This window comes from Gobio gobio (assembly GCF_949357685.1).
Source record: "Gobio gobio genome assembly, chromosome: 6".
Taxonomy (NCBI): domain Eukaryota; kingdom Metazoa; phylum Chordata; class Actinopteri; order Cypriniformes; family Gobionidae; genus Gobio; species Gobio gobio.
In genome coordinates this window covers 30,897,041-31,034,524 of record NC_137102.1, presented here as the reverse complement: position 1 = coordinate 31,034,524, position 137,484 = coordinate 30,897,041, and the positions used below count along the sequence as shown (strand labels likewise).

Here is a 137,484-nt window from a genome sequence, read left to right as displayed (position 1 = left end):
TTTCTTGAGATACACCAATGTCCTCATAGACGTACATGGTACCTTGCACCAAGACACTGCATACCAATTTTCAAGTCAATCTGACTAGCGGTCAGGTGGTTATAGCAATTTTCATGTTTTTTTCGTGTTATAGCGCCACCAAGTGATCAATCGTCTGTCCGATCTCCATGAAACTCTGCATGCTTCCTCACCATGTTCTGACACATATGCTCATCAATTTTTGTGAAGTTCTGAGTTTTTCTTTGGGATTTATAGGCTTTTGAGTGTATTTTGCCACGCCCCTTTTCTAAATGACCCTGTTACAGCCACTCAAATGCCAAAGTTCAACTTTTTTTTGATAATTATTGATCTAAAGAGTCCAGAGAATTGTCCTAGACTGAGTTGGTTCCGATCGGGCAAAAAACCAGGGACTAGTTTGCAAAAGTAGGTTTTGGACAAAATTCGACATAGCAGAAACTTTCCCTGCCTACATCAAAATCGGAGATAGCCATTTTGTCCGGCTTGAGCCATGGATTCCAACGATATAAGACACTTGATCCTGGGACAATCGGTCTAAGAGTTATGAGCAATTTTGAACTTTTGGTTGCTGTAGCGCCACCTATGGGCCATTCGGGGTCATACTCTGATAGGTTGTCCCCAAGTTGAGGCCTACCATCTGGCCAGGTTTCAAGTCTCTAGGCCTTACGGTTTGGCCTGCACGAAGCGTTTTACGAATCCTTACAATTACAATAGGGTTTCAGCATTTCATGCTTGAACCCCTAATAAGAATGAAGGCTTTTTGCCAGTTATAGCGCCACCTATGGTCCGATCTCCATGAAACTCTGCATGCTTCCTCACCATGTTCTGACACATATGCTCATCAATTTTTGTGAAGTTCTGAGTTTTCCTTTGGGATTTATAGGCTTTTGAGTGTATTTTGCCACGCCCCATTTGATAAAAGACCATGTTACAGCCACTCAAATGCCAAAGTTAAACTTTTTTTTTTGATAATTATTGATCTAAAGAGTCCAGAGAATTGTCCTAGACTGATTTGGTTCCGATCGGGCGAAAAACCAGGGACTAGTTTGCAAAAGTAGGTTTTGGACAAAATTCGACATAGCAGAAAACTTTCCCTGCCTACATCAAAATCGGAGATAGCCATTTTGTCCGACTTGAGCCACGGATTCCAACGGTATAAGACACTTGATCCTGGGACAATCGGTCTAAGAGTTATGAGCAATTTTGAACTTTTGGTTGCTGTAGCGCCACCTATGGGCCATTCGGGGTCATACTCTGATAGGTTGTCCCCAAGTTGAGGCCTACCATCTGGCCAGGTTTCAAGTCTCTAGGCCTTACGGTTTGGCCTGCACGATGCGTTTTACGAATCCTTACATTTACAATAGGGTTTCAGCATTTCATGCTTGAACCCCTAATAAGAATGAAGGCTTTTTGCCAGTTATAGCGCCACCTATGGTCCGATCTCCATGAAACTCTGCATGCTTCCTCACCATGTTCTGACACATATGCTCATCAATTTTTGTGAAGTTCTGAGTTTTCCTTTGGGATTTATAGGCTTTTGAGTGTATTTTGCCACGCCCCTTTTCTAAATGACCCTGTTACAGCCACTCAAATGCCAAAGTTCAACTTTTTTTGATAATTATTGATCTAAAGAGTCCAGAGAATTGTCCTAGACTGGTTTGGTTCCGATCGGGCGAAAAACCAGGGACTAGTTCGCAAAAGTAGGTTTTGGACAAAATTCAACATAGCAGAAAACTTTCCCTGCCTACATCAAAATCGGAGAGAGCCATTTTGTCCGACTTAAGCCACGGATTCCAACGATATAAGACACTTGATCCTGGGACAATCGGTCTAAGAGTTATGAGCAATTTTGAACTTTTGGTTGCTGTAGCGCCACCTATGGGCCATTCGGGGTCATACTCTGATAGGTTGTCCCCGAGTTGAGGCCTACCATCTGGCCAGGTTTCAAGTCTCTAGGCCTTACGGTTTGGCCTGCACGATGCGTTTTACGAATCCTTACAATTACAATAGGGTTTCAGCATTTCATGCTTGAACCCTTAATAAGAATGAAGGCTTTTTGCCAGTTATAGCGCCACCTATGGTCCGATCTCCATGAAACTCTGCATGCTTCCTCACCATGTTCTGACACATATGGTCATCAATTTTGGTGAAGTTCTGAGTTTTCATTTGGGATTAATAGGCTTTTTAGTGTATTTTGCCATGCCCCTTTTGTAAATGACCCTGTTACAGCCACCCAAATGCCAAAGTTCAACTTTTTTTTGATAATTATTGATCTAGAGAGTCCAGAGAATTGTCCTAGACTGGTTCAGTTCCGATCGGGCAAAAAACCAGGGACTAGTTCGCAAAAGTAGGTTTTGGACAAAATACGACATAGCAGAAACTTTTCCCTGCCTACATCAAAATCGGAGATAGCCATTTTGTCTGCCTTGAGCCAAGGATTCCAACGATATAAGACACTTGATCCTGAGACGAACAGTCTAAGAGTTATGAGCAATTTTGAACTTTTGGTTGCTGTAGCGCCACCTATGGGCCATTCGGGGGCATACTCTGATAGGTTGTCCCCAAACTGAGGCCTACCATCTGGCCAGGTTTCATGTCTCTAGGCCTTACGGTTTGGCCTGCACGATGCGTTTTACGAATCCTTACAATTACAATAGGGTTTCAGCATTTCATGCTTGAACCCCTAATAAGAATGAAGGCTTTTTGCCAGTTATAGCGCCACCTATGGTCCGATCTCCATGAAACTCTGCATGCTTCCTCACCATGTTCTGGCACATATGCTCATCAATTTTGGTGAAGTTCTGAGTTTTCATTTGGGATTAATAGGCTTTTTAGTGTATTTTGCCACGCCCCTTTTGTAAATGACCCTGTTACAGCCACCCAAATGCCAAAGTTCAACTTTTTTTTGATAAATATTGATCTAGAGAGTCCAGAGAATTGTCCTAGACTGGTTCGGTTCCGATCGGGCGAAAAACCAGGGACTAGTTCGCAAAAGTAGGTTTTGGACAAAATTCGACATAGCAGAAACTTTTCCCTGCCTACATCAAAATTGGAGATAGCCATTTTGTCTGCCTTGAGCCAAAGATTCCAACGATATAAGACACTTGATCCTGAGACAAACAGTCTAAGAGTTATGAGCAATTTTGAACTTTTGGTTGCTGTAGCGCCACCTATGGGCCATTCGGGGTCATACTCTGATAGGTTGTCCCCAAACTGAGGCCTACCATCTGGCCAGGTTTCATGTCTCTAGGCCTTACGGTTTGGCCTGCACGATGCGTTTTACGAATACTTACAATTACAATAGGGTTTCAGCATTTCATGCTTGAACCCCTAATAAGAATGAAGGCTTTTTGCCAGTTATAGCACCACCTATGGTCCGATCTCCATTAAACTCTGCATGCTTCCTCACCATGTTCTGGCACATATGCTCATCAATTTTGGTTAAGTTCTGAGTTTTCATTTGGGATGTATAGGCTTTTTAGTGTATTTTGCCACGCCCCTTTTCTAAATGACCCTGTTACAGCCACCCAAATGCCAAAGTTCAACTTTTTTTTGATAATTATTGATCTAGAGAGTCCAGAGAATTGTCCTAGACTGGTTCAGTTCCGATCGGGCAAAAAACCAGGGACTAGTTCGCAAAAGTAGGTTTTGGACAAAATTCGACATAGCAGAAACTTTTCCCTGCCTACATCAAAATCGGAGATAGCCATTTTGTCTGCCTTGAGCCAAGGATTCCAACGATATAAGACACTTGATCCTGGGACAAACAGTCTAAGAGTTATGAGCAATTTTGAACTTTTGTTTGCTGTAGCGCCACCTATGGGCCATTCGGGGTCATACTCTGATAGGTTGTCCCCAAGTTGAGGCCTAACATCTGGCCAGGTTTCAAGTCTCTAGGCCTTACGGTTTGGCCTGCACGATGCGTTTTACGAATCCCTACAATTACAATAGGGTTTCAGCATTTCATGCTTGAACCCCTAATAAGAATGAAGGCTTTTTGCCAGTTATAGCGCCACCTATGGTCCGATCTCCATGAAACTCTGCATGCTTCCTCACCATGTTCTGAAACATATGCTCATCAATTTTGGTGAAGTTCTGAGTTTTCATTTGGGATGTATAGGCTTTTTAGTGTATTTTGCCACGCCCCTTTCCTAAATGACCCTGTTACAACCACCCAAATGCCAAAGTTCAACTTTTTTTTGATAATTATTGATCGAGAGCGTCCAGAGAATTGTCCTAGACTGGTTCGTTTCCCATCGGGCAAAAAACCAGGGACTAGTTCGCAAAAGTAGGTTTTGGACAAAATTCAACATAGCAGAACATTTTCCCTGCCTACATCCAAATCGGAGATAGCCATTTTGTCTGCCTTGAGCCAAGGATTCCAACGATATAATACACTTGATCCTGGGACAAACAGTCTAAGAGTTATGAGCAATTTTGAACTTTTGGTTGTTGTAGCGCCACCTATGGGCCATTCGGGGTCATACTCTGATAGGTTGTCCCCAAGTTGAGGCCTACCATCTGGCCAGGTTTCAAGTCTCTAGGCCTTACGGTTTGGCCTGCACGATGCGTTTTACGAATCCCTACAATTACAATAGGGTTTCAGCATTTCATGCTTGAACCCCTAATAAGAATGAAGGCTTTTTGCCAGTTATAGCGCCACCTATGGTCCAATCTCCATGAAACTCTGCATGCTTCCTCACCATGTTCTGACACATATGCTCTTCGATTTTGGTGAAGTTCTGAGTTTTCATTTGGGATGTATAGGCTTTTTAGTGTATTTTGCCACGCACCTTTTCTAAATGACCCTGTTACAGCCACCCAAATGCCAAAGTTCAACTTTTTTTCGATGATTATTGATCTAGAGCGTCCAGAGAATTGTCCTAGACTGGTTTGGTTCCGATCGGGCGAAAAACCAGGGACTAGTTCGCAAAAGTAGGTTTTGGACGAAAATCAACATAGCAGAAAATGTTCCCTGCCTACATCAAAATCGGAGATAGCCATTTTGTCCGCCTTGAGCCAAGGATTCCAACTATATAATACACTTGATCCTGGGACAAACAGTCTAAGAGTTATGAGCAATTTTGAACTTTTGTTTGCTGTAGCGCCACCTATGGGCCATTCGGGGTCATACTCTGATAGGTTGTCCCCAAACTGAGGCCTACCATCTGGCCAGGGTTCATGTCTCTAGGCCTTACGGTTTGGCCTGCACGATGCGTTTTACGAATCCCTACAATTACAATAGGGTTTCAGCATTTCATGCTTGAACCCCTAATAAGAATGAAGGCTTTTTGCCAGTTATAGCGCCACCTATGGTCCAATCTCCATGAAACTCTGCATGCTTCCTCACCATGTTCTGACACATATGCTCTTCGATTTTGGTGAAGTTCTGAGTTTTCATTTGGGATGTATAGGCTTTTTAGTGTATTTTGCCACGCACCTTTTCTAAATGACCCTGTTACAGCCACCCAAATGCCAAAGTTCAACTTTTTTTCGATGATTATTGATCTAGAGCGTCCAGAGAATTGTCCTAGACTGGTTTGGTTCCGATCGGGCGAAAAACCAGGGACTAGTTCGCAAAAGTAGGTTTTGGACGAAAATCAACATAGCAGAAAATGTTCCCTGCCTACATCAAAATCGGAGATAGCCATTTTGTCCACCTTGAGCCAAGGATTCCAACTATATAATACACTTGATCCTGGGACAAACAGTCTAAGAGTTATGAGCAATTTTGAACTTTTGTTTGCTGTAGCGCCACCTATGGGCCATTCGGGGTCAAACTCTGATAGGTTGTCCCCAAGTTGAGGCCTACCATCTGGCCAGGTTTCAAGTCTCTAGGCCTTACGGTTTGGCCTGCACGATGCGTTTTACGAATCCCTACAATTACAATAGGGTTTCAGCATTTCATGCTTGAACCCCTAATAAGAATGAAGGCTTTTTGCCAGTTATAGCGCCACCTATGGTCCGATCTCCATGAAACTCTGCATGCTTCCTCACCATGTTCTGAAACATATGCTCATCAATTTTGGTGAAGTTCTGAGTTTTCATTTGGGATGTATAGGCTTTTTAGTGTATTTTGCCACGCCCCTTTTCTAAATGACCCTGTTACAGCCACCCAAATGCCAAAGTTCAACTTTTTTTTGATAATTATTGATCGAGAGCGTCCAGAGAATTGTCCTAGACTGGTTCGTTTCCCATCGGGCGAAAAACCAGGGACTAGTTTGCAAAAGTAGGTTTTGGACAAAATTCAACATAGCAGAACATTTTCCCTGCCTACATCCAAATCGGAGATAGCCATTTTGTCTGCCTTGAGCCAAGGATTCCAACGATATAAGACACTTGATCCTGGGACAAACAGTCTAAGAGTTATGAGCAATTTTGAACTTTTGTTTGCTGTAGCGCCACCTATGGGCCATTCGGGGTCAAACTCTGATAGGTTGTCCCCAAACTGAGGCCTACCATCTGGCCAGGTTTCAAGTCTCTAGGCCTTACGGTTTGGCCTGCACGATGCGTTTTACGAATCCCTACAATTACAATAGGGTTTCAGCATTTCATGCTTGAACCCCTAATAAGAATGAAGGCTTTTTGCCAGTTATAGCGCCACCTATGGTCCGATCTCCATGAAACTCTGCATGCTTCCTCACCATGTTCTGAAACATATGCTCATCAATTTTGGTGAAGTTCTGAGTTTTCATTTGGGATGTATAGGCTTTTTAGTGTATTTTGCATCGCCCCTTTTCTAAATGACCCTGTTACAGCCACCCAAATGCCAAAGTTCAACTTTTTTTTGATAATTATTGATCGAGAGCGTCCAGAGAATTGTCCTAGACTGGTTCGTTTCCCATCGGGCGAAAAACCAGGGACTAGTTCGCAAAAGTAGGTTTTGGACAAAATTCAACATAGCAGAACATTTTCCCTGCCTACATCCAAATCGGAGATAGCCATTTTGTCTGCCTTGAGCCAAGGATTCCAACGATATAAGACACTTGATCCTGGGACAAACAGTCTAAGAGTTATGAGCAATTTTGAACTTTTGTTTGCTGTAGCGCCACCTATGGGCCATTCGGGGTCATACTCTGATAGGTTGTCCCCAAACTGAGGCCTACCATCTGGCCAGGTTTCATGTCTCTAGGCCTTACGGTTTGGCCTGCACGATGCGTTTTACGAATCCCTACAATTACAATAGGGTTTCAGCATTTCATGCTTGAACCCCTAATAAGAATGAAGGCTTTTTGCCAGTTATAGCGCCACCTATGGTCCAATCTCCATGAAACTCTGCATGCTTCCTCACCATGTTCTGACACATATGCTCTTCGATTTTGGTGAAGTTCTGAGTTTTCATTTGGGATGTATAGGCTTTTTAGTGTATTTTGCCACGCCCCTTTTCTAAATGACCCTGTTACAGCCACCCAAATGCCAAAGTTCAACTTTTTTTCAATGATTATTGATCTAGAGCATCCAGAGAATTGTCCTAGACTGGTTTGGTTCCGATCGGGCGAAAAACCAGGGACTAGTTCGCAAAAGTAGGTTTTGGACGAAAATCAACATAGCAGAAAATGTTCCCTGCCTACATCAAAATCGGAGATAGCCATTTTGTCTGCCTTGAGCCAAGGATTCCAACGATATAAGACACTTGATCCTGAGACAAACAGTCTAAGAGTTATGAGCAATTTTGAACTTTTGTTTGCTGTAGCGCCACCTATGGGCCATTCGGGGTCAAACTCTGATAGGTTGTCCCCAAGTTGAGGCCTACCATCTGGCCAGGTTTCAAGTCTCTAGGCCTTACGGTTTGGCCTGCACGATGCGTTTTACGAATCCCTACAATTACAATAGGGTTTCAGCATTTCATGCTTGAACCCCTAATAAGAATGAAGGCTTTTTGCCAGTTATAGCGCCACCTATGGTCCGATCTCCATGAAACTCTGCATGCTTCCTCACCATGTTCTGAAACATATGCTCATCAATTTTGGTGAAGTTCTGAGTTTTCATTTGGGATGTATAGGCTTTTTAGTGTATTTTGCCACGCCCCTTTTCTAAATGACCCTGTTACAGCCACCCAAATGCCAAAGTTCAACTTTTTTTTGATAATTATTGATCGAGAGCGTCCAGAGAATTGTCCTAGACTGGTTCATTTCCCATCGGGCGAAAAACCAGGGACTAGTTTGCAAAAGTAGGTTTTGGACAAAATTCAACATAGCAGAACATTTTCCCTGCCTACATCCAAATCGGAGATAGCCATTTTGTCTGCCTTGAGCCAAGGATTCCAACGATATAAGACACTTGATCCTGAGACAAACAGTCTAAGAGTTATGAGCAATTTTGAACTTTTGGTTGCTGTAGAGCCACCAATGGGCCATTCGGGCTCATACTCTGATAGGTTGTCCCCAAACTGAGGCCTACCATCTGGCCAGGTTTCATGTCTCTAGGCCTTACGGTTTGGCCTGCACGATGCGTTTTAAGAATCCTTACAATTACAATAGGGTTTCAGCATTTCATGCTTGAACCCCTAAAAAGAAGGAAGGCTTTTTGCCAGTTATAGCGCCACCTATGGTTCGATCTCCATGAAACTCTGCATGATTCCTCACCATGTTCTGACACATATGGTCATCAATTTTGGTGAAGTTCTGAGTTTTCATTTGGGATTAATAGGCTTTTTAGTGTATTTTGCCACGGCCCTTTTGTAAATGACCCTGTTAAGGCCCATTTATACTTCTGCGTCGAGTGTACGCCGTAGTGTACGCCGTAGGCTACGCGCGTAGCCGACGCCGTCGTGAGCATTTATACTTCTGCGCTGTTGTCTGCGTCAATGTGCAATTCCACATGCAGACGCTAGGAGGCAGTGTCCTCGGGCATGTTGGTGTAAACAAGACAACAGCCGAAGAAGAAGCAGCTTGATGTGTAGAATCTGTTCATTCATGTCGGAATATCAGCAGCAGTGAGAGAGCGGCTTTTCTTGCAGCTTGAGTTGTTGTATCTAATACAAATTAAGCATCTCTAGTTGATTAGTAAAGTCTGGCGCTGGAATGCATTTGTGAAACCATGCGGAGCTCGTGGCCGCTGTTTTCAGCAGCGGTGGCTCAGCAAGCGATTGTTGTTGCGGAGACTTCATTCACGAAATATACCCTAATGTGTCCCTGTTCTTGATATACAATTACTGATTAACATATTTGGTTTTAATGAGAAAATAAATAAACTATATTCAGCGGATCTATGTATTTATTTACTACCATAAAGAATCGCTGGACTGCAAAATAGTGTGTTATAGCAGACGTAAGGAACTATCATCCAATTTCTGGACACACACACACACACTCCTATCGCAGATTTTTTATTTATTTATTGACCTGAGGGAAGGGTTCTGGCAGACCAATCACAGCGCTTGCGGTCCGCGTAGAATTGACGCGTTGTTACATTTTTGGAGAGGTGCGCGTCAGGGTACGGCGTAGGGTACGGCGTATCCAACGCGTCTATGCGTAGGGTACGCCGTACCCTCTGCGTGCACTCGACGCAGAAGTATAAATTGGCCTTTACAGCCACCCAAATGCCAAAGTTCAACTTTTTTTCAATGATTATTGATCTAGAGCGTCCAGAGAATTGTCCTAGACTGGTTTGGTTCCGATCGGGCGAAAAACCAGGGACTAGTTCGCAAAAGTAGGTTTTGGACGAAAATCAACATAGCAGAAAATGTTCCCTGCCTACATCAAAATCGGAGATAGGCATTTTGTCCGCCGTGAGCCAAGGATTCCAACGATATAAGACACTTGATCCTGGGACAAACAGTCTAAGAGTTATGAGCAATTTTGAACTTTTGTTTGCTGTAGCGCCACCTATGGGCCATTCGGGGTCAAACTCTGATAGGTTGTCCCCAAGTTGAGGCCTACCATCTGGCCAGGTTTCAAGTCTCTAGGCCTTACGGTTTGGCCTGCACGATGCGTTTTACGAATCCCTACAATTACAATAGGGTTTCAGCATTTCATGCTTGAACCCCTAATAAGAATGAAGGCTTTTTGCCAGTTATAGCGCCACCTATGGTCCGATCTCCATGAAACTCTGCATGCTTCCTCACCATGTTCTGAAACATATGCTCATCAATTTTGGTGAAGTTCTGAGTTTTCATTTGGGATGTATAGGCTTTTTAGTGTATTTTGCCACGCCCCTTTTCTAAATGACCCTGTTACAGCCACCCAAATGCCAAAGTTCAACTTTTTTTTGATAATTATTGATCGAGAGCGTCCAGAGAATTGTCCTAGACTGGTTCGTTTCCCATCGGGCGAAAAACCAGGGACTAGTTCGCAAAAGTAGGTTTTGGACAAAATTCAACATAGCAGAACATTTTCCCTGCCTACATCCAAATCGGAGATAGCCATTTTGTCTGCCTTGAGCCAAGGATTCCAACGACATAAAACACTTGATCCTGGGACAAACAGTCTAAGAGTTATGAGCAATTTTGTACTTTTGTTTGCTGTAGCGCCACCTATGGGCCATTCGGGGTCATACTCTGATAGGTTGTCCCCAAATTGAGGCCTACCATCTGGCCAGGTTTCATGTCTCTAGGCTTTACGGTTTGGCCTGCACGATGCGTTTTACGAATCCCTACAATTACAATAGGGTTTCAGCATTTCATGCTTGAACCCCTAATAAGAATGAAGGCTTTTTGCCAGTTATAGCGCCACCTATGGTCCGATCTCCATGAAACTCTGCATGCTTCCTCACCATGTTCTGAAACATATGCTCATCAATTTTGGTGAAGTTCTGAGTTTTCATTTGGGATGTATAGGCTTTTTAGTGTATTTTGCCACGCCCCTTTTCTAAATGACCCTGTTACAGCCACCCAAATGCCAAAGTTCAACTTTTTTTTGATAATTATTGATCGAGAGCGTCCAGAGAATTGTCCTAGACTGGTTCATTTCCCATCGGGCGAAAAACCAGGGACTAGTTCGCAAAAGTAGGTTTTGGACAAAATTCAACATAGCAGAACATTTTCCCTGCCTACATCCAAATCGGAGATAGCCATTTTGTCTGACTTGAGCCAAGGATTCCAACGACATAAGACACTTGATCCTGGGACAAACAGTCTAAGAGTTATGAGCAATTTTGTACTTTTGTTTGCTGTAGCGCCACCTATGGGCCATTCGGGGTCATACTCTGATAGGTTGTCCCCAAATTGAGGCCTACCATCTGGCCAGGTTTCATGTCTCTAGGCTTTACGGTTTGGCCTGCACGATGCGTTTTACGAATCCCTACAATTACAATAGGGTTTCAGCATTTCATGCTTGAACCCCTAATAAGAATGAAGGCTTTTTGCCAGTTATAGCGCCACCTATGGTCCAATCTCCATGAAACTCTGCATGCTTCCTCACCATGTTCTGAAACATATGCTCATCAATTTTGGTGAAGTTCTGAGTTTTCATTTGGGATGTATAGGCTTTTTAGTGTATTTTGCCACGCCCCTTTTCTAAATGACCCTGTTACAGCCACCCAAATGCCAAAGTTCAACTTTTTTTTGATAATTATTGATCGAGAGCGTCCAGAGAATTGTCCTAGACTGGTTCGTTTCCCATCGGGCGAAAAACCAGGGACTAGTTCGCAAAAGTAGGTTTTGGACAAAATTCAACATAGCAGAACATTTTCCCTGCCTACATCCAAATCGGAGATAGCCATTTTGTCTGCCTTGAGCCAAGGATTCCAACGATATAAGACACTTGATCCTGGGACAAACAGTCTAAGAGTTATGAGCAATTTTGAACTTTTGGTTGCTGTAGCGCCACCTATGGGCCATTCGGGGTCATACTCTGATAGGTTGTCCCCGAGATGAGGCCTACCATCTGGCCAGGTTTCAAGTCTCTAGGCCTTACGGTTTGGCCTGCACGATGCGTTTTACGAATCCTTACAATTACAATAGGGTTTCAGCATTTCATGCTTGAACCCCTAATAAGAATGAAGGCTTTTGGCCAGTTATAGCGCCACCTATGGTCCGATCTCCATGAAACTCTGCATGCTTCCTCACCATGTTCTGACACATATGCTCATCAATTTTTGTGAAGTTCTGAGTTTTCCTTTGGGATTTATAGGCTTTTTAGTGTATTTTGCCACGCCCCTTTTCTAAATGACCCTGTTACAGCCATTCAAATGCCAAAGTTCAACTTTTTTTTGATAATTATTGATCTAAAGAGTCCAGAGAATTGTCCTAGACTGGTTTGGTTCCAATCGGGCGAAAAACCAGGGACTAGTTTGCAAAAGTAGGTTTTGGACAAAATTCGACATAGCAGAAAACTTTCCCTGCCTACATCAAAATCGGAGATAGCCATTTTGTCTGGCTTTAGCCACGGATTCCAACGATATAAGACACTTGATCCTGGGACAATTGGTCTAAGAGTTATGAGCAATTTTGAACTTTTGGTTGCTGTAGCGCCACCTATGGGCCATTCGGGGTCATACTCTGATAGGTTGTCCCCAAGTTGAGGCCTACCATCTGGCCAGGTTTCAAGTCTCTAGGCCTTACGGTTTGGCCTGCACGATGCGTTTTACGAATCCTTACAATTACAATAGGGTTTCAGCATTTCATGCTTGAACCCCTAATAATAATAAAAATCAGTACAATTACATTCGTGCTTGAACCCCTAATCAATACAATTACAATAGGGTTTCAGCACTTCGTGCTTGATCCCCTAATCAGCACAAATACAATAGGGTTTCAGCACTTCGTGCTTGAACCCCTAATAAAAATCAGCACAAATACAATAGGGTTTCAGCACTTTGTGCTTGAACCCCTAATAATAATAATAAAAACAATACAATTACAATAGGGTTTCAGCACTTCGTGCTTGAACCCCTAAAAACCGGTACAAATACAATAGGGTTTCAGCACTTCGTGCTTGAACCCCTAAAAATCAGTACAATTACAATAGGGTTTCAGCACTTCGTGCTTGAACCCCTAATAAAAATCAGCACAAATACAATAGGGTTTCAGCACTTCGTGCTTGAACCCCTAATTACTATAAAAGGTTATGATAAGGTGTGCAATGCAATACCCACAGGCAGTAGCGGTTTTGGGCACGGGCGAACCAGACAGTCGCCCGGAGCGGCATTTTTTCATGACACATGGGGGGCGACACGAGCAGTTAAAAAAAAAAAAATCCTCTGCGCCGCAAAGCGGTTTTATATCGTTTCACTGAGTGGTTGTGTGTGAGAAGGGGGGAGTGGGTGCGGGGAACGGTTCACTGGGTCTTTCCCAGAAGCAGAGGTGTGTGTGTGTTCATCTGAGCCTCATTGGTCTGTCACCACACGTCAATGTCAAAATATTTGAGAAAGTCAAGGGTTTATGTTCACACAGAAGCTGACGAGGCGCGAATTTTAGCAGCGCGTCTCGACACATTTGATCTCCTTATTCAAGTCAGAAATGTTGAATAAATTACAAAAATATTCTGCCAAATGAATAAACTTTTGTCTAATTTCGCCATATTTAATTGAAAATAGGCCTATGTAATGTGAGTCATAATGTAATTAACAAACAGAAATATTAACAAACTATAATACTAACAAAGCTAGATCAGGCAAGATTAATGTGTGTGTACATTGTAAATTAATATAATTCCATTTGTAGCATTCAGTTAATAAAAAGCTCCGTTTTTTTCAGCCTGTATTGGGCTTAAGATTAGTAATGAATGTGTGCATATTGTGAATTAATTTATTAAACTTAGTTTCCTAGCTCTCCTGGTAGCCTTCAATAAATTAACATGTCTACGAAAATGATTAATAAAACATAAATATCAGTTAACCATGTTTACTACTTTCTTCACTGATGAAAATGTCTGCCCACTGACATGGTTTTCAAGCTATTGTTATCTAATTTTTTGGCCTTCAGAACATCTTAAAATGCACATGTAGATCATAAAAATAAAAAAATTCGCTCAAAGGAGGTCTTGCCCAGGGTGCAATTCAATGTAGAACCGCCACTGCCCACAGGATTGTTAAGAATAATCCAAAGCAGTTTTTCAAATATTTTATCCAAACCTGTAGTTTCTCTTCCCTCTTTAAAAATATGTGATGTAGATCTCTTCGACAATAAATGTATCAACAAACTTATCTACAAAGAACTCAAACGTATTATCACTGGAGATTTTCAGTGTTATTTTCTGGGAGATGTCAAAATGTCAGTAAGGGATAAGGCTTTTACCTGTTATATGGCATACCCAAATGTCAAGGAGACCCATTACAAAATTATGTTTAAGATCTACCCTAGTGATGTTACGTATGACACTGAAGCGTCGATGCGCGTATCGCGCATGCGACACATTTTGTAGTGAAGCTCCGTATCGGGGTGTGTATTGGTTTCCTAGAGTCACGTGACCGATGACAAATGAAGCCTCACTTTCTGTCCAATCACGTGCGCGTTTCACTTTGCGTGTCAGAAGCTTCGTTCGAACCCCCAGATCTTACTTAACAAGTCCTTGTTGCCTCAGTCTGGTTGATGGTTTTGTGAGGAGAGTGCTGTACTTTGAAAGTTAAATAATATATTACATTTAGATAAATGTCTTTAGATACATTTAGATAGTGTCTTTGTATTTTGGTAAAATATTTGCCTTACTGTCATTCCTACTGTTACACAAGCACTATCACTGCCAAGTGTCATAAGCACATTTAATTACAGATGATCCTATCACACAATGTCCTTATTTTGTGTGTGTGTGTGTGTGTGTGTGTGTGTGTGTGTGTGTGTGTGTGTGTGTAGAGAGAGTAGGCCTACGTTACATCTTATTGAATCATATAAGCTCATATTATATTTTATTGACACACTTTAATGGGTAAATTAATTTATTTACTGGACACATTAAACACAAACATAAGCTTTTATTTGTACACATAGCATTGAAACGATGGAGTGTGTTGTGGTTGCTTCATCTGACAGAGGTTCTTCCACAGACTTCTGCCTGCTTTATTTTAAATAAGCACCAGATGGCACTGTTCTTGACACTCTCGAAGCTTTGAATCTTTTCCCGAAACAGTCAGGGTAAAGCCTCACTGCTTCATGAGGCTTCATTTCCACATCACTAATCTACCGAGTTGTCACGGAATTCTACTGACGAGGCGAGTTGTTGGACCCAAGTGCAGCTTTTAATCAAAATATCAAAACAAAGACATGGCAATAGTAGAAACAAAAGACGTGGCTAAGCATAACTCTCACCTACACAGTAGATAACAACATCAATAACAGACAAGGACACACGGCAAACATGAGGGCTTAAATACACTGAGACTAATGACAAGACAAGTGACACCTGTGAACCGTGATTAAACAATGAACCAATGACAGAACACAACACGATCACATGAGGTCATGGGAATCACGTGACTAAACCAGGAAGCAAGACAGTGAACATGGCTGCGTCCCAATTCGCCTACTTATACTACGTCCTAAAAGTATGGACTCTTTTTGTGAAGAAAAAGTACATACTTTTGAGTGTGTAGCAGAAGAGTATGCAAGCTTTGGGACATACTACTTCGTCATCTTTAACGGACTCTGTTACGTGCGTCCCGTCACCCTTTAAACTGTCAATCATCGTCACAGTTAAAATCCCCCACTTTAAATTTAATTTCCTACCGTATCGGAGAGAAATGTAGTCGCTCGTTGATCTGCCTTTCGTGGGTCTTTAATGCAGAGACTCCTCTCATGTGTTTGCAAAGTTAATGGCCAAACGTATCATTACAAAAGTTCTCAATGCTGCTGCAGGTGAAATATAATGTGGATAATATTGAATAAATATCTTTTCGTCAGGTTAAATACTGATAATTGCTCACTCAAACCACTTTATCTAACCCTCTCCACTTAACCGTCAGACTCGCGTAACCGTCATGTTTGTAGTTTTTTAACACTTTTTATCTGCGTTTGTAGTTCTAATCGAATCCTCGTCCATCTCGCAATGGGTTGTGGGCAATATCAGCCGTTAGAGTGCGCCTCGATCTGCACTTCAGATTCTGACCGGAAAAAGTAGACCATCCGGGAATCTTTGGAATACTCTTTTCAACATACTACGATTTGGGACATACTAATTCTTTTTTCGAATACTATTTAGTACGGATAGTATGCGAATTGGGACGCAGCACATGACACTCAAACATAACATGAACACTGGCTGCGTTCGAAACCGCATACTTCCCTACTATATAGTATGTAAAAAGCAGTAGGCGAGCGAAGAGTATGCTCGAATCCTTTGTATTCATAAAAGAGTAGGCGAGAACTACCAGGGTTTTGGAGTATTTCTCGCGAGACTCGGACGTGCGTATACTGATGTTGCGTTCGAATATGCCTACTTACCTACTATATAGTAGGCGAAAACAGTACGTGAAAGGAGAAGTATGTTCGAAACCTCAGTAATCATAAAAGAGTAGGCGAGAAGTTCCCGGATGGCTTACTGATTCCGCCCAGATTGTGAAGTACCCATCGTCGGATACTTTTCTATCCCTGCCTTCCCATGAGGCCACAGGAAAGGATACGTCAGGCGGAGAAAAGCCAATCAAATGTGAGTATTACAAACCAAAATCACCGTTCCTTGTGTTAAAATCGCATTTGTTGGACTACTGTAGAGTAACGTTAAACTGTTGAATTGTTAAAAGTGTAAAGACGACAGACAATATAGTGTAGTTGTGATTGGGCTGTAAAAACACGTTTTATTATGTATGAGCTCCAGTAACACACACACACATCTCCAAAGTGGATTTACATAAACGATATACTTAAAGATAAAGATGCTTACTAAATGTTTATTTAACATCTGACAGGAACATTTTCGATAAGTATTGCAGATGACATCACAGCATGAAATAGACATCTGATCAGAGTGATGTGTGTGCTATAATGTAGAGTTCACTGTGGTCAACACTGCTTACTTTACATGAACATCAGTAATGTTAATAGATCTACATAAAGTAACTAAACATAAGTTATCTTTTTTTTTGTCCATTAGTACTGTTGATGAATTGAGGAACATTAACACATCAGCAACTACCTCAACATTTAAGGCTATTGAGCACATAAACTTTTATGCTTTTATCAAGGTGTTGTTTAAGATAGAGGTAACGTGAATGTTGTCTGATGTTACAGGGGCAGAAGAGCACGTGTGTGTTTATCTGGTGGAGACAGGAGAGAGGGTGATGAAGGAAGCCTGTCATCAAAGGCTTTGAGTATACTACAGAAATGAATAAAACATACATTTAAATCTTAAGTTGTATTTTATTTTAATTTCAAACAGAGTTATTTCAGCACTTTTCTGATTCTTGATGTCTGTGCATTTGCTGCAGAGCTCCTGTGGTTGAGCCTTGCTCAAGGACACACTGGTGGTGACGGCTGCGGAGATCCAAGCAGAAACCTTCTGCTTATCAGTTCAGTGTTTAGCCCACTACACCACAAAAGTCATAAAGCTACAATACAAGTAGCATGTAATTGTAAAAAAATATTAAATCAAATATGGCAAGAAATGGGATGCTGACAACATGAATTGTAAAACGTTTTAAGTAGTCATGCTGATGGAGAGCAGGCACACGGATGTTTGGAGTAGACATCAGCAGTCAGATTGTCCCGCACATGTTCTCACTCTTGCTTCAAGGTTGTGGGGTTCAGAAGGGACATGATGGACGGCTAGGACAGACGAAGGTGTTCACGGTGCTCAACTGCTTCATCAAGCTGTGTTGAGATGGCAGCAGATGTGGGGTTCACCGTCTGTAAATGTGTGATGGTTTGTTAGAACAATACGTTTGAATAAAGCTTTGTTTCATGGTGACTTATTCATTTGTGATGTTTACTTTTATTCATTCTTTTACTCATTAATTCATGTTTCCTATTGTTGTCAGTAAATAAAATATTTTATTAACTCATGCATTTATTCATTGCTTGACTGAAAATTGGTATTCACATCGGCTGCATTTGTTCTAGTTTATTTTCATGCATCGCTATGTCATATGACAACAAGTTGCATTTTGCTTGTTTTACTAAAACAATATAATTTTCAGTAAAAAAAAAAGTAATATAATTAAGTATTGGTCAGCATTTGTTATTATTATTATTGTAAGTGTTTTAGTGGGCTAGCAATGCAATTCATTCTGAGGTAATCTTAATTTTGAATAGTGATAACTTACATTTTAAGAGTATAAAATCAATAGTGTTCTCCCAAGGTGAGATCTTCGAGCAGCTGAAAGACGTCCTCGTTGCAGACTCTGAGGGAAACCGCACAGGTCGGGCTGTGGAGTTATTTATGCTTTGAGCTGTTACTGCACCTGTCACTCATAGGCCTATCTTTTATTTTATAATTACATGGTTGTATCTTTAACAATCCTAATAATAAAACAAATATCATGGGTTTGCATACATTATATACAAAGAAAAAACAATAACAAGGTTTGATATCTTTGAATAAGGGATTGAGGGATAAAACAGGAGTTAAATTTAAAAAGGAAAATATAAAGGAGATTTAGGCCAATTTTGCTTGTGAATGACATGTTTTGCATATAAAATAAAGAAATTAACAACATATTTAAGAGATCACGATTGTGGGTTTTGGTAAGGATAAAACTGGGTCAGATTAGTAGGGTTAATATCACAAAATAAATGGGCAGCTGTTTCTTCAACAAGCCCACACAATTAGCAAGTTTAATCAATATTAAGATATTTATAGATCGATTAATTAAACCTGTCACTCGTCTTTCAAGTCGTTGCGCTTGAGATAACGTCATAGGTCACATGATAACGTCAACATGGCGCATAAAGTGCGGATCGCATTCATACTTAACGAGATCAGGCAATATAGTACCTACTCTTTTAGAGCTCGTTAAGTAAGTACTTATTGAAAATGAGTACCTACTCAATGAGTATGCGGTTTCGAACGCAGCCACAATCAACTTAAAACATGAACAAGGAACAATGAACATGAACCAACACCAAAACACCCTGTGACACCAGTTAATGATTTTTTTACAGAAACGATTTCATTTCGATGTGGATCCTTGTGTCTTTTGCTCTTCTTTTTCTGAAACACTTGATCATTTATTTTTTTATTGTGATATTACTTCAAAATTTTGGTTTGATATATATAGCTGGATGTCAGTAAGAATGGAGACAATACCTCCTATAACCCTAAAAAATGTCCTCTTCTTTAAATTTGATTTAAATTCATCCTTCTCTGATACTGTAAATTTTGTGTTATTAATGGGTAAATATCATATCCATACTTGTAAATGGAAAAAATGTAAGCCCTCATTTAATATATTTCTATGTGAGTTTGTTAAAGGTCCCATGGCATGAAATTGTCATTTTATGAGGTTTTTCAACATTAATATGAGTTCCCCTAGCTTGAATATTGTCCCCAAGTGGCTAGAAATTTTGATCGTTGTAAACCGAGTTCTGGCTGTCTTTCTCTGCCTTTGAGAAAATGACAGGCCAGACTAGCCAATCTTGAAGCCTCCTGTTATGAAGTCAAAACAGGAACGGTTACCTCCCTTTCCTCCGCCCAGAGATTTTGGTAAGTCCATGCAAGCGCCATATTTGTGACCAGTCACGGAAAGTAGGGACACAAGTCGGCAGCACAAGTTTCGAGCAAAATGAGAATGAAGCGGTTTTTTTTTTTCAAAATTGGTGATTTTTGCTTTTTTGCCGAATCTGTTAGTTGAGATCATGAAGAAGCAGCTCCGTGTTTGAGATAGCAGTATTGGTATATTTAAAAGCATACACTTTGAGGTTGAATTTTATCAATTTTAGTGAAGATGATCGAGCAGAACCTGTTCAACCTGTTCAGTCCTCAAGAGTAAAGACTGCGGATCTATAGTGATCACTACTGAATGGCACTGTTACTTTTGTATTTTTAGAACGATTATTGACAAATATCTGTCGCAAGAACTATTAACCCAGAACAAACACTAAACATTGGCTTTACTATAGTAGCCAAATCAAACACAGAACCATGTTTAGCATGCCTGTAGATAAACAAGCATGTAGATAAACAATACATAAAAGCTCTAATCAAAGAATAATTTACACTAATTCCAAGTTCGCTGTTGAGATTTTAAAACGTTTGTAACGTTAGGTGTTTGTCGGATTATGTTAAGTATGAATGTGCATTTAACAAACTGGTTTGCAGAGCCAAACAGCGTTGTCATTTTTTTACTTCCTTGCTACAACGTACAATTAACAATACAAACTATTACAGGAAAACACATTGACGAAAAATAAATCATACTTACAGGTTGTGGCCCGTAAACAGCTTCTGTTTTTAAATCCATCTTTCTGGACAAGCCTTTGTGCGATCCTGCATTGAACTCGCGAAGATTGTGGAAGCTTTCCTCTGAAATGTGCAGAGGGAGCCGTGCACGCCCATTGTGCATTCACACTGGCAGCGTTTGTCTCGCGTAGCTGAACCGCGGCTCATGTATTGCAAATACAGACGAATATTGTCCATTATGTCACATTTTCCGGTCTTCTCCTCCGACCCTTGTCTGTCTCGTGATTTGATTTATGATGGGCAGCATATATCTGCTGCAAATGCGACCGTGTTCCCCTCTGTCTCATACACACATGCATATAACATGTTGTATGTTAAACGCACTGCAGCGCACCCCCGTCCCTTGGAAGGCTGAACAAAGTGGACCAGCAATCCGGATGAAAATAACAGCGTTTCGTCGGCATTGCGGCAACAACACTCCAGCCTACTAACTGTCAACAACTCTTCCCCACAGCAATACAAAATGCCCCCCCCCCCCCTTATTTAATAGGCCTATAGGGGTTTATGTAAATATTGGGACTGGTGATGTCAGCAACCCTGGAGGAATGTCTGTAGTCCCTACTAGGGATGGGCATTTTTGTCAATTTCTCATTTCGATCATCAATAGGTCTCAAAAATGAGTACTCGGGGGCGGGGCATGTAAAGGGGGGGGGGGGGGGGGGGGGGGGCATGTCCGTCATTGAGATAATGAAAATACTGTTATGAAAATGGTTGTTGACAAATACAAACGTGACATGAAAAGACTGCAGAGCCAAACGGTGCTGGACCGATTTCTCGGGACCGAAACAAACATTCCCAAGAGAATAGAGAGATATTATTGGTCACAAGACGTTGGTGAGTATATTGAGCACTGAAATTATTCTCCAGAGTTTTGCTTCTGCTTCATGACCCGGTATGAAGTTTAAAAGACATTTTGTATAATCATGAGTTAATGCATTCATTGGTTTCATGAGTGTGTTCTCGTTTACCACATAATTGTCTAATGGTAGCCAATAGTTTTATTTTCCTCATGTCTTATATGTCTAAAATGATAGGTAGCATAATATGTATATAAAGTCATTTGTGTGATATATGCGGCATGCGACCGTTGAACACGGTGCCGGAGATTGCGTTTGGCGTCGGCCTCTTTCAGGGCTTAAGTTATTGCCTTTTAATATCAAACACGTTAAGCTCGATTTTCTTATCCGTCCATTAATTTGTCTCATCCTCATTATTTAATGAATAACTTCTGTTCTGTCTCTTGCCAGATGTGATGCAGGGAAACTTTGCCATTAAAGTTAGTTTTTTATTTTTATTTGCAGGTTTTTAGCCTATGCAGTGTCACGTTTTATGCAGAAGACTTCTTGAATATTCAGAGTTTTTCCTTATTGAAAATAAGGTATTTTCACCAAATATCCTGTGTTGGAAATGACTTGTTAATAAAGTAATGTGATAAAATGTCAACCCTGTTGTCTGTTCTGTATTTTGCTTAATATATTTATGTTTTTAGTCATTTTTGTCTTTTGGGACAGTGAGAAATAAACAATTGTTACTACAATTTAAAATATTTAATTGGACCAACCTCACAGTTTCACTGTAAAACATTTCTCCAATTCAAAATTTTCTAGTGACAGATCACATATACATTTTTTAGTTGGCCAAATTGAATTTCTGTTAATTAAATTGTATCAATTCACAGAAATTCAATTTGGCCAACTGAAAAATTTAGATGTGATCGGTCACTAGAAAATTTAGAGGCCTGACACTTTTTACAGTGTTGGTAAATAAAATTTTTCCATTGGCTCAACATATTATTTCTAATTGAGCCCATGTTAACAGACTGTTGCCACAATGGATACAATTTAATTCACAGAAATTAAATTTGGCCAATTGAAAAATTGTGATCGGTCACTAGAAAATTTTGAATTGGAGAGGCCTTACATTTTTTACAGTGTAGCTGGTTAATAAACTCAATCAAACGCACCCAATGCGCACGTGAACTTCAGGGTGCTAGATTTTACAGGCTATGGTTTGAAACGGAACATTTTGAATGCGCTCTTCCCTTAACAACACTGATACACGGACATTGAAAGCACACAGAAACAACATTTTATTAAAATCGTGTTCTCATTATAATGCTATGACAGATTGACTCTGCACATCATGCACTTAATTTTATTATTCATGATCGAAGTGTTTACAGACTGCGCGTTTTCAAACTCATAACGAAAAACAACTTTAAATAAATTAGGTCTACTGTTAAAAAATCTGAGAACAGTATAGCACTGCTGCATTACTAATATCAATGATTCTGAGAAAGAAATAGCCTATCTAAAAAGAATATGACCGTCTCTAAACCATAATGTCGAGCATTGCATTTGAGCTGAAACTGAAGAGAATGAACAACAGCCGTATAACGGCAGCGCTTTGCTAGCTTATTAAGCTCAACCAAATGCGTTTTATATTAGATGAATCAGATATAGACAACATAAAAGTAATCTTACAACGTGCATCTGCAGAAAAGGACGCGAATGCGCACATGAACTTCACGCGCTAGTCTGAGTGTTCTCGCTTGTTTCTCTGTGGATTTCCTTTAACAGCTGATACACCGGGAACTAAGCACAGAGAATTTACAGCATTCTATTTCCATCGTGTTCTCATTATAATGCTATGATTGGCGCTACACATCTTGCACTAAACATTTAATGATCACAGTGATTCCAGACATCACTGCAGTGCACGCCTCAGTTTCACTTTATTTCGCCGCGGTCTGGAGGCGTGCTGTATAACACTAACCAATCAGACCTCAGGTACCACGCAAAACGGCGCAATAACCAATAAAAAAGAGACAAATATATTTTTTCAAAGTCAGGGCGATCATCGTTCTCATGATCGATGATCGCTGTCAGGTTTGAGTACTCGATTACTCGACCACTGTTGCCCATCCCTAGTCCCTACCGGCCGTTTCCTGTAGTCCTTAGAAATTGACTTCTTTTAAAGCAAATATCTCCTTTTGCTTTAAACTTTGAACGTTGTAACTTTGCAGATGTTGTTTATGCTCAAACAGCAACATTACACGCTAACTAGAGTTAGAAAAGTGAAATCGTGTTTTACCACCCCTTTAATTGAGGAACTCTGAATCTGTTTTTGTGCAAGTGAGATGAGTAAATGCTCATATTTAGTCTAAAACTAATCTAATCTAAACAAATTTTTGGAAAGAAAAAAAAAGTAATCTGATTACATTAATTGCGTTACTAATGTGTTACCCCAACACTGCCTTTAACCCATATTATATACTGTCACGTGTGGTGATGCCATCCAAAGCGAGAACACAGGAATTCAGTCCAATAATACTTTAATTCACAAAATAGTTAGGAGAACATAAACGCATACCACATTAAATTCTGACAATCAGCGACAAAAAACTGAACTAAACAGGGAGTACTACAGAGGAACAAGGAAACTAATGATCGACAGCTGAACGTATTCAGTAACCAAGGAGACAAACTAGGAAACACTCAAAGCTAAACTGAACTGAAGCACAAGAAACAAACCCAATATCCTCCTGCTGTTGGGGGAGGATCACTGTACTTTTGCTGAGTTTGTGGCTTACACCTGATGTATATGTGGATTACACCTGATGTATATGTTCTCAACGACACCCTTGGTGAGGGAGGAGCCCTCCCTCACCAAGGGTGTCGTTGAGAACAACGCCACCATTACCTCCGACTCCCAGGCACATTTTCCATTACAAGCAGAAAGGAGAAATCGTCCCAGCCCGGAGTGTCTCTGTAAAGCAGAGAGATCTCCCGCAACAGATCCAGAGATTATGGGCGTCAAATGACGGTGGTGGCGCAGGACAAGGAGGAGATTCAAGGAGATGATGGCCCAGGGTGACATTGCAGGCCTTGAGGGCTGAAGTGATGTTGTCAGCTCAGGTGACCAACGCGGAACCAGAGGAAAGAAGGATCCCAGTGAAGCTGGAGGGGTGGAGGGCTGAGGCGCAGCTACAGGAACCAGTGTGACGAGAGACCTAGGTGGAGCTAGAGGGCGAGGGATCCTGGTGGTGCCTTAGTGATGGAGGACAACGGTGGAGCTAAGGGAGCGCAGAGCCAAGGTGGAGCCAAAGAGCTGACAGGTTGAGGTGGAGAATGGGCCTGAAGTGTAGCCAGGGGATCTGCTTCACCGAGCCATGCTGGTGGTGAAGAATCCTGAGGTGGAGCCGAAGTGCTAGAGGTAATCAGCAGCGGGGGCAAAGCAGAGGAGCTAAAAGACACCAATGGGGCAGGTAAGTTGGGGAATTAGATGGAGTCAGCAGAGAGGATGGTGACAATGGGGTGGGCAGGATATTGGTATGGATAGGGTCGTCACAGGGCTGGAGAGGGACAAGCTCCATGGTGAAATTGATGAAATTGAGCTCCTCTACTGGCTCAACAGAGGACTGTCTGACCAGACTTGTCTCCTCGCTGGATCTGGTGATCAGCTCCAGCCTCGGGACTGGTGCTTCTTGGGGTAGAGACTCTGTGGCTGGCTCTAACTCCGGGCATGAAGGGAGCTCAAACTTGTGGTCCATGGTGGGTGCTGATTTGGGCTCAGGCTCTGATTCTGTGGCAGGCATGGGCGCCATCTCCGGATCTGTTGTGGGAGATATCTCTGCTTTACAGAGGCACTCCGGGCTGGGTCGATTTCTCCTTTCTGGAGCAGGCAGAGAGATGACTGCTGGTGATGGAAAATGTGCCTGGGAGATGGTGCCGTTGTTCTCGACCCACAGTGGGGGAGGATCCACATATCCATGAGGTGTAATCCACAAACTCAGCAAAAAGATTGGTATCCTCCCCCAACAGCAGCATCTGGCAGAGGATATTGTCCACCCCTCTCCAAAAGAGCTATTTCAGGTTCTCATCGTCCCAGCGAACCTCCAAACCGAAATTTGTAGATAGCCCTCCACATATTCCTCCAGTGTTCATCCGTCTTGCATGAGTCCATATTTTTACTCTATTAAAGGTGGGTGATTCTGTCACGTGTTGATACCATCAAAAACGAGAACACAGGAATTCAGTCCAATAGTACATTAATCCACAAAACAAAGTTACACAAACACAAGTTATGCAGGAGAATCTCACAAGAACACAAACGCTTACTACATTAAATACTGACAATCACTGTCAAAGAACTGAACAAAACATGGAGTACTTAAACACAGAGGTAACAAGGAAACTAATGATCGACAGTTGAATATTCAGTAACCAAGGAAACAAACTTGGAAACAATCAAGGCTAAACTGAACTGAAGCACAAGAAACAAACACAGGAACAAAAAGGCAACTTAACAAAACATAATCCTGACAGTACTCCCCCTTGTCCTCGTGCTGTATGCACAAATCCATGAGTGGAGGGAGGGAGGGGGTTTTGGAGCAGGGCGAGGAGAGTCTGGAGAAGGACAGGAGACAGGAGGAGCCAGCATAGGGGAATACCACGGCAGAACTTGCGGAGGGAGGAGCCAAGGCAGAGCCCAGATGGTCTTCCTGGGCGTCGACCGACAGCAGTGAAGCAGGACCAGATGGAGACCCAAGTGAAACTGCGAGGATGATAGCCCAAGGCAACATTAGCAGGCCTGGAGGGCTGAGGTGATGTTTTCATCTCAAGTGACCAATGCGGATCTGATGGGGAAGGAGGATCCCGGTGAAGCTGGAGGGGTGGAGGGCTGAGGCACAGACAGAGGAAAAGAGCTGACGTTATCAGCAGCGAGGGCTGAACCGAGGAGATAAGAGACACCAGTGGGGCAGGTAAGTTGTGGAATTAGATGGAGTCAGCTGAGAGGATGGTGACAATGGGGTGGGCAGGATATTGGGTGGAATTGGGTCGTCTCAGGGCTGGAGAGGGACAAGCTCCATGGCGAAATTGATGAGCCAGCACTCCTCTACTGGCTCAACAGAGGATTGTCTCACTGGACTTGACTCCTAGCTGGATCTGGGGATTGGTTCCACCCTTGGGATGTATGCAGCGACCTGATCTAGCTCTGGGGTGGACTCTGTAGCTGGCTCTAACTTCGGGCATGAAGGGGGCTCAAGATTGTGGTCCACGGCAGGCACTGACTCAGGCTATTTTCTCAGATTCTGTGGTGGGCATGGCCGTCATCTCTGGATCTGTTGCGGGAGCACTACGGGCTGGGGCAATTTCTTCTCTCTGGAGCGGGCAGAAAGACTGCTGGCAATGGAAAATGTGCCTGGGAGTCGGAGGTAATGGTGGCATCGTTCTCGACGACACCTGCGTTGAGGGAGGATCTGCATATCCATAAGGTGTAATCCACAATCTCAGCAAAAGGACAGCGATCCTCCCCTAACAGCAGCATCTGGGCAAGGATATCGTCTTTCAGGGTCTCAACGGCCCAGCGCACCTTGTTGTAAAGTTGTAGATAGCCCTCCACATATTCCTCCAGTGTTCGTCCGTCTTGCATGAGACAGTCCATATTTTTACTCTTTTTAAAGGTTGGTGATTCTGAACTGAGGCACAAGAAACAAACACAGGAACAAAAAGACAACTAAGCAAAACATAATCCTTACAATTATTATAGTATATTATATGATAATTAATTTTAAGTATAAAAATATTTAAATATACATCTTAGTTTTTTTTTTGCGGTATACAAAAATCAAGACATAACCTTGGATGGCCTTACACACAGTATTAGATTTGATATGGCTTATCTAAGATTTCTTCCTTTCACAATGACTTAGACACCTTACACCATCAAGGCTCTGAAAATAAAACTGTGGTTGAAAAGGAGAATGGCTTAAATTAGCTTATGGATTTCTTTATGATTTTAGGCAACAGTGAGGATGTGAGGTGGATGTCTTGGCAAGGTCATGTTCCATGATCTTTCATATCATCCTCAGATATATAGTGACTTGAAAAATACTTCCTTTGCAACTGGAATCACTTTATTGCTGTCAGTACCTTTGGATGGATGTATGCAAGACAACTCTCCCTAAACTCCCTAAATTTCACTTTTGACTGTCAGAATTGTTGTTTTTCTTGTATAAGCAGTTTCGAATGAGTAGTTTTCATTGAAACTGAAATCACATGTGAAACATAAATGCAGTTTATCCAGTGGAGCAAGATGTGTGAAATCAAGCTAGAGGGCATGTTTTGATCAGCAAATTCAACACACATTTGTCTGTGAACATGAACATGATTAAGAGTAAGCGATTCAATTAAGCATTTGAATTGAAAATGTTGACAATGGACTACATAGAAAAGCTATCCATTTTAATAAATTATTGACAGCCCTTCATTACATATCCTAAATTTAGGAATCATTCCAGCTTTTTGTGCATGTGCCCTGATAATGTAAACAAATGGTAAATAATTAAATGCACAGGATAGTCCTTGTTTATTTTGTTTAACAATTACTCTGTTGTGACACTGACCAAATCAACAGACAGTGACAACTGCTGTCTCTTTAAGACCTCATCTCCCCACTTTCACTATTCAGCCTCCCCCATCCAGCCCCACCTTGTCACCACTAGCAGCTCTCAGTGTAGATCTTCTGGCCATTAACTAAAGTCCCCACTGCCTATCCCGGTGGCAGTGCTCCAATCAGCACAGGCACACAACCACATTCACACACTATAGAGGGAGCTGTGCGCTTCCACTGACCAACCTCTAACTGGTGGACTTCAACATACTAGGTAAGACTAAATGTCACTTAATACTGGTTTTGTAACTTAATTATATTTCATTTGCTTTAGACGGTTTATAGATCAGCAAGTGTAAGGTGATGAAGCAGTGAGTGTGTGGTTTGCATTCCTTAACCCATGGATTGCCACAGATGGTTTCATTCTTGCCACTATTGCCTAATTCTTATTTGTATATTGCCCCAAAATATAACATGATAATTCACTTTAAAATTAAATTCCAAATAACTCTCATTAGCCAAATTATTATTAAAAAAAAAAAAAAAATCTCAAATTGATAGTCTCTCTGAGAAGTGGCAAACTGGCAACCACCCAGTGTATCCTGTGGCTTTAAATAGGTGGGAATCTTATGCTGTGACGAGGCTTACTTTATAAAATGAAACTTTAATTTCATAGATATTAATTTCCATAATTATGGAAAGTAGCAAATTATAAAAACATTTGTGTGTTTATAAGCCTTTTAAAATGGCTGAGCACACTATTTTCTTAAGTCTAATGCATGCGTATTGTTATAAATCTGTGACTGCATCCAAATGTATCAAACTAGCGTACTTCAGTCATTTTGATAATTGAGGAAGCTGATAGCCAGAACCATTTCAAGCGCGGGTGACTTGATTAGGTAGGTGTAGACAAATGTCAAACTCTTTTGATACAAATACTTTAACTTCATATTAATATACCATATACAGTTATGAGAGACACATTTTACTCATTTTTACATATTTACAATAAATATCTTCTGTTAATAAAACTCTAAAGTGTTTCGTTTCCCCCCTGCATCCAATTGTTGCCATGCTCTCAATATCAGTATGGGTGTGGTAATCGCTCTGTGAATTGCCTTGAATCTAGTAAATTTGGCGCCCGATGTCTTGTTTCGGATGTTAACGAAATGACCGCGTTAACATTTTGAAAAAGAAAAAATTCTGCTAACCCTTACACGCGGAAACAGGATTTGTAGTGTTCTTACAGGAGGTAATGTGTCAGTGTTTGTGTGGTGGTCTGGAGTAACAGATATGATACAGTCACCGCTTGCTAGCCACTGTGCTAACCAAACTAACCAAATCATGATATAACTCTGTGTGATTAGCTTGACGGGTGACAGATCTGCAGAGAAAGGTTATTTTATACCATTTGTCGCGTTAATAGTTGATTGTATAGAGGATTCTGCCGAGTGCAACATGTGGTATTGAATCTGTTGTCAAAACAGTTGGCTAGCCTCGAGAATAATGTGAAATGTAAGTTACGTGAACACGAGTAACGTTAGTACACATTACGTTTTATCGCATTAGACCTGATGACCAACACAAATGTAACGATTACATTTTCGTCCCTGTGTGGATATTTTATTTACAACTGCGTTTTTCGAGTTTATCACGACAAGTTTAACAGGCTCACGGGTTAAGGTTAACACATCTGGATTAAAGATTATAAAAGCCAGGATGTACGTTACATATTCCATTTTGGATTAAAACGGATTTCATATGCCCGAACTAGCTGGATCAACTTTTTTTTCCACTTGAGAAGATGCTCCATTATTTTAATCAACCTGAGCTTGTGTGTGTTATTCATAATGTTGTCAGTTAATGTGTACTGTATGTTATAAATGGAAAACATGTTTAAAATGCACACTGATCATTGCTTACTTTTCCTGTAATTTGGTTGATAGGGTTGGGACAAGCAGTCTTCCTGTTTTTAGCAACATTGCTTGTAATCATGCTTCTATGCTTCCCTAAAAAAATAATGCTGAAATGTACAGATTTCAGAGGTCAGGGTAGTCCTGAATGATCTCTAGGGGTATTCCTCATATTCAGTTACTCAAGTTGCAATAAGACAGAAAGCTATAGATAAGGTTCACTGAGTTAATTATGATTCCCAAGCCTTAAATGCAAAGTCTGAAAAAGTGTAGAAAATAGAAGCTATGCTCAGCTAGAAATTGTTTTTTGTTTGTTAAATCTTTATTATTGTTATAGAAGTGGGACGATGATACATTTACATATGGCCTTTGAATGAGTGATTTTGTTTCCCTTATCATACTGCATATAACCTCCTCTTAATTTTTATAACAATTTAATTAGCTGGCTTTTTTTGAGTTGATATTAGCTATATTTTTAGAGAAATACATTAGTAGGCAGTGCCAAGCAGTGCTGCCCCTCATTAAACAAAGGAGCATGGCGTGCCCAGCTCTTCAGTTTGCAGTGCTATAGCTGGAGTGTTCGGTTCCTCCGCTGACTAACATGATACAGTTGCTAGTTCTCTTCAGTGCTAGTCTGGGTCTGTGAGACCTCGGACATGACATTCTAATGAATATTGTTTGTGTGAGTGGCTTGAATTATTGATCCAGCGTAAGTGGTCCATTTTACTTCCTTTATTGACTACTTAATGTGACTTTTTATGTTTGTGTGTGTTCAGTATTATCAAAGCTGGGAAAGGAGTGAAACACCTGGAGGACCATGAGTGAGCTGGAGCAGTTGCGGCAGGAGGCCGATCAGCTGCGCAATCAGATCAGAGTAAGATCCGATAACTTTTCTGCTCAGCCAATCAGATCAAAGGATGGCTTCTGGGGTCTTATCGACACTTCTTCACAAAACAAATTCACACAACAACATACAAATTGACTTCTATACACTGTCCTTTGAAAGTTTTGGGTCAGCTTCTTTTTTTTTTATTCAACAAGGATGCATTAACCCCCTCAAACCCAAAGTGTACCGCTGGCGAATAGAATAACACAAAATGGGTATCATTTTAGAAACAGCTTTTTAATGCATCCAACCATTTTTGATCAACTCTTAACTATGAGTGCTGAGTAGTCCCTCTAAAACGAGTGTACCGCCAGCGTGTGCCACCTATCTACAGAAAAAACAAACATATTTTTCAAAACTACTGCCTTGATCAACACAAATGACAATGGGTATCATTTGAAAGCCTGAACTTTACAATGCACATAGTCAATTTGATTAACTCCTAAGTATTGCAGAGTTATTTGCTGATAAATAAAAAAAGTTTTCATAATTTATGAAATGCTTTTTTGTACTATGTATGTATTGTAATGTGTCAAAAACATCATACAGCTCAGATAGTCATATGTCATTCGAAAGGTCTTGCGGAGTAGAATAGAACAAGCATAATTGTTTGGGCTTTGACTAAACTTGAGCGAGTTTTTGTAGGTGAAGCCCCGTAATGTAAATAATATACGGATGTGGCATTTTTGTCACGTTTTCGCTCGTAACTTCATGAAACATGCTTCAAAAATCACTCATTATTTACAGCAGATTCTCACGGTTAAATTGAGTCTAACATTTACATAATCCATTGCGTCGATCACGAGATATTCCTCACGGAGTTATGACACACAAAACTCCACAGCCGCACATGTAGCTAAGTAAAATCAAATGTAGCTTTCACGTGGCGTTTTCGTTTTTAACTTCATGAAATGTGCTAGGGCTAAACAAAAAAGGCTACCTTGATTTAAAATGTTGTAACTGTTGATTACTTTATACTATCACCAGAATTTTTTATCCAAGTGCAGCACACATGTAGGGGAACTTTGCCAAAACAGAATTGCCCTCTTACCATATTTCCTTCCTGAGTTGTTGTTATTAATAGTTAGCAATTTTACATATTTTTGTATAATAACAAGCAGTAATTAAGAGTTTATTGAGGTGAAAGTCGTAGTTAATGGTGAGATTTGGACTCTAATCTAAAGTGTGACCGAAATGTTTCTTGAGCATCTAATCAGCATATCAGAATGATTTCTGAATGATCATGTGACAGGAGTAATGATGCTGAATTCAGCTTCAGCATCACATGAATAAATTATATTTTCAAATATATTAAAATGGTAAACATTTTAAATAAATACATTTTACCAAATAAATGCAGTCTTGGTGAGCAGAAGAGATTTTTTTAACAACACAAAAAATGTTACCAACCCCAAACTTTAGAGCGGTAGTGTATAAGTAAGGCAGGAGTGCTGATTAATTAATTTATCTGCAATGCCCCGATAACGGTGCCCATTAGGCTGATGTACACAAGTGGAAGTCTCCTTTGTGCCAGTTCCAAAATGTATTATCTTTTGAGATACCGTCAAAGTCAAGGGTTATCAACCTCTTTTGGACTGTGAACCATTTTTTTATGTTCTAAAACTCATAATTGCATAACTGCTAAATTACTTTCCTAAGAATAACAACACATTTTAATATCGTAATGTTTAGTAAGTTAAGCATGAGACACATTGTATTTAAAGGTAGGTGTTGCCTAAAAAATATGCTATAGAAGAGAATATATCCTGTTACCTCATTTTATTGGCTGTCACACTCTTATATAGGTTGCCCTGCTTATACTCTACTGCTGTACAGTATATATTAGCTTTGGTTATTGATTTTTTTTTTTCAACTTAAACATTTTTTCAAATGTTTTTTTTAAAAATACAAGCTTCATATGGACCTGAGTGCTAGCAAATAGATGTTCTTCTACATGCGTTTTCCTCAGCCCTGTTTAGTAGAATGACTGCTCTCTCTGACTTGCTGCTCTTCCCATTGCAGGATGCCAGGAAAGCATGCAGCGACTCCAGCCTGTCCCAGGTAAGCAGCTCAGCCAGCGTCCCTACTGTGTCCCCCTCCATCATAAGAGCAGCACTGGTCTAACCCCGCTCATCATGGGGCGTGTCTATGGAGGTTCCCGCACTCCTGTTTTCTGAGCTCAGCACAGACATGCAAATTGGCCACTGACGTAAATGCTGAACACGCTCTTAAGTGCACTGAAATATTAAACGCAGTCTTCAATGCTAAGTCCTCCATCAAAATTTAAACGTTCAACCCATGAACGGGTATTTTTTGTGACTTGTGATTTCATAATTTCTGTTTGTCTTCAGTCAGCGCTATGGGCATTTTAGACAAGTCAAATCCACTAACACAAGAATGATCAACAGTGCAACCCGGGTTGGTGAAATTTCTGCTTTGTAGTGTCGCTGTAAATTAAGATTTCTTTGTGTGTTTAGATTACAGCTGGTCTGGATTCAGTCGGAAGGATCCAGATGAGAACAAGGCGGACCCTCAGAGGCCATTTAGCCAAAATCTACGCCATGCACTGGGCCACTGATTCCAGGTCAGTTGGCAGAGAGATTGAGGGGGCTGGAGGATGGGCACTGAGGAACCCTGCAGCTCTGTCAGTGTACACTCAATGAATAATACAGCAGGCCTTTCACAACTCAGGGGTGTTCTGGGATTATGTAGGCTGCCTTCTGCTCCAGTCCCTCTTTTACCCCGGCTTCCCCTCCCTCTATCATTCACCTTTTCTCCATTCGTGCATCCGTTTTAGTTCTTTAGAGAGGAGACACAATTGTTAGGTGGATGGAGTTTGTGTTCATAGTTGCCTGCCGTGTTTTTGTTTGTCTTTTAAAGAAAATGATCACAACCATTTAAATACCATGTGTATTAATAATATAAGCTGCAATTGTTCCACATTCACCTTGTTGCATTTTTAATCTGTGACGTTTTGTATTATCAACAATGGTTTACTCTTTAACCCTTTTTCTCTGTGTTTGTTTGACATTTAAGGTTACTAGTTAGTGCCTCACAAGATGGTAAACTCATCATTTGGGACAGCTACACCACAAACAAGGTTAGTCCAGCCCAACAAGTTAAAATTTTTATATATAAATAATATATAGGGGTGGCACGGTACATAGAAAAAAACCGAACCGTTCGGTTCACTTGTCTTGGTTCGGAGTGTGTGCGTCGCACGGTTCGACGCATGCGCAATGTATCCTCGTGCCCGTATATGTTACTCAGACAGTGGGTGTCCTTTTCACGCAAAATAAGGTGTGTGTGTGTGTGTGGACATACAGTAAAGTAAAAGTGGAGTGCTGCAGGTCACGTCACGTGTAGAAATGCAAGTGGGAGAGATAAGGAAGGCTGCCCGGAGTTGTTTTGAGGATGCGCCAGCGTCGTATAGCAGGCAGGGCAGATGCAGTGCAGAGAGCGTGAGTGTTTGTCTCGCGCAGCTGAACCGCGGCTCGTGTATTGCAAATACAGACAAATATAGTCCATTCTGTCACATTTTCCGGTGTTCTCCTCCGACCCCTGTCTGTCTCATGCTTTGGTTTATGATGCGTAGCATATATCTGCTGCAAATGCGACCGTTTTCCCCTCTGTCTCATACACGCATGCATATACAACATGTTGCCTATATAAGTAGTTCACATGATAAATGTAACATTTAAAAGTTAAGATATGCTTCTAGTTTTAATAATTTAAACATGCCTTTGAAGTTTGGGCAAAAACGTCTGGCAGTGTTGTGTTTTCGTGTATTTTATTTAATTTTTTTCTTCACAGCGCTGGATGTCATATGGTGATTGTGAAACAAACGGAACACTTCATGGTGAAATTTGTTAATCAGGTCAGCTGAATTAAAGCCACAGTGCATTGTTCTGATCAAAATTGATATGATTAACATGAAAAATGTTACGCCAATGTGTCGGACTCGGTAGACAGCCAGTTAGGAAACAACTAGATATAACAATTTTTTAAAACTGTATCCTAAATTGTGGATGATTAAGCCATATATATCATATGCTGAAGTAAATTTCTGGAGTGTTAACGATTAAAAAAAACAACAACAACAACTGTAATGAACCGAAACCGTGAACCTAAAACCGTGATACGAGCCAAACCATGGGTTTTGTGAACCGTGCCACCCCTAAAAAAAAAAAAAAAAAAAAAAAAAAAAAAAAATTATATATATATATATATATATATACACACACACACACACACACACACACACACACACACACACACACACACACATATACAGTGAGGAAAATAAGTATTTGAACACCCTGCTATTTTCCAAGTTCTCCCACTTAGACATCATGGAGGGGTCTGAAATTGTCATCATAGGTGCATGTCCACTGTGAGAGACATAATCTAAAAAAAAAAAAAAATTCCAGAAATCACAATGTATGATTTTGTAGCTATTTCTTTGTATGATACAGCTGCAAATAAGTATTTGAACACCTGTCTATCAGCTAGAATTCTGACCCTCAAAGACCTGTTAGTCTGCCTTTAAAATGTCCACCTCCACTCCATTTATTATCCTAAATTAGATGCACCTGTTTGAGGTCGTTAGCTGCATAAAGACACCTGTCCACCCCATACAATCAGTAAGAATCCAACTACTAACATGGCCAAGACCAAAGAGCTGTCCAAAAACACTAGAGACAAAATTGTACACCTCCACAAGGCTGGAAAGGGCTACGGGGAAATTGCCAAGCAGCTTGGTGAAAAAAGGTCCACTGTTGGATAGGGCTTGGACGGTATGGATTTTTTCTTACCGCGGTTGAAAAGCAAGAAATTCCCGCGGTTCAGCGGTAAACCGCTTTAAACGGCTCCCGCTCGACTTTCGCGCACAGCCGCACACGCACACACCAGCGCAGGCAATTGAACAAAATAAGGAACATGTTTATTTTACATTTATTTTTTCACGTTTAGAACAGGAACAATTAGAACAGAAATGGAATGATATCTGAAAAAAAAGTGCTGGCAAAACGAAATATAGACTAGGCTATGGTTTACATCCCAGCCTTCATATTTTTTGCAGATCAGATCACGACAGCGATCTGAAGATGGAAAAGCATAAACAAAGACAAACAAACACATTTTTATTTATCGGTATTGATCAGTAATGTATATTTATTTGTTCATGTTTATTTATTTCCCATATTTTTACTTTCAGATTACAGTCGTCGTCATCAAACAATCACTTAAACTTTAACGACTTTCGCGCACACCCGCCCATATAATATAATATAATATATTATTTATATTTATAATATTTATATTTTTATATTACACATTTTTACATATTCAGGCTATTAATTTACATTTACAAGTTACATCTCGTGTGCGCTTTTGTCTCAGTGGTTAATGAAGACTATTTAACGAAGGCTCACCTATACGGTAAAAAAATATATTTTCACATATATTTCAAGTATATTTTAAAATATATTTGCATATATTTTTGCATATATTTTTAAAATATATATTTGCAAAAAATATATTTTTGCAAATATATTTTTTGGCCATTTTTTGAATATTTTGAAATGTATGCGAAAATATATTTACATAAATATATTTTCTACCAATATATTTTTTGGCCATTTTTAAAATATATTTTCAAAATATAAATATATTTTTCAAAAGCATTTAAAAATATGTTTTGCCCTCCATATATTTAAATCAAAGAAAAATACATTCACATGTCACATTTAAAGAGAAACTTTATTTGTCTGCTACACGGACATATGAATACATTTTCCAAGAAACATACTTTACAATGTTCAAAAAAATTACAATAATACAGTATATTCAAAAAATTTAAGGTTTTTTCCCCCTTTCAAGCAGTGAGTTCCCCGTTGTAAGGCTATTTAATTTAACAAAGTGTCGTCACTCGCTGCTCACACTACCGTGATTGTATATTATGCTACTTTTATTATTTGTATTTATTTTTTATATTTTATAACATTTACATATGTATATTATTTTACATATCTCGCGTGGTGTGCGCTTTTGTCTCAGTGGTTCAAGGCTATTTAACAAAGACTTTTTAAGGCTAAGGCTTTATATATATATATGAGAGAGAGCCATATCATTATTTATATTTGTTATTTATATTTCATAAATAATTTTTACATATTATATTATTATACTATATTAGGCCTATTTTTACATATTTATATTAATTGAAAATAGGCTATATGCCTCTCGTGTGCGCTTTTGTCTCAGTGGTGCTATTTAACGAAGGCTATTTAATTTAACAAAGTGTCGCTACTCACACTACCGTGATTGTATATTACTTATTATTTATATTTATAGTTCAATATTTTAACATATTCATATTAATTTATATATCTCGTGTGCGCTTTTGTCTCAGTGGTGCTATTTAACGAAGGCTATTTAATTTAACAAAGTGTCGCTACTCACATTACCGTGATTGTATATTACTTATTATTTATATTTATATTACATATTTTTACATATTCATATTAATTTATATATCTCGTGTGTGCTTTTGTCTCAGTTGTATAAATATTTAACGAAGGCTATTTAATTTAAAGTGTCGCACACTGTAGCTACCTGGCTTAATAATTGGATTGAGTCTTGGACTGGTGATTCCCACACTTTATTGCGATCATCGTTGGACACCATAAACATCGCCATCATGCATCGAGGGAATCAACCCGTAAGAGCTTTGTACAAAAAACAAAACAGCAAATGAATAAACCATGAAACAAACATACATGAAAACAAACAAATAAACGAAATGATTCAAAACATACCGAAGCCTACTGCAACACTACAAACAAACAATCTTTACACAAAGAAACAGAATCAAAACACACGGATAACAGAAGTCAAAGACCGTACCTTGTTCTCCATTTAAACCAGAAGCTAAAAACTCCTTGTACCGTGAACCGTCGATGCTAAGACCTTGTGCATCTAGGCCTCGTTCCATACTGAACTGTTTGAACAACACTCAATATATCCACATCCTCTGCTCAACCGGATGTCAAAATAAAAGACCTTCGTTATCATAACATAAATGAAACCAAAGAAAAGCTGGAAAACAAATACCACGCAGAAATACAAATAAGTAATCATATTAAGGAAAATGAATAATAATAATAATAATAAATGACAAATAAAGCAAACAATGCAAAGCAAATTATTAACACTCCCACCAAATTATGAGTGCAAACATCACACCAAGTGTACAAGCACGAATAATTTCCATTTGTCCTTTTTTTTTCTCTTTTCTTTTACTTTAGTTTTTTTTTTTTTTTTTTTTTTTTTTTTTTTTGGCCTTTATAACCCAAAAAAAAAAACATTAAAATTCCGAAACATGAGTTTAGAAATATTAAAATAATCATTGATCTTACAATGTCTCAATGATAAACCCTTGAAAGATCCTAATGTCCCTCCATTAATAAAACAAGTTTTTGCACTGGTCTTTCGATTATGGACGGTTTACTAATACGCTTGCCCTTTGCGTTAAGCTTTGAGTCACCTAGAAGAATCTTGGCCCTTCTCACAAGCCCGTCACTGCTAACAACAACGTCCTTTATCCTGCCAAGCCTCCATTCGTTTCTAGGCACTTCCTCTTCCTTGATAATGACAACGTCATTGACTTGAAGGTTTCTCCTGGTCACATTCCACTTCTGTCGGGCGGTTATCCTCGCAAGATACTCTTTCCTCCAACGACTCCAAAATTGTTCCGCCAAGTACTGCACATGTCTCCATCTTTTCCGTGCAAACACATCCTCCCGGATAAAGTTTCCTGGTGGAGGCAAAGCAGCAGTCGTTTTTAACGTGAGTAGATGATTCGGAGTAATTGGTGCTAGACTCTGAGGATCAGTCAAGCAATCCACGGTAAGCGGTCTACTATTCACAATGGCCATTGCTTCATACAAGAAAGCTCGTAAAGAGGAGTCATTTAGCCTTCCTGGATGAAGTGCAAGAGTCGCATTCAGCACAGATCTTATAGTTCTAACTTGACGTTCCCACACACCACCAACATGACTTGCACGTGGTGCATTCATAAGAAAGTCACACTGCTTCTCCAGTAGGAAGGTTGTCACTCTTTCCACGTCCATCTCCTTAAGTGCATCCTTCAACTCATTTTTTGCGCCAACGAAGTTGCTGCCTTGATCAGACCTTATCTGTTGCACAGTACCTCTTATGGCAATAAAACAACGCAGAGCATTGATAAATGAATCTGTGGTCATGTCAGTAAGCATTTCGATGTGTATAGCACGAGAACTAAAACAAGTAAGGAGAAGATCGTATCGCTTATGAACACTTCTGCCCTGCTTGATAAGAAATGGGCCAAAGCAGTCCATGCCAGTATATGTAAACGGAGATGATGGAACCACTCTCTCTGAGGGGAAATCAGCCATTCTCTGTTCTTCAACAGGTCGCCTGTGTTTCCTGCAAACAATGCAACTCCTGATGCAAGATGCTACAATTCTGTTAATCCCTGGGATCCAAAAGCCATTAGATCGAATCTCATTTATAGTGAATCCTTTCCCCTGATGTGCAACTTTGTTATGAAAGTGAGCAACAATCATTTCTGTGACATGATGATTCTTAGGAATTATTATTGGATGTTTCACAGAGTCTGGAAAGGTTGAACGGCAAAGCCTACCTCCCACCCTTAACACACCATCTTCATCCATGAAAGGGTCAAGAGGGTACAAGGTGCTGCGAGATGAGACGCTTCTCCCACCCGTTATCTCTTTCAGCTCATCCTTGTAGGAACTAGATTGCAGACATTTGATTATGCAAAGTTTCGCCTTTTGTTGCTCTGATACAGTACTGATGTGATTAGACTTGACTTTGTTGGCTCTGTCAACCTTCTTTGGATGGAAGACACCATGATGAGGTAAGTACCAGGTTTCTCCTTCCTTGCCACTACTGTGCACTTCCTCAGCATCTCCTCTCTGAAAGATCTCATTCATGAACTCACTGTAACGTTCCTTATACAACTCATCCTTTAGCATCTTTCTTTTGAGATGATTGAGTCTAACCATAGCGCATTGTTTGTTGCTTGGCAAATTGGGTCTCACCTTAAATGGAAGTGGCATTTGATAATGGCCATGGACATTCTTCCATATCCCTTCCTTCAATTTTTCGAGAAAAAGAATGTCATCCTGAGACACCCTTGCACTCTCTTCTTCAGTGTCTTTAAACTCACTCTCGAGGACACGAATCACATCACCTGGAGTGATAGAAGGGAGCTCCTTAACCGTAGTGCGATGACACAGTCCACTGATTCCAGGCAGATCGGAATGTGGTGAAGAACAACCTACTATGCTCCATCCCAAGTCTGTCCGAATGGCATAGGGATCATCATCTCCTCCTGTTATTACTTCTCGGGGAGTCATCGACCTTGAGCAATTGTAGCCTATTAAAAGAGCAACATCACAGTCTTGCAATGATGGCATCTTGTCCGCAATGACTGTAAGATGATTCCACTTTTTAGCATCATCACAAGTAGGAATGTGGTTACGATTAACTGGTATGCAGTCCTTGGTGTATGTAGGTGGCAAGTCAATATAATTACCGGACTTATATGCTCTGACTCGAAGTCCTGACACTCTGTCACTTTGCAGAACGGTATCCTTTCCAAGCATGGTGGTGAGCTTCAATTGCACTGGAAACGTTGTTGCCTGTAAAGCATCACACACTTCTTTATCAATAAATGTGGTATCACTCTGTGAATCCAAAAGCGCATACACCAGTTTCTCACAGCTTGGTTTCTGCCTTGTGGACACCCAGACAGGTACAATCATTGAAGTATACGTACTTCGCTCTTCTCCAGTTACACTTAAGGCCACTGCATTCATCACATTAGATTCACTTTGAGACTGAACAGCAGGAAGTGATGTCTTAATTGCCATTGCAAAGTTCTCATCATGCAAACTAGTTGGATGTCTCCTCTTACACACATTACAAGTGAGACGGCAGCGACATTCCTTAGCACTGTGGCCAGACTTGAGACATCCATAGCAAAGCCTCTTTTCCTGGACACATTTCCGTCGCTCCTCCAATGGTCTGCTGAGAAAACTGAAACAGTTGTCAAGGTGATGGTTATCTTTCTGACAAAGCACACACAGAATCTTATTCCCTGGTTTGGTAACTTTTTGACTCTCTACGTTCGTTTGAGTACTGAAAACTCTTACTCTGTTTCTGTTGGTCTCTTTCAGACTTGCCTTCTCATTTACAGGTTCTGCAGCACGGAGAGTGTGAAAGGAGGTAACTGGATTACAAGCAACCTCTGCTTCAGTTGACACAAATGCAGCAAATTTTATAAAAGTGGGATACTCATGGTTTTCAGAAAGAGATTGTGTGACTTGACGATTCCATCTGCTAATTGCCCAATCAGGTAATTTCAACACAAGTTTCTGATTTTCTTGGTAGTCATTTAAAATTTGAAGGCCTTTGACATGTGGCATGGCACCCTGGCATGCATTTAGAAAGTCAGAGAAAGTCTGAAGACCAATGGCATCCTTTGGCTGAATTCTAGGCCAGCTTGCAAGCCTTTCTCTGAACGCCTTTTGAACCACAAATGGCTGGCCATAACGACTGTTCAATCTGCACCATGCATCTTGATAGGCTTCGTCATCTGTTCTGAAGAAAGTTCCTTCTAAAGCGTTTCTAGCAGGACCACTCACATATTTCCTGAGATAAAACATCTTATCAGCAGAAGAAATGGTTCTCTTGTCAATAAGGGCCGTAAAGGATTGTTTAAACTCAATGAAATGAATGGGGTCACCCGTGAAGACAGGAGGTTCTGGTACTGGCAATTTGCTCATAACCATGCCGTCTTGAAATGCTTGAACAAGAAGCGATGCGTCAGTCACTGATGCTTGAACTGTCGCCCTTCTGGTTTCACGACCCACCCTTTGAGACGTTTCTTGCTTTGCCATACCTTCTTGAGGGAAATCAGACTCTGATCTGTTCATGCCACTACAATCTTTGGGTGAATTAATCTTTTCCTTCTCAAATTCTTGACTATAGATTTCTAACTTAGCTTGAGCTGCTTTTAGATCCTTTGTGCTTGAATTCGCTCTAGCTCCTTCCACTCACCATCAATGACTCTTTTGTGCTGTTCTTCTAACTGGTTTATCTTTTCCTTTTGCTTTGTTTCTTCTAGCAGAACATTATACGCAGCTTGCTTGGCCGCTACTTCTGCTGCAGCATCTACTCGCTTGACTTCTAAGCTTGACATGACAGAGGGATGACTAGAATAATTACTAGTTTTCTGACTGACTCGTGAAACTGTTGAACCAAAAATTGAGTGGGCATATTGATGGTTTAATAAGGTGCGAAGACGGCTTCTCTCCCTTACATCATTAAAATCTCCATCTACACCTGATATTCTCTCATAAACAATTTTAACAATATCAGCTGTTACCGCTTCACATGCGTCCATTTTTCTCCTCATTTCAATAGCAGGTGAGACATGCTCTCTAAAGTCATCATAGGCATTTAAAACTTTGTTCTTGGCCTCCTCTAAAGTGTCGACCAAAATAGCTAACTGAGTCTGTAGGGCATCTGATTTAAGATGCTCACGTGCACTGCGAGCTTCTATTTTCCAGTGATTATATAGAGATTCAACCCTTTTCTCTTTCTTTTGTAGCTCTTCTTGCTGATAAGCTAACATTTTTTCAGTAGGAACATGCGTGCGCTTTGAACGGCGTGCACTCTCACTTTGAGTTTCTACCTGACCATCAAGTTGCCTATCGGCCTCCTTTGCACCTGCATCTGACTTTGACATTTTCTCTTGCATTTAAATTTCACTAAAATTACATTAAAACGACATTTTTCTCATTTAACATTCAAGTTGATTGATAACATATGTTCAGCAGATTCACCTTTACCACATGTGCTAAAACATTAACCCTTAAATGTGAAACTGAACGTTTCAATACACGTTAGTCCATACATAGGCAAATTAATTGCAGCAATGTTCAAAGCCCTTTAAATCAGGGAAAAACGAGAAAAGAGTCTCTTCAGAATCAATTTCTTTGTCTTTGGTACTCACTGCGATCCACCAAACAACTTGTGACAGTTCCTTTGCCAGTTCATTAAATCGGTCCAATCGCTCCCCGTAGATTCATTGAGCCATCCGCTGAAACGTTGCTTGAAACTTGATCCATTAAGAACGCAATCACACTGTCCCCGACGAGCGCTCCGACATCAAAGCTCCTCCTTCAGCCATGGCGTTCCTTGAAGCAACACAGTGGATCGACGATGGCAAGCTCTTACTGTAGCTACCTGGCTTAATAATTGGATTGAGTCTTGGACTGGTGATTCCCACACTTTATTGCGATCATCGTTGGACACCATAAACATCGCCATCATGCATCGAGGGAATCAACCCGTAAGAGCTTTGTACAAAAAACAAAACAGCAAATGAATAAACCATGAAACAAACATACATGAAAACAAACAAATAAACGAAATGATTCAAAACATACCGAAGCCTACTGCAACACTACAAACAAACAATCTTTACACAAAGAAACAGAATCAAAACACACGGATAACAGAAGTCAAAGACCGTACCTTGTTCTCCATTTAAACCAGAAGCTAAAAACTCCTTGTACCGTGAACCGTCGATGCTAAGACCTTGTGCATCTAGGCCTCGTTCCATACTGAACTGTTTGAACAACACTCAATATATCCACATCCTCTGCTCAACCGGATGTCAAAATAAAAGACCTTCGTTATCATAACATAAATGAAACCAAAGAAAAGCTGGAAAACAAATACCACGCAGAAATACAAATAAGTAATCATATTAAGGAAAATGAATAATAATAATAATAATAAATGACAAATAAAGCAAACAATGCAAAGCAAATTATTAACACACACTACTGTGCTTATAAGCCTGCCAGACGGATATCTTTTTCGATAGCCTTTTAATGAAATTTGAATTTCAGAATCACATAGCCTACTTAAATTTAATTGCATACAATAGATTATTTATTGATTATATTGAATGAAATTTCGCTGGCCCAGCTTATTTGTAGTCAATCTTTCCCAAACAGAGTTGGAAGAGAGTTAAAGGTCCTGTTCTTCGTGATCCCATTTTTCAAACTTTAGTTAGTGTGTAATGTTGCTGTTAGAGCATAAATAATACCTGTAAAATTATAAAGCTCAAAGTTCAATGCCAAGCGAGATATTTTATTTGACAGAAGTTCCCTTTCAAAGCCTACAGCGAACGGCCGGTTTGGACTACATCCTGGTACATCCTGCTTTAATTACGTCAGTAGAGCAGTTTGTCGACTAACCTCCGCCCACAAGAATACGCAAAAAAGGGGGCGTGGTCTTGTTGCTCCCTCGTGGAGAGAGGAAGTGTTGCGTTCGGTTCGGTTGCGTTTGTCGCCATGTCGTTCAGACGCTGTTATTTTCATCCCGGAGTCAAATCACCTTTGTTTGGCCTTCAGGGGCTGTAGTTTGAGCGCGTTCATCTCCCCGTTATGGTAAGAGGCGTGACCTTCCCGGGCAACGTGAGCTAAGCTGCTGTCGAATAACAACACGGGAACCGCTGGCACAATCAGAACTCGTTACGTATTTCTGAAGGAGGGACTTCATAGAACGAGGAAATTCTCAGGCCGTTTTGAGGACAGTGAAAACAGCGGTATACAGATATACTGTGTTTTTTTTACACATGAAACATGAACACATGTTATATTGCACACTGTAAACACAATCAAAGCTTCAAAAAAACACGAAAAACGGGACCTTTAAAACTTACCAGTACTAAGGAGTGCTGAGGCAGGTCCAGCTCAGTTTGTTCTTTCTGAAGCCGTTGTTTTTTTTTGCCAGCTATGGGAGAAAACGGTCACCAGCGTTCCACACAAACCCATGGCCCGGGCGGTGCGTTCTTTTTCGACTTTCATGACTTCTATCTACCTACCCGCTATTGTCGGCTGCGCAACCATGTGAGAGAATTGTGCTAAGCACGAGGTCCTGCTTATGCACCTGTATTTTATGCTTTAGTAAAACTAAATTCAAATTATAGGCTACAAGACATTACACAGGTACAAATGGAATGTTATAATGGAACATTGCGCTCCCCAACTCGCGAAAGGTCGGATTTGCTCCATCTTTTGATTGTTTTGTTTAGGAAACCTTGAATCCATATAAGACACGCATGTCATTAGACACAATCCATGTCATTAGAATCAATGAATCCATGAAATTAGACACAACGTGCACACGTGTGCAGGCCAATGTTTGTTTTTTTTTGCGGTGATGGAGGTGACGATCTCAGACCCGCGGTAGGCGTCACGTGACCGCGGTAATGCGGTAACCGTCCCAGCCCTACTGTTGGAGCAATCATTAGAAAATGGAAGAAGCTAAACATGACTGTCAATCTCCCTCGGACTGGGGCTCCATGCAAGATCTCACCTAGTGGGGTCTCAGTGATCCTAAGAAAGGTGAGGAATCAGCTAGTGTTAATTTCGTCAGACGAGACGAGACTAAATATGTTCGTTAACGACCTTTTTTTCCATGACGAAGACGAGACGATGACGAGACTGCACCAATGTCCAAAAACACTGACTAAGACTAAATTAACATGCATTATTGTTGATGAAAAAGGACGAGACTAAAATGTTTTGCATAAAATAAAAACTAAGATAAAATATCTCTTCATTTTCGTCTACAATTGTCTCTACTTTTACATCATGAGATGAAAATTCAGCTGTTCAAAATATTCAGAAAGAGTTCCCGCTGTTGCTGGAGTACAGGTCTCTCTCAGACTCCGCCTGTCATCTCGCAGCCGCGCGCGTGTGGTCACGTGGTTCCCGGAGCGCTCAATACCTCTAGCGCTGTGTCAGTATATTTGAATGGCTTAAGCCGCGTAAGTTACACAACAGCTTCACTTTACAGGTGTTTGCAGCAATTTTTGGTAAACAGTACAGCATAGTGTGCGTCAGCCACATTTACAGTATCATTTTATTATGGAGAGTGGTAGAGATCAACATTGTTAACATTAATATTAATGTTTTTCTTGTATTTAGCCCTCAGGTATTCCTTACTAATTAAGTCACACTTGTACTCATTGATGGTCAAATGTGACCATACACCTTAACTATTTCAAAAATAAATAGCCTATATTTTAATTCAATAATATTTATTGAATATTTTGAGGAGATCTTTTGGTACTAAATACTATTTGTGCAATACTTATGGTCCATTAATGATCACTTAAAATAATTTTCTTTTAATATTTTTAATATTTATATTACAATCAGTGTATTAATTAAGGTTAAAATAGAGAATTCCACTGCAAAGAGGCAAATTAGAGTCATTTTGTGGCTGGAAAAAAAAAAAATTTCACTTGTAATGCCATTACCCACTGGGTGCCTGTATGGCTCTTTAATACATACACAGATCATAACTGCTTACTTATTTGTGAAATTTTGAAATGTTAATAATAGTGAATAGTAAAGAATGCAAGCAAATATAATATAACCCCAAAAAAGTGTAAAAAACATATTTTCCCTTATACTATGTACAGTAGGCTATATACATATGAATTCATACTGAATCAAGATCGAACTCGATATTTGTGCCCATCGTCTCATAAGCTAATGCTGATCTACGCTGTAAATCAACCAGTTAGCTATGGTGTTGTGGCACAAACATTATGCAGGTTATATGTACTTTATGTAACTTATTTTGCCACAAAATATATTGAGTTTTCCTTTGACTAAAGCTAGACTAAAAGACTAGACTTTTGATCGACTAAAACTTGACTAAGATACCTTGAGTTGTCTTTTGACTAAAACTAGACTAAAATGACGAGACTTTTAGTCGACTAAAACTTGACTAACAAAAAATGATATGTGAATGACTAAATATGACTAAAACTAACAAGGACATTTGGCACAAGACTAAGACTAAGACTAAATTAAAAATAGGTGACAAAATTAACACTAGAATCAGCCCAGAACTACACGGGAGGAGCTGGTCAATGACTGGAAAAGAGCAGGGACCAACTTTTCCAAGGTTATTGTTGGTAATACACCAAGACGTCATGGTTTGCAATCATGCATGGCACGGAATGTTCCCCTGCTTAAACCAGCACATGTCCAGGCCCGTCTCAAGTTTGCCAATGACCATTTGGATGATCCAGAGGAGTCATGGGAGAAAGTCATGTGGCCAAAATCCCTCCTGCAGTGTGTGCAAACCTGGTGAAAAACTACAGGAAACGTTTGACCTCTGTAATTGCAAACAAAGGCTACTGTACCAAATATTACTTTTTTGCCGATATCTTGGAAACCGCTAGTCCGATCGAGACGAAACCAGCGTCAGAAGTTCGGAAACATAGGTCGTTAGGCACGATCGCAAGCCCAAATGTCAAAATATTGATAGTAACGGGTTGTAAAATCCAATCAAAGTCAGGTGTCAGGCTGAAACCCTATTGTAACTGTTCATTTTCCCATGATGCATCATTCTCCAGCTAAAACTGATCGGGCAGACCAAACCGTAAGTCGTAGAGACTTGAAACTTGCAGGGCTGGTAGTACTCACAACGACTACTGACGTCACCGAAGCCCGCCCCGATCGGCCTGACGGGGGCGCTACAGCGATCAAAAGTACGAAACGGCGATCAAAAGTACGAAACGGCTCATAACTCCTCAACCGTAAGGCGTAGCCTCGAGTGCCTTATATCGCTTGAATCCTTGGCTCAAGACGGACAAAATGCTTTGGATTTGCTCGCCCTTCAGGCGCAAATTTCGAGATATTTTAGTTTTTTTGTAAAACCTACTTTTGCAAATTACTCCCAGGTTCTTTGCCTGATCAGAACCAAACCACTGCAGAAATGTTCTCTGGAGAGTGATTATCAATAATTATAAAAAAATTATATTTTGATTCTTGGTTGGTAAGAGGAGCCAAAATGTACGATGTGACCGGGACCTCTTTTACTAAAATGGCTATAACTTGTGAACAAAATGAGATATTTTCACCAAGTTCAGGTCACATATGTATGAGCTCAATCTGAGATCACATGAAAAAAATCGCAATGATTGACCACTTGGTGGCGCTATATTAGGGGAAAAACACATGAAAATGCAATATACACACCCAAACATTAGTCAGATGAAAATGGGCATTCATTGTCTTCGTCCAGGGTGCCATGATAGTCTATGAGGACACTGGTGTATCTAAAAAAAACTCTCTATATGTCATTGCCACAATGCCCTGAAGGAGCCTGAGAAATTTCAAGCCAACGTTTTTCACAGCATTCACCTCCTTAGTCTTCTGAATCCAATGATACCAAACGTGCCAGGTTTCACCTTACGATTTGTGAAAAGGTGTACTTTAGCACCTAAAAAACCTTTGCGAATGTCTTCGAAACAGTTAGTCTGATCAAAACAAAACCACATCAGCAAATTCAGAAACATAGGTCAACAGCTAAACAATAATGACAAGCCAACATTTTGGAAGGAAGTGGCAAAAAAATCCAATCAATGCAGCCCATGCTTTCATAAATATAAGTGGCTATAACTTCAAAACAAAATGAGATATTTACAACAAATTTGACATATATATTTATGGGCACACATTGAGGACACCTAAAAAAAAAAGCAAAGACGTGTTATAAATGTCAAAAAACAACATATTTTTCCTTAGTTAAATTGCCTGTATTTCCGTGAATGCTCTTTCCCATCTATGATCTAAGTTTATTTATTTCTTTGGATCCTCATTAGGCACTATAACTGACTAAATATTGGCATGTAGACCGCCATCGGTGCTCGGGCCCTAATTAAATCAACAACAATAAAATGAAACATACAAATCCCATTAAATGTTCCTTCCTTTAAAAACTCATTTTACTTCTTAAAATGTGTAATATCTGATAGTAAATCATTCAATATTTTCATTCCTCCAGATATTATAGTCCATTGTTGTCCAGTGGTTTTCAAAACAAAATACATGACATTCTGTGCACAGTTTAAAACAGGAGGAAGATCATTTGTAAAATAATGATGGTAATAATAGTCCTAAACAACTTCCTTGAGGAACACCACATTGCTCTTTTAAATCTGAATAACTTCCATAATAACATAAACATTGTCACATATTAAACAGATAACTTTTAAACCAATGCACACAGTTAAGGCCTGTTCACACCGGGACGATTTTCGCACGCGTTTATCGCCGACGTTTAACGCCTCGGGACTAAACAATGGGCGCCAATGTGAGTGTTCACACCGACGCGCAAAACGCCAGGCGTAAAAGCGTCATTTTTAAAAAAACGCCTCGGGTTCGTTTTTTTATTTTGACGCGGCGCGTAAAAAACTGGCCGACCAATGAGATCGGCGCTTTTGTTCACGTGCCTGGAGCTGCTGAAGTGACAGTAAAACACGACTTGGTGGCGCTCAAGCACAAAACGGTCTTGCCGGGCACGCATTGATACGACGAAGAAGTAGTAAGTAGACAAAGAAGATGAACTGCTAATGCTGCTTGCCAGTTAGCAAAAAGTGTGTGAATGGTTTTGTCCATATACATAATATGTCTATGGTTTTGGCAAGCACGTAAATACTGTCTCTCTTCTCCTTCTGTGTGACAAGCGAGTGTCAGAGGCTTAAAGTGCCGCAGCACCATCTTGTGTACCGGGAGCGCATCGACTGAATGTGCACGTTCACTCGGCGCAGCGCCAGTGAAAATCGCTTGGGTGTGAACACTCAAGACGCGCCGAAAAACGGCACGAAAAACGCTGGCGATAAGCGCGCGATATTCGTCCCGGTGTGTACAGGCCTTAAGAAGTACATTTCTGACATTTCAATTTATCCAGCAATAATTTATGATCCATTACATAAAATGCTGAGCTAAAATCTAACGATACAGCTTCTACTAAGTTATTGTCATCAATTTGTGCTTATACTACTCCATAATATTGATCTGTAATTCATATTTAGACATTATAAAATCACTATAACATTTACAATCACATTTTGTAAAATGCATCACTTCCTTTCTATTGAAGTATTGGTATTGACAATTGTGCCACATGATGAGTAATGTGAAACCTGAAAAAGACTTGCAGTAAACATTTAGTTTCCACCATATATTTCACATATCTGTATCTACAACAAAATGTGTGTTTGTGTGTGAGCATGTTTAGTCTGTATAAAATATTATTGTTTAAGCCTATTGTTTAAGTATCCATTTTCCGCCATATTTTGTGGTCTCAGTAATACATTTTAGGTTGACATAGGCTTGACAAAACTAGGTATGGGTCATCACCACGATGCCCTGAGGTAGCCTGAGTAGTTTTGAAACAGCGCCACCTAGTGGAGATTCCCCCCCACCAAAATGATTATAACTTTAGGTGAGATTGACTTATTTTCATGCGAGTTACTTTTTTTGTCTCCTGAATCCTCGCCGAGTCCAATGATACCAGACTTGCTAGGTTTCGGCGTATGGTTTGTGCAGCGTTGTAATTTAGCGCTTTAAAAACATTAGCTGATATCTTCGAAACCGCTAGTCCGATCGAGACGAAACCAGCGTCACAAGTTCGGAAACATAGGTCGATAGCTACCATTCAATGCCCAAATGTCAAAATATTGATAGTAAGGGGGTGTAAAATCCAATCAAAGTCAGGTGTCAGTCATTTTTCATGTGTTTTTCATATAAATGTCTATAACTCCAAAACTAAACAAGATATTTTCACCAAAATTGACACAGACATGTATGGGCTCACTGCGAGGACACATAAAAAAATGGTAGGATTGTGCCACTTGGTAGCGCTATAATAGAACAAAACATGAAATTCACATTGACTACAATGCAGTATTATGATATAAAATGCTATGCTTTACAAATGAATTGGTGTATCATTACGAAACTTGGTATGTGCCATCAGCACCATTCCTTTAAGGTACTTAAAAGGTTTCAAAACAGCACCGCCATGTGGTCCATACTTATAATGAAATGGCCTCTTGTGGCTATATCTCTGCAATGACATATTGACACTATATTGACACCCTGCTTTGATATATTGACACCAATCTTTGCATGTGTCATTGTAGGGCTGCTCGATTATGGAAAAAATCATAATCACGATTATTTTGGTCAATATTGAAATCACGATTATGTAACACGATTATTTCACATGACTTTGGGAATGTGTTGTATTTATTAAAAATACACCTTTCAACAATTCAATTGAAATTGTAACATTTGTTGTACTTTTTGAACTATTAAAATAAATAATATAACATATATTCAAATCAAAGTATAAAAGTATTCACGTAAAAATGATAATCACAAATAAATAAGATCAACAATATGGTTCGGCTAGATATGCTTTTCAGGTACGTCTAACATTAGTTTTCAGGTACAGAAATGTCTCAAATGTAAAATAACATTGCATATTTGAGTGCATAAATTAAAGATGAATCCTATTAAACTTACAAAAGCTATTCAATCCGGATCGGATATGCGTCGTCTTTATCGACTGTATAAAGTTCACTTAAGGCATATACAGACTATGTCTGCTAAGATACTCATCAAGATGGACATATTGACATACGTTTTGTGTGAGTTTGTCCGTTCAAGAGCAAGACTTGAAAGATAACTCAATATTTGCGCGCTGAGAGACGTGTGCGCGCTCTCGGATGAGCGCACAGAGATACATTTCCTCACAGCGCGCGCGGCTTCTCATTCGCGTCTTCTGGCACTAAACCCGGGTGATGACGGCGAAAACGACTGGTCATATTCAAACATACGGCAGCACTAGCATGCATTGAACAAAGTTTACAAAGAGAGAATTATTTGAAAAATATGAGGGGAAAAAAGGACGTTTACACGGCACCCCTGCTCTCGTCAGTTTTTGTTTCTTTATTAGATTGTCATAGGTCACTCTGTTTAATTTTCAAGTGGTTAAACAAATTCGTGGTGTTCCCTTGCGTTGCAGCCACTACCATGTAGAAAATCTTGCACGTAGCATGTTTCTGCTCGTCGTCTGATTCCTCAAAGCCAAACTGTTCCCAGACAACGGAGTTGGTTTTGCCTTTTTTGCTCCCCAAACGCTGCTGTAACTGCCCTCCTTCTGCCATCTTTACTCGCGCAGAGTTTTTAAATTCCAGCGGATGATATGCACACGAGACTCCCGATCTGAGAAAGTTTGTGGCTTCGGGAGGGGCGGATGAGCGCGTGCGCGTTTCATTCAGAACGCAAGGCAAAATAATCGTTTTTTCTCGATTGTACTATTTTGGTGATCGTTGGGAGGCAAAATCGAAATCGAAATCGAAATTCGATGAATTGCACAGCCCTATGTCATTGTTCCCTTATTCTGGCCACACCACATCAATTTTGTAACCGTGCCACCTATTGGTTGAAAGTGATAAATCATTAAATCATTATTATTGACTGTATTTATAATTTTACAGCTATTTGGCCTAAAATCACCTTATTAGGTCTTTAATTGCTCATTGCTGCAGTTGATCTGACATTGCCAGCCATTTTGGCATGTCTTGTCTTTGCGCTTGGCCCCGATAATGGCTGCTTGCAGCTATATTTAGGGGCCAAGCACCGAAGGTGCGAAGCCCCTCTTGAAACCGTTAGATTTCTTATTAGGGGTTCAAGCACGAAGTGCTGAAACCCTATTGTATTTGTGCTGATTTTTAGGGGTTCAAGCACGAAGTGCTGAAGATGGTTATTACTATAAACAGAATTTACAGGTGAATATGTACAGTGAATAATATACAGATGGTTATTACTATAAATAGAATTTACAGGTGGATATGTAATATAATATACAGATGGCTATTACTATAAACAGAATTTTACAGATAGAGGTATACAATGATTTGTTAGGCTAAAATGAGGAATATGGCAGTGGATTAAGGTAGTGCAATAAATTATGGACAGAAGCTATCTGAAAAAAAAAGTGTAAAAGTGCAGTGGAAAGTGATTGCATATTACAGTTCGAAGTACGGTGCCAAAAGCAAATTTAAACAGTAGGTACTATAAATAACAGTCGGCAGTGCAAATGAGCATAATACAGTTAAGGTATGGTAGTGCGAAATGAATAAGTAAACAGTTGTGACTGTAATAAACAGTCGGTAGTGCAAATAACAAAGTGAAGGCAGATGTGAGGTAGGAGAGTTATCAGTATATGAGGGGAGTGGATCAACGGGGGTTTGAGTTCAGTAAAGAGACAGCTCTGGGGAAAAAAACTGTTCTTTAGTCTGCTGGTCCTGGTCCGGTGGATCCTGAAACGCCTGCCGGAGGGCAGGAGAGAAAACAGTCTGTGGGCTGGATGAGAGGAGTCCTTAAGGATGCTGCGAGCTCGATGCAGACAGCGTTTCCTCTGGATGTGCTCGATGGCAGGTAGTGGAGTCCCTGTGATGCGCTGGGCAGTTTTCACCACCCGCTGCAGTGCCTTGCGCTCCGCAACAGAGCAGCTCCCATACCACACTGCCACACAGTTGGTCAGGATGCTTTCTATTGCGCAGCGATAGAAGTTCACCAGGATAGCTGAGGAGAGCTGATTCTTCCTCAGTGTCCTCAGGAAGAAGAGGCGCTGGTGAGTAGGGCTGGGCAATTTTATCGATTCTGCGATATAAATCGATATTTTTTCTCCCAAGAAAGTATCGATTTTTAAGCCACGAGTATCAATACATAAGTCCCATTCAAATCCCCGTGTTTACCCCCATTTGCGTTGCAGGAAGAGCGATTTGGTCAGCCAGCCGCTAGTACCGCTGTAGAGCAAGTTACCCGTACTACTAACTTTACACAGACGCCGACGTCTACCTCTTCTTGTTTACGGAGTCAGAGCGAGGAGATTCAAAAAAATGGCGGCGAATATAAATCCAGCGCCTTCATGCTTAAAAGCAGATGTGTGGGAGCACTTTGGGTTTAAAAAGAAGGAAAGCGACGACTTAGACTCAGGGGTCAACAACATGAGTCGCCCGCAAGGACCACACGAGTTGCCCGCGGGTCTGTTCTAAAAATAGCTCACCATAGCAGCTGCGTTCAGTCGCTTCCGTGTTAATTTAAGCGCAGGGCTCCAGACTGAAGCCGAATATATATACTAGTGTCTGTAAATAATAAACTGCAAAATACTATTTAAATATTACTCCTGCATGTTCTGCGTCTGTGTGGATGACGAGCGCCGCACGCGCACTCGCTCTTGTAGTCTCTGCCGACATGAAGGCATAAACCGTCACTTCATGAGAATTTACCGTTTCATTTGAGAAAACTGGCTGCGTCTCATTCTGCTCCTGGTTCAGTAGTCAGGGCACTGATCAGGACACAAGTCAATGGGCTGAGCCCTGACTGAACTAGGGAGCTGAATGAGAATGAGACGCGCACCCACTGTCATATCATCATGAACACAGACACTGGTAATCACGGCAACCCGTCAAAATAAAAGTTCGGTTTAACGTGAAGAGATTGACTACAGATTGTAGCCTACAGTAAATTTAGCTACGTCTCTATGTAATAATAATACGTCTCTACTAATAATAATAATTATGAAATAAATAATACTAATTATATAATTATTAATGGTTGCTTATTTTTCACTTGATCTTTCATTTATAAACAAAGTTTACTTTTAAACAGCATACAGCCTTTACATGTTTATGTATTTACTTATGATTATCATCATATATAATAAAACATTTATGTAAAAAAAAAAAGTGGTATTGTACCGACTACTGGAACTACTACTATACTCTTTCAATTGTAAAACAGTTTGGATAGTTGTTAATATGAGAATTATGATGCATTATTTAAGAGTTTTAAGTATTATATAACATGAGTAGCTCTCTTTGACTTTCTTTTTTAAAAAGTAGCTCTCAAATGAAAAAAGGTTGGAGACCCTTGACTTAGACAAAGCATCGCGGTTGGTTTGCAAGCTGTGTGACACAAACGTGAAATACTCTGGAAATACTACCAAATGTCAGTGTCAAGCTAAAAAAGCTGTCAAAGAAACTGTTCAGAACAGGCCACTTGCTGCAATTTTTAAAACTCCATTGTTAATTGCAATACTGCACTTAATTTACTTTTCAAAGGCTTGTAAGCTACAGTTTGCACTGTTTCAATAAATGGAACTAATTTTCTCAACACATCTTTGATTCATTTTGTCCAGCATTTGCAAGCTGTAGACTCTCTGTCCCGTCAGAGACATATATTGTGTAATTGATGATTTTAGTTTTCAGTTCAGTTAATTCAATCCAAGTAAATGAAACGCTCACAAGATGTCACCAAATTCACTCTGTCCCCTTTAAATCTTTCAGAAAATGATGTAAGTGTATCGAATCGTATCGTTGGCTGAATATAGTGATATATATCGTATCGTGAGCTGAATATCGAGTATCGTATCGTGAGATTAGTGTATCGCTACAGCCCTACTGGTGAGCCTTCTTGACCAGGCTGGAGGTGTTGGTCGTCCACGACATGTCCGCCGAGATGTGGATCCCCAGGAACTTGAAACTGGAGACACGTTCAACAGCCATTCCATTGATGTGGATGGTGTCGTGTGTGCCTCTTGACTCCTTCCTGAAGTCCACGATGAGCTCCTTCGTTTTGGTGGTGTTGAGGAGCAGGTTATTTTCAGTGCACCATGTGGCCAGGTGCTGGATCTCCTCCCTATAGGCAGTCTCATCGTTGTTGCTGATGAGACCAATCACCGTAGTGTCGTCCGCAAACTTGACGATAGAATTAGATCCATACACAGGCTTGCAGTCGGCGGTGAAGAGGGAGTAGAGAAACGAGCTTAGCACACAGCCCTGTGGTACACCAGTGTTAAGAGTGATGGATGTGGAGCAGGTGAATCCTGAACGAACATTCTGGGGTCTGTCAGTTAGGAAGTCCAAAATCCAGTTACACATTGAGGTATTGATGCCCAGGTCTCCAAGTTTGGCTATTAACTTGGTTGGGATGACAGTGTTGAATGCTGAGCTGAAGTCAACAAACAGCATGCGTGCGTAAGTGTTTTTATTGTCCAGGTGAGTGAGCACAGAGTGCAGTGCCATGGAAACGGCATCCTCTGTGCTCCTATTGCTGCGGTAGGCAAACTGGTGTGAGTCCAATGTGGATGGTAGAGAGTCTTTTAGGTGTTCCAGGACCAGCCGCTCAAAGCACTTCATGACGATGGGTGTGAGTGCTACAGGGCGGTAGTCATTAGGGCACCTCGGGCTAGAGTGTTTTGGCACTGGCACAATGGAAGTGCGTTTAAAGCATGATGGTACAGCTGCTTGGGCAAGAGACAGGTTGAAAATGTCTGTAAAAACCCCAGCGAGCTGCTCCGCACATGACCTGAGAACACGACCAGGGATGTTATCTGGTCCAATAGCCTTGTGTGCGCTGATCCGGCTCAGTGCCTTGCAGACATCTGTGGAGGAGAGTGTGATAGGTGGGTCAGCTGAGGGTTTGAGCTTGGTGGCAGTTTCTCTGTTGTCTCTTTCAAAGCGAGCATAAAAGTAATTTAGCTCGTTCAGGAAGTTGACATCAGTGGCTGTGGGGGTGGAGTGGGTGGGTTTGTAGTCACTGATGGCCTGAATGCCCTGCCACATGCGTCGAGGGTCAGAGTTGGAAAAGTGACCCTCTATCTTTAGCTTGTAGCAGTGCTTGGCCTGTTTGATGCCCCTCTTCAGGTTTGCCCTGGACGTACTGTAGGCTTGTGCATCTCCTGATCTGAAGGCAGTATTGCGTGACTTCAGCAGGAGTCGCACGTCCCTGTTCATCCATGGCTTCTGATTTGGGTATGTGGTGATCTGTTTCTGGGTTGTAACACTGTCAATGGTGGTATTGACATGATCCAATACAGAGGAGGTGTAGGAGTCAATGTCCGTGTGAGCGCCACTGGTGGCTTGAGAAGCAAACACACTCCAGTCTGTGTGTAGAAACCTTTCCTGGAGTGAGGAATCAACCCCCGCAGGCCACACCTTGATGGTCTTCACTGATGGCTTCACACGGTTGATGAGGGGTGCATATTTGGGGATGAGGAACAAAGAAAGGTGATCTGACTGTCCCAGGTGGGGGAGGGGTGTCGCAACGTAAGCGCCAGCCATGTTTGTGTAAACATGGTCTAAGGTTTTGTTTCCTCTGGTGTGGCAGGAAACATGCTGGTGAAACTTGGGTAGCACTGACTTTAAGTTTGAATGATTAAAGTCACTTGCAACAATAAAAGCAGCTTCCGGGTGATCAGTCTGTTGTTTACTGATTAGGGCTGTAGCGATACACTAATCTCACGATACGATACGATACTCGATATTCAGCTCACGATACGATATATATCACGATATTCAGCCAACGATACGATTCGATACGATTCGATATAATTCGATACTCTTACATCATTTTCTGAAAGATTTAAAGGGGACAGAGTGATTTTGGTGACATCTTGTGAGTGTTTCATTTACTTGGATTGAATTAACTGAACTGAAAACTAAAATCATCAATTACACAATATATGTCTGACTGGACAGAGAGTCTACAGCTTGCAAATGCTGGACAAAATGAATCAAAGATGTGTTCAGAAAATTAGTTCCATTTATTGAAACAGTGCAAACTGTAGCTTACAAGCCTTTGAAAAGTAAATAAAGTGCAGTATTGCAATTAACAATGGAGTTTTAAAAATTGCAGCAAGTGGCCTGTTCTGAACCGTTTCTTTGACAGCTTTTTTAGCTTGACACTGACATTTGGTAGTATTTCACGTTTGTCACACAGCTTGCAAATCAACCGCAATGCTTTGTCTAAGTCAAGGGTCTCCAACCTTTTTTCATTTGAGAGCTACTTTTTTAAAAAGAAAGTCACAGAGAGCTACTTAGTATATAATACTTAAAACTCTTAAATAATGCATCATAATTCTCATATTAACAACTATACAAACTGTTTTACACCTGAAAGAGTATAGTAGTAGTTCCAGTAGTCGGTACAATACCACTATTTTTTTTTTAAATAAATGTTTTATTATATATGATGATAATCATAAGTAAATAATACATAAACATGTAAAGGCTGTATGCTGTTTAAAAGTAAACATTTTTTATAAATGAAAGATCAAGTGAAAAATAAGCAACCATTAATAATTAGTATTATTTATTTCATAATTATTATTATTAGTAGAGACGTATTATTATTACATAGAGACGTAGCTAAATGTACTGTAGGCTACAATCTGTAGTCAATCTCTTCACGTTAAACCGAACTTTTATTTTGACGGGTTGACGTGATTACCAGTGTCTGTGTTCATGATATGACAGTGGGTGCGCGTCTTATTCAGCTCCCTAGTTCAGTTAGGGCACTGATCAGGGATCAGCCCATTGACTTATGTCCTGATCAGTGCCCTGACTTCTGAACCAGGAGCAGAATGAGACGCAGCCAGTTTTCTCAAATGAAACGGTAAATTCTCATGAAGTGAGGTTTGTGTTCGTGTCGGCAGAGACTACAAAAGCGAGTGCGCGCGCGGCGCTCGTCATCCACACAGACGCAGAACATGATGCAGGAGTAATATTTAAATAGTATTTTGCAGTTTATTATTTACAGACACTAGTATATATTCGGCTTCAGTCTGGAGCCCTGTGCTTAAATGAACACGGAAGCGACTGAACGCAGCTGCTATGGTGAGCTATTTTTAGAACAGACCCGCGGGCAACTCCTGTGGTCCTTGCGGGCGACTCATGTTGTTGACCCCTGAGTCTAAGTCGTCGCTTTGCTTCTTCTTTTTAAACCCAAAGTGCTCCCACCCATCTGCTTTTAAGCATGAAGGCGCTGGATTTATATTCGCCGCCATTTATTTGAATCTCCTCGCTCTGACTCCGTAAACAAGAAGAGGTAGACGTCGGCGTAAAGTTAGTAGTACGGGTAACTTGCTCTACAGCGATACTAGCGGCTGGCTGACCAAATCGCTCTTCCTGCAACGCAAATGGGGATAAACACGGGGATTTGAATGGGACTTATGTATCGATACTCGCGGCTTAAAAAATCGATACTTTCTTGGGAGAAAAATATCGATTTATATCGCAGAATCGATAAAATTGCCCAGCCCTATTACTGATGGCTGCATGAAGTTCTTTCATAGCAAGCTTGGCATCAGCATCCGGGGGAATATAGGCTGCAGTTATAATGGTGGAAGTGAACTCCCGCGGTAGATAAAACGGTCTAAATTTAACCATGAGAAACTCAAGGTTAGCTGAACAATGACTCCCAACAATAGCAGAGTTTGTGCACCAGGCTTTGTTAATGTAAATGCACAATCCACCACCTCTGGTCTTACCGGAGCCATCTAATGTTCTATCCGCCCGGAGTGTGTGGCATACCGCTAGCTCAATAGCGGTGTCCGGTATTCCGCCGTTTAGCCAGGTTTCCGTGAAGATTAGGACGTTACAGTTCAAAAGTTTCTTGCTGTGTGTGATGCTGAGTCGAATCTCCTCCATTTTGTTCACTAGCCGTACATTGGCAAGGAAAATACTGGGTAAAGAGAGCCGATGTGGGGTTAGCCTTAGCTTAGCTCTCAGTCCTCCGCGTATCCCCCGCCTTTGTTTACGATCTCGGCACCGCCTGCGAGCACTTCCTCCCGGCCGGGTAGAGTGTATAGCCTCGGGTGTCCTAGCGATCTCTGGAAGGAATCGAAGATTGTCCATAAAACTTTCGGAAATTCGCAAACCAATATCCAAAATCTCACCACGGGTGTACGATATTAAGGCACAACTATTCTGAACGAACAGACCCGAGATGAGCAAGAAAAATACAGCAAAATTGCAGAATCTGGAGAGACCCAGAGCCTCGCGAACTACTCGCGCCGCCATCTTGGGTGCGTAATGATATGTATCTTTACGCGAGCATACTGTACGCAGGTAAGATAGGACTAACCCTCACTCTTGTGCTCAATTTGGAATCATCTACTTGCATACTACCATATCGTTACATGGCAGAAATCGCTAGAGTAGTGTGCTAGTATGTTTTTCCAGATTCAGCATTGGTCTCATTCTATATAACAAAAGGTCATAGCAACTGCAAGAATTCTTTTGTGAATCTTTCCAGATGCATGCCATTCCATTAAGGTCATCATGGGTGATGACTTGCTCCTACGCTCCCTCAGGGAATTATGTAGCCTGCGGAGGCCTGGACAATATCTGCTCAATCTACAGCCTTAAAACCCGTGAGGGCAATGTCAGAGTCACCAGAGAACTGCCTGGACACACAGGTGAATTGTGTCAACAGCAAGATTAGCATCATTAATCTGTGTATCTGTCATGCAGTGGGATGAAGCTCATGTCTTTTTTTTGCTCTTTTTCATCCTCTCCAGGTTATTTGTCATGTTGTCGCTTTTTGGACGATAGTCAGATTGTCACCAGTTCTGGAGATACTACATGGTAAGTCCATAAGAGCTTTGAATGACCATTTTTTAAAATAGATTATTTACCTTCAACAACATTTTTAATTATATCTTGAATGCATTACATTTATCACATGATGTATCGCTGAGCTAGAGGCAATGAGAAATAATTGAAGAATTTCAAAGATGGGCATTTCATGACATTGTTTGATTAATTGATTGAGTAATGCTGATTTACAAGTCAACTTTTTTTTATATATAAGATGTAAATGCATGTACGTGATCAAGGAATGTAATAAAAGATCTGATGAGTAACCATACCATTTCAAAATCCGAATCCAAAAGCAAAATCCCAGCTTTTGCGACAACACCATAAACTGCAGTACCCTGAAACAAAGCGCTTTTAACAAGCTTCATTTACCCAAAACAAAACATTTAGCCCACTTCGTAGGAGTACCGATATATATTGCGTATATCATCATTGAGTCTAAAAATAAATTAAAGATTGGTCCAAATCGCCCAGCCCTACCCTTTGCCATCCTGATTGTTGAGCTCTGATAAAAGAGTTGGTACTGCTAAGATGAAGCGATTAAAAACCCTTTTGTCAAGGTTTGTTTGATCTTGTACTGAATGTGAACCAGCTGTCCTTCTCCTTTGCAGTGCTCTTTGGGACATTGAGACTGGTCAGCAGACCACCACGTTCACAGGGCACAGTGGAGATGTGATGAGCCTGTCCCTCAGCCCAGACTCTAAGACCTTTGTATCAGGTGCCTGTGATGCTTCCTCCAAATTGTGGGACATCCGAGACGGAATGTGCAGACAGTCTTTCACTGGGCACGTTTCTGATATAAATGCTGTCTGTGTGAGTGTCAATGAGAAGTCCTCACTAGTGTCTGAGACATCCACCATGCTGGTTTACTTATTGAGCCTGTGCAATGCTTGTTCAAAATTGTGTTAGTTTGCTAATGTTCATATCATCCAGTTTCAGTTGTGCTTGTTTTTTCAGTTCTTTCCAAATGGTAATGCGTTCACCACGGGCTCAGACGACGCAACTTGTCGTTTGTTTGACCTCCGTGCGGACCAGGAACTGATGATGTACTCGCATGACAACATTATCTGCGGCATCACCTCTGTGGCCTTCTCTAAAAGTGGCCGTCTGCTGCTCGCTGGCTACGATGACTTCAACTGCAATGTGTGGGACACGCTTAAAGGAGAGCGTGCAGGTCAGTACTTCAACCCTTTGATCACATGGAAAAAAAACTATTTAAATTCTACTGAATCTTTTCTGCTTTAAAGCACAATAGATAGTCAAACATCTCACATGGTCTCATTTCAGACAGTCCTGACTTTCTAAACCATGTCGACAAATCAACACAAAGAAGGCACCGTTATGGCCATTTATCATGGTTTTACTTTAGTGACAAACCTTAGTGTTTTCTAGGGCTGTCAACTGAAGTCCTGAAATTTTTTTAATAAAAATGAAGTTTAGGAAAAAAAACCTGTTAAATTAATTAGCTGCGCACTGTGCGCAGTACTTGGTGGCCTTGTTGTCTGACTAAATTAATTATAAATAAACTTAAAAAATAGTAGGCTATTTGCAGTATATTAAATCATTTTGTAAATTTTTATTTTGGACTGAAATGAGTCTGACACACGAGAGTCTGTCGGCTCTGATAGCGTTGCATCACGTGCACCTGCGCAATATCATAGCCTATGATTTCCAAAAATATAGTACTATGTTGTCAACTAGTGATATCATCACAAGAACTTTTGAGGAATATGCAACATAATTTAGACAATTGTTTTTGTCATATGTATTATAATAACTGACAGACACTATCATTTCAGCCACTCGAACATAGGAGCTCAGTTCAGCTTCGCGGCTGAGACACGAATAGACTATTAACTTAAAGCTTTTACTCTTAACCCCTTAAACCCGAAGTGTACCGGCCCCGGGCACACACCCCCGTGAAAAAAAATAAGTTACTAAGCAACCACTGAATGTAATAACATAAAATATGTATCATTTTAAAGCTTAGAATCTCAGCTTTTCAATGCATCTATCCATGTTGGGATACTCTAAACAAGTGGTGAGTTATTAATCTAAAACGGAGTGTACCGCCTGAGGGCGCCACCTAGCTGTGAAAAATTAATTGTCAAATTTTTCAAAACTACTGCATTGATCAACACAAAATAGGTGTCATTTGAAAGCTTAGAGTCTAAACTTTACAATGCATGTAGCCATTATGATTATCTCCAAAGTAGTGATGAGTTATTTGCTGAAAAAAATCATAATTTATGGGGGGGGGGGGGGGGGGGGGATTATTATGTTCTGCCATGTGTCAATCACATCATACAGCTCAGATAGTCATGTGTCATATGTCATTTGAAAGGTCTCGTGGAGCAGAATACAACAAGCCTAATTGTTTTGGGCTTTGACTAAACTTTTAGCGAGTTTTTGTAAGTTAAGTCGGATTGTGGTTTTTTTAACGCAAAAGTTAAAGTGTGCAAATTTAACCTATCGTTTCTTAGGCAGGGTTATTACATTTGATCTAATGCACCAGTTCAGCTCGGAATCAAGAGGCATTACTTGCGTTTGTCTCGTGTGTCGTCTTACAAGGGGGATTCCCCTTTCCTGGCTGGACAGGGGTTTTCCCGGATCATTGATTCACTGAAGGTCTGGTCGACGTCCGGGGAAGCCAATCACGTGGCGTGTTGGCGGCTGGATGAAAGTCTTGTGGGCGTTGTTTGAAGTTGAAGCGCGCGGTTGGAGACTCGTTGAGAAGCTTTTGCGGCGAAACTTAACAGAACCCGAGACTTAACGGAAATAAAATAAACTTTAAGTAAAAGAAAGGAAAGTGAGGAGAAAGACAGATGGCCTGAATGAAATCGTTGTTTAACCCATTTTCTCTGATGTTGGTCTGTCACGATCGTCAGATCGTCTCCTGGGAGCTCTCCGTTCAGAACTCAACTCTGGCCAAACTGCTAGGACTTAGCTATCTCTGAACCGCGAACAGTCCGCGAACCAGCTCGAACCGAACTGGAACCGAACCAAACTGGCAAATTTGGAGTCTCTAACTCAATCCCTCTAGCGCCACCATCAGTCCAAAATTTGACTCATGTTTATGCTAATAACTTTTGAACCATAAGGGCTAGAAACAAAATTTTCCTTTTTTCCTCTGATTCCTTGGCTCAAGACGATTCGATTACACCCTATGACGTAGTTTTCCTTCATAAAAATTTTCCCGCCATTTTGAATTTTCCGAAAAACCTACTTTTGCAAACTCGTCCTAGACGGTTCATCCGATTTGCACGAAAATTGAACCAGATCATCTTCAGACCATGCTGACAAAAATCTTGCAAATCAAGTTGATTCGGTAAAGAGCACCTATCATGGCATTTAAAATGTTCCAAATATTGTTTTAGAAGTCCCCAACAACAGTTTTGCATGCATGCAATGACAAAAAAGACTTTAGTTTTCTTATAATATGCATTTATTAGGGCCCGAGCACCGATGGTGTGAGGACCCTATTGGATTTCGAAAGTTTATTATTATTATTAGGGCCCAAGCCCTGAAAGGGCGCAGAGCCCTATTGTTCTTCCTCAGATTATTCTTTGTTTTTTTTTTAAAATTTTTTTTTTTCGACTTCTCGGGTACTTTTGGGGCACTTAACATGCTCGAAAACTCTTGAAACTTCGCACGGGCGTCGGAATGCGCGGCCATCAGAGCCGGGCTGAAGCTGGTACCCGGGCGTGGCAGGGGGGCTCGACAGCGCCCCCTAAAGTGGGGTCTGAAAACTTGGTCCATATATCAAACACACTTGCACGTACATGTATGAAACTCGGTACACATATAGATCTCATCAGGCCGAACAACTTTCGTGCTCTAAGTTATGCGTCAGCCCTACAGGAAGTGAGCTATTATGGGTTGTTCGGAAAACGCATGCTCTGGAATTTAATATACTCCTCCGAGGCCATTTTTTCGATCATTGCCAAACTCGGTCAGCATGAAGAGAACATATCCAGGATGCTAAATTGCGAGCGGATTTTTGATATCTCAAATGGTTTGGCCGTGGCGAAGCAACGAATTTATGGCGAGAAAAGGGAAACAGGAAGTGTTATAACTTGTGCAAACATTGACTGGTTTGGATGAAACTTCAGCTGTGTGTTTGTTGTAAGAAGCCGATCACATGGATATGACTTTTGTGAGTCAAAGTTATAGCGCCACCAACTGGCAGCAGGAAGTGTGTCACTTTCAAAAATGCTTTGAATCACCATCTTATTTTGACCCGATTTATTTCAAACTTCATCAGTATAATGTGAAAACATGACAGATAGAGACGTATGAAATGGATTCCTGAAATTTCAAATACTGTTGCCATGGCAACGTGTCAAAGTTGAATAATCTTTTGGCTGTTTTGAGGCTCTTAGCATGCTTGAAATTGCTTGAAACTGCTTGAAACTCAACACACACATCAGAGATGTCAGTCAGTACACATGGACAAAGCCTCAGAAACGGGCGGGGATGAGGGGCTCTCTAGCGCCACCTTTTGACAAAAGTGGGGGGGTTAGTTTTATCTTCAGTCACCAAACTCGGTACATATATTGTTCTCTTCGAGCCGGACAACTTTCTAATTTACAGTCATTAGCTCCGACCAACAGGAAGTCAGATATTTTGGTTTGAAGGTGAATATTTATGTAATTCAGGGTCTGAGTTTTTACGTTCTCCTCGTAGGCGATTTATTCAATCTCCACCAAACTCGGTCAACATGAAACAAAGATACGGAAGATGCTAAAATGCGAACGAATATTGGATATCTCAAACGGTGTTGCCATGGCGAGGGATTAAATAAGGACAAAAAAAGGGGAACAGAAATTGTCTCATATCTTGTAAAATAATATTTTGATTTAAATTAAATTAAGATTGTATGTTTGGTAATTGAACTTAGATTAATTTAAAATGACTGTACTATTTTTCAGATGAATATATATATATTTTATAAATATTTATTTGTATAATGTATTGTGCCCGTGTGTGCTGCCCTTCCCTCAATGAACACAAGATGGCAGCAAGATGTGTGTGTGTGTGTGTGTGTGTGTGTGTGCTTCTGTGATTTCTGAGGACATACATTTGTAGACATTTCATGTGTCCCCGTACATATATTGTTCTCTTCGAGCCGGACAACTTTCTAATTTAACTAATTTAAAACTTTCTAATTTTAAATAAAAATGTCATGTGCTGTGTTTGCTAAGATCACGTATGATGCATATGCAGGGTATATGCAGGAATCCTGAAGTATATTTTAATACCTTTTTAAGACTTTTTTAAGACCTTCTCAAAATATTTAAAGACCTCATCGGCGATGAGAACAACTGTTGAGCAATAAAATAAAAATATATAATCATAAGCTATAACAAAAATATATATTAAATTAGGTGAGTGGATAGTTAAAAAAATTGCAATTACAAAAAGTAATTCTTGAAAAAACATCTCTGGACTAATTATCTTATCACCTGACAGCCGTGATTCCATGTACTCATTCAGACAGAACTCTTTTTTTAAAACAGAGGAGTGTGAGTGTGTTTTCTATACATGTGCTTTAAGGTCATGTGCTGTGTTTGCAAAGATCACTTTTGACACATTTGTCTTTAAATTCATTATTTACTGGCATAGTTCAAATTTATTTTAAAACAAAATTCACATTGTTTTCTACAAGTGTCTGTTTATAAGTGTCTTTTTTTCACAGAAAGTTTTTGTTTGAACGTGAATATTTGTATAATTCAGGGTCTGAGTTTTTACGTTCTCCTCGTAGGCGATTTATTCAATCTCCACCAAACTCGGTCAACGTGAAACGGAAGCTTAACGCATTAAAAATATTTAATGATGTTTTATTAAACAAAGTTCGGGAGGAGCACGTTCAGATAATTGACACAGGTGGAGGAGCATGTTCAGATAATTGACACAGGTGGAGAGTACTCAGCTAATCAACAAAGAGGTGTATATATACGCAGCCGTCTCACCTCCATTTTGTTGACAGTTCATCAGCATCCCTCCACCACCCCTTCTCCACGTTTCTGCTTTTAGTTCTAACCACTTACATACGGGGTACTCTGGGTTCGGGCCAAAGACCGAGCTCGAAGCCCTCCCCCCGGACAGCACGCCAAATACGCATTAAATTTACTCTATGAATTATATGTAAGTGTGAACTCGTGAAACGCAAATAACGCAGCGTCCGTTTTTATATCCATTTTTGCTTAGCGTTACATGATCACGCTCCTATTCATGTAAATGCTTCCAAGCGCGACAAGACACAAGAGAGCGCGCTGTATGCCAATGTCCTGTCTGTGTGTGTGTGTGTGTGTGTGTGTGTGTGTGTGTGTGTGTGTGTCAGTGTCCTGTCTGTGTGTGTGTGTGTGTGTGTGTGTGTGTGCCAGTGTCCTGTCTGTGTGTGTGTGTGTGTGTGTGTGTGTGTGTGTGTGTGTGTGTGTGTGTGTGTGTGTGTGTGTGTGTGTGTGTGTGTGTGTGTGTGTGTGTGTGTGTGTGTCAGTGTCCTGTCTGTGTGGATGCGTCTCATGTCAGCTAATCAAGGGACACTGACACACACACACACACACACACACACACTCGACGCATAGATAGACACGCGTTAGTTTCCTGCTCACATCGAGTTCTCTTTTGCTCTTGAACAACCAATAACACAGAGGATTTTGAGTATTCTCATATTAGAGTCTTAAATTAGTTAAATAACGTCTTAAATGAACTGAACCGCGGCTGTTCTTAAAGTGACAGTAGCACTGATGATGCCTGTCATTAATGTTCATCAAAGAACAACGGGAACAGAGAAAATTGTAGCTTTAATGATGATTCATCTATATTTGATTTATTATTTATGCAGTTAAGGAAGGTTTGATAACTATTACATTTCTGTATAACAGGTAAGGCCATGGGTAAATATAACATTTATTATTTTGGGTTTATGTAAAGATTGTTTTAAGTTCACTTAAATTAAAAGTTGTTTTTTAAAGCCTAATAAATGTTGAAATTGGGAGCTTTCAGTTATACTGTAATGTAACGTCATTAATGTTTCATAGAGACTTTAGTATCAGTGATACTGGCCTTCATTCATAAAAAATGACAACACAACACATATTTACAATATGCTGTCTTTAAATTGTTTCTAAATTAATTTGGAGAGTAACTGAAATTATTACAATATCAAAATATTAAAAACTTAAAATATTAAAAACTTGCGATTAATCGCGATTAATTACAGAAAAAAATGTGATTAATTAGTTAATTTTTTTGTTAACGATGCCCAGCACTAATATATATATTATAAATATTTCTTTGAATAATCTATTGTGCCTGTGTGTGCTGCCCTTCTCTCAATGAACAAAAGATGGCAGCATTGTGTTAGTTTTGAAACAGGATATAAAAAACATTCCATGTCTTTCTTTCTGCCACTCTCTCTTAGGCTTTCACAAATAACTATCACTTGAAATAAAAACGTCATGTGCTGTGTTTGCCAAGATCACATATGATGCAGATGTCTTTTAATGAATAATTTACTGATATAATTTAAATGTATTAAAAGTAAATTTCACATGGTTTTCTAAAAGTGGCTGTTTATAATAAACTTCCATAAAATGTAGACACGTATCTTACTCTTACCTGACACTGATATTAAAATCATCTTTGCATTTTACTGTGATTTGGCTCAATTTATAAAAAATTTTATAAAAAAAAATTTATTGGACCACCCATATTGAAATGAAAGCACGCTTTATGGTGCATAAGATTGGTGCACAAACGGTAGGTCAAAAACACATGAAGAGAAATGTTAGGATAATACAACATCAGCATTTGAATGGTATTGTGAACTCATTCCAATTTGACCTTTGACATCATCTGACATGAAATTAATTTAAATTTAATTGATCTCATAGATGTGGCTGTTGTGGTTCGTTGTCATAGCAGCACCAACTGCTGCAGTTAATGTGGTGAATTCAGATGACTTTGACATAGTCCTTTTAGTTTTTCCAATTTTAAATGCCTATTGCCTGCTGTGCACAGTTAAGCTGATGCCACCGGCGTGGCGGTGCCACCGGCTTGGGCCCGTCATCGCTGCTCGCAGCTTTAATTCTTCTTCTTCTTCTTCTCCCGAATGAATCGCTTTTTTGGGGGCCTAAACACGCTCGAAAACTCACAAAACTTTCAAAACTCGTCCAAATTGGCGAAAATTTACGTCTGTTATGGTATTCAGAATTAGGCGTGGCAAAATGGCTCGACAGCGCCACCTAACGTAGTGCCCCTCCCGCTACGTTTCACGTACAGCTATGAAATTCGGTATACACATGTAACAGCCCAATACCTACAAAAAAGTCTCTACGTGCAAAATCTGAAAACCAACAGGAAGTCAGATATTTTTAATTTTTTGTTGCAAAATGTGCCATTTCCAGACGTTGTACTTTAACGAACGCCTCCTAGAGATTTAATCAGATCAACATCATACTTGGTCAGTCTAATCTAAAGGCCTTTGCGACGTTAAATTGCGAAGATCTTGAGTTTTCCCTGAAGGGCGTGTCCGTGGCGGCCTCGCAAAATCTGATGTTTCGCCATGAAAAAGGAAGTTGTTGTAACTCGGACATACAATGTCCGATCTGCCCCAAACTTCACATGTTTTATTAGAGTCCTTGCCTGAAAACATCAACATGCCAATATTCAGTGACAGTCATAGCGCCACCTGTGGGCAACAGGAAATGGCATGTTTTACGCTGTGATTAACTCCTCCTAGAGATTTAATCAGATCAACATCATATTTGGTCAGTCTAATCTAAAGGCCTTGGTGATTGTTTTATTGTGAAGATCTTGAGTTTTCCCTGAAGGGCGTGTCCGTGGAGGCCTGTCAAAGTCTGATGTTTCGCCATGACAGAGGAAGCTGTTGTAAGTCAGACATACAATGTCCGATCTGCCCCAAACTTCATATGTTTGATAAGAGTCCTGGCCTGAAGACATCTACATATAAGTTTCAGAATTAGGCGTGGCAAAATGGCTCCATAGCGCCCCCTACAACATTTCAACTAAGTGCCCCTCCCGCTACGTTTCACGTACAGGTATGAAATTCGGTAGACACATGTAACAGCCCACTACCTACAAAAAAGTCTCTTGGTACGAAATCTGAAAACCAACAGGAAGTGAGATATTTTGATTTTTCTTTACTAAATTGATGCAAATTTTCCCATTTCCAGATGTTGTACTTTAATCAACTCCGCATAGAGATTTAATCAGATCAACATCATATTTGGTCAGTCTAATCTAAAGGCCTTTGCAACGTTAAATTGCGAAGATCTTGAGTTTTCACTGAAGGGTGTGTCCGTGGCGGCCTCGCAAAATCTGATGTTTTGCCATGAAACAGGAAGTTGTTGTAACTGGGACATACAAATGTCTGATCTGCCCCAAACTTCACATGTTTTATTAGAGTCCTTGCCTAAAGACATCAACATGCCAATATTCAGTGACAGTCATAGCGCCACCTGTGGGCAACAGGAAATGGCATGTTTAACACTGTGATGAACTCCTCATTGAGATGTAACCAAATCAACATCCTATTTGGTCAGTCTAATCTAAAGGCCTTGGTGATGTTATATTGTGAAGATCTTGAGTTTTCCCTGAAGGGCGTGTCCGTGGTGTCCTGACAAAGTCTGGTGTTTCGCCATGACACAGGAAACTGTTGTAAATCAGGCATACAATGTCTGATCTGCCCCAAACTTCACATGTTTGATAAGAGTCCTGACCTAATCCCATCTACATGCCAATATTCAGTTAGTCATAGCGCCACCCGCTGGCAACAGGAAATGGCATGCTTTATACTATAATTCTCTCCCAGAAATACTTTTAAATATGCCATGAAATCCCAAACATGCTAGAAACACAATGAATCTTGCAACACATGGAAACGTGCTACTGTATGTGATTTACGGCATTAAACAGGAAGTTGTTGTAACTCAGCTATACAATGTCTGATCTGCCTCAAACTTCACATGTTTGATAATAGTCCTGACCTGAAGACTACATGGCAATATTCAGTTATAGTCGAAGCGCCACCTGCTGGCAGAAGGAAGTGTGGCACATTGAAGTGAGTTTGCCATATTTCTCCTATATTGACCCGCTTAACTGCATGTCGCCCACTATTCACTGTTTTCCTGAGGCCACCGGGTGGCGGTGCATGTGCGAGGGCCCTTTCATCGCTGCTAGCAGCTTTAATTTTTACCTGTTTTTGACAGCGATTCTCAAATGATTCCTTTAGTGATTCACTTTTCAAAACCCCGCCTTTACGTGACGCTAATCTGCGGTGATTGGTCCGATGACCCAGTCAGTTGTGATTGGTATAGTCTGTGCAGATATTTTCGGAAACGGAACGCCCATCAAAGTCTTATTGTGACAGTAATTTGTTAATATGTGTCAGGAGTTATGAATATGAAAACCGTGTCTGTACCGTTTGATTGTAATATGAGCCTCAGCTGATCTCATTCATAAAAAAAACTCCTCTATTCTCCTCACGAAGACTCGCGACAAATCAACATCCCTCAGGGCTTTTAGTTCAAAAGTGTGCAGATGAGGAGACATATTGATAGATTCTCATATGTCTGTGTCAAATTTCTAAACAGAGGAGTATTTTTTTATTCAATACTTCCTCAAAATGCGCAGATATAGCCTAATCATGAGCGATTGAGTCTCTTATGTGTTGTTTTCAATTCATCCTGGCAGCCGGAGGGCGCTCTGTGCACATGTAGTCCATGTACAGACAGACGAAGAAGATACCATGTGCCATAATAAAAGTCCATAATAAAAGCTTCCTGAGATCGCAAAACATACATTTGACGACTAATAAACACTCAATCGCGACGATGTATGGTTTGTCTTCAAGCCACTTAGTCTTCAAATGCTCATCCTTGGGCAGATGCAAAAAGTTTGCTTTTGAGTCGCACTTCAGAACACAGGGTCTCGTCGCCATGATGTTTTCTAGTTTTCACTGGCGTCTTGGAGCGCAATAAGTGGGCGTGTCGTATTCAAATAACTTGACAAGTTGACGTCATCTAGTCAGAGAAAAAGCTTCGGTCTTCTAACGATTCTTAAAAATGACTCCGAGTCGACTCTTACTTTTGAAAGAAAATAACTATATATACGGTGCACTGTCATATTTCAAACTATGCAGGATGTTTTTGTTCACTTAGATCTATGTTACACACTACATGAAAGGTAAATTTCAAAATTCCATGATAGGTGCTCTTTAAATCGTTTTTGATTAACATGCAAACAAATTTTACGTAACGCTTGAAAAAACACACTTAAGGCAATATCTCCCCAACACTTTATTGTATTCAAACCAAACTTGGTACAAGTCATCACAAGCATGACTTGAGGCAACATGAAGTGTTTCGGCGCAGCGCCACCTACTGGTCCAGAGATACGAAAAATTGCTATTTTTGCTTATAACTTCTGAACTGTTTGTCCAAAAATCATAAAATTGGTCTCGTTAGATTCAGGACATCATGCCGAGTCGTCTGATATCCAAATTTACCATATCGGCCATTTTGACTGTCTGCCATTTTGAATTATGTGCTAAAATGCTGTATTTTATGAACGCTTGTTGTTGAAGTTGAGGCATGACGCCAAAATGACTCTTGAGGTTGTATCTCTGCAATGCTTTGACATATTGGCATCAAACTTTGCATGTGTCATTGTTCCCTTATTCTGACCACACCACATCAATTTCGTAACTGTGCCCCCTATTGGTCAAAAGTGATAAACCATTTTGGCCATTCCAAACACATTCGGCCATTTTGAATTGTGCTAAAATGCTGTATTTTATGAACGCATGAACGGATTGTTACGAAACTCTGTATGGGTCATCAGCACGATGCCCTGAAGGAGCCTGAGAAGTTTCGAAACAGCGCCACCTAGTGGATAATTTTTTTTTTCAAATGCTTATAACTTTGGGTAAGATTGACTTATTTTCATGGGAGTCACTTTTTTGGTCTCCTGAATCCTTGCCGAGTCCAACGATACCAGATTTGTCAGGTTTCAGCATATGGTCTGTGCAGCGTTGCATTTTAGCGCTTAAAAAACATTAGCTGATATCTTCGAAACTGCTACTCCCATTGAGAGGAAACCAGCGTCAGAAGTTCGGAAACATAGGTCGGTAGGTTTACGCTAATGCCCAAATGTCAAAATATTGATAGTAAGGGGGTGTAAAATCCAATCAAAGTCAGGTGTCAGTCATTTTTCATGTGTTTTATTCATATAAATGTCTAACTCTAAAACTAAAAGAGATATTTTCAACAAAATTGAAAAAGACATGTATGGGCTCACCTCCAAGGACACACAAAAAAAATGGCAGGATTGTGCCACTTGGTGGCGCTATAATGGAACAAAACATGAAATTCCCATTGACTACAATGCAGTATTATGATATAAAATGCTATGCTTCACAAATGAATTGTTGTATCATTACCAAACTTGGTATGTGCCATCAGCACCATGCCTTTAAGGTACTTAAAAGGTTTCAAAACAGCACCGCATGTGGTCCATACTTATAATGAAAAGGCCTCTTGAGGCTATATCTCTGCAATGACATATTGACACTATATTGACTCCCTGCTTTGATATATTGACACCAATCTTTGCATGTGTCATTGTTCCCTTATTCTGGCCACACCACATCAATGTAGTAACTGTGCCACCCATTGGTTGAAAGTGATGAATCATTAAATAATTATTATTTACTGTATTTATCATTTTACAGCTATTTTGCCTAAAATCACCTTAATAGGTCTTTAATTGCTCATTGCTGCAGTTGATCTGACATTGCCAGCCATTTTGGCATGTCTAGTCTTCTTCTTTGCGCTTGGCCCCGAGAATGGCTGCTTGCAGCTATATTTAGGGGTTCAAGCACGAAGTGCTGAAACCCTATTGTAATTGTATTGATTTTTATTAGGGGTTCAAGCACGAAGTGCTGAAACCCTATTGTATTTGTGCTGATTAGGGGTTCAAGAACGAAGTGCTGAACACCTATTGTATTTGTGCTGATTTTTATTAGGGGTTCAAGTACGAAGTGCTGAAACCCTATTGTATTTGTACCGGTTTTTATTATTATTATTCTGCCGTAAAACGCATCGTGCAGACCAAACCGTAAGGGCTGGAGCGTTGAAACTTTGTCAGATGGTAGCCCAAAAATCGAGGAGAGGTTATCAAAGTATGACCCCGATTGGCCAATAGGTGGCGCTATAGCAATCAATTGCGCGTAACTGCTCATAACTCCTAAACCGTAAGTTGTACACTCAAGTGTCTTATATCATTAGAAAGCTGAATACCTGACTTAAAAAAAGTGTCTTATATCATTAGAAAGCTGAATACCTGACTTAAAAAATGTATATCTCCGATTTCATTTCCGGTATGCAAATTCTTCCGCCATTTTGAATTTTGTTGAAAAACTACTTTTGCAAACTAGTCCCTGGATTTTAGCCCGATCGGAACCAAACCAGTGCAGAAATATTCTCTGGAGTCTGAATATCAATAATTATCGAAAAAAAGTTGAAATTTCTATTCACGGTTGCTAAGGGGCGGAAAACGATTGTTGTGGGAGGAGCCTATTTTACTAAAATGGCTATAACTCAAGATCAAAATGAGATATCTTTACCAAACTTTGTAAACATGTGTATGGGCTGAGTTTTGGGTCACGATAAAATAATCGCGACGATTGAACACTTGGTGGCGCTATAACACGAAAAAAACATGAAAATGGCTATAACCACCCGACCGCTAGTCCGATTGACTTGAAAAATGGTATGCAGTGTCTTGGTCCAAGGTACCATGTATGTCTATAAGGACATTGGCGTATCTCAAAAAACATGGCCGCCAAGGCCAATTAAATTTGAGCACCTATTAGACAAGGTTAACGGAGGCCGATCAGAACGAAACTCGAAGGGTATGTTTGACTTATGGCCCTAGAGGTCTATAAGAATTTTGAAAGAAATTGGCCACTAGTTGGCGCTAACAAGTTTTATGGCACTGTAATCACGTGGTGTTGAACACATCCACGAAATATGCATATCGTTTGATAGACCTCCTCATATTGAACAACTTTGCCTCTGGAACCATTGCTGTCAATCCAATTGTTCATTAAATATTTGCAATTATGTTTAAAACCTACTTTTGCAAACTAGTCCCTGGTTTTTTGCCCGATCAGAACCAAACCAGTCTAGGACAATTCTCTGGACTCTCTAGATCAATAATTATCAAAAAAAAGTCCAACTTTTGCATTTAGATGGCTATAACAGTGTCATTTAGAAGAGGGATGTAGCAAAATACACTCAATAGCCTATAAATCTTAATGGAAAACTCAAAACGTCACTAAAATTGTTATGTATATGTGACATAACATGCTGAAGAAGTGTGCAAAGTTTCATGGAGATTGGACCATAGGTGGCGCTATAACTGTTAAAAAGCTTTGAAAACCATGTATTCCCTATGATGAATTGCCTGTATTGGCTGTAAATGGTATTTTCCATCTCTGTAATCAGGTGGGGTTAAAACATCCACATAATATGCATATATTATGATAGATCTCCTCATGCTAAACAACTTTGCCTCAAGAACCAATACTGTCAATCAAATCGTTCATTAAATATTAACGATTATGTTAAAGGGGTGGTAAAACACATTCTTTTGAAGGCTTGACTGTGTTTGTGGGGTGCACTGTAACATGTGTTCATGCTTCGTTTTAAAAAAAAATGCCTTATTTTTCATATATTTGACCTTTATTCTACACTGCTCTGTCCCTCCTTGTAAAACGGTCTGATGCTTTCCGGGTTGTATGAAGCCAGTCCCTCAAAAATACGCGATGGGCTCAGATTGGTTAGCTGGCCCAGTGTGTTGTGATTCGCTAAACGCAGTGCACGTATGTCGGAAACGTCACGCCCCTTACCTTTATCGGAGGCTGTGCTTTGGTCAGTGTTAGAAACAACGGCGTCAATAAAACCATACCAATCTGAGCCCGAATCAGTAGATTATCTGTAGATAAACAATATATAAAAGCTCTAATCAAAGAATCATTTACACTAATGCCAGGTTTGCTGTTGAGATTTTAACGTTAGTGTTTGTAATGTTAGGTGTTCATCTGATAACGTTAAGTATGAATGAGCATTTAACAGACTGGTTTGCAGAACAGTGTTGTCATCTGTTTACTTCCTTGCTACAACCTTTTACAGGAAAACACAGAGATGAAAAATAAATCAGACTTACAGGTTGTGGCCCGTGAACAGCTTCTGTTTGTAAATCCAGCTTTCAGGACAAGCCGTTGTGCATATTCTGTATTGAACTCGCGAAGTTTGTGGAAGTTTGTGTTGTCCTCCGTGAAATGTGCAGCGCGCGCGTCGTGCATCCACGCACCGGCAGTGTTTTTTTCACGCAGCTGACGTTGTGCAAATCCGGCATTGAAATCGCGAAGACGGTGGATGCAGGGAGCCCTGCGCGCGCCTGATTCCCCGCTGACTCAAACACACGTGCATATAACATGTTTTATGTTAAACGCTCTGCAACGCACCCCTGTCCCTATGAAGGCTGAACAGAGCAAGTACCCCAGACCTGCAATCCGGATGAAAATAACAGCGTTTCCTTGGCATCGCGGCAACAACACTCCAGCCTACTATACCACAACAGCGCCGCGATACAAAATGGCCTCACCCCCCCTTATTTCATATTCCCCGGAGGAGGGGTTTATGTAAATATTGGGCCTGGTGATGTCAGCAAAACCTGGGTGAATGTGTAGTAGTCCCTAGCGGCCGTTTGCTGTAGTCCTTAGAAACTGATTTCATTAAAAGCAAATATCTCCCTTTGCTTTAAACTTTGAACGTTGTAACTTTGCAGATGTTGTTTATGCTCAAGCAGCAACATTACACGTTAGCTAAAGTTAGAATAGTGAAATCGTGGTTTACCACCCCTTTAAAAACCTCTTTTTGCAAACTAGTAATAGATTTTTCGACCTGATCAGAACCAAACCAGTGCAGTACAATTCTCTGGACTCTTTAGAGCAATAATTATAAAAAAAAGTTAAAATTACCCTGTTATAACCATTCAGATGCAAAAGTTTAAGATGTGGCCTTGACCAAGTGTCTCCAAATGCCTATATCTATTCAATGAATGTTCAGATCTACTTAAAAACAAGTCAGTACATGTATCCTATGCCTCTTAACAAGCATGAAAAATTTCAGACAGATCGGACAATATTTGCCTCTATAACAGTTAAAAAGGTGAAAATTACAGAGTTCATATCAAAATAATGGTATATTAAGCCAATAAGTGGTCGTTTGCTACCCCCCGCTGTTCATTTTATTGTACTACACACAAAATAATTGATCTCTAAGTCATATTTAACTGCTCATAACTCCTAAACCGTATGTCGTAGACTCAAGTGTCTTGTATCATTAGAAAGGTGAGTCCATGATGAACAAAACTAATATGTTAAACGAATGTTGTGGGAGGAGCCTATTTTACTAAAATGGCTATAACTCAAGAACAAAATGAGATATCTTAACCAAACTTGGTACACATGTGTATGGGCTTAGTCTTGGTTATAATAAGCCAATAAGTGGTCGTTTGCTGCCCCCCGCTGTTCATTTTATTGTACTACACACACAAAAATTGATCTATAAGTCATATTTAGACTTTAAAAAAATCACTATTTAAACGTTTACATCACATGTAGTCAAAATTAATCTATTAAGTATTACTACTGACAATTGTGTCACATTGAGAAATGTGAATCTTGAAAAAGACTTGCAGGAATTTTGTTATGTTTACTGCAACATCATATAGTTATAATGTCTGTATCTACAACATAATTTCTGTGTAGTCCAATGTTTCTGAATACACTTTTAATAATCTGATTAATAGTTACAAAGATCTATGTGAAATGATTATAGACCATAGCATTAAAAAAAATGTGTGTGTGTGTGTGTGTGTGTGTGTGTGTGTAAGCATGCATAATGGAACAACTGGTTTGAAGCCTGTTTCAGAGCCTATTTTACTAAAAGGGCTATAACTCAAGAACGAAATGAGATATCTTCACCAAACTTTGTACACATGTGCATGGGCTCAGTCTTTGGTCGCAGTAAAAATAATTGTGAGGATTGAACACTTGGTGGCGCTATAACATGAAGGAAACATGAAAAGGGCTATAACCACCCGACTGCTAGTCCGATTGACTTGAAAGTTGGTATGCAGTGTCTTAGTCCAAGGTACCATGCATGTCTATGAGGAATATGGTGTAACTCAAAAAACATGGCCGCTATTGGCCAATGAAATTTGAGAACCTATTAGACAAGGTTAACGGAGGCCGATCGGAACAAAACTTGATGGGCATGTTTGACTCATGGCCCTAGAGGTCTATAAGAATTTAAAGAAATTGGCCACTAGCAGGCGCTAACGAGTTTTATGGCTCTAATCACGTCATGTTTCACATATTCCCACAATATTGATATCATTTGATAGGTCTCCTCATACTAAACAACTTTGCCTCTAGAATCATTGCTGTCAATCAAATCTTTCATTAAATATTCACCATTATGTTAAAAACCTAATTTTGCAAACTAGTCCCTGTTTTTCTGCCCGATTGGAACCAAACCAGTCTGGGACAATTCTCTGGACTCTCTAGATCAATAATTATCAAAAGAAAGTTGAACTTTTGCATTTGGATGGCTATAACAGGGTCATTTAGAAAAGAGACGTGGCAAAATACACTCAAAAGCCTATAAATTCTAAGGGACAACTCAAAACTTCACGAAAATTGGTGTGCATGTATGACATTAAATCCTTAACAAGCATGCAAAGCTTTACAGAGATCGGACCATAGGTGGCACTATAACTGTTAAAAACCATATGTTTCCTATGGTAAATTGCCTGTAATTTAAGTTTTCCATCTATTATTTCAGTGTTTAAAATCTTGCTAAATAAAACCTAATGTCTTTTGATGCTTGTGTGCTTAAAGGCCTTAAAGGCTTGAACCCCGCTAAATGCTGCTAGCAGCTTTAATTATATGATGTAATTACGTTGCTGTCTTGACGCCAGCCAATCACTGCATTGCTGATCGTGGTTTCGAGTATCGATGCATCTGCCCTCTTCAGGGAACACAAGAACGCGCAGTGATCTTAGATCATTTAATCCAGATATTTTAATCCAATCCGCAAATTCGTTTGAAGAACCAAATTAGCCTGAGATCAGTTATCACGATTAAAAGATCTGGGATCTGTCAAATCATCTCAGATGTAATAAGCAACGTACGAAGAACGGGCCCCTGGCCAGATGGTAGGCCTCAACTTGGGGACAACCTATCAGAGTATGACCCCGAATGGCCCATAGGTGGCGCTACAGCAAACAAAAGTTCAAAATTGCTCATAACTCTTAGACTGTTTGTCCCAGGATCAAGTGTCTTATATCGTTGGAATCCTTGGCTCAAGGCGGACAAAATGGCTATCTCCGATTTTGATGTAGGCAGGGAAAATGTTCTGCTATGTTGAATTTTGTCCAAAACCTACTTTTGCGAACTAGTCCCTGGTTTTTCGCCCGATCGGAACCAAACCAGTCTAGGACAATTCTCTGGACTCTAGATCAATAATTATCGAAAAAAAGTTGAACTTTTGCATTTGGGTGGCTGTAACAGGGTCATTTAGAAAAGGGGCGTGGCAAAAAACACTAAAAAGCCTATAAATCCCAAATGAAAACTCAGAACTTCACCAAAATTGAAGAGCATATGTGTCAGAACATGGTGAGGAAGCATGCAGAGTTTCATGGAGATTGGACCATAGGTGGCGCTATAACTGGCAAAAAGCCTTCATTCTTATTAGGGGTTCAAGCATGAAATGCTGAAACCCTATTGTAATTGTAGGGATTCGTAAAACGCATCGTGCAGGCCAAACCGTAAGGCCTAGAGACATGAAACCTGGCCAGATGGTAGGCCTCAGTTTGGGGACAACCTATCAGAGTATGACCCCGAATGGCCCATAGGTGGCGCTACAGCAACCAAAAGTTCAAAATTGCTCATAACTCTTAGTCTGTTTGTCCCAGGATCAAGTGTCTTGTATCGTTGGAATCCTTGGCTCAAGGCGGACAAAATGGCTATCTCCGATTTGCTCGCCCTTCAGGCACCAATTTCGAGTAAATAGCATTTTTTTGAAAAACCTATTTTTGCGAACTTCTCCTAGGTTTTTTTAGCGGTAATTTAGCGCTTAAAAAACATTAGCTGATATCTTCGAAACCGCTAGTCCGATCGAGACGAAACCAGCGCCAGAAAATCGGAAACATAGGTCGATAGCCATATGTTAAAGCCCAAATGTCAAAATATTGATAGTAAGGGGTAGTAAAATCCAATCAAAGTCAAGTGTCAGTCATTTTTTACATGTTTTTTCATATAAATGTCTATAACTCCAAAACGAAATGAGATATTTTCACCAAAATTGACACACACATGTATGGGCTCACTCCGATGACACATAAAAAAAATTGTAGGATTTTGCCTCTTGGTGGCGCTATAATAGAACAAAACATGACATTGGCACTATACAACTCAGTGTTTTAATGTGGTGTTTTAACGGTTTTGCTTCAAATGTCTATACTCATTTTTTCAGTTGGTCTGCTGCTATCTTCCTTGTTTGCTTCTGTTGCGCTTGGCCCCGTTAATGGCTGCTTGCAGCTATATTTAGGGGCCAAGCACCGAAGGTGCGGGCACCTATTGAAATCGTTCGATTTCTTATTATTAGGGGCCAAGCACCGAAGGTGCGGGCACCTATTGAAATCGTTCGATTTCTTATTATTAGGGGCCAAGCACCGAAGGTGCGGGCACCTATTGAAATCGTTCGATTTCTTATTATTAGGGGCCAAGCACCGAAGGTGCGGGCACCTATTGAAATCGTTCGATTTCTTATTATTATTATTATTCCGCCGAAAGTCTATGGCAGCCCATAGAACCGCTTGCGGGAAAGTTGTGAAATTTGGCACACAGATAGAGGACAGTCCCAGCATTAACCACACCAATTTTGGAATCTCTAAAACAATCCCTCTAGCGCCACCACCTGTCCAAAGTTTGACTCATGTTTTTGCTAATAACTTTTGAACCATAAGGGCTAGAAACAAAATTCTTTTTTCCTCTGATTCCTTGGCTCAAGCCGATTCGATTGCACCCTATGACGTCACTTTCCGTCATAAAAATTTTCCCGCCATTTTTAATTAACCGAAAAAACTACTTTTGCGAACTCCTCCTAGGCCGTTGCTCCAATTTGCATGAAAATTGAACCAGATCATCTTCAGACTCTGCTGACAAAAGCGTATTAGACTCGAGATGATTAGTCAAACTGTTATTGAACAACGCTCGAATTAAATCGACAAAGTGCATGCAAAAATGAAAGTCAGGCTTTATCTCCGAAACACTTTAGCATATTCTTACCAAACTTGGTGTGTGTTATGCCAACCATGACCTGAGGCTGCCTGCAGCGTTTCGGCGCAGTGCCACCTAGTGGTCCAGAGATACAGAAATTGGATATTTTGGATTATAACTTAAGAACGCTTTAGCCAAATATCACAAAACTGGTCTCTTTAGAGTCGGGGCATCACGCCGAGTCAAACCATACCCAATTTTCCCATATCAACCATTTTGGGCGTCGGCCATTTTTAATTTTGTCAGAAAGTGCTATGTTTTACAAACGCATTGGCGTATCGTTACGAAACTCGGTGTGTGTCTTTGTCACCAAGCCCTGAAAGTACACAAAAAGTTTCAAGGCAGCGCCACCTTGTGGACAAAAGTTATAGTGAATTTTCCAATAATGCTAATAACTTTTGATTAAATTTGACTATTGTCATAAAAATGGTTTCAATATATTCCTTGGGTCATGCCAAGAACATAGATCCCAATTTTGCCATATTTGGCCAAACATTCTGTTCGCCATTTTGATTTCCTTCAGAAACCTACTTTTTCGAACTCCTCCTAGACTATTTGCCTGATTTTCACCAAAATCGAATCGTAACATCTTCAGACCATGACAGCAAAAAGTTATTAATTTCGTGTCAACAGACAAAACCGTTTTCATATACTGCAGCGACAAAGTTGAGCCATGATGCCAAAATGACTCTTGAGGCTGTATCTCTGCAATGCTTTGACATACTGACACCAAACTTTGCCTTTGTCATTGTCATCTCACTCTGACCACACCACATCAATTTCGTTACTGCGCCACCTATTGGTCAAAAGTGACAAACCATTAAATCATATTATTAGTGACTGTATATATGATTTTTCAGCCATTTTTGCCTAAAATCATCTTAAAATGCCTTTAATTGCTCATTGTTTCAGTTGGTCTAACCCTCCCAGCCATGGTGGCATGTCTTGTCTTGTTCTTTGCGCTTGGCCCCGTTAATGGCTGCTCGCAGCTATATTTATTATTATTATTATTATTATTATTATTATTATTATTATTATTATTATTATTATTCCGCCGAAAGTCTATGGCAGCCCATAGAACCGCTTGCGGGAAAGTTGTGAAATATGGCACACAGATAGAGGACAGTCCCAGCATTAACCACACCAATTTTGGAATCTCTAAAACAATCCCTCTAGCGCCACCACCTGTCCAAAGTTTGACTCATGTTTTTGCTAATAACTTTTGAACCATAAGGGCTAGAAACAAAATTCTTTTTTCCTCTGATTCCTTGGCTCAAGCCGATTCGATTGCACCCTATGACGTCACTTTCCGTCATAATAATTTTCCCGCCATTTTTAATTAACCGAAAAAACTACTTTTGCGAACTCCTCCTAGGCCGTTGCTCCAATTTGCACGAAAATTGAACCAGATAATCTTCAGACTCTGCTGACAAAAGCGTATTAGACTCGAGATGATTAGTCAAACTGTTATTGAACAACGCTCGAATTAAATCGACAAAGTGCATGCAAAAATGAAAGTCAGGCTTTATCTCCGAAACACTTTAGCATATTCTTACCAAACTTGGTGTGTGTTATGCCAACCATGACCTGAGGCTGCCTGCAGCGTTTCGGCGCAGTGCCACCTAGTGGTCCAGAGATACAGAAATTGGATATTTTGGATTATAACTTAAGAACGATTTAGCCAAATATCACAAAACTGGTCTCTTTAGAGTCGGGGCATCACGCCGAGTCAAACCATACCCAATTTTCCCATATCAACCATTTTGGGCGTCGGCCATTTTTAATTTTGTCAGAAAGTGCTATGTTTTACAAACGCATTGGCGTATCGTTACGAAACTCGGTGTGTGTCTTTGTCACCAAGCCCTGAAAGTACACAAAAAGATTCAAGGCAGCGCCACCTTGTGGACAAAAGTTATAGTGAATTTTCCAATAATGCTAATAACTTTTGATTAAATTTGACTATTGTCATAAAAATGGTTTCAATATATTCCTTGGGTCATGCCAAAAACATAGATCCCAATTTTGCCATATTTGGCCAAACATTCTGTTCGCCATTTTGATTTCCTTCAGAAACCTACTTTTTCGAACTCCTCCTAGACTATTTGCCTGATTTTCACCAAAATCGAAGCGTAACATCTTCAGACCATGACAGCAAAAAGTTATTAATTTCGTGTCAACAAACAAAACCGTTTTCATATACTGCAGCGACAAAGTTGAGCCATGATGCCAAAATGACTCTTGAGGCTTTATCTCTGCAATGCTTCGACATACTGACACCAAACTTTGCCTTTGTCATTGTCATCTCACTCTGACCGCACCACATCAATTTCGTTACTGCGCTACCTATTGGTCAAAAGTGACAAACCATTAAATCATATTATTAGTGACTGTATATATGATTTTTCAGCCATTTTTGCCTAAAATCATCTTAAAATGCCTTTAATTGCTCATTGTTTCAGTTGGTCTAACCCTCCCAGCCATGGTGGCATGTCTTGTCTTGTTCTTTGCGCTTGGCCCCGTTAATGGCTGCTCGCAGCTATATTTATTATTATTATTATTATTATTATTCCGCCATGGAAGTCTATGGCAGCCCATAGAACCGCTTGCGGGAAAGTTGTGAAATTTGGTACACTGATAGAGGTTATTACCAATAGTACCCACACCAATTTTGGAGTCTCTAAATCAATCTCTCTAGCGCCACCACCTGTCCAAAGTTTGACTCATGTTTTTGCTAATAACTTTTGAACCATAAGGGCTAGAAACAAAATCTTTTTTTCTTTCGATTTATTGGTTTAAGCCGATTCGATCGCACCCTATGACGTCATTTACATCATTACAATGTTCCCGCCATTTTGAATTAACCGAAACCCAACTTTTTCAAACTCCCCCTAGGCCGTTGGTCCGATTTACACGAAAATTGAACCAGATCATCTCCAGACAGTGTTGACAAAAAAACAATGGAATTCAAGTTGATTCGTTAAATCGTTTTTGATTTACACGCAAACAAATTTTACGTAATGCTTGAAAAAACACACTTAAGCCAATATCTCCGCAACGCTTTATCGTATTCAAACCAAACTTGGTACAAGTCATCACAAGCATGACTTGAGGCAACATGCAGCGTTTCGGCGCAGCGCCACCTACTGGTCCGGAGATACGAAAAATGGCTATTTTTGCTTATAACTTCTGAACTATTTGTCCAAAAATCATAAAAGTGATCTCGTTAGATTCAGGACGGCATGCCGAGTCGTCTGATATCCAATTTTACCATATCGGCCATTTTGACTGTCGGCCATTTTGAATTATGTTCTAAAATGCTGTATTTTATGAACGCATGATAGGGATGGGCGATATCTTATCGTTTGCGATATACCGGTAAAAATTCTCCCCACGATAAGAATTTGTCTTCCCGCGATAATAACGATAAAGCCTAGTTGATGGCGCGACCCATCCGCACAGTGCCGTCGCTGGCCGTGTTGATGCCCTAAGCGTTATTACTTTATGATGGCCGTGGTGGCTGCGTTCGTCACTTAGTATATATGAACTTTTCTTGTGGTGCTCCCCGCAGCACTTGGTGCCCTACGCGGAGCGCGTGATGGGAGCGGCGGCACTGAATCCGCATCTCACGTGCAGAGCTGCGGAAGAGTTCATAGCTAAACGAGGGGCTACCTGAGGGCAATCTGAACCTGTACATACAGATGTATTTTCACTCGCTGAGCACTTGGACTGACCGCTTAAGAGATTCGCTCTGTCTCAATCGATCGGTAAAGCACACTATTTCAGTTCATCTCAATGAATGCGCGCAGTGTATTTGACGCACATTAAACGCTAGTGTGAGGCGCGCGACTGAGAGCGCTCCGTGACACACACACTCAAAGAGAGAGCGAGAGAGTCTTACACAACACAGAATTGACGTGCTACATGTAAACAATATCCTTTGTTGTATTTTCCTGTAAAATAAAGGTGTTTATTTGGAATTATTCAGCCTTTCGTGAACAGGAAGAGACGAATGCACAAACCAAACGGGAATCTCATAGGCTGTGCCTGTTTTGATTTCAGCAAATCAGTTCGAATGAGCGCTGACAACGTGATTAATATTCATGAACCCAGAAGCTCATTAATCCTTAGTGCAGTTTATTTTTATTAGTTGAAGAATTCGTGGTATTATTTTATCAACTCAAATGACTGAAGTTCTATAATTAAATCCTTATTTGTAACTTTTTTGTAATCTGAAGACATGGTTGGGATAATTACTTTTGCTGTTTCTGCTATTTTTACCACTGTTTGCACCATGAGTGTATGAATACAGAATCGGTTTACATTTAAAACTTGTCATTGATTTGAATTATTATTGTTTGTATTGTGTGATGTTTTTCAGCACAGTTGCACTATTTAAACATTACCTGCACTTTTACAGAAGACAATTATATCTGCAACTTTTCCATTTCTGAAAAGGCTGGTGTGGAATTTTACATAAAAAAAATAAATGTATATATATTATGTATTATAGGAGCCTATTTGATGACAGGTACGTTTTAAGTAAGATCATTTGTTTTTCTGAGTCTGCATGCAGAATGCATGCAGCTCTCACTTGTATCCAAAAACATGGGGAATGATACTACATTTATCGTCATTGATATCGTTATCGCAATAAATACTAGAAAATATCGGGATAAATTTTTAAGTCCATATCGCCCATCCCTAACGCATGAACGGATTTTTACGAAACTCGGTATGGGTCATCAGCACGATGTTCTGAAGTAGCCTGACAAGTTTCAAAACAGCGCCACCTAGTGGATAATTTTTTTTTTCAAACGCCTATAACTTTAAGTGGGGTTGACTTATTTTCATGGGACTAACTTTTTTTGTCTCCTGAATCCTTGCCAAGTCCAACGATACCAGACTTGCCAGGTTTCAGCGTATGGTTTGTGCAGCACGGTAATTTAGCGCTTAAAAAACATTAGCTGATATCTTCGAAACCGCTAGTCCGATCGAGACGAAACCAGCGCCAGAAAATCGGAAACATAGGTCGATAGCTATACGTCAATGCCCAAATGTCAAAATATTGATAGTAAGGGGTAGTAAAATCCAATCAAAGTCAAGTGTCAGTCATTTTTTACATGTTTTTTCATATAAATGTCTATAACTCCAAAACGAAATGAGATATTTTCACCAAAATTGACACACACATGTATGGGCTCAATCCGATGACACATAAAAAAAATTGTAGGATTGTGCCTCTTGGTGGCGCTATAATAGAACAAAACATGACATTGGCACTGTACAACTCAATGTTTTAATGTGGTGTTTTAACGGTTTTGCTTCAAATGTCTTTACTCATTTTTTCAGTTGGTCTGCTGCTATCTTCCTTGTTTGCTTCTGTTGCGCTTGGCCCCGTTAATGGCTGCTTGCAGCTATATTTATTATTATTATTATTATTCCGCCATGGAAGTCTATGGCAGCCCATAGAACCGTTTGCGGGAAAATTATAAAATTTGGTACACTGATAGAGGTCATTACCAATAGTACCCACACCAATTTTGGAGTCTCTAAATCAATCTCTCTAGCGCCACCACCTGTCCAAAGTTTGACTCATGTTTTTACTAATAACTTTTGAACCATAAGGGCTAGAAACAAAATCTTTTTTTATTTCGATTCATTGGTTCAAGCCGATTCGATCGCACCCTATGACGTCATTTCCGTCATTACAATGTTCCCGCCATTTTGAATTAACCGAAACCCAACTTTTTCGAACTCGTCCTAGGCCGTTGGTCCTATTTTCACGAAAATTGAACCAGATCATCTCCAGACAGTGTTGACAAAAAAACATGGAATTCAAGTTGATTCGTTAAATTGTTTTTGATTAACACGCAAACAAATTTTACGTAACGCTTGAAAAAACACACTTAAGGCAATATCTCCGCAACGCTTTATTGTATTCAAACCAAACTTGGTACAAGTCATCACAAGCATGACCTGAGGCAACATGCAGCGTTTCGGCGCAGCGCCACCTACTGGTCCAGAGATACGAAAAATGGCTATTTTTGCTTATAACTTCTGAACTGTTTGTCCAAAAATCATAAAAGTGGTCTCGTTAGATTCAGGACGGCATGACGAGTCGTCTGATATCCAATTTTACCATATCGGCCATTTTGACTGTCGGCCATTTTGAATTATGTACTAAAATGCTGTATTTTACGAACGCATGAACGGATTGTTACGAAACTTGGTATGGGTCATCAGCACGAGAACCGGAAGTAGCCTGGCAAGTTTCGAAACAGCGCCACCTAGTTGATAATTTTTTTTTTTCAAACGCTTATAACTTTGGGTGGGGTTGACTTATTTTCATGGGACTAACTTTTTTTGTCTCCTGAATTTTTGCCGAGTCCAACGATACCAGATTTGCCAGGTTTTGGCATATGGTTTGTGCAGCGCGGTAATTTAGCGCTTAAAAAACGTTAGCCGATATCTTCGAAACCGCTAGTCCGATCGAGACGAAACCAGCGCCAGAAAATCGGAAACATAGGTCGTTAGCTGTATGTTACAGCCCAAATGTCAAAATATTGATAGTAAGGGGTAGTAAAATCCAATCAAAGTCAAGTGTCAGTCATTTTTTACATGTTTTTTCATATAAATGTCTATAACTCCAAAACGAAATGAGTTATTTTCACCAAAATTGACACACACACATGTATGGGCTCACTCCGATGACACATAAAAAAAATTGTAGGATTGTGCCGCTTGGTGGCGCTATAATAGAACAAAACATGACATTGGCACTATACAACTCAATGTTTTAATGTGGTGTTTTAACGGTTTTGCTTCAAATGTCTTTACTCATTTTTTCAGTTGGTCTGCTGCTATCTTCCTTGTTTGCTTCTGTTGCGCTTGGCCCCGTTATTAGGGGCCAAGCACCGAAGGTGCGGAGGCACCTATTGTAATCGTTAGATTTCTTATTATTAGGGGCCAAGCACCGAAGGTGCGGAGGCACCTATTGTAATCGTTAGATTTCTTATTAGGGGCCAAGCACCGAAGGTGCGAAGGCACCTATTGAAACCGTTAGCGTTCTTATTATTCTTCTTCTTCTTCTTCTTCCGCCATGGGAGTCTATGGCAGCCCATAGAACCGTTTGCGGGAAAGTTATGAAATTTGGCACATTCATAGAGGACAGTCTGAAGTTTCAACATAGCAAATTTTGAGTCTCTAACTCAATCCCTCTAGCGCCACCACCTGTCCAAAGTTTGACTCATGTTTTTGCTAATAACTTTTGAACCATAAAGGCTAGAAACAAAATTCTTTTTTCCTATGATTCCTTGGCTCAATACGATTCGATTGCACCCTATGACGTCATTTTGCGTCATGAAAATTTTCCCGCCATTTTGAATTTTCCCACAAACCTACTTTTGCGAACTCGTCCTAGACGGTTCATCTGATTTGCACGAAAATTGAACCAGATCCTCTTCAGACCATGCTGACAAAAAAACATGGAATTCAAGTTGATTCGTCAAATCGTTTTCGATAAACATGCAAACAAATTTTACGTAACGCTTGCGAAAACACATTCAAGGCAATATCTCCGCAACGCTTTATCGTATTCAAACCAATCTTGTTGCATGTCATCACAAGCATGACTTGAGGCAACATGCAGCGTTTCGGCGCAGCGCCACCTACTGGTCCGGAGATACGAAAAATTGCTATTTATGCTTATAACTTCTGAACTGTTTGTCCAAAAATCATAAAAGGGGTCTTGTTAGATTGAGGACGGTATGCAGAGTCGTTTGATATCCAATTTGACCATATCGGCCATTTTGGCTGTCGGCCATTTTGAATTATGTGCTAAAATGCTGTATTTTATGAACTCATGAACGGATTGTTACGAAACTCGGTATGGGTCATCAGCACGATACCCTGAAGGAGCCTGAGAAGTTTCGAAACAGCGCCACCTAGTGGAGAATTTTTTTTTTCAAATGGCTAACTTTGGGTAAGATTGACTTATTTTCAAGGGAGTCACTTTTTTGGTCTCCTGAATCCTTGCCGAGTCCAACGATACCAGATTTGCCAGGTTTCGGCATATGGTCTGTGCAGCGTTGCATTTTAGCGCTTAAAAAACATTGGCTGATATCTTCGAAACCGCTACTCCCATTGAGACGAATCCAGCGTCAGAAGTTCGGAAACATAGGTCGATAGCTATACGTCAATGCCCAAATGTCAAAATATTGATAGTAAGGGGGTGTAAAATCCAATCAAAGTCAGGTGTCAGTCATTTTTTATGTGTTTTTTCATATAAATGTATATAACTCCAAAACTAAACAAGATATTTTCACCAAAATTGACACAGACATGTATGGGCTCACTCCAAGGACACATAAAAAAAATGATAGGATTGTGCCACTTGGTGGCGCTATAATAGAACAAAACATGAAATTCCCATTGACTACAATACAGTATTATGATATAAAATGCTATGCTTTACAAATGAATTGGTGTATCATTACGAAACTTGGTATTTGCCATCAGCACCATGCCTTTAAGCTGCTTAAACGGTTTCAAAACAGCACCGCCATGTGGTCCATACTTATAATGAAAAGGCCTCTTGAGGCTATATCTCTGCAATGACATATTTACACCATAATGACACTCTGCTTTGATATATTGACACCAATCTTTGCATGTGTCATTGTTCCCTTATTCTGACCACACCACATCAATTTCGTAACTGTGCCACCTATTGGTTGAAAGTGATAAATCATTAAATCATTATTATTGACTGTATTTATCATTTTACAGCTATTTTGCCTAAAATCACCTAAATAGGTCTTTAATTGCTCATTGCTGCCGTTGATCTGACATTGCCAGCATTTTTGGCATGTCTTGTCTTCTTCTTTGCGCTTGGCCCCGGTATTGCTGCTTGCAGCTATATTTATTATTATTATTATTCCGCCATGGAAGTCTATGGCAGCCCATAGAACCGTTTGCGGGAAAATTATGAAATTTGGTACACTGATAGAGGTCATTACCAATAGTACCCACACCAATTTTTGAGTCTCTAAATCAATCTCTCTAGCGCCACCACCTGTCCAAAGTTTGACTCATGTTTTTGCTAATAACTTTTGAACCATAAGGGCTAGAAACAAAATCTTTTTTTATTTCGATTCATTGGTTCAAGCCGATTTGATCGCACCCTATGTCGTCATTTCCGTCATTACAATGTTCCCGCCATTTTGAATTAACCGAAACCCAACTTTTTCGAACTCCTCCTAGGCCGTTGGTCCGATTTTCACCAAAATTGACACACACATGTATGGGCTCACTCCGATGACACAAAAAAACTTGTAGGATTGTGCCTCTTGGTGGCGCTATAATAGAACAAAACATGACATTGGCACTATACAACTCAGTGTTTTAATGTGGTGTTTTAACGGTTTTGCTTCAAATGTCTATACTCATTTTTTCAGTTGGTCTGCTGCTATCTTCCTTGTTTGCTTCTGTTGCGCTTGGCCCCGTTAATGGCTGCTTGCAGCTATATTTATTATTATTCCGCCATGGAAGTCTATGGCAGCCCATAGAACAGTTTGCGGGAAAATTATGACATTTGGTACACTGATAGAAGTCATTACCAATAGTAATCACACCCATTTTGGAGTCTCTAACTCAATCCCTCTAGCGCCACCACCTGTCCAAAGTTTGACTATCTCTCTACCTTTTGTATTTATTGCTTTGCATATTGTATGTTCAGGGATGTCAGACTGATAAGCAGACATGCTATTTATGACTGGATGTAACTTTTGATAACTTTACGGTAAAAGTGGCTATTGATTTTGCCCTATCAGTGTGGCTCTCCTAAAAAAAAAATTGCTGTTTAGGCTTGTGCATCATCTCGAGGAGAAATGGACACATGAGTGACGCACTCGCATAAAGAAACTCAGTTAAACATACTGCAGTAAAAATTCAAAAGTGGAGTTTTTATAATTTGATACAGTTATCAGATACAAAATCACACATTTACATTTACATTTATGCATTTGGCAGACGCTTTTATCCAAAGCGACTTACATTGCATTCAAAGTACACATTTTACATTTTGTCAATTCTTGCTTTCCCTGGGAATCGAACCCATGACCTTGGCGTTGCTAGCGCCATGCTCTACTGTTTGAGCTATAGGAAAGGGTTTGAGCTATATCACACGACCAAGAATGCTGTTTTCCTAAGCAGGCTAGCATCACGATTAAAAACGTGACACTGATTTCATACAACAGTCCAGTTAACAAATTGTTAATATTAAGTCAATTACATTTTAGAAGGAATTTCGTTACTGAATGATTCAGCGTTTTGACGAATCGGTTAAGTCAAAGATTCAATGACCCATTCATAAACACCTGCCTCATTCTTGAATGAATCAGCCATTGGAATGAATCATTTTGAATGAATGACTCACTTAAGACAGTTACTTTACGCCATCTACTGGTGGTTTACTTTTAATTTCTTAACATTTCTTACAATCCCATAAAATTATTTAATGCAGTTGTAATTTTTTTTTTATTGTAAATTTGTAAAGGATTTAGTTTGATTGGTAACAGACACAAATCTATCACACATGTAGATTCAAGTATGTCAAAGCTCCAATATTCTGAAAGGATATTGCTTCAGAAATTTTACACCACAAAAAATATTTCTTTTTTTTTTCCGGACAAGCAACTGTTTTACTCATACAAGTGAATGACAAGGCTCAATGTCGAGCCCTGTATGTAGTCTTAATGGGCCGCGGTTCAGTCACCATTTTATATTGTCAAGTCAAGTCAACTTTATTTATATAGCGCTTTTAACAATGTAGATTGTTTCAAAGCAGCTTTACAGTGTTAAACAGGAAAATAATGCAGCATAATTTTATTCAGCTGTATAGCCATTCTGGAAAAAACGCTGATGTCATCAGTTCATTTCAATTATCATACAGTGACAGTGTGGGCTTTAGATTAATAATTAGATCAGTAATTTAGTTTAAATGGTTAATTTAGTTTATTAATTAGATTTATTTTGATGTTTAGTTGAAAAATTTAGTGTCCCCTACTGAGCACGCCAAGCCAGAGGCAACAGTGGCAAGGAAACCAAAACCCCATTAGGTGACCTAATGGAGAAAAATAAACCTTGGGAGAAACCAGGCTCAGTCGGGGTGCCAGTTCTCCTCTGGCCAATAAACAAACAGCGTATTATTAGGGGCCAAGCACCGAAGGTGCGAAGGCACCTATTGAAACCGTTCCCGTTCCTATTATTATTATTATTCATCTTCTTCTTCTTCTTCTTCTTCTTCCGCCACGAAGTCTATGGCAGCCCATAGAACCGTATGGTAAAAAGTTATGAAATTTGGCACACTCATAGAGGACAGTCTGAAAAGTAAGCATAGCAAATTTGGAGTCTCTAACTCAATCCCTCTAGCGCCACCATCAGTCCAAAATTTGACTCATGTTTATGCTAATAACTTTTAAACCATAAGGGCTAGAAACAAAATTCTTTTTTCCTCTGATTCCTTGGCTCAAGACGATTCGATTGCGTCATTTCCGTCATAAAAATTTTCCCGCCATTTTTAATTTTCCGAAAAACCTACTTTTACGAACTCGTCCTAGACGGTTCATCCGATTTACACGAAAATTGAACCAGATCATCTTCAGACTATGCTGACAAAAAAATCTTGCAAATCAAGTTGATTCGTCAAATTATTTGCGATAAACGCGCAAACAAATTTTACGTAGCGGTTGCAAAAACACACTTAAGGCAATATCTCCGCAACGCTTTATCGTATTCAAACCAAACTTGGTACATGTCATCACAAGCATGACTTGAGGTAACATACAGCGTTTCGGCGCAGCGCCACCTACTGGTCCGGAGATACGAAAAATTGCTATTTTTGCTTATAACTTCTGAACTGTTTGTCCAAAAATCATAAAAGTGGTCTCGTTACATTCAGGACGGCATGCCGAGTCGTCTGATATTCAATTTTACCATATCGGCCATTTTGAATTATGTGCTAAAATGCTGTATTTTATGAACACATGAACGGATTGTTACGAAACTCGGTTTGGGTCATCAACACGGTGCCCTGAATGAGCCCAAGAAGTTTCGAAACAGCGCCACCTAGTGGAGAATTTTTTTTTTTCAAATGCTTATAACTTTAGGTGAGATTGACTTATTTTCATGAGAGTAACTTTTTTTGTCTCCTGAATCCTTGCCGAGTCCAACGATACCAGACTTGCCAGGTTTCGGCGTATTATTTGTGCAGCGTTGTAATTTAGCACTTTAAAAACATTAGCTGATATCTTCGAAACCGCTAGTCCGATCGAGACGAAACCAGCATCAGAAGTTCGAAAACATAGGTCGATAGCTATACGCTAATGCCCAAATGTCAAAATATTGATAGTAAGGGGGTGTAAAATCCAATCAAAGTCAGGTGTCAGTCATTTTTCATGTGTTTTTTTCATATAAATGTCTATAACTCCAAAACTAAAAGAGATATTTTCACCAAAATTGACACAGACATGTATGGGCTCACTGCGAGGACACACAAAAATGGTAGGATTGTGCCACTTGGTGGCGCTTTAATAGAACAAAACATGAAATTCCCATGGACTACAATGCAGAATTATGATATAAAATGCTATGCTTCACAAATGAATTGTTGTATCATTACGAAACTTGGTATGTGCCATCAGCACCATGCCTTTAAGCTACTTAAAAGATTTCAAAACAGCACCGCATGTGGTCTATACTTATAATGAAAAGGCCTCTTGAGGCTATATCTCTGCAATGACATACGTATTGACACTATATTGACACCAATCTTTGCATGTGTCATTGTTCCCTTATTCTGACCACACCACATCAATTTCGTAACTGTGCCACCTATTGGTTGAAAGTGATAAATCATTAAATCATTATTATTGACTCTATTTATCATTTTACAGCTATTTTGCCTAAAATCACCTTAATAGGTCTTTAATTGCTCATTGCTGCAGTTGATCTGACATTGCCAGCATATTTTGGCATGTCTTGTCTTCTTCTTTGCGCTTGACCCCGGTATTGCTGCTTGCAGCTATATTTATTATTATTATTATTATTCTGGCAGCTTTACAGCTCAGAGGTCATAATTGATCGGAATATTCGAGGGACCGGGGGCAACATACTGGAGACGGGTTTATTGAGGATGATGTTGATTAAATAATTATTAAAGTGCAATATTCGAATGATCGGAGGCAACACGCTGGAGACGGGTTTATTGAGGATGACATATCGATTTAAGTATTATTTAATTGTAATATTCGAACAATCGGAGTCAACACGCCGGAGGCGGGTTTATTGAGATGCCGTGTCGATGAGGCAGTTGCAGGGGGAGTCTAATCACGGTCTCCGCAGACACTTCGGGGTCCTGTGTTGGTCTTCTCTGGGCGCAGGTCCACCATCTGAACTGGATACGGCCCGGATCCAGCTGACTGCAGTAAACCTTGGGATAAAACAGAGAGACTATCATTAGCGTAGATGCCATTCTTCTGATGATATAATGAGTACATCAGGTGTTATGGGAAGTGTTCCCGGTTCCGGCTGACCTAGTCAATGCAGCCTAACAATCATTTCATTGAAAAAGTGTTTTATGTGTATGCCACAGTAAAGAGATGTGTTTTTAGTCTAGTTTTAAACTGACAGAGTGTGTCTGCTTCCCGAACAATGTTAGGAAGACTGTTCCAGAGTTTCGGAGCTAAATAGGAAAAGGATCGACCGCCTGCAGTTGATTTGGATATTCTCTGTATTATCAACTCGCCAGAATTTTGAGACCGCGGTAGACGTGATGGAGTATAATATGTTAAGAGCTCGCTCAAGTATTGGGGAGCTAAACCATTTAGTGCTTTGTAAGTAATAAGCAAGATTTTAAAATATATGTGAGGTTTAATAGGCAGCCAGTGCAGTGTTGACAGAACTGGGCTAATATGGTCATACTTCCTGGTTCTAGTAAGAACTCGAGCTGCTGCGTTTTGGACCAGCTGGAGTTTATTTATTAGGCGAGCAGGGCAACCACCCAGTAGAGCATTACAATAATCTAGCCTTGAGGTCATGAACGCATGAACTAACTGTTCAGCATTTTGCATTGAGAGCATGTGCCGTAATTTAGATATATTTTTAAGATGGTAGAATGCAGTTTTACAGATGCTAGAAACGTGGCTTTCAAACGAAAGATTGGTATCAAAGAGCACACCCAGGTTCCTCACTGACGACAAGGACTTGACAGAGCAGCCATCAAGTGTTAGAGAGTATTCTAGTTTACTACTTGTGGAGCTTTTTTGTCCAATAATTAAAAATTCATTTTTTTCTGAATTGAGTTGCAGGAAATTACCGGTCATCCAATGTTTTATATCAGCTATGCATTCCGTTAATCTTGTGAATTGGTAAGTTTCTTCAGGGCGTGAAGAAATATAGAGCTGAGTATCGTCAGCATAACAATGAAAACTAACGCCATGCTTCCTAATGATATCTCCCAGTGGTAGCATGTACAGGGTGAAGAGTAGCGGTCCTAGCACTGAGCCTTGTGGTACTCCATACTGAACTTGCGATCGGTGTGACTTCTCTTCATTTACTGCTACAAACTGATAACGGTCACATAGGTATGATTTAAACCATGATAAAGCAATTCCACTAATACCTACATAATTTTCGAGTCTATTCAAAAGAATGTTGTGGTCGATAGTATCAAATGCAGCGCTAAGATCGAGTAACACTAATAGAGAGATACAGCCACGATCGGATGATAAGAGTAAACCATTTGTAACTCTGATGAGAGCAGTCTCAGTGCTATGATATGGTCTAAATCCTGACTGGAAATCCTCACAGATACCATTTCTTTCTAAAAAGGAACATAATTGTGAAGACACTGCCTTTTCAAGTATTTTTGACAGAAAGGGTAGATTTGAGATTGGTCTATAATTGACTAATTCTGTAGGATCAAGTTCCGTTTTTTTAATAAGTGGTTTAATAATAGCCAACTTAAAAGTTTTCGGTACATATCCTAATGACAAAGATGAATTAATGATATTAAGAAGAGGATCTATGACCTCTGGTAGCATCTCTTTTAATAGCCTAGTCGGTATAGGGTCGAGCATACATGTTGTTGATTTTGATGATTTAACGAGTTTAGCCAATTCTTCTTCTCCTATAGCAGTGAATGAGTGTAATTTTTCCTCAGTGACACTACAATACTCTGTCTGATGTGATACTGTAATAGACGGCTGCATGGTTAAAAAAAAAATCCTAATATTATCAATCTTGCATGTGAAGAAGTTCATTAAGTCATTACTGCTGTGCTGTTTACAATCATAAGAAGTTGAAGCTTTATTTTTGGTTAATTTAGCCACTGTATCGAATAAATACCTTGGGTTGTGTTTGTTTTCTTCCAAGAGAGTTGAGAAATAAGCAGATCTAGCAGTTTTTACGGCCTTTCTGTATGTGATCATGTGCTCTTTCCACGAATTACGAAATACCTCTAATTTTGTTTTCTTCCAGCTGCGCTCCATTTTTCTGGCTGCTGTTTTAAGGGCCCGGGTGTGCTCGTTGTACCACGCCGTTGGACTATTTTCTTTAATCTTCTTTAACCTCTTAACAAGCGCCCCATTTTTTAGGAATTCTTTGAAAACGATATACCCAAATGAAAATGTCTGCAGCTCTTAAACCCTATGGTCTATATTCATAAACCTGGTCTTATTTTAAACTAGACACTTGAAATATTGCTACCCAAGAGTCATAATAACTCAAAGTAATATGGGAACAGAGTAATATACATGTAAATATACATGTAAGTGACTCACGTTTTTTGTTTTTTGTTTTCACTTAGGGAAAAAAAATATTATAATTTAATGTTAAGAGCCTGAAAATAACTTAAATATAAAACTGAATGTCTAATCATGTCATGATTCAAATATGATGATGATTCTCTCAGTAATGTAGCTTCTGTGAGCTTTTATGTCAAGAAAAGTCTAGGCGTCATTTCAAAAAGGCCATTTATTTCAGAACATTTGCTATTGTAAAGAGTAGTTTTTCATTCAAATAAATCTGCAATAAACTGCAATATACTACTAATTATAATGGATAAACAGTTACTGAAAAACTAAAGCAACTATTTACAGAGATTACAAAGTGTAAAAAACTCATTTAGCTGATGGGAAGCGTCAGTAACAGACTGCGCGCTCCACTGCAGTTGCGCCATGGAGAACGCGCAGCCAGCGCAAAAACAGTATTCACCAAAGCCTACTTACGCAAACTGCGCAAGATAATGCCTTTTGATTGGTTACTAAGTCCATCAATCAAACCTTTGTTGGAAAGGCATTGGCTGGGCACCGAGTGCCTTTATCCAACGAAAACCATGGGCGCAATGATTGACAGCTCACCAAGCCTGTAAGGCACTTCCTCTATATGATGCATCCCAGAAGAGTCTCTGATTGAAGGAGAGAGACGAGGGAGGGTTTAAAATACGTGGGAGAAGCTATTCTAGCAGGGGGAGTTTGCCAGACACGGAATAGAATCGATATTTCATTGAAAATGGACATGATTGATCACGCTAACTCAAAACTCTCTTGCAAACAACGGAGGATTTTTAGTTTTTTCCCTATTTTTTCGTTGTTTTGGATTAAAAAGTGGGATGCATTTTGAAGAATGGACTCTTACACAGAGATGTATGCGGGTGTTTATTGGATTCGTCCGATCTGATCTGAACGACAGGAGATGAAAGATGAGTAACGCTGATATTATGCTAATGTTTACATGGACGGTCCTTTAGCGTTTCATTTAACCCTTTCCTCTCTGGTGTATTTATTGCAAAAACAAGTTCAGAACATGAATCTTGAGTGTTTTAGCTTTCAAATGATGCATAGTTTGTGATAGTTGATTGAATATTTTGTATAAAACAAAAGTAAATAAAAGTACACCCCCCCCCACTTCCGTCAACCCCCCCGTCCACGATCCGATGCGGGTTAAGAAGTTAAGCGCAGAGGAGCAACTGTGTCTAAAGTACTGGAAAAGAGAGAGTCAATAGTTTCTGTTGCAACATCGAGTTCTTCTATACTATCTGGGATGCTGAGGAGATGATACTGATGAGGAAGATTATTTAAAAAGCAATCTTTAGTAGCGGCAGTGATTGTCCTGCCATTTTTGAAGCGAGGGGGCGGCTTTGCAACCTTAGCTAAATTAAGTATACATGATACTAAGTAATGATCTGAGATGTCATCGCTCTGCTGCAGAATTTCAACGGTATCAATATTTATTCCATGTGACAATATTAGGTCTAAAGTATGATTATGGCGATGAGTGGCTCCTGACACGTGTTGCCTAACTCCAATAGAGTTTAGTGTGTCTTTAAATGCTAATCCCAATACGTCTTTTCCGTTGTCTACATGGATATTAAAATCACCAACAATTAGTACTTTATCTACGGCCAGTACTAACTCTGATAGAAAATCAGCAAATTCTTTGATAAAGTCTGTATTATGCCCTGGCGGCCTGTATACAGTAGCTAACACAAATGTTGAACGGGTTTTATCATGTACACTACATAGCGTTACATAAAGCACCAAAACTTCGAAGGAATTATATTTGAAACTAGACTTCTGAGTAATACTGAAGATATTATTATAAATTACAGCAACCCCTCCCCCTTTACCTTTCAGACGCGGCTCATGACGCGGCTCAAGACGCGGCTCATTGTCTGACAACAAAAACAGAAAAATATAGAGATGAAACAATTTTATTGGGAATTGGCTGTATTAAAATATATTATGGGAGAATAAAGGGTAGCAGCAGAGAAGCAAACAAATCTAAAGGGCTGACACTTGGCAGAACAATGACAATGATGACTATTCTAATTGGCGTATAACGTCATCTATCGACATTTAGCGACATATATATGGCATTAAGAATAAAAAAATTGGCATTAAAAAGCATTAAAATAGATTTGATGAAACCTGCAGAAACCCTGATGTATATTTTAGTCGAATTATTGCGTTAATTTGCACTCCGTCTGTTTGGCGCGGATGCGCGCGGCGGCGCTCGCGGAATTCTGAATTTTAGCGGAGATTCACAGTAGGCTGAAGGCTCGTCGTTTCCTGACAGCAAAATGGACATATTTGCATGACTTTCTAACATTTACAGATGGAGAATATCCCTGTGAAATGTAAGTTATGCACTGAGGAAAGCCCCACATTTCAAACGCATTAAACACTGCGGCTATCTGTCTGTCAGCACAAGTATCTCTCAGAGCGTCTGACAGGGCAAGCTGTTTTAAACTATACATGTTAACAATATCTTACCAGTTATTTTAAGGCCCTTAATATAAAGCATGTGTCATGTTTAGGACAAATTGTATCATGCACTTTCCCTGCATCAGCTCACTCTGCGTACTCTAGTTTGATACGAATGCATCTGAAAAATACTGTATATTGATACTTCTGAACGGCGTTCGCCCATCCCTTAGGACTGACTGACTCGTGTCCAACTGCTGTTCACATGGAACCCTTCTCCACTTCTGCCTTCAAAGCTCTAGTTTGAAATATTTGCTACTACCTACCCCACGCGTCATGTACGCACTCACGCGATGACGTCATCAAATTGCTATCGGTTCGTGAGATCGGCCAAGTTAGTGAGTACCGATCGAGTCATAAAATATGATTATCGGCCGATGCCGATCGATCGGAGCATCCCTACTAGTGATAGTTTTTATTTTGCCTCTAAAGGCCTCTCTTATAACTCATAATCCCTTCCCATATAGCTCCAGACGCAACCCAGAACAACTATCGGCATGGATATTTGCAGTTAACAATTGTTCCACCAATCAGATATTGGTGCTGATGAATCGGTCGCCCTTTAGTAAAATCGGCCTCTAGTAAACTCATTAAAATAGAAGTTCACTGAAGAGAAAACAAATCACTCTAAATAGAACACTACTTTTACACCAAAGTTTAATCAAATACATTTTATACAGCTAAAACGTTTATTAATTCTGAATAACAAATATTTATTCTATAAGTCCTTATGCTTTAAACAAAGGACACAAAGAATTGACCTTTCTTAGGAGCCTGTGAGTTGGTCCTTCATTGGTTTGCGTTCCATGCATTTGGGTTTCTGTTTAGGTGTTTTGTCATTTGGGTGTCTGTTGCTAAGTATCTAACCGTCTAACACAGCATTGTTTCACGCTATTCATGTTTGGCACCTCATTGTGGGGCTAACACTCCTGAGGAGGGATTCATAATTCTGAAGAGTCCTGTAATCTGTAAAATGCTTAAATTCATTCCTGCTATTTTGTTGCTGTTGTGTTTTTAAGGTGTTCTAGCTGGGCATGACAACAGGGTCAGCTGTTTGGGGGTGACCAATGACGGCATGGCTGTGGCCACCGGTTCTTGGGACAGCTTCCTCAGGATATGGAACTGACATCACTGGGCGGGACTTCGGGGAGAGGTTTCTGATCACAGAGTCACTGTAATGCACCACTGCCACACAGGACCCCTTCCTTTCCTTCTCCTTACAGATGACCTGGTTTTCTTCTCTCCACACTATCTCACTATCCTAGAGTCAGTCAAAGAGGTGAGGACCAGCAGTGAAGAGCCTCCACTGGCTCTCTCTGTCCGCCACCTCTCAAGTCAAGACGTGAAGCCAGAGAGACAGACTGTGTTGTATATATCCGCCATTCTTTATGCTTGTATGTATAACATATGCACTTCTTACAGTGTTTGGATGTTCTGGTGTGTGGATACTCGTGATGGGTGTCTTAGCTGTGCCTGTTTCTTTTTCCTGCGTAAAATATTTTTTTTCTTTGTCCACAATCACATAGCTATTTGCCGTGCACAATGGCCAATGTAATTAACCGAAAGAGTGTTTGACCTCTGATCTTAAGTTTAGTTTGCATTGGCTAGTTTCGTCAGGGTTGGTCTGTTCTATCATAAATGGTTCAGGCTGAAGTTGGTAGTGTGTAGTTGTGAGAGAAACACTGATGTCACTTAGCTTGTGTTTGCCACCTTCTAAGCCTGACAGAAATATTTGACATGTTTCACTGTATTACTGACTGCACAGAAGGATTTACCATCAGCCTGTCTGTCCCTTGTGTCTTTATTATTACTAGATTTGCTGCTTTCCATAATGCTGGGTACACACCAAAACATTTTTTACATCTTATAAGATTTTCAAAATGTGATAGACCACACACGAGGACAAATAATCCTAGATTTAACCGTTTTGCTCAGCACACCACACACAAACAGATTTTCAACCAGAGTCCCGATTGTAAACACAGGAAATCTCGCAAAATCTTGCGAGACTTCAGAATAAGCATGGCGGTGATTGGCACAAATATCGATTTCGATCTTGATTCAATATCAATTTATATAGCCTACTGTACATATAAGGAAAGTTTGCCTTTTTAGCAATATTTTAAACTTTTCTTGGGTAAATTATATTTGCTTGCATTCATTAATATTCACTTGTGTGTGCTTATATAAGTAGCCTATCATTAAAAAATATTAGGATGTAAATTGTTAACGTTTTAAAATTTCACATTTAATGAAATCTAGTGTTTGATCATAAATATGTATTTAAATGCAAAACCTAAAAATAAGTAAGCAGTTATGATCTGCAATACTTTGAGCAACCAGACTAGATACATGTATATGTATTAAAGAGCCATTCATCCACCTGGTGGGTAATGATATTACAAATAAAATTATTTTTCCAGCCACAAAATAACTCTAATTTGCCTCTTTGCATTGGAATTCTCTATTTTAACCTTAATTACTACACTAATTGTAATATAAATAATATATATATATATATATATATATATAATATATATACATACATACATACATACATACATACATTATATATATATATATATATATGGTCATTAATTGACCATAATTATTGTACAAATAGTAGGCCTATATAGTCCCAAAAGATATCCTCAAAATATTCAATAAATATTATAAAACTAAAATATAAAACATTTATTTAATTGAAAAATAATGTAAAAAGGTGTATAGTCACATTTGATCACCAATGTGTGACCAATTAGGAATACCTGAGGGCTAAATACAAGAACAACATTAACATTAATGTAACAATGTTGCATATATCATCACTCTCCATAATAAAATGATACTGTAAAAGTAGTTGACGTAATAATCAATGCAAACTACGCTGTACTGTTTACCAAAACTTGCTGCAAACACCTGTATAGTGATATGAAGCTGTTGTGCATTCAAATGTATCAGCGCAGCTTTGTGTGGAACTATTGAGCGCTCCGTGAACCACGTATGTGAGAGTGCGCGCCGCCGGCAGATGAGAGCATGTCGCAACTCTGTTTTTCCACGTCTCTGGCTTTAACTTTTATGCCACATTAGCGCCAAAACGCTATATTTATTGTTTGAATTTCGTATTCAATTTTAAAAGCTTAGAGCTTTTAAAATTTTCAACTTTCATATCAAAAGCAGGGTTGAGAGAAAGAGAGAGAGACGCATGAGTGACAGAGAGATGGAGAGAGAGAGCAGGGAAAGGAAACGAACGAGCAATATGTGGCGGCCGGTTGCTTCCACTAATTAGTCTATGTGTGGGAAACACTAATGTTACAGAGTGAGCTAGAGGTGATGGTTAAAAAAAAAATCATACTGCTATGTTTTTTTAAATAATTGTTGTCCGCAGGTGTCTCTTGGAAAATATATATTATTCTCTTTGAAATTGCCTTATTAAATAAACTTTAAATAATTGTTTTTATAGTCGGAGTTATAGTCAGTTCATGACTATTTTATCTCTCAGCGTGCTTTCCGATTGAATATTATTTCATTTCACGTGAGTGTGCGCGCGTTTGACCTCGGGGTTCCCCCCACACATCAGGATTTCTGATCGTAAATATTCAACATGTTGAATATTTACGATTCGTGATCGGGACGGCTCCGACGTTCTTCCGAGCAGGTTCGGACACTCTTAACACACTTCACACCACAGGAAAATCTGATAAAATAATCTTGAGAACCATCAAGATAATCGGGACAAAGCTAGGATTGTCGGAAGGAGGGAAATCGGCCCAAAATCAGCCCGATTATCTTTTGGTGTGTACCCAGCATAAGTGATGCACCGATCATGATTTTACATGGCCGATTCCGATACCGTTTTTTTTTAATATGAAAACTGGCTGATTCCGATACCGATTTCCGATAAAAGAATACAAGTATACATGAACAAGATGTTTATTGGGTATTTAACTGGCTAAATTGGATTTTGGCTAATGAAAACAAGTCTGAAATCAGAAATTAAAAGGCTGAAAGGTTAAATTAATGAACAAGATGTTTATTGGGTATTTAACTGGCTAAATTGGATTTTGGCTAATGAAAACAAGTCTGAAATCAGAAATTAAAAGGCTGAAAGGTTAAATTAAAGGCAACAACTGCATATTCTGCAATCCAAACAAAGATGTTAAATCAGCATTTGTTTTTAATTTCAGTGTAAAGGAAAAAGTCTTTACCAGTGAAATTAAATAAAACCAAAGTATATAATTGTTCCAAAATGTTAAATCAAATAATGTTTAGTGCAACGAAAAAAACTAATTATTACCCACAGGAGAAAATTGTCGTCATTTACTCTTGTTGTTCTGTCTATGACTTTGTTTCTTCTTTCAAAATTAGAAAAATTCTGAAGAAGACCGTGGTGTTCTTTGTTTTCAAAGCAGTCACAATAAATAAGGGACTGATGCATTTACGCTTCAAAAACAGGGTACAGATGACTTGCGCTCTACATTCGAAGTCTTCTGTAGACGCACAAAAGACTGAGTAAGAAACAAACTGAAATTTAAGTTAAGGTAATCTACATTTAACCTCTGCGTCCAGTTTGAGTGTATTGAATGTTGAACTGAATCGGCACAAAGCAATTCATGAACGTTTCAGGAAGACCTAGTGCAGCATTTGCGATTTTTATCAGTGAATAACAGGTCTGTTTTTCCACTCGTACAGCTTCAGAAGAAATGGAGTTTGGTGCACAAATCATATGAGCCGCTTTCATGGTGCTTTTACATGTGTGTAAGCACAAAAAAAATTATAATTTGGGTTTGGAACAGTTTGAGGGTGAGTAAATTATGCATTTTTAGCTGAACTATTTCTGGAAGGTTTGGTTTGGTCTTGTTTTTAATCCGAACACCAAGCACGGCCTTGATGCTTTGTGACACTTTGCCATTGGATTAGCAGGCTGGAAGTGCAACCTTATACCTGACATGAGGCCTTGGTCACTGCCACCCTGACATTGTCTGCCTTCCTACACACACTATGAGCCCTTCTTAGATGAGGAACTAACTAGGACTGTATGCTTTTGCACTAGAAAATAGTCACGCAAAACAGCACACACTGGTGTTTCTGCACGTATTTGAATAATGTGCTTAAAATCTATGACTTGAAAGCTGAAAATCTGTCATGGACCACAAGCTACATTTTTTTTCCACAAATGTGAGTATTGAAGGTATAGAGCCCTCTATCAGTTTCTGTAAAACAAAACAAAAACAACCTTAAAGAAAGTCATATTTCACTTGAACCGTCAGTTGTCACCTTAATTTTGTGCCAATCAGTATGAATTAACCTACAGACTGGCTTTGTGAGCATATAAAAAATGCGTTTTGTTGTGGTTGCTTAGTTTTGGGCATTTTTTTTTTTTGATACATTAAGAATACATGCAAAATGTATCATCCATTTACATTACCAGATTGCTTTCAGTATTCTGAATAAGGTTTGTGTTTCTTGTTAATGCCTTTAATTTATATTACTGTTCGTTAGGTAAACTTTTGTAAAGCAATTATTTTGATATTTCAGTTGAATCATGCAGTTAGTTATGATATGCAAGGACATCCAACAAAGGTGGAAGTGATGTTCCTCTGTTGTTTTGAGTGTTTACAACATTTAGACCGTGGTATTAAAGGGGTGGTAAAACATGATTTCACTTTTCTAACTTTAGCTACTGTGTAATGTTGCTGTTTAAGCATAAACAACATCTGCAAAGTTACAACGCTCAAAGTTTAAAGCAAAGGGAGATATTTGCTTTTTTAAAAATCAATTTATAAGGACTACAGCAAACGGCTGGTTGGGACTACAGACATTCCTCCAGGGTTGCTGACATCACCAGCCCCAATACTTACATAAACCCCTTCTCCGAGAATATTAAAAAAGGGGGGCGAGGCCATTTTTTATTGCGTGGGGAAGAGTTGTTGTGGTATAGTTAGTAGGCTGGAATGTTGTTGCCGCAATGCAGATGAAACGCTGTCATTTTCATCCGGATTGCAGGTCCACTTTTCAGCCTTCCTAGGGACGGGGGAGTTGGGGATCAATGGTTAATTTATTTTTAACTCGGTCACTCATAATTATTACCCAAATCTCGCTCTCTGTGCTGCACATTTCACGGAGGAAAGCTTCCACAATCTTCGCGAGTTCAATGCAGGATTTGCACAACGGCTTGTCCTGAAAGATGGATTTAAAAACAGAAGCTGTTTACGGGCCACAACCTGTAAGTATGAGTTTTTTTTTTCGTCGATGTGTTTTCCTGTAATAGTTCGTATTGTTAATTGTACATTGTAGCAAGGAAGTAAACAAATGACAACGCTGTTTGGCTCTGCAAACCAGTTTGTTAAATGCTCATTCATACTTAACGTTATCTGACAAACACCTAACGTTACAAACTTTTTTAAATCTCAACAGCGAACTTGGAATTAGTGTAAATTATTCTTTGATTAGAGCTTTTATGTATTGTTTATCTACATGCTTGTTTATCTATAGGCATGCTAAAAAGGGTTCTGTGTTTGATTTGGCTACTATAGTAAAGCCAATGTTTAGTGTTCGTTTTGGGTTAATAGTCCTTGCGACAGATATTTGGCTATAATCATTCTAAAAATACAAAAGTAACAGTGCCATTCAGTAGCGATCACTATAGATCCGCAGTCTTAACTCTTGAGGACTGAACAGGTTCTGCTCGATCATCTTCACTAAAATTGTCTGGGTCCGATTCAGGCTCAAATTGGTATGGTTTTATTGACTCCATTGTTTTTAATACTACCAAAGCACAGACTACCGGTAAAGGTAAGGGCGTGACGTTTTCGAAAAACGTGCACTAGGCGGTTAGCGAATCACACTGGGCCAGCTAACCAATCTGAGCCCATTGCGTATTTTTGAGGGACCGGCTTCATAGAACCCGGAAACCATCAGACCGTTTTTACAAGGAGGGACAGAGCAGTGTAGAATAAAGGTAAAATAAATGAAAAATAATGCAATTTTTAAAAAATGAAGCATGAACACGTTATAGTGCACCCCACAAACACAATCAAGCCTTCGAAAGAATGTATTTTACCACCCCTTTAAGGTCCATGAAGAACATTGCATAGTACGATGAAGGCTTAAAATGATTAAGTAAAACCAACACATAATTCATAATTGTAAATATATATATATATATATATATCCACAGTGAGGAAAATAAGTATTTGAACACGCTGCTATTTTGCAAGTTCTCCCACTTAGAAATCATGGAGGGGTCTGAAATTGTCATCGTAGGTGCATGTCCACTGTGAGAGACATAATCTAATAAAAAATCCAGAAATCACAATGTATGATTTTTTTACTATTTCTTTGTATGATAGAGCTGCAAATAAGTATTTGAACACCTGTCTATCAGCTAGAATTCTGACCCTCAAAGACCTGTTAGTCTGCCTTTAAAATATCCACCTCCACTCCATTTATTATCCTAAATTAGATACACCTGTTTGAGGTCGTTAGCTGCACAAAGACACCTGTCCACCCCATACAATCAGTAAGAATCCAACTACTAACCTGGACACTAGAGACAAAATTGTACACCTCCACAAGGCTGGAAAGGGCTACGGGGAAATTGCCAAGCAGCTTGGTGAAAAAAGGTCCACTGTTGGAGCAATCATTAGAAAATGGAATAAGCTAAACATGACTGTCAATCTCCCTCAGACTGGGGCTCCATGCAAGATCTCACCTCGTGGAGTTTCAATGATCCTAAGAAAGGTGAGAAATCAGCCCAGAACTACACGGGAGGAGCTGGTCAATGATCTGAAAAGAGCTGGGACCACTGTTTCCAAGGTTACTGTTGGTAATACATTAAGATGTCATAGTTTGAAATCATGCATGGCACGGAAGGTTCCCCTGCTTAAACCAGCTCATGTCCAGGCCCGTCTCAAGTTTGCCAATGACCATTTGGATGATCCAGAGGAGTCATGGGAGAAATTCATGTGGTCAGATGAGACCAAAATAGAACTTTTTGGTCATAATTCCACTAAACATGTTTGAAGAATGATGAGTACCATCCCAAGAACACCATCCCTACTGTGAAGCATGGGGGTGGTAGCATCATGCTTTGGGGGTGTTTTTCTGCATATGGGACAGGGCGACTGCACTGTATTAAGGAGAGGATGACCGGGACCATGTATTGCGAGATTTTGGGGAACAACCTCCTTCCCTCAGTTAGAGCATTGAAGATGGGTCATGGCTGGGTCTTCCAACATGACAATGACCCGAAGCACACAGCCAGGATAACCAAGGAGTGGCTCTGTAAGAAGCATATCAAGGTTCGGGCGTGGCCTAGCCAGTCTCCAGACCTAAACCCAATAGAGAATCTTTGGACGGAGCTCAAACTCTGTGTTTCTCAGCGACAGGCCAGAAACCTGACTGATCTACGAAGATCTGTGTGGAGGAGTGGGCCAAAATCCCTCCTGCAGTGTGTGCAAACCTGGTGAAAAACTACAGGAAACGTTTGACCTCTGTAATTGCAAACAAAGGCTACTGTACCAAATTTTAACATTGATTTTCTCAGGTGTTCAAATACTTATTTGCAGCTGTATCATACAAATAAATAGTTAAAAAATCATACATTGTGATTTCTGTATTTTTTTTGTGATTATGTCTCTCACAGTGGACATGCACCTACGATGACAATTTCAGACCCCTCCATGATTTCTAAGTGGGAGAACTTGCAAAACAGCAGGGTGTTCAAATACTTATTTTCCTCACTGTATATTTATATTTATATATATATATTTATATATATATATATATATATAATAATATAATATTATATATGTGTATATGTATATGTATGTATGCATGTATATATATAATGTATGTATGTGCATATGTATATTTATGTGTGTGTGTGTGTGTGTGTATAGTTCTCTTTATTGGACTTAAATTGGACAGACCGCTTGTATGTAGTCTCATGTTAACAGTTTTGCTATACTTTTGAAATTGTATTTTACTGCTACATTGAATTTAGTGGGTGTGGGCTCAAATGCATCAACCTTAACATGGATGGAACATTAATTTCAGATTATTTGAAATTTTCAAACTGACCTTCCCAATTAGTCCATGCATGAGCATGACCGTAAGGAGCAAGCTACATACTATCCTATGGATATTTCAGCTAGCTTACTGAGTCTTATCCTATGGATAAGATCAAACACTGTGCTAGAGATACCACAGTCCGCTGACTGAAGAAAACAGCTTGCTCCTTCAACTGTTCACAAAAAACACCTGAACGTTTTCTGATTCACTGCGCTCACGCATGGCCTTTTATGAAGAACTAAATCATTGTGAACAGTTGCCAACTGTGAAAATCATTTTAAATCTGCGGCTTCTGTGTTATCCAGAGCTTCGCAATCACCTTTTTTGTAATTTAAAGTAGGCACTTAGTGCATTACTTATGAGCCTTGGATATTTATATTTTTTGAAAATGGTTTCCCTTGCAAGTTGCAACATCGGTTTTCCAAGTGTGCTGGCCTCGTCATTAGAGGAAGTGAGCAAGAGCTGCATTTTTCTGAATCGGAACTAGGCCATGGTTGCTTTTGCTGAGGTGGTTACACTGCCAAACTGAAACCCAAAGGCTGATTTCCTTATTGCAGCAGCATCAATCATGTGATCACAATAATACAAAGAAACGCCCTGCCTACAATTCTAAAAATGAAAGTGTATCAGAGGTAATGCAATGTTTGCTGTTATTCAAAGGTGTTAATGACAAAGTTCCACCTTAAATAACAAAGTATTTGTCGTGTGATGGCTTTTTCACTTGCTACAGTTCAGGTATAGGAGGAACTTTTTTTTTGTTTCCATTAGTAAACATACAGGACACAGATATCAAGCATATAAACAACAGACTGTCACCAACCCAGGCGTGTGATTTCATAGTGGTTATGGTGTATTTTATATAGCGATAGATCCACTTATGGATATTCTGTTCATTGTGCAAAATATATGATCCTGGATGGTCCTGCATATGTTGTAAATATCTGATTAAAGACCCAATGTCTTTGTTTCTAATTCAGTAATTCTGAGTTCTGTGATTCTGTCCCTCACTGTGTGTGTGTGAATATCATGGACAAAACCAGCAGACATAACTGCCTTTTGATTCTAACACATTCATCTTAATTCACTTTATCTGCTTTTTTGAAAAATGATTTGTATTAGGCTATTTCAACTGTTGGTTCAGAAAACAATGATCACTTTCTGTGGGATAGTTTTTTTTTTTTTTTTTAAATTAACACCCAGAATTTATTTGTATTTGTGCTGTGGCAGTGACATCTGTTACTATTTGTTCTCATTACCAATAAAGGCTTTTCATCAAGGAGGTTGTCTGCATATTATTAACTTGCTACAATTAGGTTTTTGTCGGTGAGAAATCTGGGTTCCTGAGGCTTGTATGAAATAAATTTTCATTCAGCAGATTTTGGGTTGTTCCAGCACTGAACACTGGAGGACAGTCTTGCTCCTGCTCATTCACATTTTCTTGCTCCTCTGGTTAATGTTGAATCTGCAGATACTGTGCTGAAAAAGACTCCAGTTGTGACTCCAGATCAGTGGCTTTGTGCCTGAGAATAAAACAGGAATTTGTTTTCAGTTAATATTATAATATACCAATATTATCAGTTAAGACCACTTAAAACGGAAGTGTGTGATTTCTGTACCAATAGTGACACCACTTTTTTTTTATATATATATATATAAGATTCCCCGAACACTTCCCTCAGTCTGCCCTTAAAACTCTTATATTATTGGTTGAGCCAGTGTTACTGTTTTGGGAGTAATACGGATGATTTTCAGAGACACGCCTCACAAACCAGGTTTAAAGGGCAAGAAAACTTTCATCAGACAGAAAAATGTTTTTTACGGTTTATAATTGTCATGGTGACTAAACTTTCGTTTGGTTTTTGTTCTGGTACCAGATTGTGAACAGATGCTGAATGAATCAGCTGAGCACAGTGACAAATCTCTGATGTAATAAAGCCCCGTCCCCTGTATCTCCAAATTAAAGTGCACTTATCAGACTTTTACTGATATTTTTTTTTAATGAAGTAATCACTTGTACAGGGAGTGCAGAATTATTAGGCACGTTGATTTTCTGATCATATTTTTTTTCCAGGCACATTTGACCAATTCCAAACCACAGTCATCCTAATAACTACTATTGATTTAGTATTTAATAATGTATAAGTGATATATAATTGTTCATGAAGGCTGGAAATGAAAATCACCTTATATTCAGGTGTGCAGAATTATTAGGCATGTTTTCTTTTACAGATAAATTGAGCCAAAAAAGAGATTTAACTCAGACTGAAAAGTCAAAAAGTATTAAATGCCCATGAGAAGGATGCAATACTAATGCAATACTAGACATTGCAGTTAAGGCATGACCATTGGACAGTGAAATAATCGCTGGGTCAGCAGGATCTGACAAAAACAGGTGGTGAAGAAAAGACACCTGTTAACTCCAAAAGAATTAAGAATTAAGGTGATGAATTAAGGGTGAAACCATCAGGAACCCTTTAGTCTCCAGCGCCACCATTTTCCAAAGCTGCAACCTACCTGGAGTCTCCAGAAGTGCAAGGTGTCAGGATCTCAGAGACTTCAGTTAGGTAAAGAATCCTAAAAAATGACCCCCACTAGATAAGAATCACAAGCTGAAGTGTTGTAAAATACATGAAGAAGGTTTTTTTATAGGCTTTATGGACAGATAGGTTGAGAGTGACTCTTGAAGGACCAGCACCACATCCTCTAGTACCACTGTTTGAAGAATTCATTTTCCAGAATCTGGCAGGACGTTTTGGGAATTTTTAAGTCCATCTCTGCAAAACGGACTTCATGATGGACTAAAATGAACTCCCAAAACGTACTGCCAGATTCTGGAAGATGAATTCTTCAAACAGTGGTACTAGAGGATGTGGTGCTGGTCCTTCAAGTGTCACTCTCAACCTATCTGTCCATTTTTTAGGATTCTTTACCTAACTGAAGTCTCTGAGATCCTGACACCTTGCACTTCTGGAGACTCCAGGTAGGTTGCAGCTTTGGAAAATGGTGGCGCTGGAGACTAAAGGGTTCCTGATGGTTTCACCCTTAATTCTTCACCTTAATTCTTAATTATTTTGCAGTTAACAGGTGTCTTTTCTTCACCACCTGTTTTTGTCAGATCATGCTGACCCAACGAGCATTTCACTGTCCAATGGTCATGCCTTAACTGCAATGTCTAGTATTGCATTAGTATTGCATCCTTCTCATGGGCATTTAATACTTTTTGACTTTTCAGTCTGAGTTAAATCTCTTTTTTGGCTCAATTTATCTGTAAAAGAAAACATGCCTAATAATTCTGCACACCTGAATATAAGGTGATTTTCATTTCCAGCCTTCATGAACAATTATATATCACTTATACATTATTAAATACTAAATCAATAGTAGTTATTAGGATTACTGTGGTTTGGAATTGGTCAAATGTGCCTGGAAAAAAAATATGATCAGAAAATCAACGTGCCTAATAATTCTGCACTCCCTGTATATTTATAGTATTATATTTACAAGAATTAAAGTCGCATTCTAAAATCTTTGCAAGTTTCATAGTTGGAGCATTTCATTATTTTTTGAAGCATGTGAGGACGTATTGAGGTCTACAAATACTTCTCAGGGGCCATTTACAACAACACCGTTTCAACTAAAAACAGAAAACTTTTTATGAGTTTTCGCCATTCATTTACACAACGACAGTGTTTTGGGAGCCTGAAAACGCAAACTTTTGAAAACGGGTTTCAAAATGCAAGGTGTGCAAGGGGTACCGTTATTACAAAGTGACATCAACTACTGGCCTGGCAGCATAATAACAGCGTTTTTAATCATTTTTGCAGATCCTTTGTGAACGGGGATCGTTTTGTAACAACGTTGTCATCTGTATGCCAAAAGTGCAAAGGAAAAACTTTTTAGTACATTAACATATATGTGTGTTGTCATAAAGTACCTATTATATGTCCCACTTTTGCTGCCAAAACAGCCCTGATCCGTCAAGGCATGGACTCCACGAGACCCCTTAAGGTGTGCTGTGGTATCTGGCACCAAGATGTTAGCACCAGATCCTTTAAGTCTTGTAAGTTGCGAGGTGGGGCAGGAATTTGGAGGCCAGGTCAACATCTCAAACTCATTGTTGTGCTCCTCAAACCATTCCTGAACCATTTTTGCTTTGTGGCAGGGTGCATTATCCTGCTTAAAGAGGCCACAGTCACCAGGGAATATCAGTTTCCATGAAGGAGTGTACTTCTTGAGCAATTTGAGCTACAGTAGCTCGTCTGTTTGATCGGACCACGAGGGCCAGCCTTCGCTCCCCATGTGCATCAATGAGCCTTGGCCACCCATGACCCTGTTGCCGTTCACCACTGTTCCTTCCTTGGACCACTTTTGATAGATACTGGAAGTGCAGAAAATGTTTGTCTTTTATTTTGTATTTTGAGTAGGTGTTTCTGGGTAGTTGGTCACGTGTGTAGGTGGGTATTTACCTGAGGGTGTTTCCTGCTTTTGTATAGACCGTGTAGAGAGGGGGTGAGTGGGGAGGAATCCTCACTTTTGTTGACCGTTTGTAACGTTTACCATTAACTTACATCATGACAATAAAACGTTCCTGTTACATGTTTTAAAAGGCATGTAAACGCGTCACAAATCTTTCCTGCTGCTTAGCCTCTCAGCGGCTGTAAGTTGCCGCTTCAGATACTGACCACTTTTGGAGATTCTCTGACCCAGTCGTCTAGCCACCACAATTTGGCCCTTGTCAAACTCGCTCAAATCCTTAAGCTTGCCCATTTTTCCTGCTTCTAACACATCAACTTTGAGGACAAAATGTTTACTTGCTGCCTAATATATCCCACCCACTTACAGGTGCCGTGATGAAGAGATAATCTTCCTCGTTTAGTGAGGTCAAACATTAAATCTACTGTAGGATCTAGAAAAAATCTAATTGGGATTAAACCAGAAAATCTCAATATTAGTGAACAAAAACAATTTCTAATACTAGGTCTTCTAAACATTAGATGGCTCACACCTAAGGCGGTTATTGTAAATGAAATGGTCACAGATAATAGTTTCGATGTACTTTGCCTTACTGAAACCTGGCTTAAGCCAAATGATTATTTCGGTCTAAATGAGTCTACTCCGCCAGGATACTGTTATAAGCATGAGCCCCGTCTGATTGGTCGTGGCGGGGGTGTTGCAACAATCTATAGAGATATTCTTAATGTTACTCATAAAACAGGTCACAGGTTTAATTCGTTTGAAGTACTAGTGCTAAATGTTACGCTCTTAAATGTAAGAAAGAAATCCGTATTATCTCTAGCCTTGGCTACTGTGTATAGACCTCCAGGGCCCTATGCTGATTTCTTAAAAGAGTTTGCAGACTTTCTCTCAGATCTATTGGTCAACGTCGATAAAGCATTAATTGTTGGAGATTTTAACATACACGTAAATAACACAAATGATGCATTAGGGGCTGCATTTACAGATCTATTAAACTCCTTTGGGGTTAAGCAAAACGTCACTGGTCCCACTCATCGTCTTAATCACACACTAGATTTAATTATATCACATGGAACCAACCCAACCGACATAGATATTATACCGCAAAGTGATGATGTCACTGACCATTACATGGTAACTTGCATACTGCGTACTGCTGAAATCTGTCATGTTGCGCCACGTTATCGACCAGGCAGAACAATCCTTCCAACCACTATAGATAGATTCTCAAATAGCTTACCTGATCTGGCTCAGCTGCTCAGTGAACCCAAACAAACAGATGAACTAGAGGAAATGGCTAGCAGTATGAGCACGATTTTATCTAGCACATTAGAAATTGTTGCACCAATTAGATTAAAAAAGGTTAGAGAGAAAACTAAAGCACCATGGTACAACAGTGCTACACATGTTATCAAGAGAGAAACTCGTAACTTAGAGCGTAAATGGAAACAAACAAATTTAGAGGTCTTTAGAATCGCGTGGAAAGATAGTATGTCACGTTATAAAAAGGCCCTAAAAGCAGCCAGGGCTGAGCATCTCCGCAGAATAATAGAAAATAATCAAAATAACCCAAGGTTTTTATTTAACACCGTGGCTAGACTAACAAATAAACAAACATCGCCTGAGCAAAATATTCCGTTACAGTTTAGTAGTAATGATTTTATGCATTTCTTCACTGAGAAAATAGAAAGCATCAGAAACAAAATTGTAAATGTACAATCTTTAATGATGTCTTATGATTCAACCGCAACTATCGCCCGTCAAGAACTACTACACCGCTTTACAACTATAGGACAGGAAGAGCTAAATAAACTTATCATTGCATCTAAACCAACAACATGTTTATTAGATCCAATACCCACTAAACTACTGAAAGAATTGTTACCTGTAGTGGAAGAGCCTCTTCTCAATATTATTAACTCATCTTTATCTTTAGGTCATGTTCCAAGAATATTCAAGTTGGCAGTCATAAAACCTCTCATTAAGAAGCCACAATTAGATCATAATAACCTAGCAAATTACAGACCAATTTCAAATCTTCCATTTATGTCTAAAATACTAGAAAAAGTTGTGTCCGCTCAATTGTGCGCTTTCTTGCAAGAAAATGATATCTATGAAAAATTTCAATCAGGATTCAGGCCGCATCATAGCACAGAAACTGCACTCGTTAAAATCACAAATGATTTACTTCTAGCTTCTGACCAAGGCTGTATCTCAATACTAGTTCTACTCGATCTTAGTGCTGCGTTTGATACTATAGATCATAAACTACTCTTAGATCGACTTCAAAATTATACTGGTGTTCAGGGACAGGCATTAAACTGGTTTAGATCGTACTTATCAGACCGCTACCATTTTGTCTGTCTAAATGGGGAAAAATCAAAGATGACGTCAGTAGACTATGGGGTGCCGCAAGGATCCGTGTTAGGCCCTCTGCTATTCTCTATATATATGCTGCCACTTGGTAATATTATAAGAAAACATGGAATTAATTTCCACTGTTATGCTGATGACACTCAATTATATATTTCATCACGACCGGATGAAAACGCTAAATTATCTAAACTGACAGCGTGTGTTGAAGATATTAAATACTGGATGACGTGTAATTTTCTGCTATTAAATTCAGATAAAACGGAGGTGTTACTTATTGGTCCAAAAAACTGCCCACAAAACCTCTCGCAATACAATTTTACCTTGGAAGGATGTCCTGTCACTTTATCCACTACAGTAAAAGACCTGGGTGTTATATTAGACCGCAACCTGACATTCGAAAATCATATTTCATATGTTACAAGAACGGCATTTTTCCATCTTAGAAACATTGCTAAGCTACATAACATGCTATCTATTTCTGATGCAGAAAAGTTAGTTCATGCATTCATGACCTCGAGATTAGATTACTGTAATGCTTTATTAGCTGGTTGTCCTGCATCCTCAATAAACAAACTACAGTTAGTCCAAAACGCGGCTGCTAGAGTTCTTACTAGGTCAAGAAAATATGATCATATAACACCAATTTTATCATCTCTACACTGGTTACCTGTGAAGTTCCGTATCAATTACAAACTATTGCTACTAACCTATAAAGCCCTAAATGGTTTAGCTCCAGTGTATCTAACGGATCTTCTATCGCCCTACAATCCATCGCGCTCTTTAAGATCACTAAACTCTAGGCTTCTGGTCATTCCTAGGATATCTAAGTCCACTAAAGGAGGGAGGGCTTTTTCACATTTAGCTCCTAAACTCTGGAATAGTCTTCCTGATATTGTTCGAGGTTCAGACTCGCTGTCCCAGTTTAAAACTAGATTAAAGACGCATCTCTTTAGCCAAGCATTCAAATTATAATTATCTTTTTATACTACAGTTAAATCGGATCAAAAGCATTAATATAATATTCTGAACAGCAGCTACGCTAATCATTTCCCATCTGCTTTTCTGTTGTTATCTCGGGACACTAGTCCCGAGGTAAATAGTTCATCAGCTCCAGTTTGTATCCAGCCTCTCATGGAGACTTCGGATGCCCCGACACCTGTGATGAGACGACTCCACGCCTGTGAAGAGACGACTCAACACCAGCGTTGTTATGGCCTAAATTAATACACGATTGATTAACTTTTTCGAACATTATTCTTTAACATTGTCTTTCTAACATTTTTACTGTACATCTATGAAATGCACTTTCTGTAAAGCTGCTTTGAAACAATGTGTATTGTGAAAAGCGCTATACAAATAAATTTGAATTGAATTGAATAATCGGTGTTATTCACTTCACCTGTCAGTGGTTATAATGTTATGCCTGATCTGTGTATCTTTAGTTAATCAAATAATAAATATTAATAAATATCTTTAAAGCTTTTTTGGACCTATATAAACTCATTTGCACTGATACTTGAAAAATGAATCTTGATCTTTAGCAGAGAAGTGAATCCTGCTGTGGTGGTAAGGCCTCAGAGGAATCAGTCTCCAAATGGCTTACTTTGTTTTTGTATGTTAAGCCGGACAAACAGTATTTTAAGTATTTATCTTTTAAGTAACTTGCGGAGAAGATTTAGAATGTGGCTTAATATTCCTTCACACACAATACTATAAATAAAATATAAATAGATGTAACAAAGTTAATAATAAATAATAAATACAATAATAAAATATCAGTAACAAAGTTAATTTTGTTAAAATGGTACTTTCTCTGAGAAGATCGCATCTTCCTTCCTTCTGCTTGTGAAGGCTGATCTGGTCTTCGCTGCTCTGCTCAGGTGAAGCGTACAGGTTAAGGGGTGAAACGCTCATGACCCTGAGATACCTGCTGAAATGCAGAGATTTCCAACAATGCCAACGCTCTGACAATCCTGCCACCAATGGCTACCAATAAATAGAATATATTGCATCCATAGTTGCTCCTGCTGTTCCTGCATGTGAGAAAGCATCGTTGATGCTTATCTCACCAAATAAATATTATCTTTTAGTCATAAAATACCATTTTAATTTCTAATGTTGTAGAAATAAAAAAACGAACATGCAATGTTTTATGAAGCTGCCCACCTTTCCTGTGCTTACAGAATTACCAATTGACAAGGATTTGCTTTCAATTAAGGGTAATTATCTACAGTATGAGCTGTCGTTCTGTCTCACGCACATCATGACTCTTCTACCTGAGGGTTTTGGAGTGTCTCTGGACACTCTCCAGGCGTTGGATCCTGGCGCTGAGTCTGCGGATCTCAGTTTCAAGCTCCATCTCGCTCTTGTCAACCTGTTGGCACATGCGGGCAAAGACAGCCACCATCTCCCTGCAAGAATGCAGAGAGCATATCCTTCACACATCACCCACACACCCTCATCCTACAGATCATATAAACCAAAATTTCAAACATCTGAATATGTTTGAATGCATTCTCACGCATGCGTCGTGGAGGCACACACGGAAGGCAATAACAAGTTGGATAAAGGTGTTATTTTGATTTTTTTTTTGCGCAGAAAAAAATATTGTCGTCGCATCGTAAAATGATTGTAGAGTCACTGTGGTGAGATGGACTTTGTAACGACGTTTTAAGTGCCTTTTCTGGGTCTTGGGAGTATTAATGTACTGAATGCCAATGGAGGCCTATCTGAAGCCTTTCTCAGCCATCAGCTTTCAACAAAAATTTCTTCATTTGTGTTCCGAATATGAACGGAGGTCTTAGGGGTGTCGAACGACATAAGGGTGAGTAATTAATGACAGAATTTTCATTTTTGGGTGAACTAACCCTTTAAATTCATCTAAAAGATCCATATCTACTCTCTGAGAAATGACTTATATTTAAATACAATTAGAATAGTAAAAAACTATAACGCTGTTACCAATCAAATCACTAACAATAAAATTCATGGCACAGAAGTTGCATCTGAATTGGTATAATTACACCTGCATAAATAATGTTCAGATTAATTTAACATTAAAACATGAACATTATTTAACAGTCATGGAATCCTTTATTCAACCGATTTGTTTAAAGCAACCTACTCATTTAATAACCAAACGTTGCCGAATTAGCAAAGACACAGTTTAAAATATCATTTAATATCAACTTCTTGTTTATTGAACATTTGTGTTAATCAATATAATTTGGAATCACACTTATATTCATGAAAACAGCTCTCTTGCTCTTGTGATATTGCTTAATTATATTCTATGTTATGTAAAAAAACTACGGCCGTCAATCGATAATTTTTTTTAATCTAATTAATTACATACTCTGTGATTAATTAATCTAAATTAATCACATACATAATTTTTGCTGTGTAAGTATTTTAAATATTTAAATTCAAATGAATCAATGAATAATCAGCATTAGTGACATTACATTTCAAAAACGCTCTCTCAAATATTGGCCATAAAAATAAACAATATGACCTAATATGCTGAGGAAATACATTAAAATTGCTTCAGGAAGAAGATTTTTTTTTACTGTACATACAAACAGGGCTTGACATTAACCTTTTTGCCTTTTTGCTGTGGCTAGTGGTTTTCCAAAGTGAAAAATTTTGACTCGCCACAATTTTGCTACTTGGAAATTACATTTTATTTGATTAAAGTTGTATTTGGCATGCTTAAATTACTTTATTTTGAGTGATTTTACTTGATTTAGAAGATTTAAAACCCTTTCAAACTTTCAATACAGAGTGACCACCCAAATCAAGACTACATTGTATATCAGCTGGTAGCCTATGTGCAGGTGGGCAAGGGGTGGGCAATATGGCTAATATGAGAAATTGAATATAGGCTAATAAAAGAACAAAGAAGCAAATTACAATTATTTTTTTTTATTTATTTTTTTGACTGATTAACTTGTGTAACTTTAATGGATTAATATTATTTAATTTTTTACAATGAAGATTATCCAATGTTATTTTTAAATTTGATTGCTTTTTTATTTTTTTCATAATCCTGTTCTTTTCCTTTATTTTTTTTAACAATGAGAACAAAAAAACAACAACAACAACAACAACAACAAAGCTTCTCAGTATTTTACATTGATATTCAATACCACCTCTTTTCTTAGTCTTCTATTAACACCTTCCTAACTCCACCATGTTTTAAGAATGATCTGAAAGGTCCCCAAACTCCATCAAAAACTGTATATTTATTCCTTAAAATATAAGTTATCTTTTCCATTGACATATTTGTTACCATTTCTTTTAGCCAACGTCCTATCCTTGGAGCACAAATACTTTTCCAATTTAAACAAATAAGCCGTTTTGCTTGAAGAATACCTATATTTATAAATATATAATCCTTCTTTTTTAACTTGATCTCTTTAGGATATAAATGAAATAAAAAAAGTAAAGGTGACAGTGGAATGTTAACATCCAGGATCTTCTCTATCATTTCTTTCACACCTTTCCAAAAATTCGTAACTTCTTCACACTCCCATATGCAATGATATAATGTACCTTTGAATTTGCTACATCTTAAGCAAGTGTCAGGGACATTTCCATTATATTTATGCAATACCACTGGAGTTATATAAATCCGCATCAACCACTTATATTGAAGCATTTTCAGATGTGTGTTCATTGTCTGTGATTGAGCTTTTTTACATGCTTCCATCCAGTCCTCCATCTGAATATCCTCATTGATATCCAATTTCCAGGCTTCCAGTTTATAGACTGAAGATTCCTTTGATCCTGACACCAGCATATTGTATAATGATGAAATTAAACCTTGACTAGAACAATTTCTTGTCATTTCTTTTTCTAAGATAGACAATGTTGGCATACCCAGAGAATTATTTTGTGAGTATGAGTATGAAATTTCTTATTTGTAAATATTTAAAGAAATGTTTTGTACGAATATTGTATGTATTAACTATTTCTTCAAATGTCATAAAAGTATTGTTAACATATAGATCTGCTATCTTACGGATGCCCTTGTTGGCTTAAATCTTGAAACCTGCATCCAACCTGCCTGGTTAAAACTTTCTATTGCCCCTAATGAGACTAAAACAATATAAACGGTAGGTGACACCTAGATATTTGTTCACGTCATACCATACGGCAATCATATTTATAATTATAGGGTTGGAAACACTTTTTTTAAGATCTTTAAATTCTGAAGAGTATAAATATAAATTTAAAGGTAGGTCCGATTTGGTAGCAGAATATTCTATATCCACCCAAGGTGGGTGGTCCTGAGATAAAAAATAAAACAATTGTTCTAAGTTGGACAACCCAATAATACCAATGAAGGTTAGGACACTGTAGACCTCCTCTCTCATATGGCAAGTACAAAAGTGTCAGTCGGAGTCTGGAACATCTGTTATTCCAAATTAATTTAGTGAATGTCTTTTTAAGTCTTTGAAAAAGAGATTTAGGGGAGGCAGGGGAATGTTCTGAAATAAATATAAAAATATGGGTAAAACATTCATTTTTAAGATATTTATTTGGCCAATTAAAGATATGGGTAAGGACATCCATCTTTCTATAGAGCTATTCACACTTTCAACAAGTGGATCATAATTTACTTGTACAACATTTTCTAATTTTGGTACAATTTTTACACCCAGGTATGTGAAACAATCAACGACATTGAAGGTTGCATCACAGCTACTAGGTTGCTGTCTGTCAATCTCATTCAGATACAGAATAGAACTTTTAGAATGATTAATTTTGTATCCAGAAATTTCTCCAAATGCACTAATACGATCCATTAAAGCAGGTATTGATGTATCAAGATGTTTTAGAAAAAGAATGACATCATCAGCGAATAATGCAATTTTATGTTCTATCTGTCTAATCTTAATGCCTGTTATTTCCACATGTCTTTTTACTGCTATTGCAAAAGGCTCGATGGAGATGGCAAAGAGCAGAGGAGAAAGGGGTGAACCTTGTCTGCACCCTCTTGATATAGTAAATGGTTTTGAAACTATATTATTTGTCAACACTTCTGCTGTAGGGCTATTATAAAGTAATCTAACCCACTTACAATACCTTTCACCAAACCCAAATGTAGACAACAAATCAAACAAATAAGACCATTCAACCCTATCAAAGGCCTTCTCAGCGTCAAATGATAGTAGAGCAGTATCTCGTTCACTCCTCTGTTCATGAAGAATATTTAGGACTCTTCGAACATTATGAAATCCTTGGCTGCGTTGTATGAAACCATTTTGATCCTCGCCTATTACATTTGTAAAATACCTTCTAATCTCTTGGCTAGAACTTTACATAACATTTTTGTATCGGAATTTTAAAAAACTAATTGGCCGCATATTTTCACACTTTGTGTTTGATTTTCCTGGTTTTGGTAATAATATGATTAAAGCACCTCTCATTGATGTAGGAAGACGACCCTGGTGATGCGCCTCTACTATCATTTCCAAAAATGGGGTTAGTAGCTTTTTTAAAAACGTCTTATACATTTCTATTGGAAGCCCATCTGGGCCCGCAGCTTTTCCTGATTTCATAGAATCAATTGCTTCTCCAATTTCTTGTAATGTGAGGTCTTCATCTAATGTGATCTTTTCTTCATTTGAAATCTGGGGTATATTTAGACGGTCTAAAAATTGCATCTGTGTTTCCAAATTTAATGAGCACTCTGAACTATAGAGCTTTTCATAATAAATTCTAAATGCTTTATTGATCTCCTCCGGGTCGACTATAGTTCCCGTTAACTCTCAATTGCTGTGATTGTACGTTCTGTTTGTTGTTGTCGGATTTGCCATGCAAGTAACCGTCCTGTTTTATCTCCATATTCATAAAATTTTTCTTTCAACCTCAAAACTTTTGAAGCTGCTTCACTTGCTGATAATTCATTATATTGGGACCTGAGTAATAATATTTTTTGTTTGCTTCTTCTGTGTCTATAGTTTTCTGGAAATTTTCATTTTCTAATTTTTTTATCTGATCTTCAAATCTTTTCATTTCTTGTCTAGACTAGTCTCCTGGCTTTTGAGCTACAAAAACAAGTAATATGTTCTCGAATAAAGCTTTGAATGCTTCCCATCGAATACCAGCCGATGTTTCAGAAATATTAATTTCAAAATACAGATCAATTTGTTTGTTCAAATATTCTATAAATTCTGGATCCTGAAGCCATCCTATCTGAAAGCGCCATTTAGAGGGATTATTTATGAATTTTGTATTTTTGTATGATAAGGATACAGCTGACTATGCTGTGATATATACAGTCTGCTATTTTGTGAAGCAATTGTGCAGATATTAGAAAATAATCTATACGCAAGTATGTTTGATGCATACCAGAATAACATGAATATGTATACTTTAGTATGCGTTTTATCAATCCCTGTGGAACGATCTTTAGTAGGATCTAGAACACAATTCATATAAGATATGAAGGCAAACTAGCAGTTAGCAAAAACAAATCATTAAAAAATTTAGTGTTGTCATCATTTGGACCATATACATTAATTAAATTGATATTTTCTGAAAAGACGATACATTGTAGCATAATATATCTTCCTAATGGATCCTTAGTTACCTTCTGAACCTGTATTGGAACTGATACAAGGCACTGAGCCGGATCAGCGCACACAAGGCTGCTGGACCAGACAACATCCCTGGACGTGTGCTCAGGGCATGTGCGGAGCAGCTCGCTGGGGTTTTTACAGACATTTTCAACCTGTCTCTTGCCCAAGCAGCTGTACCTTCATGCTTTAAACGCACTTCCATTGTGCCAGTGCCAAAACACTCTAACCCGAGGTGCCCTAATGACTACCGCCCTGTAGCACTCACACCCATCGTCATGAAGTGCTTTGAGCGGCTGGTCCTGGAACACCTAAAAGACTCTATACCATCCACATTGGACTCACACCAGTTTGCCTACCGCAGCAATAGGAGCACAGAGGATGCCGTTTCCATGGCACTGCACTCTGTGCTCACTCACCAAGAACACGTATGCACGCATGCTGTTTGTTGACTTCAGCTCCGCATTCAACACTGTCATCCCATCCAAGTTAATAGCCAAACTTGGAGACCTGGGCATCAACACTTCAATGTGTAACTGGATTTTGGACTTCCTAACTGACAGACCCCAGAATGTTCGTTCAGGATTCACCTGCTCCACATCCATCACACTCAACACTGGTGTACCACAGGGCTGTGTGCTAAGCCCGTTTCTCTACTCCCTCTTCACCGCCGACTGCAAGCCTGTGTATGGATCTAATTCCATCGTCAAGTTTGCGGACGACACAACGGTGATTGGGCTCATCAGCAACAACGATGAGACTGCCTACAGGGAAGAGATCCAGCATCTGGCCACATGGTGCGCTGATAATAACCTGCTCCTCAACACCACCAAAACGAAGGAGCTCATCGTGGACTTCAGGAAAGAGTCAAGAGGCACACACGACACCATCCACATCAATGGAATGGCTGTTGAACGTGTCTCCAGTTTCAAGTTCCTGGGGACCCACATCTCGGCGGACATGTCGTGGACGACCAACACCTCCAGCCTGGTCAAGAAGGCTCACCAGCGCCTCTTCTTCCTGAGGACACTGAGGAAGAATCAGCTCTCCTCGGCTATCCTGGTGAACTTCTATCGCTGCGCAATAGAAAGCATCCTGACCAACTGTGTGGCAGTGTGGTATGGGAGCTGCTCTGTTGCGGAGCGCAAGGCACTGCAGCGGGTGGTGAAAACTGCCCAGCGCATCACAGGGACTCCACTGCCTGCCATCGAGCACATCCAGAGGAAACGCTGTCTGCATCGAGCTCGCAGCATCCTCAAGGACTCCTCTCACCCAGCCCACAGACTGTTTTCTCTCCTGCCCTCCGGCAGGCGTTTCAGGATCCACCGGACCAGGACCAGCAGACTAAAGAACAGTTTTTTCCCCAGAGCTGTCTCTTTATTGAACTCAAACCCCCGTTGATCCACTTCCCTCATAAACTGATAACTCTCCTACCTCACATCTTCCTTCACTTTGTTATTTGCACTACCGACTGTTTATCACAGTAACAACTGTTTACATATGCATCTTGCACTGCCATATCTTAACTGGATTATGCTCATTTGCACTGCCGACTGTATTTATAGTACCAATGTTTACATTTGCATTTTTGCACTGTACTTCTAAATGTAATATGCAACCACTTTCCACTGCACTTTACACTTTTTTTTCCGGATAGCTCTGTCCATAATTTATTGCACTACCCTAATCCACTGCTATTCCTCATATTAGCCTAACATATTATTGTATACCTCTATCTGTAAAATTCTGTTTATAGTAATAGCCATCTGTATATTGTATTCATAGTACATATTCACCTGTAAATTCTGTTTATAGTAATAGCCATCTGTATATTTATTCACTGTACATATTCACCTGTAAATTCAGTTCTGTTTATAGTAATAACGTCTCTCTATTTATACATATTTATACATATTCAGTACATATCCATGTCCTGCACTTACGCATCCATTGTATATCCTGCACTTGCTGCTATTGCACTTCTGGTTAGACCTAAACTGCATTTCGTTGCCTTGTACTTGTACTTGTGTAATGACAATAAAGTTGAATCTAATCTAATCTAATCTAATATATGTATTAAAGTCATTAGTCCTCTTGCATTAGAAGTATGACAAGCAGCAAAAACTTGCCCTTGCCATCTCCGTCGAATCCTGATTGTTTCACTTTTTACCATGTGTCTCCTGAAGAAAAACTACCTGTAATTGTTTAATCCTCTCCATTACCTGCTTTATTTTTTTAATATAACCCAGTAGTAGAATATCCTACACACAGTGTCAGAAAAGATGATTTATTGCTTTATTTATGACCATAATTATGTCCACGTGTCACTCAAACTGACAGGTCAGGGGTCTGTCAATGGATGTATTTATGAGTGTTGTCACCCTGATTGACAGGTCACGAGTGTCAATCAGATATAGGGTCTGTTGGATTTATAGTGAGATATATGGGTATATTTATGGCGGGTGTATCTCACCCCCCCAGTGTTTTACGACCATTTTGCTGAAGTTTGGTTATTTAAATAAGGTTTAGAGCAACACTATTGAAGACAAAAGGTTATACAACATCTCTCCTTTTGCAATGGCTGGTCCAAAAACCCCTAAAACTACTAGAAAAGTAATGTGTATTTCGCCAACAAGAGGACCTATTGAAATGGCTGAAAAGCTGACATTTGCGCCGAAGAAGAGACAAAATATTGGTTTAACAAAGTTTCTTCATGATGAGAAACGGATTGTGAAGCGTGATTTCTCAATGTCTGGTGGTCGTGTAGGCCATTATGTGTTTGACAAGCTGACAAGGACCGTGGAGATCTACACTGTGGATGTTGGAGATGAATTTACATCACAAGACCCCTGCTTGATTTTCCCAGCAAAAGACTGGTTTATATTTTTCAACTACGTTTGGAGGGATTTGAATGACTGCAGTGGGGATCCGATGTCGGGGATCGGGGATCATAGTAACAAACTACCAGACGACTGTGTTTATATTTTTGGCTGCAATGACAAGACAAAACTCCACGAACGTGCATGGCCTATTCCAGAGATCGAGCACCATATGCACTACGACATGAAGTTTTTACTACAGTGGAAGGATATACACTTGTTTGACAATGTTTTTACAAGTATTGACAAAATGTTCGGATGGTGTGACATGTATGATCGCTACAATTCTGTAAAAGTGAAATTGTTTCACCCTGAACAAGTCGTCACCGCCCCCGAAGACCGCCTCTTAAACCCACCCACATATTACAAACATTAAAACGCCTGCAATTCTGTACACTCGTTACATTCGTACATCATGTCTCAAGAAACAGCATCTGACTACAGCTACAGCAACACCCCTGAGACTGCACCGGCGATGGCTGATGACAATGCTATGACGGCGGAACCCTCCCCCTCACAAACTAGTGACAACAGCTGGTTGGATAGATTTTGCATGGATCTGGGGTATCACAATCTGACATTTCTTACAACACCATACGGCAACACTGGAGCTATAGCTGGAGCTGCGGCCTATGCTGGGGTTGATGACATAGACAGTTGTATCCGCTCTGACGGGTTCAAAATCATAAAAGCGACTGTCGTGATACTTCTGGAGCATCTCATCAGCAAAAAGCTAAAAGAACTCTGCTTGGGGTGTGAAGTGCAGCACCCAAGTCAGATTAGACATTCCTGTTTATTTGAACCTGATGCCTACTTCTTTGATGCATACTTTGATGACCTGACACACAATCTCTTTAAACCAGGACTCAAACACATAATAGCTCAAGCATTGAGCCGTTGTGGTTTGAGAATTCACCCCCAGAGAATCCAGGGATCTGTGGACTCTATATTGCATGATCTGCGTGACGAGGTTTACATTGTGGAAAAGCTTCGTCAAGTCAGAGAGAAAATTGTGGATGTCAACAGCGAACAGATTGTCTATGACGCAGTGGATTGTTGGAAGGCCCCTGCACAGGCTGTCTGACTGTAATACTGAAATGGGGAATACATGTTGTACAATGGGGTTGGCAAAAAGTCTACTTAAACAACGTATTAGATGTGAAATGACGAACTTAATGTATAATATCATTAATGATAGTGTTGATGTACCTGTTGCTGTAAATGTCTGTGTTGTTGATCCCAAACGGTTAACAAATCTCAAGAAACAAATGTCTAATGTAAGAGATATATCAAATGAGTGGACAGATATGATGCGTATGTGTATTAATAAGGGTGAACCAATTTGTGGAACTATTAGAAAAATACTAGATCTAGTGACTGAATGCGGTAGTTGTATTAGAATAGCCGACATACTGTGTATGTGCACGTATGTGACTGATTTATGTGTAATCACTATGTCCGGAAATGGTCAAACTGATGTTTGCGAAAATGTTGAAACATTAATTGAATACATTCTAGAGAAAAACATTGTGGTGTGTATACATTTTCTACAGTACCTCGATAATGTATGATGTACGATGTCGTTGTACACTTTTACTGAAATAAAAACCCAAAACACATTCATCATTCGTGTTATTCTTTTGCGGAGACTAAAGAGACAATATGTCTGAAGAAGAAATGAAAAATATTTATTATACACCTTCTAACCCTGGGTCATTAGGTGGTAAAAAACGCTTAAAAGATGCCATTTTAAAAGAAACGGGTCATCGTTTAACCGATCAACAAGTGTCGGACTGGCTCGCGGGGGAAGATGCCTACACACTACACAGAACAGCTCCTCTAAAATACAAAAGGAATCGGGTTTTCGTCTATGGTGTTGATATGCAGTTCCAGGCCGATCTAGTCGATATGTCTGCATACTCCAAGGAAAATGACAATAATCATTTTCTGCTAACCTGTATAGATCTGTTCAGCAAATATGCATGGACGCGTGTGTTAAAAAACAAGAGTGGTGCTGAAGTGGCTAAAGCTTTTGAAACAATACTAAAAGAGGGGCGTGTCCCTTACAAACTGCAAACAGACAAAGGAAAAGAGTTTTATAACAAACATTTTCAAAGTATAGTAAAAAAGTACAACATCACAGATTTTGCACCTGCCACAGAATTAAAGGCATGCGTTGTCGAGCGGTTTAATAGAACCTTAAAAGGTAGAATGTGGAGATATTTAACAGCTACAAACTCTAAACGCTACATTGACATACTCCAAGACATAACGGATGGATATAATGCTAGCTACCATAGAAGTATTAAAATGAGACCAATAGATGTGTGTAAAGAGAACGAAAATGTGGTGTTTCATAATCTATACGGTGCTTACGGTGTTTGCGGTACCAGTCAAAAATTTAAATATAAAACTGGTGACATTGTTCGTATTTCTAAAGTACGAGGCCCCTTCACAAAAGGGTATGAGGAAAATTACACACAGGAGTTTTTCACTATAACGGCATGCATCCCACGTAACCCACCCGTCTACAGATTGTGTGATTATGACAATGAAGTAATTGACTGTGTTTTTTATGAGCAGGAATTACAAAAAATATTTGTGAATGATAACAAGACATTTAAAGTGGAAAAAATTTTAGACAAGAAACGAAAAGGTCGAGAGACATATGTACTTTGCCGTTGGCTTGGATGGCCGGAAAAATTTACATCTTGGGTGAATCTGAAAGAGCTGGCCGATGTACAGGTGCCTTAAAATATAAAGATCCACATGGAATGCACACATTCATTTTATTAACGATCATGGCTGAGGATGGATTTTATGTCACGCTGCCTTGCAATGCATCGCTAACCGTTTATCCGGAAAACCGTATATCTAGTTACACAGATTCGTTTGAATCTTTATTTTGATATTTCCTCTTTCTTCTACTGCTAAATATAACTTACTCATCACCATACATTGTTTAAAAATTGCCTATCACGTTAAATTTGACATCGCTAGCTTTTAATCTAAATCACCATCACACGTTAGCATTTTGCTAGCCTGTTAGCTTGTTATCTCTGCACCCGGGCCTCCCTTTTTCTGAGTTCATAACTTGGATTAGTAAATTGTGTCCAGCAAACGATTGTGGTAAGTGGTAAATTGGATTAATCAACAAACACGGTAAGTCATGTCTTCTCCTGTCATTATCACCTGCAGTGCATGCCACATGTTCAGTATAGGCTTCTCCGCTGGCGAAAAGGGCTTCACATGTGATAAATGTAAGGAGATAGTTAGGCTGACGGAGAAGATTTCAGAATTAGAAACACGCATCCATACTTTATCTGAGAGTAGTGAGGATGTAACAGCTTTAGACACTGATTTGGATGCGAATAGCTTAGTGAACTCTGTACATTCTTTGGTTCCGGCTGCAGGGCCCTCGCAGCAGGGAAACTGGGTAACAGTGAGGCAGCATAGTCGCAGACCAAAGAACCGCTTTTCCGTTCCGGTTAGAACATCAAACAGGTTCTCCCCTCTCAGTGAAGCACCCACTGAGTATCCTGTTGAAAGTGCCCTAGTCATTGGCGATTCTATTACACGGAACGTGAAGATAGAGACACCAGCTACCATAGTCACTTGTTTACCGGGAGCCAGAGCACCTGACATCAAAGCAAATTTAAAAGTGCTGGCTAAAGCTAATCGTAAATTCTCTAAGATTATTATTCACGTCGGCACTAATGATGTTCGACTTCGCCAGTCGGAGATCACCAAAATTAACATTAAAGAGGTGTGTGAACTCGCTAGTACGATGTCCGAGGCTGTTTTTTGTTCTGGACCGCTCCCGGTAAAAAGGAGTGATGAGATAGTTAGCAGACTATCATCACTCAATGGCTGGTTGTCTAAGTGGTGTCTGCAAAATAACATAGGGTTCATAGACAATTGGAAAAGTTTTTGGGGCAGACCTGACCTGTTGAAGAAGGATGGCATCCATCCCTCTTGGGGTGGTGCCGCTCTTCTCTCTAGTAATCTGGCACATAGTCTTAGAGCTAAACCTTGACTCACTAGGGCCCAGGTCAGGAAGCAGACAAACTGGCTAAACCGACCGTCTGCTAGCTGTCTCACGTTACCGGAGTCAGATAAATCCCAGCACATAGAGACTCTTTCACCTAGATATTATCATATAGAGACTGTGTCTGTTCCCCGAATTAGTAAATACAAAAAAACATCAAAACCATTCAACAGTAAAAATTTAATTGACGTCCAACAAATAAACAAAATATATAATACAGATGAACAATTGATAAAGCTTGGGTTGCTGAATATTAGATCCCTTTCCCCAAAAGCGCTTATTGTTAATGATATTATTACAGATAATAATCTAGATGTGCTCTGTTTGACAGAAACCTGGCTAAAACCTGACGACTACATTACCTTAAATGAGTCCACCCCCCAAGATTATTGTTATAAACATGAGCCGCGTCTGAAAGGTAAAGGGGGAGGGGTTGCTGTAATTTATAATAATATCTTCAGTATTACTCAGAAGTCTAGTTTCAAATATAATTCCTTCGAAGTTTTGGTGCTTTATGTAACGCTATGTAGTGTACATGATAAAACCCGTTCAACATTTGTGTTAGCTACTGTATACAGGCCACCTGGGCATAATACAGACTTTATCAAAGAATTTGCTGATTTTCTATCAGAGTTAGTACTGGCCGTAGATAAAGTACTAATTGTTGGTGATTTTAATATCCATGTTGACAACGGAAAAGACGTATTGGGATTAGCATTTAAAGACACACTAAACTCTATTGGAGTTAGGCAACACGTGTCAGGAGCCACTCATCGCCATAATCATACTTTAGACCTAATATTGTCACATGGAATAAATGTTGATACCGTTGAAATTCTGCAGCAAAGCGATGACATCTCAGATCATTACTTAGTATCATGTATACTTAATTTAGCTAAGGTTGCAAAGCCGCCCCCTCGCTTTAAAAATGGCAGGACAATCACTGCCGCTACTAAAGATTGCTTTTTAAATAATCTCCCTCATCAGTATCATCTGCTCAGCATCCCAGATAGTATAGAAGAACTCGATGTTGCAACAGAAACTATTGACTCTCTCTTTTGCAGTACTTTAGACACAGTTGCTCCTCTGCGCTTAAAGAAGATTAAAGAAAATAGTCCAACGCCGTGGTACAACGAGCACACCCGGGCCCTTAAAACAGCAGCCAGAAAAATGGAGCGCAGCTGGAAGAAAACAAAATTAGAGGTATTTCGTAATTCGTGGAAAGAGCACATGATCACATACAGAAAGGCTGTAAAAACTGCTAGATCTGCTTATTTCTCAACTCTCTTGGAAGAAAACAAACACAACCCAAGGTATTTATTCGATACAGTGGCTAAATTAACCAAAAATAAAGCTTCAACTTCTGATGATTGTAAACAGCACAGCAGTAATGACTTTATGAACTTCTTCACATGTAAGATTGATAATATTAGGAAAAAATTTTTAACCATGCAGCCGTCTAATACAGTATCACATCAGACAGAGCATTGTAGTGTCACTGAGGAAAAATTACACTCATTCACTGCTATAGGAGAAGAAGAATTGGCTAAACTCGTTAAATCATCAAAATCGACAACATGTATGCTCGACCCTATACCAACTAGGCTATTGAAAGAGATGCTACCAGAGGTCATAGATCCTCTTCTTAATATCATTAATTCATCTTTGTCATTAGGATATGTACCGAAAACTTTTAAGTTGGCAATTATTAAACCACTTATTAAAAAACCGCAACTTGATCCTACAGATTTAGTCAATTATAGACCAATCTCAAATCTACCCTTTCTGTCAAAAATACTTGAAAAGGCAGTGTCTTCACAATTATGTTCCTTTTTAGAAAGAAATGGTATCTGTGAGGATTTCCAGTCAGGATTTAGACCGTATCATAGCACTGAGACTGCTCTCGTCAGAGTTACAAATGATTTGCTCTTATCATCCGATCGTGGCTGTATCTCTCTATTAGTGTTACTCGATCTTAGCGCTGCATTTGATACTATCGACCACAACATTCTTTTGAATAGACTCGAAAATTATGTAGGTATTAGTGGAATTGCATTATCATGGTTTAAATCATACCTATGCGACCGTTATCAGTTTGTAGTAGTAAATGAAGATATGTCACACCGATCGCAAGTTCAGTATGGAGTACCGCAAGGCTCAGTGCTAGGACCGCTACTCTTCACCCTGTACATGCTACCACTGGGAGATATCATTAGGAAGCATGGCGTTAGTTTTCATTGTTATGCTGACGATACTCAGCTCTATATTTCTTCACGCCCTAAAGAAACTTACCAATTCACAAGATTAACGGAATGCATAGCTGATATAAAACATTGGATGACTGGTAATTTCCTGCAACTCAATTCAGAAAAAACTGAATTTTTAATTATTGGACAAAAAAGCTCCACAAGTAGTAACCTAGAATACTGTCTAACACTTGATGGCTGTTCTGTCAAGTCCTCGTCGTCAGTGAGGAACCTGGGTGTGCTCTTTGATACCAATCTTTCGTTTGAAAGCCACGTTTCTAGCATCTGTAAAACTGCTTTCTACCATCTTAAAAATATATCTAAATTACGGCACATGCTCTCAATGCAAAATGCTGAACAGTTAGTTCATGCGTTCATGACCTCAAGGTTAGATTATTGTAATGCTCTACTGGGTGGTTGCCCTGCTCGCTTAATAAATAAACTCCAGCTGGTCCAAAACGCAGCAGCTCGAGTTCTTACTAGAACCAGGAAGTATGACCATATTAGCCCAGTTCTGTCAACGCTGCACTGGCTGCCTATTAAACATCGCATAAATTTTAAAATCTTACTTATTACTTACAAAGCACTAAATGGTTTAGCTCCCCAATACTTGAGCGAGCTCTTAACATATTATACTCCATCACGTCTACTGCGGTCTCAAAATTCTGGCCAGTTGATCATACCGAGAATATCCAAATCAACTGCAAGCGGTCGATCGTTTTCCTATTTAGCTCCTAAACTCTGGAACAGTCTTCCTAACATTGTTCGGGAAGCAGACACACTCTGTCAGTTTAAATCTAGACTAAAAACACATCTCTTTACTGTGGCATACACATAAAACACTTTTTCAATGAAATGATTGTTAGGCTGCATTAACTAGGTCAGCCGGAACCGGGAACACTTCCCATAACACCTGATGTACTCGTTACATCATCAGAAGAATGGCATCTACGCTAATGTTAGTCTCTCTGTTTTATCCCGAGGTTTACTGCAGTCAGCCGGATCCGGGCCGGATCCAGTTCAGATGGTGGACCTGCGCCCAGAGAAGACCAACACAGGACCCCGAAGTGTCTGGGAGACCGTGATTAGACTCCCCCTGCAACTGCCTCATCGACACGGCATCTCAATAAACCCGTCTCCGGCGTGTTGACTCCGATCATTCGAATATTGCACTTTAATAATTATTTAATCAACATCATCCTCAATAAACCCGTCTCCAGCATGTTGCCCCCGGTCCCTCGAATATTCTGATCTATTATGACCTCCGAGCTGTAAAACTGCCAGAATAATAATAATAATACGCTGTTTGTTAATTGGCCAGAGGAGAACTGGCACCCCGACTGAGCCTGGTTTCTCCCAAGGTTTATTTTTCTCCATTAGGTCACCTAATGGGGTTTTGGTTTCCTTGCCACTGTTGCCTCTGGCTTGGCGTGCTCAGTTGGGGACACTAAATTTTTCAACTAAACATCGAAATACATCTAAATAATAAACTAAATTAACCATTTAAACTAAATTACTGATCAAATTATTAATCTAAAGCCCACACTGTCACTGTATGATACTTGAAATTTTTCCAGAATGGCTATACAGCTGAATAAAATTATGCTGCATTATTTTCCTGTTTAACACTGTAAAGCTGCTTTGAAACAATCTACATTGTTAAAAGCGCTATATAAATAAAGTTGACTTGACTTGACTTGACAACCAGACTAGCAAGAACTATAAATCTAAAAGGAAAATGGGAAGTCGGGTTGATTGAATTTGAATATCCTGTGTCGTGGTACACATTTAACAAGGAAGATGCTGGTTTCATACTCAACAATGGTGAAACAACTGTGAAAAATGACAAGATGCACAATACAGTATATCGTGATGAAGACAAAGAGATCGAGATCTTCATCAACAGTGAACAAAACATGTCGAATGTACTTTAAAATCTAAAGTCAGGATATTATGATGATATCGTTTTTTTGATCAGGGAGATAAATGCAAATCTCCCCCCTCGGATGAGTCTTGGTTTTGACCATGTTAAAAATATGGTGTTTCTGAAAGCCCCACCTAAAATGTCATTGACATTTTACGGGAAGCTTGCTGTTATTTTAGGTTTAAAGCCTGGAGTTCCATTAGAATCTGTTGAGCGAACAGGCAGTGGACCTCTTCCTGTGACGTATGCCCCCTATCAAGCAGACATAAACGGTGGCTTCTATACATTATACGTATACACAGATATTATAGAATATCAAACGGTTGGCGATGCCCATGTGCCTCTACTACGATGCGTTCATATTGATGGTGAGAATAATAATGTAGTCAGTGTTAGATACGATAGTGCGCATTACGCACCTATAAACAAATCTTCCATAACAGACATAACCATACAAGTGAAAGACGATCAAAATAAAGAAGTGCGGTTTAGCTACGGGAAGGTGTGTGCCAAACTACACTTCAGACCCGTGAAACAGTGTGTGTTTTAATAAATTTTGAAAATGGTGTATTTCAATACACACAGAATGGATGTTGAGCGGTATGTGTCATATTATAAGAACCAGGCTGGAAATGGACTTCCTGGTTTTTCTGGAGGGGGAGTGATGTATGGGGCTGGTCTCGGTGGGGTTTTTAGACATTTTTTCAGAATGGCTATACCGTTGCTAAAACGAGGATTTAGTATAGCCAAACCTCATCTTAAATCGGCTGCAAAAAACATACTAAGTGATGTTGTTAGCAACACTTTATCAAGATCTTTTAATAACAACAACACTCAAGACGGGTCAGGTCTAATGGTGATGTCTCGCAAAAGAACATCTAGACCTCCAGGCGTGCGGAGGAGTGGCCAAGCTCAGAAGAAAACAAAAAGCATGCCTAAGAAGGTGTCAGTCGTAAAGAGCAAACGCAAGGAGTCGGCAAAACGTAAAACAACGGCAAAAGCAAAAAGATCTGCTAAAACAATATTTTAGATCATGGCTTTACTACACAACATGTCAGAGGAGTGTTTAAAATCAGAACTGGATCTGTTCACCGTACCGCTGACTCAAACGGCTATTGAAAAAAACACTTATATAGAAGTCCCCCCATTATCTGCAATACTGGACACATCGCCATTGGAGTTTTTTATAGCCGGGAATGGCGAAGATTATATAGACCTAAACAACACACTGGTGTTTTTGCGTCTAAAAATCACAAATCCTGATGGCACAGATATTGCAGACGGGGCCCCAGTGGGGCTTATTAACTACGCAGGAGCTACGATTTTTTCACAAGTGGACGTGTCATTGGGGGATAGGCTAATAACACAGAGCTCTAACACTTATCCATATCGATGTATTATAGAATGTCTTATCAATTATGGTAAAGACGCTCTTGAAACAACATTCTCCGCTGGGCTATTTTACAAAGACACTGCGGGTCATATGGATGTGACCGATCCTGCAGCTGGAAATCATGGTCTGACAAAGAGAGCTGCCTTCAGCAATGCTAGTAATGTAGTGGAGCTTCTGGCACCCATACATAGTGATATCTTCTTTCAAGAAAAACTTTTATTGAATGGTGTTGATGTTAAAATTCGAATGACAAGAGGAAAAGACGAATTTTGTTTAATGAGGAATGATGATGTGGCCTATAAACTAAACATCCTGACAGCATCTTTGTTTGTGAAAAAAGTAACTGTGTCACCAGCTGTGAGACTGGGGCATGCTCAGGCGTTATTGACATCTACAGCTAAGTACCCCATCGATCGCGTGTGTGTGAAAAACTATTCTATACCTGCAGGTTCGCGTGTCTGTAACCAAGAAAATCTGTTTTTAGGAACTCTACCAAAATCGATTATTCTGGTTATGGTTGATAATAATTCATTTACAGGATCCTATGATAAAAATCCATTTGCCTTTAAAAATTTTGATTTAGAATGTTTATCTCTTAGTGTAGACGGCCGTTCTTTTCCTTCTAAGCCGTTTCAGCCTGAATATGGAAGTGGTTCTGCAGTGCGAGAATTCTATCAATTAGCGTTAGCTTCTGGAAAACATCTAAGGAATCAGGCTTTATCGATCGACCGTGAAGATTTTTTGCATGGATATACAATATATGCATTCAACCTTACCCCAGATGAAGAATGTGCACAACATGTGTCACTTATTAAAACCGGAAATATCAGACTAGAAGCACGTTTTAGACAACCTCTACAACAAATTATTAGTTTAATCGTATATTCTATATATGATTGTATTATTGAACTGTCAAATAGACGACAGGTCTTGCTTGATTCCTATTAATATATATATTTAGATTAAATATATATATATTTTTTTTTTATTATTATTATTATTTTTTTTTATTTTTATTAAATATATTTTTTATTATTTTTTTATTATTATTATTATTTTTTTTATTTATTTATAATAATTCATTTTAAAAAATAAAATAAAAATGGACACTATACAACTTACGACAATCATGGATAAGATCTGTTGTGATACACATTTTCTTGGTGTGTTGCCATGTGACTATCTACCAAATACCCCTTTAAGAAAACTTCCGACATGTCTTGTTTTGAACACTCATCCGAGTTACCTCCCGGGTGAACATTGGTTAGCCATTTACATAAATGAGGATGGTGTGGGGTCTTTTTTCGACAGCTTCGGTAATAAGCCAGACCACGACCGTTTTCCATCAATGATCAATGATTTTCTAAACATAAATTCTGACGAGATACAATATTCCCCACTGCAAGTCCAAGATTTATCATCAGACACATGCGGCCAACATTGTGTGTTCTTCCTCTACCACATGACAAAGGGGTATGGTTATGATTATGTGATGAAATTGTATAGTGATGATTTTATAAAAAATGACAAAACTGTGTCAGCATTTGTGAAAAAACTAAAACATTCTCAATGTAATGAAAATGCATTCAAATGTGTTCAATGTGTCCAGACGGGTGAAATGTTTATGTCTTATGTTTAATGTTACAACGAACTAAATAAAGAAACAGAGATTTTATTCTTTTTGACTCATTTTATTTTTACACACAGATAATCAATAATACAGATAATAACAAAATCAATCAAGTAAACACAAAACGTACAAACATTGTTAATTAAAAACTTAACCATTGACCACGATCAAGTGTGGGGGATTGGAAAACAGGGTCTTCCGAAAAACTAGCACGTGTTCTAGATGTGTCTAGGCACTGTTTTCTACTTTTTTTAGATGACCTGTTTGATGCTGTCGTTTTGTCTTTGAAAGAGTTGATTGCATGTCTAACATAGTTATTCGGTACGGTTGAATGCGGTATATTTAAAGTTGCAAATGCTTGGAGAAACTCATGCCATCCTGTAGGCCTTCGTTCATCAATAATCTTTTGTGGGGCCGTAACGCTTTTAATTAAATCCATCATGTGCGAGCCAGGGATGGTTTGACCTTTAAACACAAACTCCCCCGTGTCCGACCATGAAGTAACATCTTTCATTTTAGACATCTTATCTAAAATATATCGAATGTTTTTTACATTCCTTTTGGGAACATTCTTCAAAATATCATCCACAACATCATCTAGATCATCTTGGACCCTCACACTGGAGGTTGATCCTGGTTCTTCTTTATCAGATTGAACATGTGGCGGTAGTGTTAACGTTAACGTGTTGGTCTCACTGTCCCCGTTTCTACAAATTGTTAAAAACCTTTGCAAAACAGATGTGTACATCTTGGCTTTTTCATAGGGATCGAGATTAGATGTGTGCAAAATATTCCGTATTGTCACATCTAAATCATTTTCCACATGCTGTTGAATAGATTCGCGCGGTGCACCAGTTTTTATTTTATCCAACTGATGTTGGGGGACTAGAAACATTCTCTCTGCATGTTCCATACCTCAGATTATTTAGAGGTAATCAATCCTGTTATAAAAGGAATTGCAACGCTTAAAAGTGGAAGAAGAAAACCACCCTGTTGATTTATCAACTGTCTCTTTTTCCTCACACCGATCTTTTTATTTGCAACAATTTTGATTTCAGTTTTTCTTCTCTTCAGTTTCTGGTATTGTTGGTGTGTGAGTGGGATATTACCATGAAGGACGTTTAGTGCTACTTCACACAGAGATAAAATGAACTCGTCTGTGACTGACAGTAAAATAACACGTCTTTGTTTGGGTGTTG

At 39.4% G+C, this 137,484-nt stretch overlaps 1 protein-coding gene across 2 annotated transcripts; it reads left to right on the top strand.

The window, feature by feature from the left end:
• The first annotated feature begins 28,777 nt into the window (after positions 1–28,777).
• gnb4a (guanine nucleotide binding protein (G protein), beta polypeptide 4a) lies at positions 28,778–101,079 on the top strand. Of its 2 annotated transcripts, none has more exons than XM_079819462.1 (10): positions 28,778–28,932; positions 30,370–30,467; positions 32,502–32,540; positions 32,957–33,063; positions 33,516–33,579; positions 59,546–59,708; positions 59,811–59,877; positions 60,501–60,702; positions 60,847–61,063; positions 99,672–101,079. In XM_079819462.1, the coding sequence occupies exons 2-10, from the start codon at positions 30,411–30,413 to the stop codon at positions 99,776–99,778; spliced, it is 1,023 nt and encodes a 340-aa protein (XP_079675588.1). In that variant the 5' UTR covers positions 28,778–28,932; positions 30,370–30,410; the 3' UTR covers positions 99,779–101,079. The 2 variants fall into 2 exon arrangements, with proteins under 2 accessions (XP_079675588.1, XP_079675589.1); XM_079819463.1 differs by lacking the exon at positions 28,778–28,932 and adding an exon at positions 30,196–30,275.
• Positions 101,080–137,484: the final 36,405 nt, after the last annotated feature.

What these genes read in the sequence shown, in the direction of transcription:
- gnb4a (XM_079819462.1), top strand. Translation starts at nt 30,411, where the DNA reads ATGAGTGAGCTGGAGCAGTTGCGGCAGGAGGCCGATCAGCTGCGCAAT. An exon ending in GCGACTCCAGCCTGTCCCAG is followed by an intron (nt 32,541 to 32,956) that starts GTAAGCAGCTCA and finishes TTGTGTGTTTAG; the next exon opens with ATTACAGCTGGTCTGGATTC. An exon ending in AGAACTGCCTGGACACACAG is followed by an intron (nt 59,709 to 59,810) that starts GTGAATTGTGTC and finishes CATCCTCTCCAG; the next exon opens with GTTATTTGTCATGTTGTCGC.